Source organism: Bufo bufo, chromosome 3, assembly GCF_905171765.1.
Source record: "Bufo bufo chromosome 3, aBufBuf1.1, whole genome shotgun sequence".
Classification (NCBI taxonomy): domain Eukaryota; kingdom Metazoa; phylum Chordata; class Amphibia; order Anura; family Bufonidae; genus Bufo; species Bufo bufo.
The window spans coordinates 223,674,371-223,818,549 of NC_053391.1; the positions used below are offsets into that span (position 1 = coordinate 223,674,371).

The 144,179-nt window shown below is 44.7% G+C and overlaps 1 protein-coding gene across 5 annotated transcripts; it reads right to left on the reverse strand.

Moving 5' to 3' along the window:
* Nucleotides 1–34,429: 34,429 nt before the first annotated feature.
* Nucleotides 34,430–100,850, reverse strand: TMCC2 (transmembrane and coiled-coil domain family 2). Of its 5 annotated transcripts, XM_040423979.1 has the most exons (6): nt 100,267–100,850; nt 93,398–93,988; nt 47,182–47,445; nt 43,408–44,099; nt 37,989–38,124; nt 34,430–36,304 (listed from the first exon to the last, which is right to left on the reverse strand). In XM_040423979.1, the coding sequence occupies exons 1-6, from the start codon at nt 100,444–100,446 to the stop codon at nt 35,993–35,995; spliced, it is 2,175 nt and encodes a 724-aa protein (XP_040279913.1). In that variant the 5' UTR covers nt 100,447–100,850; the 3' UTR covers nt 34,430–35,992. The 5 variants fall into 5 exon arrangements, with proteins under 5 accessions (XP_040279913.1, XP_040279916.1, XP_040279917.1 ...); XM_040423982.1 differs by lacking the exons at nt 93,398–93,988; nt 100,267–100,850 and adding an exon at nt 79,633–79,686; XM_040423983.1 differs by lacking the exons at nt 93,398–93,988; nt 100,267–100,850 and adding an exon at nt 75,378–75,457.
* Between the last annotated feature and the right edge of the window lie 43,329 nt (nt 100,851–144,179).

The window sequence follows — 144,179 nt, forward strand, 5'->3', positions numbered from 1 at the left end:
AATGGAGTGGAAGTAGAGTTGGCATGGTGTATGATATTGATCAGGCGACTTATATTCATTCTCCCTTCACGACCTCTGACAAAACCCACTTGCTCCATATGAATCAACTGGGGTAAGAGCAACTGGAGGCGAGAGGCTAACATCTTAGCTAGTAATTTCAGGTCTGTATTGAGCAAGGATATTGGTCTATAACTGGCGCATAATGAAGGATCCTTCCCTTCCTTGGGGATAATTGTTATTTGGGCTGCTAACATGTGTGGATGCAGGGGACCTCCTTCCCATAGTGAGTTGCATACAAGTAAGAATCTGGGCAGGAGGGATGTATGGAAGGATTCATAATATTTCATCGGTAATCCGTCCGGGCCTGGGCTTTTATGTAGGGGTGAGTCTTTAAGAGCTTTCTTCAGTTCAACAATGTTAAACGGACGGGACAGCACCTGTGATTGCTCTCTCTTTAGCTTGGGCAGCTCAAGTTTTGATAGCCATTGCGTCATGTCTAGGAGTTTAACTTGACTTTCAGGAGGTGGATATCCCCTTACTTAGATTATATAGCTTAGTGTAATATTCTGTGAAACATGTCGCTATTTGCTCAGTTTGGTAAACCATTTGTGCCGGGGAAGGCTGAATTTTTTGGATATATGAGTGGGCTTTCCGTTTTTTCAGTTGGGACAGCATAAATTTAGAGGCCTTGTCGCCGTGAGCATAGTATTTAAACTTGGCTGACAAGAATAACTTTGCCGACTTAGAATTCAGCAAATTTTTTATTTGCGATCTAAGGAGGTCAAGTTGTTCTAGTACTTCAGGTGTCTGCCTTTTTTTATGCAAGGATTCCGCCCTGAATATTTGGCTCTGTAAAGTCAATTATATCTGCCTCTCTACGTTTTTTGAGATATGAGCCTAGGGAGATGAAGTGTCCCCTCACCACTGCCTTATGCGCTTCCCATACCGTTCCAGGGGATATTTCTGGGGAGTCATTGAGAGCAAAGTACTCTTCAATTTTTTCCTTTATGCTCTCCAAATTTTGCGGGGCATGCAGGAGAGTTTCATTGAGTCTCCAGATCATTTCTTTTTTTGGGATATTGGTCAGATGGAAGCTCATGAAAACTGGTGCATGATCCGTCAACAATATGGAGCCAATTGATGTCTTAGTGCAATAAGGCAGCAGTGAGGTGGACACAAAGACATAATCCAAACTTTGGTAGGATTTGTGCGCCGGTGAATAGTAAGTGTAGTCTTTTTGTCTCGGGTGGAGGGCCCTCCAACTATCTACTAGTCCTAAGTTGGTGATATTTCTTCTGATTGACCTCAACGCTACATGTGAAATCGATGACCTCCCGAGGGAAGTGTCCACTTCTGGGGAAATAGCCACGTTCAAGTCTCCACCTAAAATTGTTGGACCTTCTGCGAACCCCTGGAGTAGTGCCAATGTATTCCCTAACCAAGTCGCCTGTGCCGAATTCGGTACATATATACTTCCTAATGTATATATCTGCTGTCCTATTACTCCTTTGACAAAGATATACCTTCCCTCTGTGTCGACAGGGGATGAACGCACCTCAAAGGGAACATGCCTGTGGATTGCTATGCTAACCCCTTTAGAGGCAGAAGTTGGTGAGGCACTATGAAACCACTGATTATAGGTCATGTGGTTAAGTTTGGGCACGTGATTCATCCTGAAATGGGTCTCCTGTAAAAGTAAAATTTCTACTTTTTGCTTCCTCATTAAAGCGCAGATCTGACCCCTTTTAGCAGGTGCGTTCATCCCTCGCACATTAAATGACCATACTTTGACTACCGCCATTCACATCTTAGGATTTCAATGGATTGTCAATGCAACCCTTTTCTCCCACTCTTCACACACTGATAGCAACACCGCAGGAGAAATGCTAGCACAGGCTTCCAGTATCCATAGTTTCAGGTGCTGCACATCTCGTATCTTCACAGCATAGACGATTGCCTTCAGATGATACGAGATGTGCAGCACCTGAAACTATGGATACTGGAAGCCTGTGCTAGCATTTCTCCTGCGGTGTTGCTATCAGTGTGTGAAGAGTGGGAGAAGAGGGTTGCATTGACAATCCAACACAATGGGCAGCACATTGAACACATTTTATAAGTGGTCAGAAACTTGTAAATAACTCATGAAAGAATAAAGTTACGTTAAAACCAAGCACACCATTGTTTTTCTTGTGAAATTCCCAATAAGTTTGATGTGTCAAATGACCGTCTTCCTATTGAAAAAACAAAAGTTGGATTCAAAATGGCCGACTTCAAAATGGCCGCCATGGTCACCACCCATCTTGAAAAGTTTCCCCCCTCACATATACTAATGTGCCACAAACAGGAAGTTAATATCACCAACCATTCCCATTTTATTAAGGTGTATCCATATAAATGGCCCACCCTGTATATCTAACAAGAACATCAACATAGTTCCTTTTAGGAACAACTAGTGGTTCTCATCAGTAGGTATGAGAATCGTGGGCGTAGGCTGCCACCTAGAGGATCTAGAGGGGTGGGCAGGCAGCTGATGCAACATAGGAACAAAAAAGGGTTAAAAGGCATTATTCTAACCAGAGTGCAACATAGATTTAACATAAGGCACATATGTTATTGAACTTTAGGCTTATGCAATATATACTCAGTCTTTTCCAAATGGAGGACTGCAGGAACGGCGTTTTTCAAATCTTCTCCTCTGACGCTGTGGTCGTCCAGCACTCACCGACGTCCAGGGGGTAATCAACGGCAAAGCTGGGAGCTGAGTAAGTTCTTGAACTGGGTTCCAGTCCTCTATCTGCAGGTCCGCAATATCCAGCTTGTCGTAGATTCTCTTGAGGTCTGCTGGTGATCTGACCATGATCTTCCTATCTGGGAAGTTTATCAGCAGACCAAAGGGATACAGCCAGCGGTAAGTCACCTTGCGGTCTCTCAATATATCCAGCAATGGTTTGAGCGCTTTCCTCTTTCGCAGGGTCAGCGGTGAAAGGTCTTGGTAAATCAGGATATTGGAGCCATCAAAAGAGACATGCGGCGTTGATCTTGCTGCTTTGAGTATGCATTCTTTAGCCTGGAAGCTGTTCAGTTTGCACACTATATCTCTTGGGGGATCAGTCGGTCCTGGTGGCGGGCGCAGGGCTCTGTGAGCTCTCTCCAATGTGAAGTCCAGGTTTTTGCCCTCCTGTATTAAAATTTTGAAAAAGACCGCCAGTGTGGCCATAATGGCGTCCGCTTGAATAGATTCCGGGAAACCTCTAAGTCTGAGGTTATTCCGCCTACCCCGGTTGTCCTGATCTTCAATCTGGCTGTATAGAGAATTCAGGTGGGCCTGTGCATGGTCCATGTTATGGGAGATCGCGGTGTTCAAGTCCACTATGGACGCTTGTGCGGATTCCAGCACTTCCACTCGGTCACTTTACTTTTCCGCAGTAAACGGTCCAAATCCCCTTGCCCTGGCAGCGTTTTACCGGTCCCAGGGGTCTCTTTAGCTTTATCTTTTGTAGATTTACCCATGTTGGGGCTGTAGAATGCCTCTAATATGCCTGCACACCGACGATCCTCTGCAGAGCTCACACGGGTGCGTGCATCCGGCTCTGCTGCTAGGCTCCGCCCCCCTAAAGTGTGTTTTAATCAATTACTCTAGCTCCCATTCTGCCTTGGATTTTTAAAAAAAATCTAATTTGCAGTTGTCTCTTATCTCCATGCTTGAATCCTTCTTCCTGGTTTGTCATGTGTCTGCTGTCTCATCATGCCTTAGGGCAGTGACATGTGTCCTAACATCAGGAGATCATGTGACACTAACCACACCGCTTGTTCTTACCAATGATGCTTCCTATGTTCTACATTACAAGGCTCCAATGCAGGACGTAACTTTCAGCAACCAAATATTAAAATAGATTTGTGCAAAAGGAGGCTAGTAACTTTACAATAAGGTACAGTTTTAATAAATGGTGGTATTTGGGGAAAGTGATATTACACCAATATCTGTTGAGTGGGAAAATATATAGTATCTCACAAAAGTGAGTACACCCCTCACATTTTTGTAAATATTTTATTCTATCTTTTCATGGCACAACACTGAAGATATATTACTTTGATACAATGTAAAGTAGTCAGTGTACAGCTTGTATAACAGTGTAAATTAGTTGCGCCCTTAACACACAGTCATTAATGTCTAAACAGCTGGCAACAAAAGTGAGTTTACCCCTAAGTGAAAATGGCCAAATTCTGCCCAGTAGCCTTTTTACCTCCTTGGTGTCATGTGACTTATTAGTGTTACAAGGTCTCAGGTCTGAATGGGGAACAGGTGTGTGAAATTTGGTGGTCACTGGAAGTTCAACATGGCACCTCATGGCAAAGAACTCTCTGAGGATCTGAAAAAAAGAATTGTTGCTCTACTTAAAGATGGCCTAGGGCCGGCTATTAGAAGATTGCCTAATAGCTGCAGCACAGTGGCTAAGACCATATAGCAGTTTAACAAGACAGGTACCACTAAGAACAGGCCTCGCCATGGTCGACCAAAGAAGTTGACTGCACGTACTCAGAGTCATATCCAGAGGTTTTCTGTCACGATGGGCAGTAGGGCGAAACTCCCCACCGAACACCGATCAAAAACGGGAATAGAAACTAGGCCTGGACACCTCCTAATGCAACCCTGATTCAAGTCCTGACTACCTAGCAGTATGAACAGACCTTGATGGTAGGGAAGTTTATACACCGGAATCTATGGCCCTAACTTACCCTGTGGAACCCTGGTAAAGTGTCAGGACTAGAGACGACCGGTTCCTCCACCAGAAGGATGAAACAGGATCTCCCTTAGGCCTGGAGAGAAGAGTAAGCAAAACTGGATCGGCAGGTAAGAACTCAGTGGCAAATAATACCCACTGGTTCAATGGCACCGGGATCCTAGGCACTTACCTGCCGCAACTACAGGAAGGAAATCCTGCAGTACAAACAACACCGACTGGAACCCATGCATATGTACTGGAACCCGCACACCAAACAGGACACAGTACAAACAATAAACACAGAATCCAACACACCAGAAACTGCCTGGACCACCATGCGGACAGGATGCATGGCGACCTCAGGCAGAGCTGCTCCCCTCCGGGGAACTCTGGAGCTCTCTCACCGAAGGCACAGAGACAGGGAAGTGTCTAGCATCCATTCAGGACCGTACATACCAAAACAGACCAGACATGGAACAACAACTAGACATAACACAAACCCTGAACATAAACCCACACCACACATAGAATAGGGAAGGTAGGTTAGAAGACATAGAGGAGACATTGATGTCCCACAAGGTTGCCCTCAAGTACTGGGCAGATGGAATACCCAGGACAGGAGCATAAATCACCCCAGACTACCAGCCACAGGCTAAATAGCACCAAGTGACCACACCCAGCCAGGAACTTAACCCCACACGCACCAGACAGAGAAGGAACCAGGGGAAAGGATCAAAGCACACACATTCTGCATAAACAACACTTTGCCCAAGGCAGCCAGCATGCACGGCTAACGTGTCACGGTGAACAACGAGACCGTAACACAGCCGTGACATTGTCTTTTCAAAATAGACATATGAGTGCTGCCAGCATTGCTGCAGACGTTAAAGGGGTGGGGGATCAGCCTGTCTGTGCTCAGACCATATGCCACACACTGCATCAAATTGGTCTGCATGGCTGTCTCCCTAGAAGGAAGCCTCTTCTAAAGATGATGAACAAGAAAGCCCGCAAACAGTTTGCTGAAGATAAACAGACTAAGAACATGGATTACTGGAACCATGTCCTGTGGTCTGATGAGACCAAGATAAACTTATTTGGTTTAGATGGTGTCAAGTGTGTGTGGCGGCAATCAGGTGAGGACGGAGTACAAAGACAAGTGTGTCTTGCTTACAGTCAAGCATGTTGGTAGGAGTGTCATGGTTTGGGGCTGCATGTGTGCTGCCGGCTATGGAGAGCTACAGCTCATTGACAGAACCATGAATGCCAACATGTACTGTGACATACTAAAGCAGAGCATGATCTCCTCCCTTCGGAAATTGGACCGCAGTACAGTATTCAAACATGATAACGACCCCAAATACACCTCCAAGACGATCACTGCCTTGCTAAAGAAACTGAGGGTAAAGGTGCTGGACTGGCCAAGCATGTCTCCAGACCTAAACCCTATTAAGCACCTGTGGGGCATCCTGAAACAGAAGGTGGAGGAGCGCAAGGTGTCTAACATCCACCAGCTCCGTGATGTTGTCATTGAGGAGTGGCAGAGGATTCCAGTGGCAACCTGTAAAGTTGCAAACAACAAATCCAGCTCACCCTGTATGTCGCATTGTCAGCGCACGGATCCAACCAGGTAGGTCTTGTGTTAGCAGTAAAAAAGAGAAAGCTTGATCCAGCACTTGTGGGATAGTAGCTCCAGCTTTATTGATGAAAATTGATCACATACAGTGGACCCCTCTGCACACTGGTAACCCTTTAGTTAACATGTTTCGACCACTTTTTGGTCTTAATCATAACTCTCTGCTTGGTCTGTATCTCCTTTTTAAATACACATCCCCCACCTGTATCTAGAAAAAGGGGGAGAAGAACAACGACCAAAGGCAAAACCAAGCAGATACACCCCTGTGACATAATTTACCATTAACACATTGGTTGCTAGTAGGGATGAGCGAACCCGAACTGTACAGTTCGGGTTCATACCGAATTTTGGAGTGTCCGTGACACGGACCCGAACATTTTCGTAAAAGTCCGGGTTCGGTGTTCGGCGCTTTCTTGGCGCTTTTTGAAAGGCTGCAAAGCAGCCAATCAACAAGCGTCATACTACTTGCCCCAAGAGGCCATCACAGCCATGCCTACTATTGGCATGGCTGTGATTGGCCAGTGCAGCATGTGACCCAGCCTCTATATAAGCTTGGGTCACGTAGCGCTGCACGTCACTCTGCTGTTACAAGTGTAGGGAGAGGTTGCAGCTGTGACGTTAGGGCGAGATTAGGCAGTGATTAACCCCTCCAAAACACTTAAGACAGTGATCGATCTACAGCTGTGGATCATTGAACTGCTGCTATTCAATTGCTCACTGTTTTTAGGCTGCCCAGAGCGTTTTTCAGTCACTTTTTTTCTGGGGTGATCGGCGGCCATTTTGTGGCTTGTGGTGCGCCAGCACAAGCTGCCACCAAGTCCATTTAACCATCAATAGTGTGGTTATTTTTTGGCTATATCCTACATCAAGGGCAAGCTGCCACCAAGTCCATTTAACCATCAATAGTGTGGTTATTTTTTGGCTATATCCTACATCAGGGGCAAGCTGCCACCAAGTCCATTTAACCATCAATAGTGTGGTTATTTAAATCTATCCCTAAAAGGGTATATTAGATTCAAGGTGCTGATAGGGTCATTCTCAATAACTTCACACACACGCTACTGTGCATATCCAAGTCTAATTCTGTCCGTAAACGTATACCTGTCACCCAGCGCCTAAATATTAGGCCTCAAATTTATATTCAGCTAAATCTGTGGCTATTGCTGTAGCTGCTCAAGTTATTTTGTGTCCGTCAAAGCACAGTTTTTGTTCTGGGTTGAAATACAATTCCCAACCTAGCAATTTTCTAAATTAGTGGTTTCTGCTGTATCAGGCCTACTTTAAATCTATCCCTAAAAGGGTATATTAGATTCAAGGTGCTGATAGGGTCATTCTCAATAACTTCACACACACGCTACTGTGCATATCCAAGTCTAATTCTGTCCGTAAACGTATACCTGTCACCCAGCTCCTAAATACTAGGCCTACAATTTATATTCAGCTAAATCTGTCGTTACTGTTGTGCCTGTATTAGTGTAATACGGTACCTAAATAGATAGCCAGATAGTGTTAGGTGCCTGTAAAAAAAAAGGCCTGAATTTGAATTCAATACATTGGGCCAAATAATTTTTTTCTTATTGTGGTGAACGGTAACAATGAGGAAAACATCTAGTAAGGGACGCGGACATGGTCGTGGTGGTGTTAGTGGACCCTCTGGTGCTGGGAGAGGACGTGGCCGTTCTGTCACAGCCACACGTCCTAGTGAACCAACTACCTCAGGTCCCAGTAGCTAGCAGAATTTACAGCAATATTTCGTGGGGCCCAATGCCGTTCTAAGGATGGTAAGGCCTGAGCAGGTACAGGCATTAGTCAATTGGGTGGCCGACAGTGGACCCAGCACGTTCACATTATCTCCCACCCAGTCTTCTGCAGAAAGCGCACAGATGGCGCATGAAAACCAAGCCCATCAGTCTGTCACATCACCCCCATGCATATCAGGGAAACTGTCTGAGCCTCAAGTTATGCAGCAGTCTTTTATGCTGTTTGAAGACTCTGCTGGCAGGGTTTCCCAAGGGCATCCACCTAGCCCTTCCCCAGGGGTGGAAGAGATAAAATGCACTAACGCACAACCACTTATGTTTCCTAATGATGAGGACATGGGAATACCACCTCAGCACGTCTCTGATGATGATGAAACACAGGTGCCAACTGCTGCGTCTTTCTGCAGTGTGCAGACTGAACAGGAGGTCAGGGAGGAAGACTGGGTGGAAGATGATGCAGGGGACGATGAGGTCCTAGACCCCACATGGAATGAAGGTCGTGCCACTGACTTTCAGAATTCGGAGGAAGAGGCAGTGGTGAGACCGAGCCAACAGTGTAGCAAAAGAGGGAGCAGTGGGCAAAAGCAGAACACCCGCCGCCAAGAAAGTCCGTCTGCTACTGGCCACCGCCATCTGGGACCGAGCACCCCAAAGGCAGCTTCAAGGAGTTCCCTGGCGTGGCAGTTCTTCAAACAATGTGCTGACGACAAGACCCGAGTGGTTTGCACGCTGTGCCATCAGAGCCTGAAGCGAGGCATTAACGTTCTGAACCTTAGCACAACCTGCATGACCAGGCACCTGCATGCAAAGCATGAACTGCAGTGGAGTAAACACCTTAAAAACAAGGAACTCACTCAGGCTCCCCCTGCTACCTCTTCTGCTGCTGCCGCCTCGGCCTCTTCCTCCGCCTCTGGAGGAACGTTGGCACCTGCCGCCCAGCAAACAGAGGGTGTACCACCAACACCACCACCCCCTCCGTCACCAAGCATCTCAACCATGTCACACGGCAGCGTTCAGCTCTCCATCTCACAAACATTTGAGAGAAAGCGTAAATTCCCACCTAGCCACCCTCGATCCCTGGCCCTGAATGCCAGCATTTCTAAACTACTGGCCTATGAAATGCTGTCATTCAGGCTGGTGGACACAGACAGCTTCAAACAGCTCATGTCGCTTGCTATCCCACAGTATGTTGTTCCCAGCCGGCACTACTTCTCCAAGAGAGCCGTGCCTTCCCTGCACAACCAAGTATCCGATAAAATCAAGTGTGCACTGCGCAACGCCATCTGTGGCAAGGTCCACCTAACCACAGATACGTGGACCAGTAAGCACGGCCAGGGACGCTATATCTCCCTAACTGCACACTGGGTAAATGTAGTGGCGGTTGGGCCCCAGGCGAAGAGCTGTTTGGCGCACGTCCTTCCGCCGCCAAGGATCGCAGGGCAACATTCTTTGCCTCCTGTCGCCTCCTCCTCCTACTCGGCTTCCTCCTCCTCTTCTTCCACCTGCTCATCCAGTCAGTCACACACCTTCACCACCAACTTCAGCACAGCCCGGGGTAAACGTCAGCAGGCCATTCTGAAACTCATATGTTTGGGGGACAGGCCCCACTTCGCACAGGAGTTGTGGCGGGGTATAGAACAACAGACCGACGAGTGGTTGCTGCCGGTGAGCCTCAAGCCCGGCCTGGTGGTGTGCGATAATGGGCGAAATCTCATTGCAGCTCTGGGACTAGCCGGTTTGACGCACATCCCTTGCCTGGCGCATGTGCTGAATTTGGTGGTGCAGTTCATTCACAACTACCCCGACATGTCAGAGCTGCTGCATAAAGTGCGGGCCGTCTGTTCGCGCTTCCGGCGTTCACATCCTGCCGCTGCTCGCCTGTCTGCGCTACAGCGTAACTTCGGCCTTCCCGCTTACCGCCTCATATGCGACGTGTCCACCAGGTGGAACTCCACCTTGCACATGCTGGACAGACTGTGCGAGCAGCAGCAGGCCATAGTGGAGTTTCAGCTGCAGCACGCATCGGGTCAGTCGCACTGCGGAACAGCCCCACTTCACCACCAATGACTGGGCCTCCATGCGAGACCTGTGTGCCCTGTTGCGCTGTTTCGAGTACTCCACCAACATGGCCAGTGGCGATGACGCCGTTATCAGCGTTACAATACCACTTCTATGTCTCCTTGAGAAAACACTTAGGGCGATGATGGAAGAGGAGGTGGCCCAGGAGGAGGAGGTGGAAGAGGAAGAGGGGTCATTTTTAGCACTTTCAGGCCAGTCTCTTCGAAGTGACTCAGAGGGAGGTTTTTTTGCAACAGCAGAGGCCAGGTACAAATGTGGCCAGACAGGGCCCACTACTGGAGGACGAGGAGGACGAGGATGAAGCATGTTCACAGCGGGGTGGCACCCAACGCAGCTCGGGCCCATCACTGGTGCGTGGCTGGGGGAAAACGCAGGACGATGACGATACGCCTCCCACAGAGGACAGCTTGTCCTTACCTCTGGGCAGCCTGGCACACATGAGCGACTACATGCTGCAGTGCCTGCGCAACGACAGCAGAGTTGCCCACATTTTAACGTGTGCGGACTACTGGGTTGCCACCCTGCTCGATCCATGGTACAAAGACAATGTGCCCACCTTACTTCCTGCACTGGAGCGTGATAGGAATATGTACAAGCGCACGTTGGTAGACGCGCTACTGAGAGCAATCCCAAATGTCACAGGGGAACAAGTGGAAGCCCAAGGCGAAGGCAGAGGAGGAGCAAGAGGTCGCCAACGCAGCTGTGTCACGGCCAGCTCCTCTGAGGGCAGGGTTAGCATGGCAGAGATGTGGAAAAGTTTTGTCACCACGCCACAGCTAACTGCACCACCACCTGATACGGAACGTGTTAGCAGGAGGCAACATTTCACTAACATGGTGGAACAGTACCTGTGCACACCCCTCCACGTACTGACTGATGGTTTGGCCCCATTCAACTTCTGGGTCTCCAAATTGTTCACGTGGCCAGAGCTAGCCTTTTATGCCTTGGAGGTGCTGGCCTGCCCGGCGGCCAGCGTTTTGTCGGAACGTGTATTCAGCACGGCAGGGGGCGTCATTACAGACAAACGCAGCCGCCTGTCTACAGCCAATGTGGACAAGCTGACGTTCATAAAAATGAACCAGGCATGGATCCCACAGGACCTGTCCATCCCTTGTGCAGATTAGACATTAACTACCTCCCCTTAACCATATATTATTGTACTCCAGGGCACTTCCTCATTCAATCCTATGTTTATTTTCATTTTACCATTATATTGCGGGGCAACCCAAAGTTGAATGAACCTCTCCTCTGTCTGGGTGCCGGGGCCTAAAAATATCTGACAGTGGCCTGTTCCAGTGGTGGGTGACATGAAGCCTGATTCTCTGCTATATAAAGAATATTAAACCGCGGCACTCGAATTAAGTAGTTAATTATTTATTAATCCATCCACAAAAATAAGACTTAAGGCCAACGTTTCGGTCTCATCCCGAGACCTTGTTCACGGCCTGAAAATAAGACAATAATTGTAATACATATTTAGTACATTTTATATACAAGGATATAAAGGAAAGTTGTATTAGAGTAAATTAATATAGAGGTCCACATAACATATAGTGAAGCAAAATAATATATAGAGCAGATGTAATGAGTAATTATGCTTGAACAACATATACCAGAGGGGACCAGTAGGGCTAGAGGTCAATTGCAGAGTAACACAAAGGTCAGGAGATGTCTAGGTTATGGTAGGAACCTGTAAAGGAATGTATCTCTGTATTAGTATAGGTTAGTCTTAAGGGGGACACTATATCTATGTATATATGGGTATATAGATATATCCACACTCGCATGCCGGTAATGAGCCACAGAATAGTCCACAGAATGATTGGTTGAGGCATAATCCAGTGATGAGTGGGTGATCCAGGGAGGTGCCAAATATAGTGGGTAATAGTTCCTAGTATCGCCGCGCTGTGCCCAATGTGAAGACCAGAGGAGGGGGCCCAAAGTCAAGCTAAGTGCAGAGCTCATCTGTAAACACATACCTGGAAGCAGGAAACGTCTGGTGTGGAGGATGGCTTTTAGCTAATGGGACGCCTCACGAGGAGTCAGTTAAGAGCGCTCGGCGTGGATCGCCGTTCATCATACGTCATCGCGCCAGTGCGTGTGACGTCACCGGACGTGTCGCGTCATCGCGCATGCGCAGTAGCGCAAGTGTGCTGGTTAAGGGCATGGGCACTCAATGTAGTGGTTAGAATGGGAATATGAGCAAGCGGCATGTTAATTTCAAGTCATAGGCTATAGGGGGACAGGTATATACAATAATTTGGCACCTATGGAACAGAAGCTGGCTACAAGGCAGGGGATATGGATATATCCACATAAGGCCAATACAAATACTATAAGGTTATACAAGATTCTATACTATGTGGAAACACATACCACCTGTAGATGTGCTGAGGGGATCATTTTGTCTGAAAAAGTGAAGGAAAGGAAGAATATTGTTAATATTGAATGTCACATAGGGATGCTATTTATGACGTTAACTTCAGCAATAGTTCCACATGAATCAAGGTTATATATTCGAAGTCAATACCTATAAACCATATAGAGAGTCATTTGATCAAACTGAACAAATTTTTTACATGTGAAGCAGAGAGCATAATGTAGGTCATAAATTATGACACACAAAAGTCAAAATCCCTGTTAAGTCTGTGTGGTAATAAAGTGTTCAATTCAAAAATCCAGAAGGATTCACGTTGTTTTAAGCGTGCAATCCGATTACCTCCTCTCCTTGCCAGCGGTACATGTTCCAGTACTTGATATTGAAGTTGATTAATGTGGTGTTTCGCAGAAATGAAATGGTACGGGATAGGAAGTTCAGTTTTATGGCATCGGATGTCAGACTTATGTTTTGAGATGCGGTCCCGCACATTCTGTGTAGTCTCGCCTACATAAGCTAGTCCGCATGGACACTTGATGAGATAAACTACATAGGAAGAGCTGCAGGTGAAGAAATCCCTAGAATGGTATACCCTGCCTGAATGTGGATGTATAATTCTATTGCCTCTTATTACATTAGTGCAATGGGCACAGCCAAGGCAGGGGTAAGTACCTGTTTTTTTAGGTGCTAGAGTAGTTTGTCTCAATCTCGGTGCAAGTGGGCCTATATCGGCACGTACAAGTTTGTCTTTCAAATTGGCCGGTCTCTTATAGCACATACGGACGGACTGTTGGAATTCAGTAACAGTGGGATATGATTGATGTAGGATCGGCCAGTGTTTTTTAACTATGGACTGAATTTTAGGTGCTATCGGATGGTATGTCAGTACTAAAGGGACGCGAGGTTGAGATGGCAATTTGGGTGGAATGGGGGAACTGGATTGGACCAGGGAAAGTTCCTGTTGAAGAAGTGTGTTCGGGTAACCTCTCTCACGAAATTTTTGTGCCATTTCGGTCAGCCGCTGTTTTTTTAGCACAGGGTCCTCAACAATTCTTGCTACTCTTTTGAACTGCGACCGTGGAAGTGAATTTTTGGTATTTTTGGGATGACAGCTGGAGTAGTGGAGTAAAGTGTTGCGATCCGTGGTTTTTCTATGTAAATCCGTTGTGAGTTTGCCCGTCTGAGTTTTAATGACTACGGTGTCCAAGAAGCTGATTGATTGTAAATCAGTGTGGGAGGTAAAGGTTAAATCCGGGTCCTGTCTGTTAATATGGTTAAAAAAATCTGAGAATGATGCAGTGTCCCCGTGCCAGATGCAGAAAATATCGTCAATATATCGATACCACGTACTGACATGTGTTTGGAAAAGTGGATGGGAATAGACAAAGTCCTCTTCAAATTTGGCCATAAAGGTATTTGCGTATGGCGGCGCTACGTTTGCCCCCATAGCGGTCCCCCGTTTCTGAACGTAGTAATCGTCCCCAAACATAAAATAGTTGTTTTGTAATATATATTTAAGTAGTGTCACGCAAAAGCATTGTGCTTCCGGGGAGTAATTTGACGTGGCTAAAAGTGATGCAACAGCCTGGACTCCCCTGTCATGAGAGATAGAGGTGTACAGGCTGTTAACATCAAGTGTAACCAGAAGGGACTCGGGGCCAATATTAACCAGGTTAGAAATGATTGACAGAAAATGACTTGTGTCTAATAGAAAGGATCGAGTTTGTTTCACTAACGGGGTAAGTATTTTTTCCAGAAAGATTGAGATTGGAGATAAAATGGAGTCAGTTGAAGCTACGATTGGTCTGCCTGGGGGATTGGTAAGATTTTTATGAATTTTAGGTAATATATAAAAGACCGGAGTAACTGCGTTGTCATTTGTGAGGAAAGTGTATGTCGCCTTATCAATGGTGCCTACGAATAGATGATGGTCGAGTAGTGCACTAACTTCTTTCTTTATTCGAAAAATGGGATTGCAGACCACCTTTTCGTAGGTAGATGTATCAGTTAACTGTTGAGTAATTTCAGATATGTAGGCCGGGGTGTCCATCACGACAATTGCCCCACCTTTGTCCGCTGGTTTAATAGTAATCGTTTTGTCTTCTCTCAACAGATTAAGCGCTATATGTTCCTCACTCTTCAAATTGCGGGGAATGTGTATATTTTTGTTCTTAAGTTGTTTAATATTTTTATTAATGTCTTGCTGGACCAAATTAATGAAAGCTTCTGCCGCATGATAGTGTTTCGGGGGCATGAAGTTACTTTTGTTTGATAGGTTAAGTGAACTAATAGAGAGTTCTGTAGTGTTCCTAGTAACGGGTGGCGGCCCTGAAGCTGATAATTGAGAGAAATGGGTTTTGAGTCGAATGGACCTATAGAATCTCTGCAACTCCTGTTCTAAGGGAAAGTAGCGTAGAGTACCGTATGGGCAAAAGGATAAACCTTTTGAGAGTACGGTAAGTTCAGCAGGTGATAATGTTCGTGTGGAAATGTTCACAACGGTATTCCTACCTGTGAGCGTGTCTGTATTCCCGTCTGGACTTGATCGGCGTTGGCCCCTTCCTCGGCGTGTGCGGCGGGTCGTCGTCTCCCGTCTGTATCCGCGTTTTTGAAAAAAAAAGTTGATTCTCTGCTATGACATGAAGACTGATTCTCTGCTGAGTCGCAGACATGAAGCCTGAATCTCTGTTATGGGACCTCTCTCCTCTGTCTGGGTGCCGGGGCCTAAATTATATGACAATGGACTGTTCCAATGTTGGGTGACGTGAAGCATGATTCTCTGCTATGACATGAAGACTGATTCTCTGCTGACATGAAGCCAGATTCTCTGCTATGGGACCTCTCTCCTCTGCCTGGGTGCCTGGGCCTAAATAGGTGACAATGGACTGTTCCAGTGGTGGGTGACGTGAAGCCTGAATCTCTGCTATGACATGAAGACTGATTCTCTGCTGACATGAAGCCTGAATCTCTGTTATGGGACCTCTCTCCTCTGTCTGGGTGCCGGGGCCTAAAAATATCTGACAGTGGCCTGTTCCAGTGGTGGGTGACGTGAAGCCTGATTCTCTGCTATGACATGAAGACTGATTCTCTGCTGACATGAAGCCTGAATCTCTGTTATGGGACCTCTCTCCTCTGTCTGGGTGCCGGGGCCTAAATTATATGACAATGGACTGTTCCAATGTTGGGTGACGTGAAGCATGATTCTCTGCTATGACATGAAGACTGATTCTCTGCTGACATTAAGCCAGATTCTCTGCTATGGGATCTCTCTCCTCTGCCTGGGTCTAAATATCTGACAATGGACTGTTCCAGTGGTGGGTGACGTGAAGCATGATTCTCTGCTATGACATAAAGCCTGATTCTTTGCTATGACATGAAGCCAGATTCTCTGCTGACATGAAGCCAGATTCTATGTTATGGGACCTCTCTCCTCTGCCTGGGTGCCGGGGCCTAAATATCTGACAATGGACTGTTACAGTGGTGGGTGACGTGAAGCCTGATTCTCTGCTATGACATGAAGACTGATTCTCTGCTGACATGAAGCCAGATTCTCTGCTATGGGACCTCTCTCCAATTGATATTGGTTAATTTTTATTTATTTAATTTTTATTTTTATTCATTTCCCTATCCACATTTGTTTGCAGGGGATTTAACTACATTTTGCTGCCTTTTGCAGCCCTCTAGCCCTTTCCTGGGCTGTTTTACAGCCTTTTTAGTGCCGAAAAGTTTGGGTCCCCATTGACTTCAATGGGGTTCGGGTTCGGGACGAAGTTCGGGTCGGGTTCGGATCCCGAACCCGAACATTTCCGGGAAGTTCGGCCGAACTTCTCGAACCCCAACATCCAGGTGTTCGCTCAACTCTAGTTGCTAGCTAAAAATAAATACAAAATATTCCAAAATTGGCATCTCTGTAATCATACTGACCAGCAGAACAGAGTTAACAAGTCATTTTTCCTGCAGGGAACTAGGAGCGGACTAAACTAAGTTAGTCGCTTTTCATTGTACTGTATTATTGTACTTTTTCTCTTTTTTTTGTGTAATCCCCATTAGTATGTGTTCCATTATTGACAGCGGAGTCCAGTGCACATCTTGTGTAATGTATGCAGTTCTGAAACAGCCGTTTGGGGGTGCATATCTTTGTTCAAAATGTGAGAAAATTGTTAGTTTGGAAACAAACATCCTGTATCTAAATGAGCGAATTTCGACACTGAGAAGCGTTGTCAATTTGGAAAAGAGTTTGCTGCTCACTGAGCAGGCACTCTATGGGGTAGATGTGGGGGAGGGTGGTAGTATGGAGGCTCACGAAAGTGAGGTAAGTAGCTGGATTACATTTAGAAAGCGGGGTAGAGGTAAGAGTGCCAGGGAGGCTAGCCCTGATCTGACACACCCCAACAGGTTTGCAAGGTTGGCAGATGAGGGGGATGTCAGTTCAGGGAGAGCACTGCTGCAGCCAGACACTTCGTCTGCCAGTCAGGGGAATGTCAGCTCCAGTAAGCAGGGAACCAGGAGAGCAGGGCAGGCCAGACAGGTGCTGGTAGTGGGAGACTCAATTATTAGGGGTACAGATAGGGCGATCTGTCACAAAGACCGGGATAGTCGAACAGTGTGTTGTCTTCCTGGTGCTAGGGTTCGACAAATCGTGGATCAGGCTGATAGGTTACTGGGAGGAGCTGGTGAAGATCCAGCTATCATGGTCCACACTGGAACCAAACGCAAAGTAAGAGTTAATATTAGGTGGGACGTCCTTAAAAATGATTTTGTATATTTAGGTCACATGCTCAGGGCAAGGACCTCAAAGGTAGTATTTTCCAAAATACTACCTGCACAAGGAGCCACACAAGAAATGCAGCGGGAGATTAGCAAGTGGCTCAAGAACTGGTGTAGGAAGGAGGGGGTTTGGGTTCCTGGAGAACTGGGATGACTTCTCTGTTGGCTACAGGCTCTATCGTAGGGATGGGCTGCACCTCAATGGGGAAGGGGCAGCTGTGTTGGGGGAGAAGATGGCTAGAAGGTGGGAGGTATGTTTAAATTAGGGACTGGGCAGGAGGGGAAGAGTAGGATAGGAGTGCAAATAGAAACCTGGGGCGAGGTAATAAAACTGAGGGAGGAATGGAAGGAGGGACTAGAACAGTTCATAAGGAAAGTTGTAGGGTAAAAAAAATATACACAAACCTCTTAATTGTATGTATACTAATGCCAGAAGCCTGACTAATAAAACTGGGGAGCTGGAATCAGTGATGTGTGAGGAGGACTATGACAGTGGGAATAACTGAGACATGGCTGGACGCTAGCTATGACTGGGCGGTTAATGTACAAGGTTACAGTCTGTTTAGAAAGGATCGCCAAAACTGGAGAGGGGGAGGGGTCTGCCTTTATGTAAAGTCCTGTCTAAAGCCCACACTCTGGGAAGATATAAGTAAGGGACATGAACATGTGGAGTCACTGTGGGTAGAAATACATGGAGGCAAAAACAACAATAAATTATTAATAGGAGTTTACTATAAACCACCTAATATACCAGCGTCCACATAAAATCTACTAATAAACGAGATAGATGAGGCGGCAAATCAAGTGAGGCCAGACTGGAGGTGCAGCCTTAGGGGGAGGCCGGCATGACAGGGGGAAGCAGGAATGGGAATTTGGCAGTTTAAGTTGCAGGGGGTGGGGGTTAGTAAATTTGGGGGTGGGGATCATGGCTTTAAAAGGGGGCTGTGGGGGAAGAAAGGGCGCCATTTTATAGGAGAAGGCAGCGAACCTATGTAGCTCTGCTACATCTTGCCACCTACCTTTTCCATGGCTGAATTGGACGTTATCCTCCAGCAGTTGAGGGCGACAGCAGTGTCCCGGGGTCCTGAGTGGCTCCAAGGGCAAGTGCAGAGTTTGCTGGGGGCTGCTGTGGTGGATGCGCTGCTGTTGCCTGTGCTCAGGCAGGAGGCAGGAGGGATAAGGGGGGCCATCTTGGAGAATCCTGTGGGGAGAACGGGCAGCACGTGGCTGTCTGCACTGCGAAATGTGTGCCAGATGCTCTTCAGTGCCCCCAGCTGTTCATTTGTGGGAGGGCAGTCTTCAGTATCCCAAGTTCCTGGGGTGTCAGTTTCCAGCAGTGGATCTTCTTCCCATGTGAGGTCTGCCCAGCGTCCATCAAAAGAGTTCACCGGATCCCCTGAGAGTTCAACAGTGGCAAGCGGAGAAGATGGCGGGACGACGCGGACATATTCAGGCACTGCGGCTGCTGGGTTCACAGCGCCCAGGCAGCTTGGGGAGTACGCAATGCGTCAACTTTCACTGTGGTCGGCGGGTTCGGGGGGCAGCGGGGTTGGTATCAGATCTGGGGAGTTAAGGAGAGGTTTAGACCAGCTGTTGGGGGGCTTAATCAGCTTGTTAGCAAGGGCTGGGGTTTCGCAGCCATTGCCGGCTCAGGCCTGGGGCACCGGTGGGTCCAGTGGGTGTGCTGGGGTGGCATCTGGAAGTGTTGGGGGGTCTATTGTGGCGGGGTCAGGGAGTTCTAGAGTTATGGCAGTAAGGGATTCTGTGTCAGTACACACGCAAGCGGGAGGTTCCACAGGTGGATAACGCAGCAAGAGGTGAGGTGTATGTTTGTTTTGAGGGACCGTTGGGGGTGCATCTAAGGCAGGAGTCGAGGAAACGGGTTTGGAAAGGTGAGTACATGGATATATTTTCAATGCTCCCCCTTGAGCATTTTAATTTGGATAGGGCAAAGAAGGATGAGAGTAAGAAAAAGGAGGAAGAAAAGAGGCGGTATCATTTGATTCTTAACCCTTTTCTAAATGGCTCTAGGCGTTTGCTATTTTTTGCTAGCGTGGTGGGGGAGAAGGCGCCAGAGAATTGTTCAGCTCTGTTCTGTTATTTAGCTGCTACCTATCGGGTTTATGGGGGGGCAAGCCTGGTTGTGTTAAGATGAGTAATTTAGGCAACGGAAGGCAGTGTGCCCGAATATCAGGTGGGACCATAAGGATATTACTTTATGGCTCAAGGTGACGGCACCTGTTAGGTATGGGCAGTCCTTTCGGGGGGAAGTTGGGGGGTCAGGCCAGGCCGGGGGGTCAAGCCAGTCCAGTTTTCCAGCAGCATCAGCAAAAGGATTGTACTTCTTGTTTAACGAGGAGCAGTGGCGTAGCATGGGTTGCCAGCACCCGGGGCAAGCCAAAAATTGCACCCTACCCCGGGCACGCCATTTTAACAGATACTGGAGTAGATCACTAGCAGTCCTATGTAACACCACAGATAACACAGTGATAACTCTCCGTGTACAGATAATATAGTACATGTCACCTGCAGTCCTATGTAACACCACAAATAACAGTAATAACGCTCTGAGTACAGATAATGTAGTATATGTCACCTACAGTCCTAAGTAACACCACAGATAACACAGTGATACCTCTCTGAGTACAGATAATGTAGTAGATGTCACCTACAGTCCTATGTAACACCACAGATAACAGTAATAACTCTGAGTACAGATAATGTAGTAGATGGGTGTGTGCCCCCAGAAATCAGAACACACACAGTGAGACCTGAAGTCTGGGGCCAGGATGAGGCAGGGTGGGCCATATTCTCAATCTCCTCCCCCAACCCTACCGTGAAACAGATATGTGGATAGACATTAATATATACAGTAGAATACAGCACCATACCGGTTACATCCAGTGACGTCTCCTGTGATGTAGACTTTCCTCAACGTCTTCATTCAGAGATAAGACCACCATGATACTTTCTTTCAGCCGCTTCTCGTCTCTGCAGAGTTTCACAGAATTTTTTTTAGGTTAGGTTCCTCACTTTACTATCATCCTCTCCGTCCTGGTGTCTCAACACTGTCATCCTGCTGCCCCCCATGACTGTGCTAGAGCCATACAGATAGTCCCCCATTCCACATAATATTATTCCCCCTGTATAATAATAACAAAGAGGGGGCCATTACATTAATAATAAAGAGGGGGCCAATACATTGATAACAAAGAGGGGTCCATTATATTAATAATAAAGAGGGGGCCAATACATTAATAACAAAGAGGGGGCCATTATATTAATGTATTGGCCCCCTCTTTATATTAATAATAAAGAGGGGGCCAATATATTAATAATAATGTCCCCCTCTTTATTATTAATGTTATGTCCCCCTCTTTGTTATTAAAGTAAAGGCCGCCTCTCTACTCTTATTAGTATGATGTCCAGTCAGTGGTCCTCCTCTTTCTGCTCCTCCCCCACCCCCATTGTGCCCCCAGTGCCTCTGCAATTAGGGTAGGGTACATACAAAAAAAAAAATATGTATACTTACCTCTCTCCATCACAGCTTGTGGCATCCTGGCGCAGGCGTCACGAATGCCTCACTGGGCTGCGTCATCTCGCGAGATCCGATGCAGGAGGTCACAGTGAGGTAATCTATTTGTGAACGAGTCCTGCGTCACTCTACTGCCTTATAGGCTTCAGTGGCCTGAAGCCTATGAGGCATAACGGAGGGGATGGGAGCCATAGGCTCCCGTGGCCCTCATTGAAATTTCTGCTGCCTGGCACTCCATGCAATTTGGCGCCCGGAGCAAACCCCCCCCCCCCCCCCCACGCTACGCCACTGACGAGGGGGGATGCACGTTTGGAGTGCAAATTCAAGCACGAATGCTCCTCCTGTGGGGGCAATCATGGGGCGAGTCAGTGTTTTAAAGGGGCAAGGCAAAGAGGGGGAGATACCTCTACAAAAGGGGGTGACGCCGGTGCGACTGGAAAGGATGGGACCGTTTCTAAATAGATATTGGCGTTGTTGTTGCAGGAGGGTTTTCAGTTTGGTTTTCGCATTCCGTTTGTTCTGTCGTGTGCAGTTTTGGGCATCAGGAATTTGCCGTCAGAAAAAGAATATCCTGGGGTGGTTACTGATAAATTGGAAAAGGAGGTGCAGTTGGGTAGGATGGCAGGCCCATTTGCAGTGCCCCCTTAATCAGATTTAAGGGTATCACCACTCGGTGAAGTGCCTAAAAAAGAGCCGAATAAATTTCGGCTCATTCACTATTTATCATTCCCGCGTAGCACATCGGTCAGCTTTGCTCTGTGGTCTATACTTTATTTGATGTAGCAGTGGAATGGGTTTGGCGACTGGGGGCTGGGGCATTGCTGGCAAAAGTGGATGTGGATGCGGCATTTCGCTTGCTTCCAGTGCATCCAGAGAGTATGCATTTGTTTGGTTGTTACTGGGATGGGAGTTATTTTGTGGACCGGTGCCTTCCTATGGGGTGTTCGCTGTCGTGTGCATACTTTGAAACTTTTAGTACGTTTCTGGAGTGGGTGGTGATTGACGTTTCAGGTTGCCGGTCCATCATTAGGATGATTTTTTGTGTTTGGGCCCTCCTAGTTCGGGGTTCTGTTAGTTACTGTTGCACACTTTGGAGTCAGTGTTTGCACTTGTGTTTCGGGGTTCCTATGGCTGCAGAAAAAACGGTTGGGCCAGTCACAGAACTTCGTTTTTTAGGTATTCTCATCGATACGGTTAAGATGGAGTGTCGTTTGCCAGAGGACAAGTTGTTGCGGCGGGAAGTAGCCAGGGTGGGTCAGAGGAGGAAGATTTGGCTGCGGGAGTTGCAGTCTCTTTTGGGTAAGCTTAATTTTGCCTGTTGCATTATGCCAATGGGTAAAATTTTTTGCAGAAGACTGTCAGCAGCTACTGCAGGTGTGGCTTCCCCCTATCACTTTGTTCGGTTGAGTCGGGAGTTGCAGGGGGACTTGAAGGTTTGGGCTTCATTTTTGGATTATTTTAACGGTCGCACGACGGTTATAGCAGGAGTAGTGGATTCTTTTGACTTCGAGCTATATTCTGATGTGGCTGGGAGAGTGGGGTTTGGGTTGTATTGTCCGGGTCAGTGGTGTGCAGAATGCTGGCCTGAGCAATGGGTTTCCAGGGGTTGGGTGAGGAATTTGGCATTATTGGAATCATTCCGAATTGTGGTGGCGGTGGCTCTTTGGGGGGGGATCTTTTCCAGGACAGAAAAGTGCATTTTCACTGTGACAATTTGGGTGTGGTTCAAGCGATTAATAGGTTGTCCACTTTGTCCCCACTGGTTGTTCGATTGTTATAGTATTTAGCAGAAGTGCCATTGTTGCTGTTTTTGGAAAATTGTAAGGATGAGGGGTGGTCTGTGGCAAAGCTGAATAGGTGTGTGGCGGGTCGGGCATTCGGTTTTATGTTGCGTGGGTTGGCTGATGCCACAAAATAGTTTTTAGTGGCACAGGCATTAAAAGAATGGCGGCGTATACGTTTGGGTGAGAACATTTGCATTGGCTTCTTTCAGGGTTCTTCGGCTGGGGAAATTAGTTAGTGGGAGTATTAATCGTCCGGGTGGGTTGTTTGGGGAAGATGTCGACCTTTATGGGGACCGGGTGGAATTTCGGATTAGGAGGTCAATATAGAATATAGAGGTTGTCGGGTGGTTCTTTTTTCTGTTACGGGTTGTGATATGCGTCCGGTGAAGTGTTTTATCAGACTATGGGGTTGTTGGGCGTCGGCTGAGTTCACCATTATTTGTTTGTCTTGTTTTCAGTTTGTGGCGGTTTTTCTTGGAACGTTGTCGTTGTTGGGGGTGTATCCCAGGGATTATACGGGCCATTCTTTTTGGGTTGGGGTGGCTATGGAAGCGGCTCGTCGGGGTTTGGGAGAGGAGGTCATTCGTAAGTTTGCTCATTAGGGATGGAGGAGATTCTGCTCTTAAGTCCGGCTGGGCGGGGTGCGGGTTGGGGCTTTGTCTAGGATATTTTATGGTGGTTTCTGCTATTGGTGGCGCTAGTATGTTCTTTTTATTGTTTCTTTTCAGGTTCCTCATCAGCTCTCATATAGATCTTAGGCCATTCGTATGTGTTTTGGGGAGCCTTTAGGGCAGTGGTTAGCCCAGAGGGATGCCAATTGGGTTTTTCAAGGGCAGCGGACTGGCTGCGATGGCTTGGTCGGAGAGCTATGCTGTGGAGTGGGGTTTTGCCAGAAGTTCATCGCTTTGTGCGGCTTGATCGCCCCTGGGTATATTAGTTTTGCATGTTGGAGGAACGATCTGGGTTCACGAACGTGCCGTTTGAGCTGTTATTCTTGTGGGCTTTATTTCCAGGGATGTTGATGGTTTGGTCAGACATAGTGCCTCGGAAGGTGTGGAGAGAGGCTCAGTCTGTGGAACTAATCAACAAGGCCAGAATCAAGGTGAATCGTGCAGTGGTTAGGTTTTTGGCTAGGAATGGTTCCGTGGCAGTACGGCATCGGGAATTGGAACAAGTTTTGGGTGAGTTTTGGAGGGGTGATGGGGTGCATTTAAATGCTGTGGGTATCGACCTATGGTGTTTGGGGTTGCAAGGGGGCATTGAGACGGCCCTATCTATGTGGAGGGACACGCAGGCTTAAGGTTTCAAGGCTGCTTGTTGGTGGCAGTGGGAGGTCCTTGAAGCAGCCAGGTTGCTGAGGAGGGGAGGGCCCTACGGTTGGGACTGAATTCCCTTGGTTGGTGGCGGATTTAAGGGGTTCATCGGTTGGTGCATCCAAGTTGATGTTTAACGGCTGGAGGCAAGGTGGAGTTTCCCGTATGGGATTTAATTATTTAAAGGGCTTCTGAGCCGATGACGTCACCTCTAAACCGGATCTGTCGATGCGGCAAGTGTTCAGGATTTTTGACCGGAGCAAAAAGCGCAGCATGCTGCGGTATTTCTCCGGCCAAAAAACGTTCCGGTCCTGAACTGAAGACATCCTGATGCATCCTGAACGGATTTCTCTCCATTCAGAATGCATGGGGATAATCCTGATCAGGATTTTTCCGGCAGAGCCCCGACGACGGAACTCTATGCCGGAAAACAAAAGCGCAAGTGTGAAAGAGCCCTTACACAGATATGCCAATTCAGTGCCCAATGTGTTATGTCCATTATGTGCCAGTGTGAAAAGCAAGCCTTCTTATTATTATGCCGTGCTTCCTGGTTTTATAAACACCCTATATGTGGCCCTAATCTTTTGCCTGGACATACAACAGGGCCTCACATTTGAGGCCTAGTGCCATGATTTACGCATCTTGTGCTGACAACTGTATAGGCTCTGGTTTGAAATAATAAATAGAACCGCCAAGAAGTGACCCCATTTTGGAAACTACACCCCTCATGGTAATTATTAAGGGGTGAAGTATTTTGACACTATGTGTATTTTGCAGAAATGAATGAGCAGCAGACTATGCAAAGGGAAAATTGCAAATTTTCCATAGATATGGCATTTCAGTGCCCATCTGGTGCCATCAGAGACTCACACCACACTACTTGTATTAATGGGCGAGTTCTACTGGGTACAGAAATGCCATAAGTGTGGGCGTAAGCTGCTGTGTGGGCACATGACCGAGCTCAGAAGGGAAGGAGCACCATTTGGCTTTTGGAGCACAGATTTTTCTGGAATGATTTTCGGGTGCTCATCACATTTGCAGTGCCCCTGAGATACCTGTACAGTGGAAACCCCCAATAAGTGACCCCATTTTAGAAACTACACCCCTCAAGTTATTTATCAAGCTGTAGAGTAAGCATTTTGACACCACAGGTGTTGCAGATGACTGCAGCATCCAAGGGATTAATCCACTAGCATCAGAGTTTTCACAGATGCCAACAGATACAGCAAGGGCCCAGCCATTAGTAACAGCCATGCCCCTGCTACTGACTGAGCGAGCGCAGCTTCTGTGACCGCCCGATCAGCGCACCGTACTATTACACGTACCAGGAACTCATACATGTATCGCACGTGTCGGGATGGTTTTAATGGTTCGTTCAATTTGCAGGTAGGAGGCCCCATGGGGGCCTCTTTTTCTGTCCGCGATGTGATGTGGAGCAAGACGGATTCATCATGACACACAATGCAAGTCAATGGGGACATATCAGTTTTCTCTGACACAATAGATAATACAACCGGATCTATTCATAACGGATGCAGACGGTTTTATTATCAGAACGGAAGCGCTTATGCTGATTCATGACGGATCCAGCAAAAACTTTGGTGTAAAAGCCTTATTAACCTGGACACATTTATTATGCTGATTTGGTATTTTTCTTTGGTAACGGATATCATGTGTGTGTCATTTTGCTGGATTGTATTTTTTGTTTTGTTTTTGGGTTGTCTGGGTATTACTACTATTCTTATTATCAATAATTAGGGGTGCATATATAGGGATAGATATAGAATCTCTCATAGGGTCTTTATTGTATAAAATATTTTAACTTTGCTGTTTCACTGTGGCTATAATAAAGATTGTAATATTTTATATCCTTGGGATGTGCTGCATCTATTGCAAACTATAATTAGATTCATGGGCTATTAGTATTGCACTCCAATATTTTCAGTGTGCCCCCTCCTTTTGTTTATATTGGTTTTTTTTCTCACTGATACGACATATTACAAAGTTTCTTGTGCTCACTTGTACTATTAATTTATGCAAAGTTGTATGAAGAATTAGTGACCAATTAAAGAAGAAAAGGACTATAACTGTGAGAATTGTATTGTCCTTAACCACCTCAGCTCCCCTAGCTTAAACCCCCTTAATGACCAGACCACTTTTTACAATTCTGCACTACACTAATTTCACGGTTTATTGCTCAGTCATACAACTTACCACCCAAAGGAATTTTACCTCCTTTTCTTCTCACTAATAGAGATTTCATTTGGTGGTATTTCATTGCTGCTGACATTTTTACTTTTTTTGATATTAATCAAAATTGACCGAAATTTTTGCAAAAAAATGAAATTTTTTACTTTCTGTTGTAAATTTTTTCAAATAAAACTACATTTCTATATAAATTTTTCTCTAAACTTATTGTTCTACATGTCTTTGATAAAAAAAATGCAATAAGTGTATATTTATTGGTTTGGGTAAAAGTTATACCGTTTACAAACTATGGTGCAAAAAAAATTATTTACACACTTTGACTTTCTGAGCACCTGTCATGTTTTCTGAGGTTCTACAATGCCCAGACAGTAGAAACAACCCACAAATGACCCCATTTCGGGAAAGTAGACACCCTAAGGTATTCGCTGATGGGCATAGTGAGTTCATGGAAGTTTTTATTTTTTGTCACAAGTTAGCGGAAATAGAATTATTATTATTTTTTTCTTACAAAGTCTCATATTCCACTAACTTGTGACAAAAAATTAAATTTTACATGAACTCACCATACCCCTCACGGAAAACCTTGGGGGGGTCTTCTTTATAAAATGGGGTCACTTGTGGGGTATTTATACTGCCCTTGCATTTTAGGGGCTCTAAAGCGTGAGAAGTAGTTTGGAATCCAAATGCGTAAAAATGCCCTGTGAAATCCTAAAAGTACTCATTGGAATTTGGGCCCCTTTGCGCACCTAGGCTGCAAAAAAGTGTCACACATGTGGTATCGCCGTACTCAGAAGAAGTAGGGCAATGTGTTTTAGGGTGCATTTTTACATATACCCATGCTGGGTGAGATAAATATCTCTGTAAAAGACAACTTTTCCCAATTATTTTATACAAAGTTGTCATTTTACAGAGCTATTTCTCTCACCCAGCATGGGTATATGTAAAAATACACACCAAAACACATTGCCCTACTTCTCCTGAGTACGGCGATACCACATGTGTGACACTTTTTTGCAGCCTAGGTGCGCAAAGGGGCCCAAATTCCAATGAGTACCTTTTAGGAGGGCATTTTTAGACATTTGGATTCCAGACTTCTTCTCACGCTTTAGGGCCCCTAAAATGCCAGGGCAGTATAAATACCCCACATGTGAACCCATTTTGGAAAGAAGACACCCCAAGGTATTCCGTGAGGGGCATGGCGAGTTCATAGAAGATTTTTTCTTTTGGCACAAGTTAGCAGAATTTTTTTTAAAAAAAATTTTTCTCACAAAGTCTCCCTTTCCGCTAACTTAGGACAAAAAGTTCAATCTTTCCTGGACTCAATATGCCCCTCAGCAAATACCTTGGGGTGTCTTCTTTCCAAAATGGGGTCATTTGTGGGGTGTTTGTACTGCCCTAGCATTTGAGGGTCTCCACAATCATTACATGTATGGCCAGCATTAGGAGTTTCTGCTATTCTCCTTATATTGAGCATACGGGTAATGAGATTTTTTTTCCCGCTTAGCCTCTGGGCTGAAAGAAAAAAGGAACGGCACAGATTTCTTCATTCGGAATCGATCAATGTGGATGAAAAAAATCTCTGCCAAAAAATGTGCAAAAAAAAAAAAAGAGGGGAAAGGCGTCTGCCAGGACATAGGAGCTCCGCCCAACATCCAAACCCACTCAGCTCGTATGCCCTGGCAAACCCGATTTCTCCATTCACATCAATCGATGTGGATGAATAAATCATTGCCAGAATTTTATTTATTTTTTATAAAAAATGTTTGCCAAAGCATATGAACACCGCCCCTCAGCTCATAAGCCTCGGCAAACGTATCTTTTTTACTGCAGAGGAAAAATCTCGTCTTGCAGCGCCGCACACACCGACTTTGTGTAATCTGACAGCAGCGCAATGCTTCTGTCAGAATGCACATCAGTGCTGCAGCTGGTTGATCGCTTGGTCCACCTAGAAGGTTAAAAAAAAAAAAAAAAAAAAAACAGGCCGCAACGCAATAAATTTATTAACATTAACTTTATATAACATTTGAACAGAACATTAACTTTTATAAACTTTATTGAACTTTTGGAACATTAACTTTTTTGCTTACCTGTGATTTTTTTTTACCTTTAGGGGTCAAACCTCTCCTTCCCCATGGGACAATGTGCAAAGCGCAAATCGCCCAGAGATGTGGCGAAGTACATTATGCACTTTGTCCCAGGTGAAAGGAGTGGTTTGCAGCAGCTCTGTGTGAAAGGGCCCTAAGACCCCTGTGTGCCTGTCCTGTGTCACGCAATCCCTATACTAAGTGTACCTGTGTGTGGTACTTCCGGAAACACTCCCCTAAGCATAGGGCAGGGTGGTCAGGGCAGTCAGAACAGAAATAGCGGGTGTCACGCCTTATTCCACTCCTGATACAGACACACATCTTTTCCGGGGTGACGCTTGGGTTGAGGTACCAGCAACGACATTGGGGGAATGTCGCTCGTGTAGACGGCTCACTACACTGGTGGTTGGGGCCAAGGAACCTCCTGGATACAGGAGGTTCTCGATGATCTCTTCCTGAAATTTGAGGAAGGATCCTGTTCTCCCAGCCTTACTGTAGAGAACAAAACTATTGTACATAGCCAATTGAATTAGGTATACAGACACCTTCTTATACCAGCGTCTGGTCCTGCGGGAGAATAAATAAGGAGCCAACATCTGGTCATTGAAGTCCACCCCTACCATGAGCAAATTACAGTCGTGGACCGAGAGGGGCTTTTCAATGACACTGGTTGCCCGTTCAATTTGGATTGTCGTGTCTGCGTGAATGGAGGAGAGCATGTAAATGTCACGCTTGTCTCTCCATTTCACCGCAAGCAGTTCTTCGTTATACAAGGCAGCCCTCTCCCCCCTTGCAAGACGGGTGGTAACGAGCCGTTCGGGGAAACCCCGGCGACTAGGTCGCGCGGTGCCACAGCAGCCAATCTGTTCTAGAAACAAATGCCTGAAGAGGGGCACACTTGTGTAGAAATTTTCCACATAAAGGTGGTACCCCTTGCCAAATAAGGGTGACACCAAGTCCCAGACTGTCTTCCCACTGCTCCCCAGGTAGTCAGGGCAACCGACCAGCTCCAGGGTCTGATCTTTACCCTCATAGACACGAAATTTGTGCGTATAGCCTGTGGCCCTTTCACAGAGCTTATACAATTTGACCCCATACCGGGCGCGCTTGCTTGGGATGTATTGTTTGAAGCCAAGGCGCCCGGTAAAATGTATCAGGGACTCGTCTATGCAGATGTTTTGCTCAGGGATATACAAATCTGCAAATTTGGTGTTAAAGTGGTCTATGAGGGGCCGAATTTTGTGGAGCCGGTCAAAAGCTGGGTGGCCTCTGGGACGAGAGGTGCTGTTATCAATAAAGTGCAGGAAACGCAGGATGGTCTCAAATCGTGTACTGGACATGGCAGCAGAGAACATGGGCATGTGATGAATTGGGTTCGTGGACCAATATGACCGCAATTCATGCTTTTTTGTCAGGCCCATGTTGAGGAGAAGGCCCAGAAAAGTTATAAATTCGGAAACTTGGACGGGTTTCCACCGGAAAGACTGGGCATAAAAGCTTCCCGGGTTGGCGGCTATAAATTGAGTGGCATACCGGTTTGTTTCTGCCACGACTAAGTCAAAGAGCTCTGCAGTGAAGAACAGCTCAAAAAACCCCAGTGCCGATCCGAGTTGAGCTGTCGGTGAAAGACTGGGCTGTGAAAGGGGGAAAAACTGGTGCGGCTTTAGATGGGGGCTGCCAATCAGGGTTTGCCAGCACCTCAGGGACTCTAGGGGCCTGTCTGTGCGGTTGCTGCGACGGTGGAACTACTGCAAGTGCCACCGTACCAGCTTCTACTGCTCACCACTTCACCATGTTCTACGGCAGTGCTGGTACTAGGTCCAGGATGGGCTGCGCTGCTGGTGTATGCCTCACCACGTAATCCGACAGCGCCAGCCCCACTCTGCTGCCCTTGAAGCGGATCCTGCGCAACCTGTGGTCTAGCAACACGGGGCCGGGTACGCCTGGTGGTATCAGGGACCTCAACCTCATCGTCCGAACTTTGGGTCAGACTGCCACTGCTTTCTTCAGGTTCGTATTCTGACCCGCTGGATTCGTCAGATGAGGGTTCCCATTCCTCATCCGACTGGGTCAGAAGCCTGTAGGCCTCTTCAGAAGAATACCCCTTCCTTGCCATTTGGTCAACTAAATTTAGGGGGTATTCCCTGAGACTACCCAAGAAAAAAAGCAAGCCTGTCTTACAAATGGTAGGCTAGCAAAGTACAGGAAGCCGCTGCGATTGATAAAAAAATATCAAAACGGCTTTTTTTTTTATCGCCGCAGCACTTGTGTAGTGATTGTGCAGTGATAAAAAAAAAAAAATAAATAAATTTGTCACTGCGGCGGGGCGGGCGTGGGTGAACGCACGTGTGGGCGACCGATCAGGCCTGATCGGGCAAACACTGCGTTTTGGGTGGAGGGCGAGCTAAGGTGACACTAACACTATTATAGATCTGACTGTGATCAGTTCTGATCACTTACAGATACTATAAAGTACCAATGCTGATTAGCGATACGCTAATCAGCGAATCAGTGACTGCGGTGCGGTGGGCTGGGCGCTAACTGAAGCTACCTACCTACCAAAGGGGCCTAAACTAAACTAAACCTAACAGTCAATACTGGTGAGAAAAAAAAAAGGTGACAGTTTACACTGATCACTTTTTTCCCTTTCACTAGTGATTGACAGGGGTGATCAAGGGGTTAATTGGGGCGATGGGGGGGGGGGGTGATCTGGGGCTAAATATGTAGTGCTTGGTGTACTCACTGATCTGTGCTCTCTGCTGGGACCAACCGACGAAAAGGACCCAGCAGAGAGCACAGAAGCCATTTAACACATTATATTTATAAATATAATGTGTTATATGGCTGGTGGTTCGTTATTTTAAAAATCACCAACCTGCCAGCGCTGATTGGCTGGCAGGCTGGTGACCAACTCCTTCTGTGCCTTTTGCCGACCCGCACTGCGCATGTGCGGGCCGAATATGCGCGTCATCTCACGTCCCGCGAGATGACGCATAGATGCGTCAAGGAGGAATAACCTGGCCGCCCGCAGGACGCATCCCTGCAGTCGGGAGGTGGTCAAACACCATATGGTTTTATTATAGAGGGCGAGGCAGAATAATAATAATGATCTTCATTTAGAATTGACTTAGAAACACACTGGAAGTGTCGGTTTCGATCTATCTTGACCTGTAAGTAGTAAGTGAGGTCAAAGTTTCCTAAAGTGCTTTACGGTCATGTTTTAGTGTGGGAGGGAAACACCACACCAAGCATAGGAGGGAAGGGGGGGGGGATAAGGGAATTAGACCTGAGAACTAGGGAAGGAAGATGGACACCTCCTAGTGAAAACCCTAACCAAAATCCAGACTGACTACCAGTATGAACAGACCCCAAAGGTAGGAGAGTTCATACGCAGGAATACCTATCTAGCCCTATAGGACCCTGGTACTAATGGCAGGGACGAGACTAAGGCTGAGTTCACACGAGCGGATGCCGTGCGTGGCATCCGCTCCGTGAAAGAGTGCCAAGACCCGATGCAGACTGCAGAGGCACGGAGCATTAACATGACTGATAATGCTCCGTGCCTCTCTGTGATCTCTTTACTACGAAATCACAGTGACAACTGTGATTTCGTAGTAAAGAGATCACAGAGAGGCACGGAGCATTATCAGTCATGTAAATGCTCCGTGCCTCTGCAGTCTGCATCGGGTCTTGGCACTCTTTCACGGAGCGGATGCCACGCACGGCATCCGCTCGTGTGAACTCAGCCTAACTGTTCCTCCAAAAAGGAAGGACGAACAGGAGTCTACTTCAGGCCTAAATACAAACAATAGGGAAATGCCACACACAGAAACCAAACAAAATACAAAAAGGAAAGGAAAGAATTAACTTCAAAGGGGTTATGGAAGCAGTCTCAGTCGAGATCCAACCACAAACTATCCACAGGCACAGAAGCTATAAACCGCACAGCATAGTGGGAGAAACAACTATAAATAAGGATGGATAAATGACCACATTAGCAACACCTGGAGGCAAGGGGTGTGGCCATTATCAGAAACACAGACACCTATTGATCAACAAGGAAAACCTGTCAGATCAAACTAGCTTTCACAGATCTCCTGTCACTCACCGTCACCGGGACGTCCGTATGTCTCGGTACGTCCATGACATTTACATGATATGTTCTATGTGTCCACCATTCTGCCAGATGCACATAGTTAAAAGGGTTTTCCAGGATATTTTTTTAACCGATGACCTATTGTCATGGTCCCTCAGGTGACTGATGTCAGGAAATCAAGGAGATTGGCTGAGCGTGAAGGAATCTAACAGCCTCCTTGATTTCTCTTGATTCAGTGTTGATAGGGTTAATGACCACTTCCCTTTTCTCAGCTGTTGCTCAGTGGTCATCACTTCTACCATTTATAGTCTCCCCCCACCCTTCTGACTGTGCGGTAGATAGCTTCATTTGGGTTTGGCTGAGCTAGTGTGAGGTTGTCTCTGGTGTTCCTGTTCTTCCATCTCTACCGAAGTAAAGTGTCACGTTTGTTTGTATTTGTTATATTCCCTGTTGTTGTATCCGGGCCTGAGACAGAGACTTCCATTCGTCCATCTGGGAAGGAATGGGTTGTCTCTGGTCCTATACTTATTCCAGGGCCTTATTGGGAAATCAGGGCCTAGGTATCCTGCTTATGAATATTCCTACCTTCAAGGTCTATTCATATTAATAGGTAGTCAGGGCCCAGATTAGGGTTGTCTAGGAGGTGACGTGTTTCTTCCCTAGTTTCAAGGCCCAGTTACTGTTCCCCTTCCGTCCTGTGTTCAGTGTGGAGTTTCCCCCCCCCCCCCCCCCACACTGATCGTGACACCTATCCTCAGGCTAGGTCATCAGTATCTGACCAGTGGGGTCCAACACCCAGAAACCCTGCTCATCAGCGGTTTTGATAAGGTAGCAGTGCTTCTGTGAGTGCCGCTGCCTTCTTCATGTTTACCAAGCACAGTGCCGTACATTGTATAGCGGCTGTGATTGGTATCACAGCTCAGCTCCATTCACTTGAATGTTTCTGAGCTGTTCCTAGGCCATGTGACACATTAAATTTTTATCACTCTGCCTCAGAAAAGCAGAGAGAAGGCTACGGCGTTCAGAGGAGCACTGCTGCCTTCTCAAACAGCTGATCGGCGGAGGTCCCAGGCATCGGACCCATACTGAACAGATACTGATGACCTAGCCTTGAGTATAGGTCATCAGTATAAAAATCGCAGAAAACCCCTTTAAATGTTTAATCCAGTCTTTATAAATACGCTGATGAAATGCAGGTGATACTTCACAGCTCTGTAGGATTCGCCATTTCAGGTGAGCCAAATTGCATATTTCTTATCAGCTGTGGTTCTTCAGCATGTTAACGAACATGGAGCATGTTCATTTAACCATGTGCATCTGACAGAATGGTGGACACACTTAACTCCTAACCAGGTAAAGATAACTTGACAATTCCAGTTTGTTTATTCTAGCCAAGACTTATATCACATGACCCCCTTCCCATTGGAAAAACCTGAGCTGAATTCAATCTGGTGGATTTCAAAATGGCAGCAAAAAACATTTCCACCTCAAAATAATGCAGCCTCCTTCCTAATTAAGACTTTCACACAATTTTCTACAAATTATACCAGTAAAAAGGGTGTGTCCAGACTTATTCACCCTCTATATCCACTGTGCATCATTATAAACCATGCATACGTTATAACCTTTGATAGACAGATACAGTAGGTCACAATTTCCCAATCTGAAGATGAGGTAGAAACCTTCTGGAAACCTTCCATAAAATAAAACTTGCCAGTTGCATTAGAATAATGTTGTCCAAACCTTCCGATCTGCCCTCTCGATATCAAAAGGAAGATAAGGATCCAGGTAGCTGGGTCTTAACATGCCTGAACCTTTTGATCTCAGGAAGAAGAGCTGCTGTCTGAGGTGTATGGCATAGGCTTACTGCTCTCCCCCCTTAATTAGAATTCATGCAGGCTCGGTCCTGCATGCATATGTATGGGGAAGGGGAAATAAGGAGAAAGTTGGCCAAACGAGTGGCCTTACGTCATCAGAATGTTTTATTAAGACTCAGACCGCACTTTTAAATGTGTAAATTTTATTTTCACACAAAAGCAAGAGAATGTAACACACAAACCTTGCTTTGTGATAGCGCTGTTACATACAACAGTAGAAGGGGCTAGGGAAAAATGAAAGTTTTCGTCCCAAATGTTACCAAAATGCACAAAAAAAATATCTCTATTTTGCCAGAGACAGTAAGAGTTGTGATATGTACACATAACTTAAAAGGAAGACCTAATATATACATGTAATACTTCTGGTAAAAAATAGAATCTAAAACACGTGAAATAAAACAATCTCGTACATGTGACATGGAGTGTCTATGTTGACAATTATTTGGCTATCTCCAAAGTTTTCAACCCTTTTCGCTTGTGCATTTGTTAATGCATTACAGCAAACTAAAAATACAATAAACAACAAAAACCTACAAATAAATCTGTAATATAGTCAAAAAAGGCTGCTCAAAAATGACCACTAGTCACAGTGGACGCAGCCCCTGTATGCTGAACCAATATTACTCCTCCAGATTCACAGCAAATGTATAGGAGACTACTGCCTATAACCTGCCTCTCTCCCCTGTGAATTGGATGTAAGTACACTTTGACCTGCAATAAATAAATAAATAAATAAATAAATAAATAAATAATGCCAATTTGAGTCAGGGATAAATAAATACATGAAATGCAATTTAATCCACGGGCCTTCCCATAAATACTGAACTCTGAGAGTTATGGCCTGGCAACTACATAACTGGCTATGGCAGAGGCCGATAAGAGGGCGGTAAAGCACTACCAAATGTGTGACCTGCCAGGCACGTCAAGTTATTGCATTATAATTAGAATACTTCTTGAAATAAAATGTGTGTCTCCTCCTTCCGGTCCTTATGTAAACAGTTTACTGTAAATGTTAGAACTGCTGGTCCTACAGCACCCACCCCAAAGATGGTTCCTTTAAAATGAGGGAACCATAGAAGGGTAAATAAGAAAAGACGGGTAAACTATCACCACTCTGCTCCTCACACTCCAAGTAAGTCTATTTCTACCAATGGTTTTGGTGCTTAGTTAATCAAATTAACCTATATAAACCTTCCTAATCAAAATTCGAGAAATACAGAGTATCTCTCACATTCACAACACATGGCTCTCCTTCTCTGTATCACAAATAATTTGTCCATATTTGTATTGCCATCCATTGCTTTTCCTCTATCTCCGGATTCCTACGTATAACAACACAGAGCCTTGTACCATATGTACACATATCACGTCTTCATGTCTTGTAGAGATGAACGTCCTGTCATATACATTCACCGCTGATACTCCATAACCTGTGTAGCAACAGCTTATAAGTAAGCTGGTGCATATCGCCACCACTAGTACTCCACGCCCCCGCGAAGCAACAGCCTAGAACAAAGCTAATTTTCAAGTGATTCTTCCATCCTCATATCGGGGGGGTTGGCATATTAGTGGCAAATAGCTGCCCACTGTAAAAAGAAAAGCTCTATAGAGATATATCAATATATGCATAAACAGATGCATCCAGATAAATATGTGTATAGAAGGAATTGGGCATCATCTTCTGCCAAGGTAAGTCTCCCTCTCGGATGTGTAGAGAGGGGACATGGATGCAGGTGAGATACATAGAGTAAGAAATCAACTGGGCAGGAGAAAATGTTCCAGAAAGTAAGTAACACAGTCCCAGTGTCTCCACAGTGTCAGCAGGGAGAGCAAAAAGAGCAGGGAGGACAAAAGGCGTACCCGGGTTTTAACCAGTGGGGTTATAAAACTGGCAGCTGTAGAAACAAAGACTAGCAAAACGGCCATGAGAGCTAGTAGCACGTTGATGAACTTTCCTAGCAAAGCCCGAGCATTAGCATTTTCCACACCTTCCAGCTGGACAACCTGTTGCTGCTGTTGCTGTAACTCTAGCTTAGTAATACGGGTGAGGCAAGACTCCACGGCTTCCTGAAATTACAAAAGAAAAGACTAATTAAGAGAGGAGGACGTGGACAATGTGCTTCTCCATTAAAGAGGTTCTCCTGGACTACAACAAGATGGGTGCTTTCTTCCAAAAACAACATCACACCTATCCATGGGTTGTGCATGGTATTACAGCTAAGCCCTATTCACTTCAGTGGCACTAAACTGCAATACCAGATACACTCCATGGACAGGCGTGGCGCTGTTCTTTAGCCTAGAGGAAACCCACCACCCTATTTTAAAGCGGTTTCATGCAATTCAGATTCATTCCCATATTGATTTTTTTAAAGCTGGTACTAGAAAACATATAATCTAAATAACCCTATCCAGCCTGTGATACAACAGCCCCTATTGACCTTTAAAAGTTACCCTCCGTTTCATGAAAAACAAAATCCCATTAACTGGGGAGCAAACAGAACACTTACCTGGAGCCCTCCTTTTCATCTTTTCAGCTGCAGATCTGCGAATTTGTGGGCTCCTCTTCTGCCATCCAATATCCATCCTGATATACACGCATTTGGTAGTCCAAAGCACTTCCTTCTTGTCCAGCCCTGATCTTTGATTGATCAGCACCGCTTAAGTGGGCAGCGCTGGTCAATCTGAGGGCAGCGGGAAGGGTCTCGGTCTACCAAATGCAAAGATTGCATCAGGCAGTCTTGAGAAGCGACCATCTTGAATTGATGAAGAGAAGCCTGAGAATTGGTGGACCTGCAGCTAAAGAGATGAAAAGGAGGGTACCAGGTACGTTTCTGTTTGTTCTGCAGTTAATGTGATTTTTTTTTCTAGAACTGGAAAAAAAAAAAAAAAATCTTAGTACATATTCTTGAGCGTTTACAATCGCGCATACAGAGACAAGCGAACACTCATTGTCGCGCGTTCCCGAAAGTCTATGTACGGGAACGCGCGACAAAACGCCCCAAAAGAACTTGTTTGAGCGTCGGGCGTTTTACAGCGCGATCGTACGCGCTGTAAAACGCCCAGGTGAGGACCATTCCCATATGGAAGCATTGGTTTCTCCTTGTTGAGCGTTTTACAGCGCGTAGGAACGCGCTGTAAAACGCTCAGGTGTGAAGTTAGGGTAAGAGATGCTTTCAACCAAAGGTGACCTCAGCAAGCATAATTACCGGTATATCTTTTTTGAACTTATAGCTTGTTGCTCTCTCTTGGACTTTATGGCTTCTGTATGGTCAAGGTGGGATAAAGTTCTGTTCCGATTAAGAAGGTAAGGCCCATACGTATGTAATTGTATGCCGTAAGGACACTGTTTGGATAATGAAGAGTATGGATATATAGCCATAAGGAAATCTGATCTGGACATGGAAGTGATCCTCTCTAATAAAATGACCAGTATGAATAGTGAATGATACAACTGAAAACCTTTGCAAGGAAATCTGGTCTGGATAAAGGAGTGATCTTCTCAGAGAAGTTGACCAGTATGGACAGTATATGGTGAAACTGAACATCAGGAAATCTGGTCTGGATATGGAAGCGACCCTCACTAAGAAGATGGCCAGTGTGAATAGTATATGGTGAAACTGAAAATCTGTGCCAGGAAATCTGCTCTAGAAAAAAAAGCATGGTCTTCTCTAAGAGGTGGTCTTTTGGAAAAGTTTGAGTGTACAACTGGATATAGCATTCAGTTACATACTGTAGTGTCACTTATCTGTACCTGAATGTCCCTAGCCCGCTCATATGACTGATATGCAACTTTCTCCTCCATGCTGGCCAGTTCTTGCTTAAGCAATGTCATTTCATTTTGATGAAGCTCTGTCAGGTCATTCAGCTGCTCTTCCAAGCGCTCATACCTATATGGAATGAAATACTGCTGATAAAACATTCAAGATTTCTTTCATGAAACTATTCACAGGTTCCCCTTTTACCATACAAGGTGTTGTCCTATATCAGAAACAATAGGGTAACAGAGAAATACAACCACATAACAGTAAAGCAGGGAAGAACTTGGAGAATAACTTTGCGTTGTCTTGTATTTAAACGTTTTAGAAAACTATAAAATTCAGACAATTTCTCTTAAGGCGCCCCTACACCTTTAAAAGCTGTTGGCTCAATGCTCCCACATACACATCTGTATGTATTTGAATGGGGAGAGAGGAAAATACTGCTGCCAGGCACCTTTGGTGGTGATTGATATCCCTGGAGAACAAAATGATTGAGCGGTAAAATTCAAAGTGCCCGATCCTTCTCCCCAACATCTTCCGGAGGAGAGTTGGGAGCTCCCCACAAACATTATGGGTTCGCCACCAATACTCTAATCTGTATTACAGAAAACACTTCCCCAGTTCTACAGATGACTACCCAAATATTAGTTGAGAGAAAGTCCTATATTGCCCCATTACAGGTACACACTGTAGACATTTCAGACCTTTCACAGCTCAGAGCCTGTGATTACAGTAGGTAGTGTAGATCCCAGGCTGCATCCCAGCTGAAACATCCCTTGGCTCTACGGTCCATTTCTATTCAGCTCTGCCTCAGCCCAAAAGGTGCTGCTGGTTCTTAAAAGGTACTTTGGGACTTTAACTTTGATTGGTGGGAGTCTGACCTCTTTTCATTGCTTAAACAGAGACATCATATAGTCTGCTTGCGTGCTACACCTAGTCCTGAATCTTGTCTCAGTCACTTGATTAGGAATGAACAGAATGAGCTGCTGTGTCTGTGTAAATAATGAAGGGGCCCTTTTATTGTGCCGATTATGGTGGTAAACCCAAATGTCCATGTGACCTCCTTTAAATGGATTGTCCACCCTGTAAAAAATTTTAAAATGTCAAAGCCATGCCCACCGAGAGCTGGGGAAAGCCAGCAGCCACAGACTATGTTGTACCAGTATTACAACTCAGCGCCATTCAAGAGCTGCAAAGAACTGCAGTACTAGCATCATTAATCCCAAAGTCACAGAAAATCTCAAACATTTTTAGACCGCCAAGCCAAACATGTAACATTGTCCTCTACCTACCATGTGGTATTTATAACATGGGCATCTTATTCTGTGGCAGAAGCCTTTGGGTCCTCTGCGGCACTAGGGTCTGAGCACACCTGCTACCTCTTGCAAAATAAATATACCTATTTAAGGGAATCTTCACTAAACATGTCTATCTTACCTGGAAAGGAAAGTGAAATTTTTCGGATGGACGATAATTCACAAAATTATTTGACCCATTTATTATTATTATCCATGGCTTATGCTCTTAATAGTCTAAGTATAATATGCATCAAATGCCAACACTGCACTCTCATTAAAAATACAAATCCTCAAATTGTATTACATTATGAGAATGGCACAGCTATTGGCGGAGGACCATGACGGCACCTCAATGCATTGTCTGGAATGTGGTTTACCTGGAATCGTTTTATGGACTCTGCTGAGTTTGCTACATTGGTTGGCAACTGAACCTTTAGCATATCATACGGATACGATTTCTCTGTGCCCATTTCTGTTTGCCCTGCAGCGATGGGCAGAAGGCTCCTTTCTGGCCGTTCCCACCCCTTTCCTTCCTTCCCCCATACATTTATACATTGTTTGCTCTCTTATATGTCTCTTCTCCCCTCTGTGCCTTTTTCTTTTTTTCAAGTACAGGTTACACTAAATATCTAGACTTGTTTTTATGATTTGTACATATCCTCTGGACTGATTTTTTTAAGTTGTGTCTGACGTGAATATGTATTTGTATAAGGTGTCTTAATTCTTGACATGCAATTGTATATTATTAATCTGTATCCTTTTTTTAAATAAAAAAATCTTAATAAAAACGTTTTATGCACACACTTGTTTCGGTGAAACCTTTAATAATACTGGATATGTCAATTATGTATTTAACATGTGTAACAAGACTAAAGCACCGACACCACCAGACAAGGCTGGAAGCACCTTTTAAAGTGCTGGTTTTGGTGTCAGAGTCTGCATGGAACAGCTGGTCAGCAGAGATACGATTGGATATTGATGATCTATTCTGATGATAGGTCATCAATATAAGAAGCCTGGAAAAGCCCTTTAAGACCTGCATTTAACACACCAGTCTTAGGCCTCTTTCATACGGGCGTCGCGGGTGAGGGCCGGATGCGTTCAGGGTGCATTGCGGGAAACCCGCGCGAGTAGGCACGCAATTTCAGTCAGTTTTGTCTGCGATTGCGTTCCGTTGTTCAGTTTTTTCTGTGCGTGTGCAATGCATTTTGCACGCGCGCGAGAAAAACTGAATGTGGTACCCAGACCTGAACCCGGACTTCTTCACTGAAGTTTGGGTTTGGGGTTCTGTAGATTTTATTATTTTCCATTTTAACATGGTTATAATGGAAAATAATAGCATTCTTAATACAGAATGCTAAGTATAATGTCAATTGAAGGTTAAAAAATAATAAAAACATAATTCGCCTCATCCACTTGATCGCGCAGCCGGCATCATCTTCTTTCATGAACTGCAAAAGGACCTTTGATGACGTAATCGCGCTCACCACGTGGTGAGTGTGGCGACGTCAGCGCAGGTCCTGCTGAATAAAGATAGAAGGATCTTACGTCATCAAAAAGGTCTTTTTGCAGGTCCTGAAAGAAAAAGAAAGAAGAAGATGATGTCGGCTGCGCGATCAAGTAGATGAGGAGAGTTAATTTTTGTTATTTTTTAACCCCTCAAGGCACATTTTACAAAGCATTCTGTATTAAGAATGCTATTATTTTCCCTTATAACAATGTTATAAGGGAAAATAATACAGTGAATAGACTTTAATGGGGTCCGGGGTTGCTCATCCCCATAATCTCCTAGCAACCATGCGTGAAAATCGGACCGAATCCGCACATGCTTGCGATTTTCACACAGCCCCATTAATTTCTATGGGGCCTGCGTTGCGTTAAAAATGCAGAATATAGAACATGCTGCGATTTTCACGCAACGCACAAGTGATGCGGGAAAATCACCGCTTATCTACACAGCCCCATTGAAGTGAATGGGTCCGGATTCAGTGCGGGTGCAATGCGTTCACCTCACGCATTGCACCCGCGCAGAATTTTCGCCCGTGTGAAAGGGGCCTTAATCTATCCCCTGCTGCTGTCGGATGAGCCACAATTATTACAGGGGTTGCCCCATGAAAAATATTCAACTTTTTCAAACCAGCACTTGGATCTGAATACTTTTGTAATTGCAATGTATCCGTTTAGTGCCATCTGCTGTTTGGCCTTCTTAGTTACATCCTTTAAGTGCCATCAATCAGATCTACCGTTAGAAACTATGACAGTTACAAAGAGAGACCTGAAGCAGAAAGGACACATCCTCTGAGAAAAGACACCCCCTCAGTTTGAAATAAATCTAGCAGAGTAATTGGAGCAGTGAATGGGGAGATCTCTGGATCCATGTGAGGTACAGAGCTGGTTCTAGCTTTGTTAGATAGAGATTGGCACGTACTGTATGATGTCTGATTTTCATTTTTTACATCAATCATGTGGTGCATCTGTTCCAAGTATAATCTTTTCCAGTTCCCTGGTACAGAATTTAATAAATGTGCAGGGCCGCCCTACCCTCTTACCAGCCTGCTTCTCTCACATTTTGGAAAAGTGGCGAGCAGGGTGCAAAGCCCCCAAAAAGTCACTAATATTTGCAGGGTGTCATTGCACTCTTTGATGCCAGAGGAATGATAAATGTCTTCCATCGTCTCCTCTACATGCAGTGCTTCTAGCTGAGAATAACGGTGTAATATTGTGCCATAGGGAGCACCATACAGAGAGTCCACTTGCTGACATACAAACTCCTGTACAGGGCCCTGCTGTGTGCATAAAGCTTAAGGGATAACTGTCGTATATAATTTTTTTTTTTTTTGGAGTATTGGATTGTGGTGATTAATATCACCTTGGTGGCCCTATTTCAACTTTTCACTGTGTATTCAATTACCCCTTAATTCCACATTTTTGTTCCCTGTACTGCCTACTTTTCCCTGTTTCCTAAAATAGGGTTGCTAGGCATGGTCCGTCTATCTGTTGAAGGACGGAGGACGCAGAAGCAGGCAGCGTGCAAGGTCAGATTACTGACAGCCATGGATTGTAAGTAAATGATTAAAGCCAGGTCCTCCCCAGCAGCTGATAACAGTGCCTGGGCTGTGTGCACTTCTCCCTGTCCCTGCGCTTGGCAGACGCTCCCTCACTCAGCAGAGCTGGAGGATGCAGAGTTGGTGCAGCGCAGACCAGGGAAGGGAGATCTGCCGTCTGCTCAGTGTATAAATGAAAGCAACATGTGGTAAGAGGACCCCTTTGTGCTGCAGGAGATTAACCCTTTAGGGGGGGAGGGCTCTGGTTACTGACACTTTTGGGGGGCTATTGTTACTGGCTAGTGAGGGCAGGTGGGATTAGCCTCAGGGGGAGGGCAGTGGCGGCCATCTTAACTGAATAGTGAAATTGCAGTTTTATGCAGACTGGTTGCTAAGGGCTGAATCTTATTAAATATGGGGTAAGTCAGTCTAATAGTAACTGATTCTGGAATATCATGTTATTAGTAACTACATATCTGAAAATTGAAATTAGGGTCTAAATGTGACAGTTATCCTTTAAGATTATAATAAACATTCATAGTTTATATTCAGCCATTCCAAAAACGGTTCCCTCCCTACCTAGAGGAGATAGAGGCCCAAACAGGCATTACAGATATCAGGCCTAGGAAAAGGCCTTGGTGATACAGTACACTACAGTACTACTGTAGTGATCACTACAAATAAGGTGCCAAGCTCCCCCGCTCCTCCTCACTGCACAATTGCAGCAAGAATGAAGCTGCAGTCATGCATGCGCACTGCTGCTCCCTATGAAGTCTATGGAGCTGACACCTGTGTCTGACAACCTCACAGACAGCAAGGTGCATGCTCCTCTTCAGTGCATGACTGCTTGGGCTCAGAACCCTGCTCTAGCGATTGTTGGGGGTCCTAACAGTGAGGCCCCCAGGTGATACAGGTTCTTTGTTGGACAACCCTTGTAAAGTCTCATATTATGTCTGTACATTACATAATATCATACAATGATACCATGTTTACTGAAACTCCACCATGAAACATGAACATCTTTTATAAACACAGACATTATTTGTGCCTATATTCAATTTAGCACTAACCTGTAACGTTCCTCTTGAAGACATTGTGTCATATAGCTGTAATCTCTCTGGAGCTGTGATTTCAAGTCTTCCATGGAATCTTCAAGGTGGCTCTGTCCTTCTTTGATTTCACATAATTCCTCTAGAATAGCATCAAAGCCTCCATGGTGACTATGATGATGTCCATCTAGAGTGTTGGACCTTGGGCTGCCAGGTCCTGCGGGGCCAGCCCCAGAGTTACTTCCTGCACCAGCTGACCCAGAAGTAGCACTAGAGCACTCATCATCACTCCCATATTTGGGGCTTGGTGCCAAGGTTGCACTGCCACTTAGTGCCCTTGAGCCCCCCTGACCGTCCCCATCTTCTTCCATACCATCTTTAAGGTGTGGGATATTGTCAGCACTCCCAAATTTGTTTCGGATGAGACTGGCAAACTCTCTAGGCTTTGACACTACAGCTGTATGGGTGACCTGAGATAGACCAGAAAGGCCTCCCTTGACACCTTCCACCACTCCTCCACTGAAGCCACTAATGCCTGCTCGCATATTTGCTCTCACGTCTTTTAGCCCTTGCTGCATGTCCCTCAAGACATCCTTTGGCTGTCGCGATATACCATTTTGTTCAATCTCCTTCAGTTTCTTGTGATAATGTTCTAACTTTTTGTGCAACTGGGCAATGGTCTGTGCAGACTTCTGGTTCTTTTTCTCAAAAACCTACAGTGGAAAAGAACAAAGGAGTAAAGAAATGTGAATAGAAGTGGTCATACAAGTCATGGTAATACTATGATGGCATGCAATTCAGCATCTCTCTGGAGCTCCAGCCTTAAAAAAGATCCCAACCAAAATGTATTATTATTAAAACAGGTTGAGATGGGGAATGATGCGATCTTACTGCTGTCAAGATGCCCTTTCCTTTGCACCATGATATCTTGCAATGTGAAAACGAGAGCATTAAATCCAGTAGCCCCCTGAGATGAACAGAGCAGCTGGTTGGGCATGCGCACACCCGCTCCATTCATTTCTATGGGAGTTCCGGAGATAGTCGCTTACAGGAACCCCACAGAACTAATAGTTTTCCCCTAACCTATGAATTGAGGATACCTTTATATAACCAGAATACCCATTTAAGGGGGTTATCCCATGGAAAGTATTACTAAGGCATTTCAAGTAAAGTATTATTGGAATATACATGTAATAAAAATATAATTTTTTTTTTTTAATGTACATTTTCCTCTCTAGTAACGCATCATGCAGTTTCTCCTGTGGCCAAAATTCTGTTCCACCCTCTCCTGCATTCAGCAGTGGACTAGCATGCACAGTATCTTCCATGCTCCCTTTCTCTACTGTCAGTGCCAGTGTAGGGATCTCATTGCAAAGCAGGTGAATAAACCAGGCATTATTCCTTCATTTGTCCATACTTCTAAACTCATGGGAGATATATAACTACCGTATATCTCTCTCTAGACAGTGGAGAGGGAAAGTTTGGGGGTGGGCATTGCATACTGTAGTGCAATTTATAAGTGGAATCGCTGGGGCTGTGTGTGAGGGACTATTATCTATGCCCAGGAGAAAGGGTTTAACAAGAGCTGACTGAAATGCACTCCTGGGAGATGCAGATGCTTGACGGTCACATGCTACTGCCTGCCCACAGAAAGGACAGAGACAGGTGCTCCAGATATGTGAGTGAAAAGAGAGAAAAGGTGAAAATTAGTCTGTAGTTTTTTTTGGGGTCGATATATTTAAAATAGTGGCGTCCAGCACTCCAGATATTTGTTTTTTAATTTGTGGGATAACCCATTTAAATAAGCTTTTATTTATTTCCTATTGCTCAATTATACTTTTTAAAGAATATAGGTACATGGAGACCCCCCTATAAAAGCAATTCCACTTGTTCCTCTACTAAAATTAATAAATTAAAATAAGAATGTATCGCTCAATCAAGTTTTATTTTGGAGCACCAAAATCAAATTAGCACTCAAGTGCAACAAGGGCAGGTCTAAGCTGCTTGGTGCACCATAACTTCTTAATTGATTGAGAGGGCCAGGATTCCCCTGAATCATCGCGTCTGGCCCTGAAATCCTGCACCATGAGTTCGAACCTTGCTTCATGCGCAGAACAACCCTCTGCCCTGGCCCACCATCAATAGAAATTGCTGTTCATGTGCATAGGTGCACAGAACAGAATGGTCCAATAAAGTTTACCTTAGGGCTGAAACGATTCTTCGAATAATTCGATTAAATCGAGTCAAAAAAATCCTCGATGCAGTTTCCCTGCATTGAGTAATCGTTTACATCACATGATCACGGAGCGGGAGTGAAAGTAAGCATCTCACTCACCGCTCCGTGTCCTCCGGAGTCCAGAGAGATGGCACCGCCCTGCAGGCAGGGCTTTGTGTAATGCGCAGTTGCGCACATACATCGTCAGCACGCTGGCTAACGATGTGTGTGTGACGCAAGGTCCCAGTGCATGCTGGGATGAAAACTGTCTCGGACTCCATGTGTCTGCAGCTGCGCCCTCCTCACTAGTGCCAGTGCCATTAGGTAATTTAAGTTAACAGCACCAGAGGCACGCCAAGGGGGAATCAGGGGCACTCACTGTAAATTGATATTGAAAGGCAGATGGAGAGTGGTTAATGGTGGCACCACCTTGGCATGTATAAAGTTATTGGTTTAGAGAGGGGTTAATGAAGGCATCTCGAAGGTGCTTCCATTAACCCTTCCAAACCAATAACTTTATACATGCCCATTGCCAAGGTACTTCCATTAACCCCTCCAAACCAATAACTTTATACATGCCCATTGCCAAGGTGTTTCCATTAACCCCTCCAAACCAATAACTGACGGAGTTCACAAATCATAACATAACCCGAGCATGCTGGAGTATACCGTAATGGGTATAGCCGGATACAACCAGCTATATGCTCTGATCTCATAATCTTATTGACTATAATGTGGTCCAAGGCCATCTGGCCATGTTCTGGCATTCATGCTGGATATCGTCCAAACTTAGCTTGAATGCTGTAACAAGGCCAGACCCTTTACACCATTACAGTCAATTGCTGCAGCAGCCGGCAGTATCCAGTTATACCCGATATGGTACATTCTGGCTGGCTGTTCTTCTGACAGAATTTCACTGAATAACCATTTATTCTAAAACATAGCCTTTAATAATGAATATTAATATAGTGGACCCTTAAATATGAAAATAAAGATAAACAAAAAACAAGATATAAATCTATGTGTCACTTATGTCCTTGGAGGCAGAAAGGGCAGCCTAATGATGGCCTATATGGGGCAATATCCCTAATGCTTGCCCTATTAGAAAATGCCCTGCCTATAAACGGAATAGCCGCCCTGATAAGGGCGATCCCGTATCTCGTACCACCTGCTATTCCCTAAATGACCCTATGACAGAACCAGAATGTATATTGCAGCTGTGAAAGAAACCTTATGTCATGTGTGTGCAATTATTTGCTATACCATACCACCACTGTAAAAAATAAAAATAGTTTTTATAAAGAAAAATGTAATTACGTAAGTTACTTTAAGAAGGTTTTTCTTATTAGATTACTCGATGAATCGAGAAATTAAAATCGATAGAATACTCGATTACTAAAATATTCGTTTACTGCAGCCCTAGTTTACCTTATGCTGTGTTTCTCTACATTTCTCCTATGAGAGGATGTAAAGAACATTACTGGTTTGTAAGAACTAGGCTGAATTTAGAGAGAAGGAGCCTTTAAATAACCAAAGCCTAATGCAAAGTACTTCAATCTTTGAAAATTTTTGGACAATACCTGTTTGATACGGTAAGCTTGTTGCCGGTCTGCATTATTCGCCAACTTGAGATACTCTGCAACGTTGTCATCTCGAGCCTCCTGCTCAATCTTAATCTGTTCCGTTATTTTGAGGATCTTTTGATGTAAATGGTCCATTGCGGCTTTGGTGCGCTGTGGATCTGGTGCCCCTTCAGGGACTTCCAGGCTGATGTTCCCCTCTGAACCGCCATGAAGTGCACTTGGGGGGAGACTCAGGCTACTCAAATCCCCCTTGTCTGGCTGCTAAAGAAAAAAAAGAAAAAATCAGCATGTAAATGGCATGATCCCAAACCAAACGTGGATATACAAAAAAAAAAAGCAAAAAATGCACATATATAAAAAGATTACAATTTGTTTTTAGAACCGAGTACAAATTGACAACAAAATGACAATAACTTTGATTTTGAAAATAGAGAAATAATAATATACTGGAAATATCACACTAATAGTCTGAGCAGTTACATTTCTCCTCTCACCAGGTCACCCTCAGCCTTGTCCTCACGTCTTTGAGACAATGGTAAAGGTCTGTGTCTCTATTAAGACATTTTAAAACTGAGAACATCCTGGTCAATGTGACTAGAGCATTAAATACAAACTCATAAAAAGGCATCTCAAAACTGTAAGTAGACACATGATTTATGCACATAAAAAGTGGATTATGTGTATTTCATATGTATCAGAATACAGGACAACACTGGTACCTGACTGTGCTCCTTTCTCATGTTCTATTCACCGGCTGTGACAAATCGATACCGGAAAAAAAAGAATCTGCAATGGTGTCAGAGGCAGAAACTGAACCAAGGAGAGATAATCAGCTGAGGAACTATTGCAGTAATCTGCAGGAAATGAACTGGGTGCATTATTGTGCACTTCTCCTTTTTATTTATGTCTAAGAAACAAAGCAGAAGAAAGGACATGACAGCCTATACGTTATCCAACATAGGGCACTTGTGAAGAGGACCTCTTAAAGGAGCCCCCATGGCGATCAGTTGGCTCCTGGCCTCCCTTCAAACAGCTATTTTGCCAGGAAAAGCCAGTAGCCACTATTGAGGAAATGTGGTATGGTGGCCATTCAATGAATGGTCATCCATCTAATGCATGGATGGCTGAAGTCTGCTAGAGTGGGAGCTGCATGTACCGAGTGGCTCGCCAATCTGGCTGACAGATGGGTTCTTTGAAATAGTCAGCAGCTTCTCCTACTGTCTTAGAATATGGACTGGTGCACATCTCTGTATCCCCCAATACCAAAAGGAAACTGTTTGTATATGAAGAGTAGAAATGGAACGAGGGTCACTCATAACTAGAGGCGTATGGACATCAATACAAACGAGCAGGTATTGAAAAAAGTCACGCTTTACTTGTAAAAATGGCATATGACATAGCATCATCCAAACATGATCCTTTGTTCTATGTCATATGCCATTTGACAAGTAAAGTGTGACTTTTTTCAATACCTGCTCGTTTGTATTGATGTCCATATGCCTCTAGTTATGAGTGACCCTCGTTCCATTTCTACTCTTCAGATAGGGGTCTTTGACTTCCTTATGCCTAACAGGACATAATCTGAGGGACTGTCTTCCTAAGACAACCCCTTTTAACACAGAATTCAAGCCAAGGACTCGCATACGTCATGCATTTCAGGTACAGATGAATGGTCCACCATTTAGTCAATGTTGGTCCACCCGTTTCTGCTTGCAAGTGTATCCTGAATGCTCATCCCACAGATTATCAGTCTGATTCCAGCCACATCTTCTGCAATATCACAATCTTCCATTAGCACTCAAAGGAAGGTTTTGATTGATTTCTCTTAAAGAGCATCTGCCATCAAAATCTTGCTGTTTTATGGGTTTTGAGCAGCCTTTGTAAAAGGCTATAGAATGTATTTGCACTTGGCGACTTAGTTTCTCATTAATATTCATTAGATGTAGCTTCCTCTACATGCCGACAGCAGACTGGCTGTCATTTGTCAGTGACAGATGATCTTTACAGTAACAACTCCGCATTCTTAAGGGCCCCTTTACACAAGCCAAGAATCTGCCAGATAATCTCTAATAGGCATTTACAGGAACGCCCGTTAGTGATTATCTGGCGGTGTAAAGGTCAGTTAATTGGATCGTTTGTGCAGGCACATAAATCGTTGTTTGCCGGCAGCAAAAGTGCAGTCTAAACACGCTCCGCTGCCGGCAAACAATGTGTCTGTATGGGGAAGAGCAGTGGCATAGCGATCGCTCCTCCGCATACTGTGGAGGAGATTGCTGTACGTAATAGCAGCGGTCACCTTCACTTACGAGCAGGCAACGCTTCCTCTCCAACAATTGCCTGCTAACTGGTATAGCTGCATGAGGACGGGTGATGGCAGTAACCATAGTTCGCCTTCATACTGTGGAGGGAATGAATGCATGTAAACGCAGCTCTTCACCCACAAGCAGGTGAACTCTTCCTTCCCGACAATTGCGTGCTCGATCGCTGGTTTTCCATGGCTCTGGACCAAAGAGATCCTCAAAGCAAAGATTACGGCTCTGACCACTACCTTGCAGGTCGAATTATCTTAAAGTCTATGAGCCCCTTTATCCAGCCATCTGTAAGCCAGTCCCACACATAAAATAGCCGGCATCTCCCCAGACTCGCTAAAAATGCAAACCTAGCAATCGGCCTATTTCTGTATGTAGAGAGATATAGGGAGATACTGTAAGTTGCCGTCACCTCTGAATGAAGGCCCAGGCTTGTGTTAACACCTAACATGCCCAATACTTTTACACTCCAATTAAAGATATCAAAATACTAAATTTCGTCAAATGAGTTTACCAAAAGCAGCAGCTGTAGCGGACATGAAAGAGATTCTTCTGGATAGGCCAACAATATTACATTCGAGCGGGACGGACTCTTGACAACCTTGCCGATCAGTTGATTGAAGAGCTGCGGCCTTTTTCGCAGTTTACGCTCGTCCAGATAGCCCTTTGTACTTTTCAACACTGGACTTTAATTCAATTGAATGGGATCATAATCTGACACATCTGTCTATGTGCAGCATTTACCATAATTGGTCTTGTTTTACAGAAATTTTTTACATTCCTTTTATTTGCCATAGTAGCCCATGACGTCACTTAGAACGGGTGTGGTCAGAAGTAATGAGACTGCATGCAACAGTGTAACATCTAAATGTAAATGTGCCCACCTATCTTTACTGTCTTATACTATATAGAAAGGAATCACGTGTAACTTTACTGAACAGTTAGACAAGCTGCACTCAATTTGCAGTAAATGTGGACATTTAAAAACATTTTTTTGCTGATAAGGGCTTGTTCAGGTCATAGTCGTGTTTGCCGTATTTCTGTTCCGTCAGAGGATCCGTTAAACAGAACATCTTCCGTTTCTATCCATAATCCATGGACTATAATGTTAAAACAGAAAAAAAAAAGTGCAGCAGACTTTTTCTAAAAATCACAATCTGAGCACAATTGTTGCTCAAAATAACCCATTCAAATACACTGGGAATAAAACTGGTTCCTCTGACGAAAGAGAAATTCGGAAAACACAATGCTAATGTGAACAAGCCCTACCGTCATATATACATTATACTGCTACTTTCCAGTGATGGCATACCAGCGGTTGAATGTGCACTTCATTAGCAGCAGTACGTAAAATATACAAATGTATAAATGGGTTAAAGTAAGCCAGCGATGGTCACCAAGAGACTACGTATGAACATGTGGGTCACTGGTGAAACTGGTCACTTCTTTTACATGAGGTTTCACTTGAGACTGGTCAGGATATCGCAGAATACTACAGGAAAAAACCTAAGAAAACCTGACAGAGTTATATTGATATAATAATATTACAAGCAACTTGATTTAAAGCACTGAAGAAATATAGCAGCACAGAAATGCAAGGTTTACAAGTATTGCTGTCTTAGTATAAATCCTTGGATCAAGAAGCAATCTAGAAGAGCCTCTAGAACCATCTGAAGACTGATTCAGTTCACTCCTTTAGCTGATATCAAACCTCAGTCACGTATTTCATTATGCCGCTCGACATGAATACGGTTATACCCGCTTTACATCACACAACTACTTACTCCAGTGGAAATGAGATGATTTACAAGCTGCATCTTCACAGGTCCCGGCTCAGCTGGGAATATTTCTGGCAATAGCAGACCCAAGGGATTTGTGCACAGGGCCTGTCCAAGTACTCCCACAAATGGCAATTCTTCTTCTCCCTCCCTCATGATGACCCTCAAGTTAAGGAACAACCAGGAAAAAGATGGATAAAGAAGAGTAAACTAAAAAAGACTGTTCTGGAAGAGATGCTAATACATAATGGCAGACATGACTCTCAGCAGGATCCTGCAGTGCAAAAATTGTGGACCTTTGGATCAAGTAGGACCAGAATGAGAAGCTAAAAAGGAAGCACGTATCGCTGGGTTGTAGGACCCACGCTCTAGCATTCTGTCCCCAGCAGTGACAGAAAAGTGCGGTAAATGGCCTTTTCCCAGCATTCCATGCCAATCAATGGTCATCGCATGACTGATTTATCAGCTTGCAGGGGACGCTTGGACACAAGGACACAACTGTTCCCTCATATTGATCTGAATCAGGGACATCAGCTGCCAGAATTTTCAGAACAAACATAAACCAAGTGGTGCCAACATCTAAATACAATGCACTGCCATTTAGCTGCTGGGAAAGCACATTTATGTAGAGCGTACTGCAGCCAAGCATGGAGAAACATGACATGAGAAGATCACCGTGAATTAAAAGGGAAGCTCCAAGGCCAATATGCCATTGAAAAGTGTAAGCTATGCCCGCCTGTGCAGGCCAATGGGCACATGATTTTACCAAGAAACCGGCGGCCATTGGATGCAATGGGCAGGCGCAGCCACGTCAGGCTGGTTTCATGCCAAGCGAAGCGTGGGTACGGTTTGCTTTGCAAACAGTCTTGATTTTAAAAAATCTACAGGTCCTATTCAGGTGTCTGACCCTTCATAAGATACTCCAATCCTACCTTCTCACAGAGATGTGGTGAGCACTCCAATCACCTCCATCTGGTGCATTTTGACTTTCAATACAGGACTTAGATTTGCGTAAAAAAGGTTACATTTTCCTTTCCTCTGGTTACAATGTGACCCTAACTATGTCTCCAAGGAGAAAAAGGCTACATTTCTTATTGCAAAATTGCACAAATTAGGGCAAATTCCAACATTTGTATTAGACTGGTTTCACACATGGGGAGGGGGAGTTATCAAATACCAGCATTTTACGTTGGTCTTTGAAATCTCCTGCACTGCCAGAGGATGCGATTCATTTCTGAAGAGGCGCAGGTCTGGTCATCAATTAGGCGCATCCGCTGGCTGTCCGCGTGCCAGAATGAAGCCTATGGCAGCTTGGAGCTGCCATAGATTTCTGTCTTAAGGCTCATGCACATGACCGTATGTATTTTGCAGTCCGCAAACAATACGGATGACATCCATGTGCATTCCGTATTTTGCGGAACGGAACAGTACTATCCTTGTCTGTAATGCGGACAATAATAGGACATGTTCTATTTTTTGCGAAACGGAAATATGGACATACGGACACACGGAGTAACTTCATTTTTTTTTTGTGGACCCATTGAAGTGAATGGTTCCGCATACGGTCCGCAAAAACACCGGAACAGACACGGAAAGAAAATACGTTTGTGTGCATGAGCCCTTAATTTGCACCTGAAAACAGGCGCAAATGAAGAAAATGTGGAGGACCTGCTGGCCCCACCACTCCTGCCTTCATCACTCCTTTTCATAAAATTGAGAGGGAGGAGCCCATAAGAATGATAAAATGCAGTACAAAGTGGTGTTTTTATTTTATTTTTTATAACAGTGGTTTCTTGTTTATGGCATTCAGGAGTTTTTCCATACTCTTTTTTTACAGGGGGAAAAAAATGCATGTCAAATGTGAGAAGAACAAAATACCACAGAAAAAAAAAAAAAAGACCTAAAAATACATGACATGGAAAAAAAAAAAAAACAAAAAAAAACAGGATTTTTATGCTGTTTCTTTAGTGACAAACACACACCTTAGTGACCAGCCTACTTTAGGCCTTACTGTCCAAACAATTTTTCACGTTTTGCATAGGACTTTTCTCTAGACTGGAGGGAAAAAAAGGCTGGATGCTCACGCCCGGGATCTGTGTTTTACAGATCCACGATTAGCCAACCACAAAATACTTACTGCTGTGTGCATGAAGCCCAACTTTTATTAACTCTTTCTGGGAGGGGCATGGGAAAAAACAGCAATAGAGCCAATGAGTTTTTACATTATAAATTTTGTGGCGTTCATTTTTCTGCATAAATATCATAATAACTTTACTCTCTGGGTCAGAATGATTATAATGATACCAAATACATTGTTTTTTTTATATTTTACTACTTTTACACAATAAAAAAAAAAAAGAATTTGTTTAAAAAAAAAAAAAAGTGTTTGCATCGTTTTCTACAGAGCTTTTGCAAGACGACTTGTAGTTTTCATTGGTATCATTCTGGGGTACATAACAGTTTTTGATCAGTTTTGTTTCTGTTTTGGTGGCAAATAAGCAAATAGCAGTAATTCTTGTATTTTTTTTTTTTTTACCTGTCCACCTTACAGGATACATTTAATAGTTCCCCAAGTGGACTATAATAGGCGATATTCTAATCACTTCTAGACTACACTGCACTATTTTTGTAGAGCTTTGTACTTTATAGTCAGTGCTATAACGACATTCCCCAGAAGGCTGCACCTGAGGGGCATGGCTTGCTGAGTCACTCTAGTGGCAGGCCTGGGGCGTTCACTAGGTCCCGACCTGTGTGCACACACATCGGCACCCCGTGATCTCTTTTGCAGGGTGCCAATGGGAGACAGAGGGAATCCGCTCCCTCTGTAACCACTTAATATCAGATTGTAGGGGGTCTGACACCCGGCACACCGACTAGTTGGCTGAGTGGTGGCTGTGCCATGTGCTGGACCCCACTAATCTGATATCAATTATGAAGATCAATATCTAGAACCTGGAAAATCCCTTTAAAAAGTTTCATTTCACGCCACAAACGCGTGAACAAATAGATAACTGCTGGTCAATGTCCCTGTAACAACACTGCACTTAAACACCATAAGGCTACATTCACACCTCAGTATTTTTCTATATCCCGATTTTCGGTCCGTTTTTTGCGGATCCGTTGTTCCTGAAAATGTTTCCGTATGTCATCCGTTTTTTGCGGATCCGCAAAAAACGGAAACATGTATAAATTTCAATAAGCAAATAAAGTTGTTTGGATTTCTTTGAAAAAAAAAATTAAAAAAAAATTGAAATGTAATTTCCAGGAACGGAATCCGCATAAAACGGATGACATACGTAATGACATCTGAATGTTTTCCGTTTTTTGCGGATCCATTGACTTTGTATTGTACCAGGATCCAAATTTTGCGGAAAAGAATAGGACATGTTTTATATTTAAACGGACATGCGGAACGGAACAACGGAAACGGACAGCACACATTGTGCTGTCCGATTTTTTCCAGGACCCATTGAAAATGAATGGGTCCAGATCTGGTCCAGATTTGTTCCGCAAAAAACGGAACAGATCAGGAAAGAAAAAACGGACGTGTGAATGGACCCTAAAGGACATTCTGCAGCAGATTTACCATTGAAAATATGACAGTGTTTAGGCAAAATGTTCGCCAAAATGTTTTAGTCACTTTTCTAACCTTTTACGCCTCGTCCGACAAAGAGACGTGGTCTATCAGAAAAGGACATGGCTTTATGGGAACGGGAGAGTGTCTTAAGTGTGCTTATGTGTGCCAAAAATGTGCCAGTTTGGGCGCATTTGTGGAATAAAACTAAGCCAACTTGGCCAACTAGACAGTCCAAGGATGCAACAGATGTATCAGCCGGAATGAGCCACTATGATAAATCTGGCGCAGTTTAAGATGGTCTGTCTGATGCTGTCTCCACAGTTAGTGGCAAAAATACCACAGTTTTGAAACTTGGACAAATTGTTGGTACACAGACAATTCTGGTGTGAATCTGATGCGTGATTTATAATACTCCAAATTTATAAAAGTCAGTGCACCTGAATTGTAAATTTGTCTAAATATTAAAAAAGAGTTATTCGGGTAGGTAAAAGTTATCCCCTATCCACGGGATAGGGGATAACTATCAGATGTGTGACTGACCACTCCTGTCATTTCAGGGGAGCAACAGGGGGCCTGCAAGCGGTACGGGGCCCAGTGGGGGTCCCACCACTGGGACCCCCACCTATCTGATACTTACCCCCTATCCTGTGGATAGGGGATAAGTTTTACCTACCGGAATACCCCTTTAAGCCTGGGATTCATATTCTTAGACAGTGGAAAGTTCGACAGTATTGGTAGTATACTCTTCTGTAAGGACAGAACCAGACTATTTGCATTAGTTCTGCACCAGAGCTGTATAAGGCTCCATTCACACGTCCGCAATCGTTCCGCAATTTTGCGGAACGGGTGCGGACCCATTCATTTTCTATGGGGACGGAATGGACGCGGACAGCACACAGTGTGCTGTCAGCATCCGCATTTGCGGAGCGCGGCCCCGATCTTCAGGTCCGCAGCTCTGCAAAAGATAGAACATGTCCTATTCTTGCAATTTGCGGGTCCGCAACACACCACGGACGTGTGAATGGAGCCTAAAAATGGAGGAGGTCAGTTTTTCTAGGGATAAAAGCCTTGATTTATCCAGAGCAGCATGTTCTACGCTGGTCTTAATAGCACCTGCGCTGCTGGTGGAGGCATTTAATTTAGGACAATGAGCAAACCTCATCATAAATTAAAAGGGTTTTCTGAGACTTAAATACTGATGGCCTATCCTCTGATCAGTGGTGGTCCGACACCCGGGACTCTTGCTGATCTGATGTGTAAGAAGGCACCAGCGTTACTGTGAGTGCCATGGCATTCTTGTTCACCAAGCACAGCATCGGTGCTTGGTGTCACAGCTCAGCCCCCTTCACTTCTATGGGGCTGAGCTGCGGCTAGGCCATGTGACCGATTAATGTGTCGTCATGTGGCCTAAGGAAAGCTGAGAGAAGGCTGCGGCGCTACTGTGAGCTCCACTGCCTTATCAAACAGCTGATCAACCGGGGTCCCGGGTGTCAGACCCCCCCAATCAGAAACGGATGACCTATCCAGAGTATGCCATCAGTATATAAGTCCATGTATCGGACTGAAATCTACTCCAGCTCATACCCGTCACAGATTTCAGTCATCATTTACGCCAGTTTCCAAAACCACTGCGTAGGGGAATGATACATTTCTTCCTATGACTGTTAATATCTCATCAATTGCAGTTTCTCTGTTGCACCACAAGAGGACAGTTAATTTATGTTCAGGTTTATTATGAACAATTATTTTCTAATTTACACTTATTTCTTAGGGCTCATTCAGACGGCCGCATGAATGATTCCGCATCTGTTCCGCAATTTTGAGGAACGGGTGTGGACCCATTCATTTAATAATAATCTTTATTTATATAGCGCCAGCATATTCGGCAGCGCTTTACAATTCAGAGGTTCATGTACAAACAGTCATAAATAACATAGCAACAGACAAGTCAATAATTACAAGAGGAATGAGGACCCTGTTCGCAAGAGCTTACAATCTATGAGGAGATGAGGGTGACACAAAGGGTAAAAGTGCTCGGTTTGTACTATGGTTCAGCCATCTTGGGAGAATCAATGGGGCGGCATCCGTGGTTTCGTTTCGTGGCTCTGCGGAAAGGATAGAGCTTGTCCGATTCTTGTCCGCAACCGCTAACAAGAATAGGCAATTTTTATTATGGTTGCGGCCATGTGCGGTCAGCAAACTTCCGGAACGCACACGGCCGGTATCCGTGTTTTGCGGATCCGCAAAGCACTACGGCCGTCTGAATGAGCCCTTAGAATGTAAGATGATTTCACATGCCAGGATAACGAGTATTTTTAGTAATGCAGTACGCTATTAATGTATTTTTAAAAGAATATATTAAATATCTTACCATTTTATACAGCTGCTTTCTGCCTAATTCCCCCTTCTATTAAAATGAATCAAAAGAAATAGAGGTGGTGACTATTTAATCAAACTTTGAAGGGGAAAGCACCCGACCCAGATGGCCTTCCCTTGTTGTATTATTCCTCCTTTCAAGACACTCAATCTCCTAATTATACATTACAATGATGTCCTTTTCTCCTCCACATATCACGTTGATCCACAAACAGGCGAAAGATCCCACTAAGTTATCATCCAATGTTGCTCTTAGCAACCAATCAGATTCCACCTTTCATTTTCCAAAGGAGCTCTCCAAAATGAAAGGTAGAATCTGATTGGTTGCTATGGACAACTAAGCAAGTTTTCCTTTACACCAGTGTGATAGATCTCCCCCATAGACTCCAAACATTACTACCGAATGTCATTCACCCTGACCAGACAGGGTTTGTGTCAGGAAGAGAGGGGAGGGACAACACTTATAAAGTTTTTAATGCTGCAGTATGTCCTTTGCCCAAAAACATAACCCCCCCACCCCCTACTTTTATTCGGTACAGATCCAGGGAAAGCTTTTAACAGGGGTGCTTGGCCTTTTACGAAGTGCACCTTGTCAAAATTCAGTTCATCTAATAAGAAGTTGCCTTGATGTGGAGGCCCCAGCCTGTCCATACATTACACTGGCAGCCCACACAATCTGTGCTCTAATTATCACTGGGGTACCGAATAACAAAATGAGCCTTTCCAACGTGAACTATGCCTTTAACCCGTCCTACATTTTCACAAACATACATGAGGGAAGGTGTTCAGTTTCTGCATCCCCTTGTATGTGTACAGCAAGGTGTCTGCACGAGCACCGGAGCCGTGGCCACGCAATCATGGAGGACTAACTGTCACTTAACATCCAGGGTCCCACAGCAGTAGTTATCTCAATCCAATAACTGACATGCTGCTGACAATAGATTTGTCAAAATGACCAATGGCAGCCAGAGGTATATTAATACCCATCAGCGTAATACTCACAGGTATAATACAATCCAATACACAATTATTGCTGTGTATTATATGATCAGTGTGGCATCTTTTGCGGCCCCATTGAGATGAATGAGACTCATTTATAAAGTCGTGTGAATGAGCCCTAAGTGTACGTTCACATCACCATTCTGTTTTCCGTTCCTCTGATCCGTCAGAACAACATAAAACAAAAAGAAAAATTTAGCATCCGTTTTTGTCAGTTCCGTCTGAGATCTGTTATTTATGACGGTAGAAAAAGTCCTGCATGGAAATGGGTAAAAAGGTTGAGATTTTTCGAAAATCTCATCCATGTTGCCACTACCTTAATACGCTGGGGATTTTATGTTGCAATTCTGCAGTGGAAAACCTGCAGTGCGTAAGCCACGTATGAACATAAACTTATTAAAAGTAAAAAACACATGAATGTGGCTAGTGGTCATTTACAACAAGAACTTTGCACAGTAAGGCCTCATGCACACGACCGTGGTGTGTTTTGCGATCCGCAAATCGCGGATCCGCAAAATACGGATGGTGTCTGTGTGCGTTCCACAATTTGCGGAAACGGCATGGACAGCCTTCAATATAAATGCCTATTCTTGTCCGCAAAGCGCGGACAAGAATAGGACATGTTATTTTTTTTTTGTGGGGCCACAGAACAGAGCAATGGATGCGGACAGCACATGGGGTGCTGTCCGCATCTTTTGCGGCCCCATTGAAGTGAATAGGTCCGCCAAAACGGCGGCTCTGATGCGGACCCAAACAACGGCCGTGTGCACGAGGCCTAATGGCAAGGAATAAATAGGATATTGCATTTCAGTCGGTACGTGGCAGAACACAGACAGCAGCTAAGACCATTCCATAAAAACACCTCAGTCAACAGATCCAAAATATCATCTTTGTTTCTACAGGTTAAAAATACAATAAAACGCCACCTTTCAGGCAATCCAATAACTTACTGACAGTTGACCCACAGAACCAGGGAATACATGGCTTCCACTCCACAGTCCGGGCAGTACACTAAGACATTACCAGTCATAAAGATGGTCCATGCTCTAAATTCATGTCAAACACCCTAGGAATGGAAGGATACTGGCTGTATATGGCACAGGTAGAGATGGCTGCTGTGGACTTGAAGATCAGTTTTGCAAATATTCGACTCAGTATCAGAGTCCCTCTTACACATTTAGCCTCGCCCCGAGGAGGGAAGGCAACAGCTGGTATAATGGTGACAAGTGCTTGTAACACAATCTTCATGCCTCACATGCCAATCCCCGGCTGCTTGACATAACCCATTCAACACCCGTCTCATAGTGCCAGACCCAGGGCCACCTTTCACCTGCAAGTTATAGATTCTTCTTAAGATATGTCAGGCTTGCTTTTATAAAATCTGTATGGCTCATGGGATGGTGGGAAAATTATTTGTATTACAGATATTTAGGCTTCATGCACACGAGTCTGTTGTGTCCACGTCTGATCTGCACATCGCACACGGACCCATTCATTTCTATGTGTCCGTAAAATATGCAGACAGCATATGGATGTCATCCAAAGACAAGAGGACAAGTCTCCAAAAATGGTCTCAGCTACGCTTTACTCTAGACCTGCTGCAGCGGTGGTAGGTGAAAATAAGTCAAATGTGGTTTTGCCTGGGCCAAAGTAAACAAGCGCTGTCCGCCACTTTTATAAATTTGACTCCAAAACTGTTACCTTTACACAAATAGACAAATTTGAAGACAAACTTTAAATTGTCCCTTGTTGGTAAATCTGGGCCTTAATCTTTTATTCATCCCCAGGAACTACTTTGATGAAAATACACCTTAAATAGTAATCTACCAGGCATGTTCAGAATAAAATTGCCACTTGGCATCAGAAAAGAAAAGATCAGGAATTACTGAGCGGCCATAATAAGGAACATTCCCAGTGGGCTTCTGCCTCTCTGTCTATAGGTTTCTAAAAGACACCAACCAGCCCTTTTAAGGGGTTGTCCGGCTTCAGAGCTTAACCCAGACATACCCTTATTTTCACCCCGGCAGCATCCCAGATAACAAGAAATAGCTGTTTTGGCACAGTTTTTATTTTTTGTTATTTACAACATTCATCTGACAGGTTAGATCATGTGATATTTTTATAGACCAGGTTGTCACGGATGCGGCGATACCTAATATGTATACTTTTTTTTTTATGTAAGTTTTACACAATGATTTCATTTTTGAAGCAAATAAAATCATGTTTTAGTGTTTCCATAGTCTGAGCGCCATAATTTTTTCAGTTTTTGGGCGATTACCTTGGGTAGGGTATGATTTTTGCGGGATGAGATGACAGTTTTATTGGCACTATTTTGGGGTGCGTGTGACTTTTTGATCGCTTGCTATTACACTTTTTGTGATGTAAGGTGACAAAAAATGGTTTATTTAGCACAGTTTTTATTTTAAATTTTTTACGGTGTTGTGGCAGGCCAAGGGTCAGCCACGTGATAATCGTTGCCTCGTGTTCAGGTGAATGACGTCGACGGAGGAAAATGACAGAAGTCTGAGTATAGTTCAAAGCCTTGTCAGGAACCCAATATGAAAGTGTCCTGGATCCTTTATTTATACACAGTTCAAAGGGTGTAACCCCTCAAAGTAAAACATGATTGGTTTACAGACATTTCAATAATGGCTTTTGATTGGTTAGTATTTTACAAGCTTCACTTTTCCAAAAATGTGTTAACTAATGAGTTTAGGTTTTTTAACCACCTCCGGGCCGCCTAAGGCAGATTCGCGTTCCGGAGGTGGCAGCGCTGCGCAGAGTCACGCATATACGAGTCATCTCGCGAGACGCGAGATTTCGCTCAAAGCCGGCCCGCGCATGCGCATCGCGGGCCGGCAAAAGTTAAAGGACAAGTTCGTCACCAGCCTGCCAGCAACGATCATTGGCTGGCAGGCTGGCGATTTTCAAAAAATCCAATCACAAGTCATATAACAGATCATATTAGTAAATATGATCTGTTATATGGCTTGTCTGCTCCTCTGCTGGTCCATTTCGTCGGTTGGATCCAGCAGAGGAGCAGACTTCACAGTGAGTAGCACCAACACTACACCTTAGCCCCAGATCACCCCCTGCACCCCAATTAACCCTTTGATCTCCCCTTTGATCGCCCCTGTCAATCACCTAGTGAAAGGAAAAAAGTGATCAGTGTAAACTGTCACTTTTTTTTTTCACTGGTATTGACTGATAGGTTTTAGGATAGTTTAGGCCCCTTGGTTAGGTAGTTTAGGGATCAGTTAGCGCCCAGCCCACCGCACCGCAGTCACTTATTCGCTGTTTAGCGTATCACTAATCAGCATTTGTACTTTTATAGTATCTGTAAGTGATCAAAACTGATTACGGTCAGATCTATAATAGTATTAGTGTCACCTTAGCTCACCCTCCACCCAAAACGCAGTGTTTGCCCGATCAGGCCTGATCGGTCGCCCACACGTGCGTTCACCCACGCCCGCCCCACCGCAGTGACAAATTTTATTTTTTTTTTATCACTGCACATTCACTTTACACGCACTGCGGCGATAAAAAAATCAGTTTTGATATTTTTTATCAACCGCAGCGGCCTCCGGTACTTCGCTAGCCTCCCCTTTGTAAGACAGGCTTGCTTTTTTTCTTGGGTAGTCTCAGGGAATACCCCTAAATTTAGTAGTCCAAAATGTCAAACAGGGGGTATTCTTCTGAAGAGGCCTACAGGATTCTGACCCAGTCGGATGAGGAATGGGAACCCTCATCTGACGAATCTAGCGGGTCAGAATATGAACCTGTAGAAAGCAGTGGCTCTCTGACCCAAAGTTCGGACGAGGAGGTTGAGGTCCCTGACAGCACCAGGCGTACCCGGCCCCGTGTCGCTAGACCACAGGTTGTGCAGGATCCGCTTCAAGAGCAGCAGAGTGGGGCTGGCACTGCCGGATCACGTGGTGAGGCATACACCAGCAGTGCAGGCCTCCCTGGACCTAGTACCAGCACTGCCGTACAACATGGTGACGTGGCGAGCACCAGAAGGGCAGTTGAAGCTGGTACGGTGGCACGTGCAGTAGTTACCCCGTCGCAGCCACCGCACAGACAGGCCCGTAGACCCCCTAGAGTCCCTGAGGTGCTGGCAAACCCTGATTGGCAGTCACCAACTTCAGCGGCACCAGTAGTTCCCCCTTTCACCGCCCAGTCTGGAGTTCGGGTTGAGACGGCTCAGTTCGGTTCGGCCCTGGGATTTTTTGAGCTGTTCTTGACTGCGGAGCTCTTGGACTTAGTCGTGGCAGAGACAAACCGGTATGCCACACAATTTATATCCGCCAACCCGGGAAGCTATTATGCCCAGCCTTTCCGGTGGAAACCAGTCCAAGTTTCCTAAATTAAAATTTTTCTGGGCCTTCTCCTCAACATGGGTCTAACTAAAAAGCATGAATTGCGGTCATATTGGTCCACGAACCCAATTCATCACATGCCCATGTTCTCTGCTGCTATGTCCAGGGCACGTTTTGAGACCATCCTGCGTTTCCTGCACTTTAGCGACAACACCAACTCCCGTCCCAGAGGCCACCCAGCTTTTGACCGGCTCCACAAAATTCGGCCCCTCATAGACCATTTCAACCACAAATTTGCAGATTTGTATACCCCCGAGCAAAACATCTGCGTAGACGAGTCCCTAATACATTTTACCGGGCGCCTTGGCTTCAAACAATACATCCCAAGCAAGCGTGCCCGGTATGGGGTCAAATTGTATAAGCTCTGTGAAAGGGCCACAGGCTATACCCACAAATTTCGGATCTATGAGGGAAAAGATCAGACCCTGGAGCCGGTCGGTTGCCCTGACTACCTGGGGAGCAGTGGGAAGACAGTCTGGGACTTGGTGTCACCCTTATTCGGCAAGGGGTACCATCTTTATGTGGACAATTTCTACACAAGTGTGGCCCTCTTTAGGCATTTGTTTCTAGAACGGATTTGCGCCTGTGGCACCGCGCGAACTAGTCGCGTGGGCTTCCCCCAACGGCTTGTAACCACCCGTCTTGCAAGGGGGGAGAGGGCTGCCTTGTGTAACGAAGAACTGCTTGCGGTGAAATGGAGAGACAAGCGTGACGTTTACATGCTCTCCTCCATTCACGCAGACACGACAATCCAAATTGAGCGAGCAACCCGTGTCATTGAAAAGCCCCTCTCAGTCCACGACTATAATTTGCTCATGGGAGGGGTGGACTTCAATGACCAGATGTTGTCTCCGTATTTAGTTTCCCGACGCACCAGACACTGGTATAAGATGGTGTCTGTATATTTAATTCAATTGGCGCTGTACAATAGTTTTGTTCTCTACAGTAAGGCTCGGGGAACAGGATCCTTCCTCAAATTCCAGGAAGAGATCATTGAGAACCTCCATTATCCAGGAGGTTCCGTGGCCCCATCCACCAGTGTAGTTAGCCGTCTACACGAGCGACATTTCCCCAGTGTCGTTCCTGGTACCTCAACCCAACCGTCACCCCGAAAAAGATGTCGTGTCTGTAGCAGGAGTGGAATAAGGCGTGACACCCGCTATTTCTGTCCTGACTGTCCTGACCACCCTGCCCTATGCTTTGGAGAGTGTTTCCAGAAGTACCACACACAGGTACACCTAGCATAGGGATCACATCTCACAGGACAGGCACACAGGGCTATTAGGGCCCTTTTACTCACAGCTGCTGCAAACCTCTCCTTTCACCTGGGATAAAGTGCATAACGTACTTCGCCACATCTTTGGGCGATTTGCGCTTTGCACATTGTCCCATGGGGAAGGAGAGGTTTGTTCTATAAAGGTAAAAAAAAACTAAACAAAAAAAAAAATACCGGTAAGTATAAAAGTTAACGTTCAGTTAAAAAAGTAAAAAAAAGTTTATATGTTCTGTTCAAAAGTTAATAAAATTATTGTGTTGCGGCCTGTTTTTTTCTTTTTTGTTTTGTTTTTTTTACCTTCCAGGTGGACCAACCGATTGACTAGCTGCAGCACTGATGTGCATTCGGACAGAGGCATTGCGCTGCTGTCAGATTACACGCAAGTCGGTGTATGCGGCGCTGCAAGACGAGATTTCTCCTCTGCAGTAAAAGATACGTTTGCCGAGGCATATGAGCTGAGGAGGTGGCAGTGTTCATATATATTGGCAAACACTTTGTATATATAAAAAAAAAAAAATCCCGGCAATGATTTATTCATCCACATCGATTGATGTGAATGGAGAAATCTGGTTTGCCAGGGCATACGAGCTAAGCGGGTATGGATGTTGGGCGGAGCTCCTATGTCCTGGCAGACGCCTTTCCCCTCCTTTTTCTTTTTTTGGCAGAGATTTTTTCATCCACATTGATCGATGCGAATGAATAAATCTTTGCCGTTCATTTTTTTCTTTCAGCCCAGAGGCTGAACGAAAAAAAAAATAAATCATTACCCGTATGCTCAATATAAGGAGAATAGCAGAAACTCCTAATGCTGGGCATACATGTAATGATTGCAGAGACCCTCAAATGCCAGGGCAGTACAAACACCCCACAAATAACACCATTTTGGAAAGAAGACACCCCAAGGTATTCGCTGAGGGGCATATTGAGTCCATAAAAGATTGAAATTTTTGTCCCAAGTTAGCGGAAAGGGAGACTTTGTGAGAAAAAAAAAAATCAAAAAATCTATTTCCACTAACTTGTGCCCAAAAATATTTTTTTCTATGAACTCGCCATGCCCCTCATTGAATACCTTGGGGGGTCTTCTTTCCAAAATGGGGTCACATGTGGGGTATTTATACTGCCCTGGCATTTTAGGGGCCCCAAAGCGTGAGAAGAAGTCTGGTATCCAAATGTCTAAAAATGCCCTCCTAAAAGGAATTTGGGCCCCTTTGCCCACCTAGGCCCACTTTTCCCATTTTTTTATACAAAGTTGGCATTTGACCAAGATATTTATCTCACCCAGCATGGGTATATGTAAAATGACACCCCAAAACACATTCCCCAACTTCTCCTGAATACGGAGATACCACATGTGTGACACTTTTTTGCAGCCTAGGTGGGCAAAGGGGCCCACATTCCAAAGAGCACCTTTCGGATTTCACCCTAGAATGCCAGGGCAGTATAACTACCCCACAAGTGACCCCATTTTGGAAAGAAGACACCCCAAGGTATTCGCTGATGGGCATAGTGAGTTCATGGAAGTTTTTATTTTTTGTCACAAGTTAGTGGAATATGAGACTTTGTAAGAAAAAATAAAAATAAAAAAAATCATCATTTTCCACTAACTTGTGACAAAAAATAAAAACTTCCATGAACTCACTATGCCCATCAGCGAATACCTTAAGGTGTCTATTTTCCGAAATGGGGTTATTTGTGGGTTTTTTCTACTGTCTGGGCATTGTAGAACCTCAGGAAACATGACAGGTGCTCAGAAAGTCAGAGCTGCTTCAAAAAGCGGAAATTCACATTTTTGTACCATAGTTTGTAAACGCTATAACTTTTACCCAAACCATTTTTTTTTTACCCAAACATTTTTTTTTTATCAAAGACATGTAGAACAATAAATTTAGAGCAAAATTTATATATGGATCTCGTTTTTTTTGCAAAATTTTACAACTGAAAGTGAAAAATGTCATTTTTTTGCAAAAAAATCGTTAAATTTCGATTAATAACAAAAAAATTAAAAATGTCAGCAGCAATGAAATACCACCAAATGAAAGCTCTATTAGTGAGAAGAAAAGGAGGTAAAATTCATTTGGGTGGTAAGTTGCATGACCGAGCAATAAACGGTGAAAGTATTGTAGGTCAGAAGTGTAAAAAGTGGCCTGGTCTTTCAGGGTGTTTAAGCACTGGGGGCTGAGGTGGTTAACAAGAGATGCATATTTTGTTAGTAGTACGTACAAATTCTAACTTATCTTAACACACAGCTCACTTCTATAAGTTTTTAGCTTACGCTTGTTATATGCTTGTTTTTTCAAATGTCACCACATTATATCACGTACACAGAAAAGTGAAAAACATCTTATGAATTTTATATCCACTTTCAGAAAAGCTGGATAATTTCGTTAATAACGGTGTTCATCTGAGGTTTAGGTCATGTGATATTTTTATAGAGCTGGTCGATACGGACGCCGCGATACATAAATAAAAAAAAGTATACATATTTGGTAAGTTTTACACAATAACAGCTTTTTTCAAACAAAAAAAATGATGTTTTAGTGTCTCCATATTCTGAGCCATAGTTTTTTTTTTTTTTGGGCTATTGTCTCAGCTAGGGGCTCATTTTTTGCAGGATGAGGTGACTGTTGGGGTTAGAGTCAAAAAAAAAAATAATAATAATTAATATATATATATATATATATATATATATATATACACATATATATATATATATACACATACACACACACACACACACACCTTTTCTCTGGGCCCGTCCAGGTGGGTTGTGTATGCATACATAGAGATGTATGTATGCCCCCTTCTGGCAGCATACATCTCTATGTATATAGAATATTAGAGATTATATATATATATATATATATATATATATATATATATATATATATATATATATATATATATATATATATTAGTAATATAGGTGGGCTTACTTGCCCCCTATATGTATGCGTGTCCATTCATATATGTTTATGGATGTGCCTCAAGCATCCATAAACATATATGGCAGTTGCTCTGGTGCCCCCAAATCCCCCGCTCAGATGCGTCTGCTGGGGGTGGTGGAGGAGACCGACAGTTGGACAATTATGTCCAGCGTCGGCCTCTACAAAGGACAGAGGATCAATAAGATCCTCTGCCCTTTGTCACCATCTTCGGCAGCACCGGAGGTAGGCGTCCGCTTCACAGGCGGGAGGATCAAAAGGATCCCCCCCTGGAAGCGCGCTCTGAGATCCTCGGGACGGCGCGGTGACGTCATATCACCGCGCCGGCCCACGAGTTCAGGCCGGCGGTGCGCATGCGCACGGCCGGCAATGGGGGGACTGCGAGCGGGCGCCGCCAAGCTTAAAAAGGCCGGCGGCGCTCCGCTCAACAGTCAAGAAGACCACCGGCAGGAAGAATCATCCCCTGGACCAACGAGCCCCCCTGGACAACGAGCATTATACCCTAAGTATCCGCTGCTATATACCCCCCTGCTGCTATATATACTCCCCTGCTCTATATATATATATAGATTATATACTCCCCTGCTATATATACTTCCCTGATACTCCTCTGATATATATTCCCCTGCTATATACTATATCCCCAGATTCCCCTGATTCCCCTGCACTGTGTACCCCTATAGCCCTGCTCCCCTTGGTTTCCCCTCATACACCCTTACCCCTGTACCCTTGGTAATCATATCTAATCCCCCTGTGTTCCCCCAGGATCCCTCATATACCCCGCTACCCTGGTATTACCCCCGATACCCCTTCCGGCTGCTCTGTTTGCCCCCGCTGCAGCAGTGTCTGTATTTACCCCTTGTAATTTCCCCGTAGGGATAGTATATGGTTAGGATTGGGTGGACTCCGGATAAAGTGTATGTATGTGTATTATAGTTAGATACTGGGGAGGAATTGGCACTGTGTTAGCGTAGACAGAACCGTATTAGTGTGTGTACTTACATTGCTGTGTGCTGCCATAACTATATATACCTATCCCCTTGATATAGATATATATAGTTATAAACATAAAATATTCCTTTGTAGTAGTAAGGCGCCACAGCAATAGTTGTAGTTTATTGTTGTCCTGTATTATTAGTGTATTACTTATGTTATGTTCTGTAAGGATTAATAAATACTGTAATATTTATACCTATTGTGTAACGTGTGGTTACTAGCGGTAGTTAGTAAGGCGCATGCAGCTAGTTTATTGATTAGTGTAAGGCAATCAGTAGCGATTTGTTATTAAGTAAGGCATAAATAGGCGGAGCTATCATAAGACGACTCACCCCTATTTATGAATATTAATTATTGAGATTTGCATAAATATCAATAATTAATATCTCCTTTAACAGTGACCGTTAGATTGGTACTATTTTGGTGGGCAAACGCCTTTTTGATCGCTTGCTGTTGTACTTTTTGTGATGTAAGGTGACAATTTTTTTTTATTTAGCACAGTTTTAATTTTTTACGGTGTTCATCTGAGGGGTTAGGTCATGTGATATGTTTATAGAGCCGGTCGATACGGACGCGGCGATACCTAATATGTATTACTCATACAGCTTCCGGCCTGTGAGATCCAGGGGGCTGGATCTCACAGGCTCGTCACCGGAAGGCAGCGCGATGCCTTCCCTAGACATCGCGCTGCCTTCCATGCCATCGGGTCCCCCCTACAGCCGCATGGGGACCCGATGGCACCGCCCGATCGCTGCCGCAGGTAAAGCCGCAAACCGCGTTGTGACAGGATGCCCGCTGAATGATTTCAGCGGGCATCCTGTCCTGATTAACCCCCGCTGCGCCGCAAACGCGGTTTAAACCCATGACGTACCGGTACGTCATGGGTCCTTAAGGACTCGGGAAACATGCCGTACCGGTACGTCATGCGTCCCTAAGGTGTTAAAAAGAAGTGCCATACATCCACGATCCAATTACTAGCCTCATCTGTGATGATTGCATGCACGGCAAATGGCTACTGAATCTAGTGATTGGCTACAGTGGTCACATTAATGTATATGACATCATCACGCAGAACAAGTAAACAAAGACCGGCAGAGACCACCGGAGTGTTGGCACTGGAGCAGTGGGGGGGTTTAAAGCCTTCCCGACATGCGCCATAGTTGGGTCTTTAAAGATGGTACCCGCTCCAGTGCAAAGCAAGCGGCATAGCAGCCGGGTGCCTGCGGTTATAGACGATAGATACCCGGAGACAAATGTCTGATCGGTGATAACACCCACCACAGACATTTAACCCCTCAGATGCCGTAGGATGAAATCTGCAGTATTTGTCATAAACTTACCTGTCCGAGCTGAGCCACACCCGCTGGTGATGTGACAGCATCGTTAGCAACAGGATGCAATGGGTGTGTGATGGAGGAGATTAGCAGTGTGTGGATTGCTCAAATGCTCTATTCCTGTGTGCTAGTGTTTCTGAATAATGGAGAGCCTATCAGGTACTGATCCAGGGACTCAGTGCTCTACTTAAACCCCTTCCTGGACATACACCAGTACCAGTGATGGTCTTGTTTGGGCTGACTAGCTAGGTTCTTGTGAATGTGCTTATTTGGATTGCTCGTGTTTTTGACCATGGCTCGTCCCTTGACCACTCTCTGTCTCTTGTGATTTGTACTGTGCATTCTGTCTGGGTCTGACCTTGGCTCGTCTTTTGACCACTCTCTGTCTCTTGTCTTTGTACTGCGTTGTCCTCCTGGTTCTGACCCATTTAAGTACTACTCTGTCTTTGTGTCGTTTGTCTCCAAGTGTTTGCCTGTCTCTGCACCTTAGCAGCATCGACCAGTTGTGGCCTTGCTACTTAGGGATTGCACTGCAAGTAGGTAGGGAAAGCGGGCTGGATTCTAAGTTAGAGCTCACTATCTGTGTCTGTCCCTACCTACAGGCATTACAAGTTGGCACTATTTGGTAAATATGCAGCAGACCTGCTACATGTGGCCGTACCTATAGGCTCACGGTTTAAAGGGGTTTTCCCATCTAAAGATTTGTGGCATATCGCTAGGATATGCCACAAATATCAGATAGGTGCAGGTCCCACCAATGGAACACATTCCCATCTGTAGAAATAAAGGGAGGGCAGCTCCGCAAGTGCAGTGTGGTCTCCTTCACTTTATAAGCCCCATTCTGGAGATAGGAGTGGGTTCCAGAGGTGGGACCTGCATCTATCTGACATTTGTGGCATACCCTAGCGATATGCCACAAATGTTAAAGGGAACCTGTCACCTGGATTTTGGGTATAGAGCTGAGGACATAGGTTGCTAGATGGCCGCTAGCACATCCGCAATACCCAGTTCTCATAGCTCTGTGTGCTTTTATTGTGTAAAAAAACCTATTTGATACATATGCAAATTAACATAAAAGAGTCATATCTTACGTGTGTGACCAGAGAAGAGTCACATTTTCAAGCTCTGACTCATCTCAGGTTAATTTGCATATGTATCAAATCGGTTTTTATACACAATAAAAGCACACAGAGCTATGAGGACTGGGTATTGCGGATGTGCTAGCGGCCATCTAGCAACCCATGTCCTCAGCTCTATACACAAAATCCCGGTGACAGGTTCCCTTTAAAATGGAAAAAAGAAGATCATTACATCCTTATAAGGCTACATGCACATGAGCATATCCCTTTTGGGTCTGCAAACAGCGGATCCGCAAATTACAGATACCTTTTATTTGAAATACATATTTTTCTCAGTCCTATTTATAGAAATGGCTACTCTTGTCAGCACAATGGACAAGGATAGGACATGTTCTATAATCTGCAGGACAGGCCTACGGATAGGTGACAACCATGTGCGGTTCCATTTTTTTGCGGCCTCATAAAAATGAATGGATCCATGTGTGATCTGCAAAAAATCCAAATCACTGTTGTGTGCATGAGCCCTTAAAATTAGAAACTGTTGGATTGGTCACTTAGATCATGAGAAGTAGAAAATGCACTCAGTTCCTATTGTTGAATTTGGAAGCCTGGAAGAACAGGGTATCCTACAAAAAAATAAGCATACCGAAGCATTTTCCTTTACATTTTTTATGGCAACCTATGAGCAACATCATCATGGCATATGCTGGAGCCTTCTATCAGAGGTATATATTGGAAATTCTTACAGACGTATGCATCTCTGACGGAGGACAGAAACCTAATATGAACACATTGTCATAAAGGCAAAGGAAGAATTAGGCCTCTGCATATTTCTAATATGGTTCCTACATTTTTTTACACTAAAAATTTACCATAATCAACCTGACTTATTGATTACAAACATAACAAACAAAAGGGTGGTCTATGGCCTTTGAACAGTTCGAAGCACCTAGCCCACTGCTCATAGCACTCCAATGTCAGGCCCTGCCTAGCTAAGTACTGCCTGGCGTATGTACAACTTCATATACAGCAGAAAACGAGAAGATAGCCGATCCAGGAGAAATCTGCCATAAGGCTGGTGTCATAGATTGGGGGGGGGGGGGGGGTTGTGTTTTTGAGGGGCTTTATGTTTTTTTGCTGTGTTTTTTAGGCAAGAATAATACAAACTCCAGATGTTAAATGGAAGTCTACAGAAAAAAAATTGATGAAATGCATACAAGTATTTTTTTGTGCTTTTTTTTTTTTAAATCTCAGCATCCTCTAGAAAAAAAATGCAACTGCCAGCGTGTGTTGCGTTTTTAATGTTTTTTTTATCATGGTACTTTGGTACACACCAATGTATTTTCCCCATCCTGCTCTACAGAGGAAGTGAGATTATAGGGGATACATATTTTCCTATAAAAAAAAAAAAAAAAAAAAAAAAGGTACACAAAAACAGCATTTAAATACACCAGGTGGAAAACACACACCAAATTCACCAAAAAACAGGGAAATAGATGACTCGCATCACTTTGTCACATGAAGACCTGTATTCAACAGTTTATTTGTGATGTGTGGAGTCTGCTGCACAAACTTAGTGCCACCTTGGTATATGTGCTACATTGGGTCTTGCAATTAGATACAATATTTTTAACACTATAAGACACACTCCCCCCCCCAAAGTGGGGGGGAAATGTTGGTGCGTCTTATAGGGCAAATACTAATTAGCGTTAGTACAGGAGGACCGGAAAGCGGTGTATGCAGCACTTCCCGTGCGGGCTCTATACTCACAGCTTCCTAGTTTTCTGCAGAGTTATGCATGCTGTGCTGTGATCTGCGCATAGCGTGAGGAGGACATCGGCATGCTCCGTGACCTCACGCTGTGTGACATCTTATGAACACTGGGAGTCTGAGCTGAGGCCTGAATGGAGTCTTATTAACATTGGGGGTCTTCAGGTCTCATTAACATTGGGGATATGATTAATATTGGAGTTTTGATTGGGGCTCTAAGCTGAGGTCTGGTTGGTGTTCTTATCTGAGGACTAAATGAAAAATATTTTTTTTCTTATTTTCCTCCTCTAAAACCTAGGTGTGTCTAATGAGCAGCCTAAATATATGTTCATCGCCCTGCTATTTCTTACTTATCAGCATGGCCAGCGCTCCCAGCACATCCCTGGTGCATTGAGTAACTAACCAGCCTCTCCCCATCTCCCTGCATTGACAATAGTGAGCGCTTACTGCCCGCTATCATGTGTCTCCCAGTGACCGGTTAGTTACTCAGCTCGCAGGGGATACAGCATAATCACTCAGTCACAGCGCTGGCCACGCTGATCAGTGAGAAACTGCTGGGAGGCGAACGGATCTTTACACATATTAATATACTGTCCACTATGTGACATCTCCCCAGTCAGTACAGCACTGCACTGCACTGCATTAGGAGGACAGACATGCCTTAGCAACGCTCATTTAAGACAGCGCTGCTAAAGGGACATTTCTGGGCAAGTTTTCTACTATAAATGTACAAGATCTCTAAATACACTATATAAGAAAAATGTTCCTATCTCTGTCACTACACATTAAAAAAAACACGACAGGCATGACAGGTCTGCACATGGCCAGGTCTGTTTTGCGGTCTGCAAATCGCGGATCCGCAAAATACAGATGAGGTCTGTGTGCTGTCTGTATTTTTTTTTGCAGACCCACTGACTTCAAAGGATCCGTGGTCCGCATTTTGTGGACATATTCTTTTTGGATGAGGAAAGCACACGGATGATCCATCTGTATGTCAGGTCTGCAAAATGATAAAACATGTCCTATACTTGCCCGCAAAATGCGGACCACGGACCCATTGAAGTCAACAGGTCTGCAAAAATGGTTGTGTGCATGGGGCCTTACAGTGTGAGCAATAGTTACCAGACAGACATGGCATACATCATGAGCAAATTACTATTGATTTTGGGATCCAGGTACTGACTTAGCAATCAGAGTTCCAGACCACCCAAACAGTTAGAAACCAGTAGGAACACTGCAGGTCTGCACGTCATACAGTATACATATGCCAATCTTAGTATCAAGTCCATTGGCACAGAATGTGCCAAATTCACTATGAGGCAAAGGCCTTGTAATATATTTGGAGCATCTCCAGAAATTCTAATCTAAACCAGCTATTTACCTCAGGTTTTGGCATAAATGATAGTAAATTTGTTAGGCCGCATTGGCACCTTTGTAAGCCCTGCCCTCTTTCTTAACCACTTTTGAAAGCTGTTGAGAAAAGTAAAAAGTCACAAATTATGCTGCACCATAATATGCGACTTTTTTACACCACAGTAGTAGCGTAAAACATTTGATAAATGTCTTTAAAAAGGTAAAGTAAGAATTAAATGGAATACCGTAAATCTGGTGGCCAAAGAGCAGCTCCACCTGGTAGCAGTAGACAGTACAGTACTGTACCTCAGAGAGGCGCTACTAGACAGCCAGGCATTTCAGTAATATGGTGCCCGCTGACTGCCTATCGCGCAATAATATTTTACCGGTAAAATGTCCATGCCGATTGGTTGGATCTTTGAGCCAAATGCATTAATCTCACACTGGCAGTGTCTGTACCCATGGAATTTCCAGTTTCAATGACCCAGGATATACCACTCACTGTAAGCTGAAAATATCATAACCTGAGTCCATTGTGTCTTGAGGGGCCGCTGTATTCGTTTTTGGGACCCTTTTTTCAATGACATCTAAGGGAGCTCTTTCCATGCCTATGTGATGAATTGCCCTCTAAATAAATATCACTTACTTCAATCTTGGCAGCTAGGGCACTAAGTAATGTGGCAGTTATGACTCAGTGGCACAGAGTGGCATCAGATTGCTTCCCATGCCCTCACAAAGTGTATCACACAACAGCAAAATGTAACTATGTAACCTTTGGAAGAATTGAGAACTTTCTTTCTAAAAAAGATAAAAAACATAAGCCAGGAATAAAAGCAAGCAAAATATGATAAAAATGAAAGCCGCAAACAGGGATACTGACTGGTGCTCAGCGGGAGCAACAGCACCCAAACGGTGCCCTTACTTGCATTCACTGGGGTCTATATTTACAGGCGGAAGCGGAGATGTAGCCGTATGCAGCACGTGACTGCTGCAGCCAATCGTATACGACTACATCACTGCTGCAGTCTGTAAGCACTGACTAGAGGTGAGGACTAGAGCGACAGATGAATGGCAGTAGAGGCTGCCTTCAGTCAAAGTTATGCACTGTTCAATAAATATTAATTATATACCAATAGTAAACCCCCACCCATACTTTTCTTCTGCCACCCCCTTCCATGTACATGATATTTCAAAGAAGCGCACTGTTCTGGGCATGCATATAGAGATCACTGCCAGCCAACGTCTTCTTGCCCATTGTTGCTAGCATAAGGAAGATCTCAATAGCACAGAAGCATGGTCTTCTTCCTTCTTAATTTATTACACCCAACATATACAGTAGGGAGGGAGCTATGAGTTAAAGGGGGTTCTCCAGACTACAGATATTGATGACCTGACTTCCAAACAGGTCATCAATATCAAAGCGGCACCCTCACCGATCAGCTGTTTGTCTATGCCGGAAACGAACAGAGCAGAACAGTACCCCAGCATGGCCACTACACGGAGTATTGAGCTGACTACGTCTAGCTCTGTACACTGCATACACAGCCTGAAACGGCTCATCAGTGGTGGCCTATCTGGAGGACAGGTCATCAATACCTGTATTCCGGAGAACTTCTTTAACTACTATATACTGCCATATGTACATAACAAAAACACTGCATATTTGCATGCAGAAAATCTGTGGCAGAAAACTGGATGGGAATTTAACAAATCTCATACACACACTGCAGAAAATGTCTGTAACAACATCCGCACATAACTTGACATGGAGGAATTTAAATCCACAACATGTCCGTTTATGCTGTGGATCTCTGCCGCGCAGTTTGCGATTGTAGAAGGTGAAATCTGCCGTAAATCCACAGCATTTCCATACTGAAATCCACAGCAAAATCTGCTCTGTTTGGCAGCTGACCCGCCGGCCGTACGCTAAAAACATGATGGCTACAAAAAGGAAGCACATTTGACAGAGACACAATAAACAGTACGGAAATTTCAAAAAAAAAATTTTAATCCAATATAGTGTACCTAATGCATCTTAGGTTCCCTAGTTGGCCAGTCTTGCTAAGATCAGAGGGTTCAGACAAATTCCACCCAACGTGTAGGGCCAAGCTTCACAACTCTAAGAACATGACCATGATTCTTTTATGCTCTGTTGGACCAGTCACGTCCCACATGACTCTGACCACTTCGTTTTGTAATCAATATCCTCACTGAAGAAATATTGAGCAAAATAAAAAAAAACATTTATCCCCTATCCACAGCGATCAAGTATGATCACTGGGGAATCTACAGCTGGGACCACTGTGACTGGGAGTCCCAAACCCCCATGTCACTTCAGTCAATGTCTGTAATTAATACGTATTCGGCCACCTCAGTCCTACAGACTTGGAATGAAGTGACAGTGCACATGTGTGACCACAGCTCCATTGAAACTCCTCCAGAACATGGAACCCCCATTCTAGTAATAGGTGGAGTACTCAGCGGTGAGGCCCCCAAAGATCACATTTATCACTTATCCTGTGGAAATTCTATGCCAAAAGTGTAAATTCTGCTGTTAGCACCCTACAACGCCCCCCTGCAAAGATTCCTAACTTTGTTGCCATTCTCCAGGAGGCCGCAGCTGGCACAACTACCCAATCTGTACCGTCACGCTCTGCCCGAGAGTCTGTATAGGGAAACAGTATAGAAAGACACACAGCCTAGCAATGGAGCCTGTCTCGGGCAGCTCAAGTAGTCATGGCCGTCACAACATTCTGACCTTAGGTAAAAGTTGAATTTCCATGGAACCATACAAAAAATTTTCTGTCGTATTATGGAAGCATTGCTACTAAGCCGACTACAACACTGTACAGAGGCGGCACTATTTGGCAGCATGCGCAGTGCCTATGGTTCTATAGTTCAGAAGGGATGGTTATGGTTAAAACCACCACTTGATAGTCAACAGCTCTAGCTGCACCTCATATCCAACTTAGTCCACGTAACCCCAACCATGACAGCAGTCACGGCCAGGTGGCACACCTGAACATGCACATTAGGACATTGTAAGGTTGATATTTGGATGTACAGTACAGACCAAAAGTTTGGACACACCTTCTCATTCAAAGAGTTTTCTTTATTTTCATGACTATGAAGGCATCAAAACTATGAATTAACACATGTGGAATTAAGTGTGAAACAACTGAAAATATGTCATATTCTAGGTTCTTCAAAGTAGCCACCTTTTGCTTTGATGAGCTTCAAGAGGTAGTCCCCTGAAATGGTTTTCACTTCACAGGTGTGCCCTGTCAGGTTTAATAAGTGGGATTTCTTGCCTTATAAATGGGGTTGGGACCATCAGTTGCGTTGAGGAGAAGTCAGGTGGATACACAGCTGATAGTCCTGCTGAATAGACTGTTAGAATTTGTTTTATGGCAAGAAAAAAGCAGCTAAGTAAAGAAAAACGAGTGGCCATCATTACTTTAAGAAATGAAGGTCAGTCAGTCAGCTGAAAAATTGGGAAAACTTTGAAAGTAAGGGCTATTTGACCATGAAGGAGAGTGATGGGGTGCTGCGCCAGATGACCTGGCCTCCACAGTCACCGGACCTGAACCCAATCGAGATAGTTTGGGGTGAGCTGGACCGCAGAGTGAAGGCAAAAGGGCCAACAAGTGCTAAGCATCTCTGGGAACTCCTTCAAGACTGTTGGAAGACCATTTCAGGTGACTACCTCTTGAAGCTCATCAAGAGAATGCCAAGAGTGTGCAAAGCAGTAATCAAAGCAAAAGGTGGCTACTTTGAAGAACCTAGAATATGACATATTTTCAGTTGTTTCACACTTGTTTGTTATGTATATAATTCCACATGTGTTAATTCATAGTTTTGATGCCTTCATAGTCATGAAAATAAAGAAACTCTGTGAATGAGAAGGTGTGTCCAAACTTTTGGTCTGTACTGTAGCTCTGCAGTGTTAAAGGTTCTACAGTGCATGTCTTTATTGTAAGGGTCTGGTGAGGTCTTCTCCATCAGATCTTTGCAATATGGGAAATGTAATATTTGGAACTAGGAAGGTGCTTAGGCCCCTGTATGAACAGTTCAGAAAGGCACCATTGTTCTACATATTATAGTATTTTCTCTTAACCCAAATCATAACCAGACTAAGGTGACGTTCACAGGACGGATTTACACCGCACACCCGCTGGCAGCTGCATCCTTTCATTTAAATGAGAGGCAGCTCTGAGGATCGCGGAGCGGCAGCCTAAAGCTGCGGCCGTGCCAGGAAGGGACATGTCGTATGAAAATTTCCTTAGGGTCCTTACACACATGAACCTTAACTGGCGCTTTTTTAACAGTGAATAAATGCCAAAATATGCGCAAATGTGTTTTTTAACCACCTTTTTGCTGCATTTCTTGTGGCCTTTTTTGCAAACACTGTGTGTGTTTGCCCACCAGCGGTTTCTTCCTGTTTTTTTAATTTTTTAATTTTTTTTATAGAGAAGGTGATGTAAAAAAGACACCTGAAAAAACAGCCTGCTGCATTTTGAAAAGAAGCCAGAAAAACAAAAAAAATGCTATGTAATGAACAAAAACACCTAGCAAAAAAACGATGGCTTGTGTGTATTAGGTTTCATATTTCCCCTAGGCACTTCAGCTAATATCTGTAGCTGGCTGGGTGAAAGAACTCTATGGGAGTAAAAAAAACGGGAGTACATCATAAAAGTCACACATTACCACAATTTGTATTATTTATAAAGTGCGATCATTCCAGAGTTCGGTCATAAACTCAATACATTTTATTGCAGTATTATTTTTAGCTCACTTCTCTATGTGCAAAAACTTTCCACCGCCAAGCATAGATATGTTGTGACATACACATTCACATCTCCAGAGGTTCTCATTCGCTCTTAAAAGGGTATCTGTCTGCAGTTTAGACCATGTTAAACTACTGACAACACTAGATAGGAGCTGGGGAGACAAAAACCTTTTGTGGAGCTTTTATTATCAGTGCACTAGCGGAATTGGTCAGAATACAACTTCATATTCTCACTGCTCCTGATGATGAAAACCCCACAAAGGTTTGTTTGTATTGCTCTTCCCATCTAATACCTAATGCTGTCAACAGTTAAACATGGTCAATGGTTAAACAGCGTCAGTAGAAGAAAATTATATTTTAATATAATTTTAAATGTGTCTAAAAGACGTGCTACTAAGCTGCATTTTTTTGCAGGTTGGATGTGGGCCCATTCACTTCAATGGGACTGCAAAAAAGGCAGACAGCCGCACGTTCGTTCCATGGCCCTGAAAAAAAAAAAAAAAACACTAACACACAGAACATACCAGGGACAAGGATAGGACTGCTCTATTGTGGGCTGGGCTTTGCGTTCCACAAAATGCGGAACGCACACAGCTGGTATCCGTGTTTTGTGGATCTGCAATTTGCAGACCACAAAACGGACACGGTTGTGTGCATGAGCCTTAAGGCAGATTCTTTTGGGCTATTATATTGAGCGCACCAAACACGCATTTGGAAAGAGTACAATGTATAAGAAGCAGTAGGTCTCTGTACCCGTACACCACTACTATGAATACTTCCCGAGCTAAGAGAACATATTTCACAATGACTGTTTACATAGGACTGCTCATGGTAAACACAATTAATACTATGCATGTACTTTCAACTTGATTTAAACATTTAGGACTACCTTGTATATGGAAATTAAAATTGAAAAATGCAAGTACTGTTGAGTAAAATCAAAATCCTTCCATTCCATCAGCCTGGATTATGTTTCCCCTGTACACGGACCGCCCAGAGAATATCCTTTGCCTCTGAAGATTATTTAGTCTGTGTCAGCAGAATCCGTTTCACACACTGTCAAGACTTAGACTTGAGATAATTGCCACTTCCAGGACTGATGCTAGCTAACCAATAATGCCTTCATTCCACTGAACACGGCCAGCAATGTACTAGTAATACAGTGGTCCTGTACTCATTCCATACAGTGGGTTACAATAAATATTACAATTTGATCTTAAGTTATATTGCATCTATGGTCCACCTGCATTCCAAAGAACCACAGAAATCCATCCAGCAGCCCATAAATGTCAGGGTGGAGGACACTTTGTGGCCCTCAGAAATCAATGGCAGCAACCGCCATCAGTGCGGAGCTAAACCAACTGCCATCAGGTTGTCCTGGCCACACTATAGCAATTTTTGATATTGTAGACTAGATCCGTCTGGTTATTGAAATCATTGCTCATCTCCAACCTTATCTGCAGCTGTATTGTTATGTAGATGTCTACTCACCAGAATGTGCACCATGTTTAGGTACCTTCTGGACCAATGCTGGGTCCACTCGGAGACAAAACCTCATCTGCTTCTCCACAAAGAGTAGACTGTGCTCTTACTCTGTCACCTGCCTATGTCGAGTCGCATAAAATCCTGTCTCCTCGTAGACCGTCACCCAAGCTTGGGAACCTTTAATCCCCCCTGTAGACTCATGGGAATTGGCTGGCAGGTCACCAAAGCTGGATTAGTGTAGAGAGAACAGTATCCTCTCTGCAGAAGCATGCAATATGATAGTTGTAATATCTACTTGTGAACAGCAGGTGGTGCAATTGTCCACGGAATGAATGAAAAGCAGGCGTGATGAGCGCTTTCTGTACTCCAGCTTCTCATAATACCTTCAAACTCAGTTTTGGCAGATGATTAGGGAACACAAGGTTGTCTCCACTCCTACATGCCTTCAAGTTCAAGTTACATATCATTTGGTGGGTTTTTTTTGTTTGTTTTTTAAAGAGTTATCCTTGTTCTCTCCCCACAATCTTAATGCAGAGACAAAGCAAGTAATATTCAGTCCTAGCAATAAATTATCCAAGGACCCCATAAATCACCCTTCTTAAACCAACAGTTTTCACAACTTTCAAGATCAGGGAATTTATACCGCTAGCATACGGCAACACATACCGTAAATGCTGCAGATTCTATTAGGTGGAGTTGCGTGCGGAAAATTTTCACCAAAGTACAAGCAAAGTAGATTTCAGAAATCTCAACCGCACACTGCAGGTTTTAGGACCAATTCACACGTCAATATTTGGTCTGTTTTTTTGAATCAATGAGCGCTATTCTAAACCAGAAGTGGCGCCTTCATCAAAATAAAGTATACTGGAAATATTCGCACAGGTTCTGTGCCTCGGTCTTGCTCAAAAGATTAACATGTTGGTGCATTTATAGAAGCTTGATGGTGAGGGGGTTACCTGGAATTAAAATGTGACTGTATGGGAAGATTGATGATGGACTGAGATGTTATATGAAGCATCGCTGATTGAAATTAGATGATGGTGGATGGCTTATTTAGGAGTATTGTGGTGCCGACACCCCGAGAGTGATGATTAAGGAAGGTGTTAAAAAATTGTCCTGCCTTAAAGGGATTGGGGGGTTAATGTGATAAAATAAGACTGAAAATTGTTAATAAAGAAACATCTGATTTAAAAAAAGATTAACATGTGAATAAGGCCTTACCCACGGCTTTCAACCTTTGCAGCACAAGACCTGACGCATTTCCAGCAGCAATGCCACCGCAGAAAATCAGCACATTTCAGTTGGTTTTTGTAGTGGCAGATTTTGGCCAGATCCACTGCAGATTTTCGAGTACATATGGCTGCACCCTTACACCATATGCAGTGTATGTACGTTTTACGCGCTGAAGTACTCTTCAAAAACACCTAAAATAGCTTCCCATTGTTTTTAATGGTAAATAGACACCTTAGTTCAAATGGACACACATTTTTATGCCACTTCAAGAAGAGGCATATCACTTCTGTGAAGCATTGTAGGAGTGTATTTTCACAAGTATAAATCCATTGCGATTAGCTATGTATTGTGAAAGGTATTTATACAGCTTAAAATGCTGCTAAAAAAAAGAAGAATGCACCAAAAAAGCGCCTGGTTTTCAGAGGTGAATTTCTCTTGAAATCAAGTCTGCATTTTTCAGCTTCAAAATGACGTTGTGTGAACAGAATGTATGTATATAATATAATTTCAATACTTTTAAGTGTTCACATACATTTACAAACCGGATTCCAAAAAAGTTGGGACACTATACAAATCGTGAATAAAAACTGAATGCAATGATGTGGAGATGGCAACTTCTAATATTTTATTCAGAATAGAACATAAATCACGGAACAAAAGTTTAAACTGAGAAAATGTACCATTTTAAGGGAAAAATATGTTGAATCAGAATTTCATGGTGTCAACAAATCCCCAAAAAGTTGGGACAAGGCCATTTTCACCAGTGTGCGGCATCTCCCCTTCTTCTTACAACACTCAACAGACGTCTGGGGACCGAGGAGACCAGTTTCTCAAGTTTAGAAATAGGAATGCTCTCCCATTCTTGTCTAATACAGGCCTCTAACTGTTCAATCGTCTTGGGCCTCCTTTGTTGCACCTTCCTCTTTATGATGCGCCAAATGTTCACTATAGGTGAAAGATCTGGACTGCAGACTGGTCATTTCAGTACCCGGATCCTTCTCCTACGCAGCCATGATGTTGTGATTGATGCAGAATGTGGTCTGGCATTATCTTGTTGAAAAATGCAGGGTCTTCCCTGAAAGAGATGACGTCTGGATGGGAGCATATGTTGTTCTAGAACCACAGAACAGTCTTCCATTTTGCCACACTCCATTTTAAATGATCCCTGGCCCAGTGAAAACGCCTGAGCTTGTGGATCTTGCTTAGAAATGGCTTCTTCTTTGCACTGTAGAGTTTCAGCTGGCAACGGCGGATGGCACGGTGGATTGTGTTCACTGACAATGGTTTCTGGAAGTATTCCTGAGCCCATTCTGTGATTTCCTTTACAGTAGCATTCCTGTTTGTGGTGCAGTGTTGTTTAAGGGCCCGGAGATCATGGGCATCCAGTATGGTTTTACGGCCTTGACCCTTACGCACAGAGATTGTTCCAGATTCTCTGAATCTTCGGATGATGTTATGCACAGTTGATGATGATAGATGCAAAGTCTTTGCAATTTTTCGCTGGGTAACACCTTTCTGATATTGCTCCACTATCTTTATGCGCAACATTGTGGGAATTGGTGATCCTCTACCCATCTTGGCTTCTGAGAGACACTGCCACTCTGAGAAGCTCTTTTTATACCCAATCATGTTGCCAATTGACCTAATTAGTGTTAATTGGTCTTCCAGCTCTTCGTTATGCTCAAATTTACTTTTTCCAGCCTCTTATTGCTACTTGTCCCAACTTTTTGGCGATTTGTTGACACCGTGAAATTTTGAATCAACTTATTTTTCCTTTAAAATGATACATTTACTCGGATTAAACGTTTGATCTGTCATCTACGTTCTATTACAAATAAAATATTGACATTTGCCATCTCCACATCATTGCATTCAGTTTTTATTCACAATTTGTTTAGTGTCCCAACTTTTTTGGAATCCGGTTTGTATTTCAATACATTATTACTACATTATCATGACAGTGAAAAACGGGCGTGTGAAGGCTGTTTTTGTAACGCCGTCTCACAGCCATTTTGGAGAACAAATTAAATTCCATGGGGCTTTCATCAGATGGCCTCTTTAACTGTCGTTAGACGGGTGCACTCCTGTCTAACAAGGTACACTAATGCAATATGGCCTTTTAGAGATTAAAAAAAATATATATTAAAATACTATCTCATCCACTTGCACATACAGAGGCAGTTGCCTCTCTCATGATTCTGAAGGACCTGCCGAAGGACCTGTGCTGAAGTGTGATGACGTCACCACGTGATCATAGCATGGGAGCGCATGGTGACGTCATCATGCTTAAGCTTTTAAGAGAGGAGCAAATGCCTTTGCGCGTGCTAGTGGATGAGGAGAGTAATTTTTTTTTCCAATTAAAACATTACTACAGCTGGGAGGCGGAGCCACTATGGGGGGCATTACTACAGCTGGGAGGCGGAGCCACTATAGGGGCATTACTACTGCTGGGAGCCACTATGGGGGACATTACTACTGCTGGGAGCCACTATGGGGGACATTACTACTGCTGGGAGCCACTATGGGGGACATTACTACTGCTGGGAGCCACTATGGGGGACATTGCTACTGCTGGGAGCCACTACGGGGGACATTGCTACTGCTGGGAGCCACTACGGGGGACATTGCTACTGCTGGGAGCCACTACGGGGGACATTGCTACTGCTGGGAGCCACTATGGGGGACATTGCTACTGCTGGGAGCCACTATGGGGGACATTGCTACTGCTGGGAGCCACTATGGGGGACATTGCTACTGCTGGGAGCCACTATGGGGGACATTGCTACTGCTGGGAGCCACTATGGGGGACATTACTACTGCTGGGAGCCACTATGGGGGACATTACTACTGCTGGGAACCACTATGGGGGACATTATTACTGATGGATGCAAATCGGCCAGAAAATAGACGCACAATGGTACAAAAATGGCCATGCCTTTACTTCTCCTTCTGCATTGGCTTATTATGGATTCTGTGTAATTCATTATTTAGATGACTTCCTCTTCATTGGCCCAAGTCAATCTGAAATTTGTTTTAGGTTGTTAAGTGGTTTTTCTGCTATGTATGCTTATTTTGATACTCCTCTGGCCCAGGATAAATCTCTTTTTCCTAGCATAGGTCCAGGATTTTTCCAACTTTTTATCGATTCTGAGTTAATGGAGTTTAGTTTGCCTATGGAGAAAATCAATACCATGTTATGTTTAATTAGAAGTTTGTTAGCGGTGAAAACTACGTTGAAGGAACTGCAGTGTTTGTTAGGTCTGTTGGTATTTGCATCTAAAGTGATATCCATAGGCAGTGTTTTTCTAGAAGGCTTCATATGGCCACAAAAGGTCTCACGTCTCCCCATTCTCATGTTCAGTTAGGGTTCCTTCACACTCCCTGTAAGCTCTCCGGCAGGCTGTCCCAGCAGAGAACAGCCTGCCAGATCTGTCTGGATCTGGGATTATAGTCAATGGAGCCGATGGGCATTGCGGTAATATTTGGCAATGCTGGATCCAGAGACCTATGAAAGGCTGTTCTCTGCTGAAACAGCCTGTAGGAAACATAATGCTACTGTAAAACTAGCCTTAACAGGCCCATTGAAGGAGGACTTCAGAGCTCGGGAGGATTTTCTCATTTATTTTGCACTATTTGGCAACAGGAGTTTATTCAGGCAGTGGCATTAGATGCATCTGGCGCTGTCGGTTATGGTGCCTTTTTAGAGCGTCAGTGGTCTCCTCATCCTGGCCTGAGTCATGGCGGGCAAATGGGTTTACAAAAAATTTGGTGTTCGATTTGTTTTCGATTCTGGTTTCTCTGGAAGTTTGGGGTGAGACACTTTGTAACAAAAGGGTATAGGTTCATTTGGGTTAGGATCCATTCACACGTCCGCAAAATGGGTCCGCATCCGTTCCGCAACTTTGCGGAACAGGTGCGGGCCCATTCATTTTCAATGGGGCCGGAATGTGCTGTCCGCATCCGCATTTGCGGATCCGCAATTCCGTTCCGCAAAAAAAATAGAAGATGTCCCATTCTTGTCTGCAATTGCATTTTCTATGAGAGTTCCGGCCATGTGACGTCCGCAAAATGCAGAACGCACATTGCTGGTGTCAGTGTTTTGCGGATCCGTGTGAAGGGACCCTAATAAGGATCTAAGGATGCTTTCACAACTGCGTCGGAAGCTCCGCCTGGGGCTTCCGTCATAGAATTCGTTGAATACGGAGGAGATAAAAGTCCTGCATGCAGGACTTTTTTTCCTATAAAAAACACAAAAACAATCTTCCAAACAGAAACCTAACTGATCCCATTATAGTCAATGAGATCTGTTAGGCTCCGTTCTTGTCAGTTATTTGCCAAACCAGGCACTTCCGTGATTTCCGTTCTTCTGCTCCTATAATGGAGCAGAAGAACGGAAATAATAGCGGTTATGTGAAAGCAGCCTTTGTGAAGTTGTTGTTGAAAGCCACATATATTCCTACTAAAGATAATAACGTGGCTGACTCTTGTGCACAGTGGGATTGTTTCTTTTCTTTGGTTCCCCATGCAGAGGGAATTCCATGTCCGTGTCGCGTGTGGAGAGTAATCTGGAACTAATCAGCACTGTAAAGGGCCCTTTACACTGGCCGATTCTCAGTCAGAAGATTACTAACAAGCGTTCATAGGAACCTTTGGTAGCGATTATCTGGTGGTGTAAAGGTGCATCATTTATGAAGCCACAAAAATCGTTGTTTGCCGGCAGCAGATTGTGCTGTGCAAACAACGAGTCTGTATGGGGATGAAAGATGGCATTAGTGATCGCTCCTCCCCATACTAAGGAGGGGATCGCTGCATGTAAATGCGGCAGTCTCCCCCACTGACGAGCAGGCGCTGTCAGGAAGAAATGCTTATATTGGCCAGTGTAAAAGGGCCTTAAGAATAAGATTCAACACTCTCTAGCACCTAATACCTGCAAAAGGGTATGCTTTAGCATAGCAAAGATGGTGTTCGTTTTGTTCTAATAGGGGCACAGAGGTTTTTCAGCATGCACTGGATTTGATACTTCGGTTTGTTGTGTTTGTTAATTATGAAAGGTTTAGGTTATTCATCGGTTAATAAATCTGTTTCTGGAGTTAGCAGGACTCATCTACTGATAGTCAGATCTCTGTTTGTCCGTTTCTTAAAGGTTTTCGGAATCGGTTAGCTTGTTGGATCAGATGGTTTGGGCTTTGGAGCATTTTGCTTTGTCTTTTTAGGAGTTTATGTTGTTTAAAGCAGTTTTTGTTTTGGCTTTCTTTGGTGCTATGTGTATTGGCATGACTGTTGTGCCTAATAGGAAGTGTTGGTCTCCATTAATGGTGGGTGATGTTAGACTAGATGGAGGATCTCTGTTTATTTTCATCAGAAGGTCAAAAACGGAACAATTATCGAAACGTAATTGGATTAAGATTGGTAAACTGCCTGGATCAGTCGTTTGCCCTGTGTCGTCAGTAGAGTCATATTTATTAGCTAGACCCAAGCAGGATGGTTCTTTGTTTATACAAGAAGATGGTTGTTCTGCTTCTACAATATTAATTATACCAACACACAATGGTGAATGTGTAGCGGTATATAGTCACACCCAAATTAAGGCAGAATTATATTGTGAATTGGGATTATTAAAACATAACGTTTACTAGATCATTAAAATAAATACCACTGGGTGAGAGACAACAATTACATATACCTCCACTATTTTATCACGTTTTAGGTAAATAAATGGGTGGGTCTTACCCCGTCTCGTGGATTCCACGACCTGTGGAGGGTGGTTCTGGTAATTGATGGAAACCGGAACCTGTGTGACCAAGGTGCTGATGTCAGATGGCAGTGTTGACACTCCTATATAACCCTGTTATGTCTTTCCTACCTATACAGAGGCTGGGGGCTATTATGAACACCTGCCTAGCACACATGGAGCACCCGCCCCGACAGGGGCGACCCCATACCGATCCTTTCCCTCAGGATGGGCCTAGTACTATACTTAACCCTAATTACAAAGCACTACATGACATGTTTCGGTCCTAATCTCCAGACCTCATCAGGGGACTTCACAGAAGTATTCAGGGATAACTAGAAACAAATTAACAAACATACACTAAATATAGGTCACATACAATACTGAGTACCAATTGTTGGTAAATTAGGTTGTGACTCAGACTACTTACTGAAAGAAGATCGTTTTAGCCTCCTACTTTCAATCCGGATATTCAGTGAATCGTATCCAAGCCTTAGCATGAGAAGTGTCCCATGTAAGTTGTGTGTCTCACCTCAAACAGTGGGGATTTGGGTGAGCAATTTGTGGTTGTTGTTCACCTCCTTATATTACCCCACTTCCCAGTGGGTGTACGCCCCCCTGATTACCTGTCTCACCTGTCCGCAGCGGTCACAGCGTCTGTGATTGCCTGTGGAACGCACGCCGCTCGCGTGCGTTCCACTGGACCGGAAGCTGGCATCACATGGTGCGGGCTGACCGGAAGTGAGGTAAGGACCTGCGTCTGAGCGTCACCTGTTACTTGGCAACAACCAAGCTCACATCTGCATGGCCCGTGCGCCGCAAATGATAACTTGCAAGCTGTTTTATTCATGCTGAATCACAATATGGATGCCCAAACACATGCCTAAATACCCGCCATAATTGCACCGGTAAAGCCGAGGGAAAACTACAATGAAGATCCTTTCTGCTAATAATAGCAGTGCAATATCAATGATTTCTAATTGTTCATCACCCATGTGCTAGGCAGGTGTTCATAATAGCCTCCAGCCTCTGTATAGGTAGGAAAGACATAACAGGGTTATATAGGAGTGTCAACACTGCCATCTGACATCAGCACCTTGGTCACGCAGGTTCCAGTTTCCATCAATTACCAGAACCACCCTCCACAGGTCGTGGAATCCACGAGACGTGGTAAGACCCACCCATTTATTTACCTAAAACGTGATAAAATAGTGGAGGTATAGGTAATTGTTGTCTCTCACCCAGTGGTATTTATTTTAATGATCTAGTAAACGTTATGTTTTAATAATCTCAATTCACAATATAATTCTGCTTGTTCTGCTTCTAAATTTAATTCAGTTCTCAAAAAATGTTTTCAATGGTTGAATTTGGGGTCTGGGCATTACGTGTCACGTTTGTTTCGTATTGGTGCTGCTATCGAAACAGCTAGGTTAGGTATGGATTCTACTATGATTAAGAGACTCGGCCATTGGGATTCTGATCAGTTTAAGTTGTATATTAGGCCTAATTTAGTGTTACTTTAATTTTGATTCTATTTCAGGGCCTAGACAATTAAAGGGGTTTTCCGATACTTTTATACTGATAACCTATCCTCTGCAAAGCTAAGTATCTGATCGGTGGGGGTCCCCGACAACCGACACCCCCGCCGATCAGCTGTTTGAGAAGGCACCAGCGCTCGCAGTACTGCCTCAGCATTCTCACAGTTAGGCCTAGGCCATGTGATGTCACGTTCAGCCACATGGCCTAGGCGCAGCGTAGCCCCACTGAAGTGAATGGGCCTGAGCTGTGATACCAAGCACAGTCGCTGTACAAAGTACATCGCTGTGCTTGGTGAGCTGAGAGAGGGCCTCTGCGGTATTTGAACCACAGTGCCTTCTCAAACAGCTGATCGGCAGGGGTCCCAGGTTTTGGACCCTCACTAATCAGATACTATTGGCTCTGAATAGATGGCTATCAGGATGTCTTTAGTTCAGTCACTGTACAGTTTTTGGACGGAGAAAATACCGCAGCATGCGGCAAGTTCTGGAACACTTGCCGGAATGCCGGATCCGGCATTATTTTCCATTGAAATGCATTAATGCCGGATCCGGCCCCAAGTGTTCCGGAAAAATTGATCCGGTTTTGTGGTCTGCGCAAAAGATAAATACCGGATCCATTTTTCCAGACGACAACCGGAGAGACAGATCCGGTATTGCAATGCATTTATGAGACGGACCCGCATCCGGATCAGTCTACAAATGGTATCAGTTTGCATACAGATTGCTGGATCCGGCAGGCAGTTCCCGCGACGAAACTGCCTTCCGGAATACAACAACGCAAGTACCCTGGCTCTGTTTTACCCCTTGGATTTGAAGCTACTTCCTGGTTTGCATCTCTGACTATCCCTGCTTTGCACTACTATTTCTGATTCTGGTTTGGACTCTCCTGGTATTGATCTCGGCTTGGTACGTTTTTGGCACTGTCTTCTGTCCACTGTGTGATTCTGTCACTAGTCGTCTGTTATTTTGTCTCCCTGGTTTCCCTTTCCTGATTTGGACCCTGCACTTCTTTAGGAAGGGTTTGCCATCCAGTTGTGAGCCGCTGTTTTAGGGTGGATCATGCAATTAGGTAGGGACAGTACAAGGCAGGAGTACAGGGCTCACTGTTTCCTACCGTGGCAGGTAAGTTATTCTATCTTTGATGGGGGTCTGATATGAGGTCTGATATGCGGGTCTGACTGAGGATATGATATGGGGGTCTGATATAGGGATCTGATCTGAACTGAAGTTTGATTTGGGGTATTTTCTGAGGTCTGATGATAAATATATATTTTTCTGATTTTCCTTCTCTAAAACTTAGGTGTATCTAATCATCTGGAGTCTTATAAAGCAAATAATACAGTATTTCAAAAGATGCATAATTTTCATTGTTGCCCTGATTCACTCCTGCCTCGATTTCTGTAACTCATTATTAATTGGCCTCCCCCTACCCAGAATCTCTCCTCTTCAGTCTATCCCTAATGCAGCAGTCAGGGTCACCGGTCTTTCCAATCGCTACTCCAATGTCAGTCATTGCACTGGTTGGCCATACAGTATAGAATCCAATTTAAACTGCTCGTTCTCATCCACAAAGCTCTCCACAGTGCTGCACCTCCCTACATCTCCTCCCTCAACTCCGTCTACCACTCTACCGGTGCTCCTCGCTCTGTAAAGGATTTTTGACTGATATCCGCCATAATCCGAGCCTCTCACTCCCGACTCCAAGACTTCTCTTGAGCTACACCAGTTCACTTCTCTGGAATGCCCTACCCCAAGAAATTAGGTTAAATCGGAATATAACGTCTTATGGGGAGGGAGGGGGGGGAATGTCACTGCATCTTATGGTGCGAATACTAATGAGCTCTTCCCTTATGGAAGCGCTCATTAGTACCAGAGGACCAGGAAGTGGTGAATGCAGCGCTTCCTGGCTCTGTACTGACCGCTTCCTGGCAGGAAGAAGAAGACAGAATGCTGGAGGTGAGGAGCGGCGGAGTCCAGAACGGGAGAGGTAAGTGGATTTTTTTATTTTATTTGCTGTAAGGCTGGGGGCTGATCTAAAGCAAGGGGGCTGATATGAGGCAGGGGGGCTCATTTGTGGCATGGGGTGCTGGTCTGAGGTCTGATTGCGGGTCATTCACATTGGGGTCTGATTTGAGGTCTTATTGAGCGTCCTATTAACACTGGTGGTCTGATTGGGGCTGTGAGCTTAGGTATGATTAACATTGGTGGTCTGATAGGAGGTCTAAAAAAATTTTTTTATTTTTTCTTATTGTTCTTCTCCTAAACCTAGGTGCATCTTACTGTACACAGTTTTGGGCGCTCCCTAAAACAAATCTTTTTAGGGTGGCCCATCACATCCCCTGATCTAAGTCCTCTCCATATATAGCCCATGTATCATTTCCTGAACCTGATCCTCCACCAAAATCTCCACCGCACCCATGCACCCAGAAGCACTTCATATATTGGCTGCTGACTGGCTCATGCAGCTCTAAATCTGCCCCCTATTCTCCCAAGATGGTTGGACCATTGAACAAAACAAGCACTTTTACCTTTTGTGTCACCCCTATCTCCTCATAGATTGTAAGCTCTTGCGAGCAGGGTCCTCATTACTCGTTGTAATTATTGACTTGTCTGTTGCTATGTTATTTATGACTGTTTGTACATGAACCCCTGAATTGTAAAGCGCTGCCGAATATGCTGGCGCTATATAAATAAAGATTATTACTATTATTATATTCAGCATCATTCTTCCAATATATTTCTAGTACCTATCAGAGAGCTGCTATACCCTACACGACTAGTCTACATAGACCAGGATGAAACACCACCATGCTTGTAAACATGTAACGTGTCAGCAGCAGCGTGACAAGTATACACATGTGAATTATTCATTGTTAATTAGTCTGGTAGCGGTAGAAATACAATTCTTCACCTCTGTATGTAACCGCATATCCTATGTAGAACACGGGCACACGCCATACTGTACAAGTGTACCACCTCTCACCTCAGTCTCCTAACTGAAATATCTACAAACGCACAGTAATGTACCCACAAGGCTTCTACAGTAGAGCTGCATGCCAAAGGGTGGGACAGGTTTACATCTTAAATCTCACTTTAAGGCTAAATGCACACGATCAGGATTGCGTGCGGAAAATCCGCACCGTAGATCATGTACATTGTATTCTATAAGAATTTGAAATTCTCAATGCACACGATGCAGATTTTATCCGCGCGGATTTTGACCTGCGGTGTGGATTTTAAAATCCGCAGCATGTCAATTTTCTATTTTTCCTGACCGGATTTTCTTCATTCACTTAGTAAAATCCGCACCGAATCCACACCAAATCCGCACCAATTGCCTGCGAACACCTGCGGATTTCAGTGCGGATTCTCCGCACATGAATCCTGAACGTGTGCATTTACTGAAAAGTGGGGGCTGTTTTTTTCTGAGCCACTAAAACATGAGTAAGTTAAAGCGTACAGAATTTAATGATCGAAGCACATGGGTATAACTGTACATCTGCAAAAAGAAAAAAAATGGGAATGTATGGAACTGTATACCGTTTGTCAAAAAAGTATACACTGGGAACACAATTGCACCTCTTTTTCGGCAATGCACGTTGAAAGAAAACATAAGGGCGCAAAGATGGTGTGAACAGCGTCTTAGAGTCCATTCACACGTTCGTAGTGCATTGCGGATCCGCAATACACCCGGCCGGCACCCCCATAGAAATGCCTATTCTTGCCGCAATTGCGGACGAGAATAGGACATGTTCTATTTTTTTCCGGAGCCGCGGACTGGAAGATCAGCGGCGCGCTCCGGAAATGTGGATGCGGACAGCACACTGTGTGCTGTCCGCATCCATTCCGTCCCCATAGAGAATGAATGGGTCCGCACCCGTTCCGCAATTTGCGGAACGGATGCGGACCCATTATTCGGACGTGTGAATGGAGCCTTAGGCCTCCTGCACACGAACGTGTGCGCCCCGTTGCCGTATTGCGGACCGCATTTGCGGATCCGCAATACACGGGTGTCGTTCCGTGAGCATTCCACATCATGGATGCGGAGGACCCATTCACTTCAATGGGTCCGCAAATCCAGAGATGTGGAATGGAAGCACGGACCGGACCACTACGGAGTGCTTCCGTGGGGTTTCGTCCCGTACTTAAGTTCCGCAAAAAGCTAGAACATGTCCTATCTTTTTGCAGAACAGCCGGCTCGCGGACTCATTAAAGTGAATGGATCCGCGATCCGCTGCGGCTGCCCTATGGACTGTGCTCGTGCATTGTGGCCCGCAGCACGACCACAGGGCGCACACGTTTGTATGCAGGAGGCCTTAGACTGACATGTTTTCATCCACCTTTCTACAGATCCTGGCATTTAAGTCAGAATGTACCCTCTGTGTAATAATGTAGATTTATACATGTCACATACTATTGGGCAGTGTTCCCCAACCTGTACCTCTCCAGCTGTTGCAAAACTACATCTCCCAGCAAGCAGGCTGTCGGGGAATGCTGGGAGTTGTAGATTTGCCACAGGTTAGATAGCACTGCTATAGGGTCCGTAGAAAGGTGTGTGTCATCCCCATGGAGATTACAATGACTTTATAGAAGCACAGACACCTATTTCCAAGACACAAGGCTCCCTGTATTCAGGTCACTGTAAAGTTCCTTTAACATGGGCAGAGGACCAGGCCAATAACAGGGAATCAACGTTCCTATGAATGCTCGTCCCCCATAGCTGGCCTGAGTAAATGTGCCGAAGATAACCCAACAAATGAGTGACCCGATAATTTAGGCCCATAAAATCATTGCTTGTGGGGAGCAGCTGACAAACAATGAATCTGTATGGTGGCAGACGTTTCTCCCCATACAGAGGGAATGTGAATGCAGCTCACACAAGAACGGACAGCTGGTTTCCAGTCACTGCCCTTTGTATCGGCCCTGTTCACATCACGCTGAAGGTATAAGCAGGATATACACATTGACAAACTTTTTTTTTTTACAAAGTGGCCAATATCTGATGTATGGCTTATACATCAGATATTGGCCACTTTGTAAAAAAAAAAAAAGTATACCATATGGCATATATTTTTATGGTGGCTCACTGTATAGGAAAGGGCAATCTACTGCATATCAGGACACTCTTTTGGCCTCTGTCATGTGAATGGGGGCCTATGGTGACGTTCATCGTAAGCAGCTGGAGCCATCCTGGATCAGATGCCAAACGTGAGCTATATACGATTGGACGCAGCAAGGAATTCTTATGATAGGATGATACCCGCCATACCTTTTCTGTTGCTCTGTCTTGATCTTCATGTGAAAATCCGGTGGCTCCAGCAACATCAGCTCCAGCTAACATCGCAGCATCAGTGGTAGAAGATGATCTGGGCCGACCTTGGTGATGGTGTAACACTGCAGCCAGTCCACCATCCATTGGTGGGGGACGTCTAGGAAGATGAGGGCTTCCTCCACGCAACTGCTGATGATGAGGATGATGGTGAGCAGTGTCCCCAGGGCCACTCTTGCTCCGCCGACCACCCCCATGCTGACCAGAGCCTCTCTTGACAGAAGGACGGGAGCGGATTTGTTGTAGCACACGGTTAAAGGCAGTTGGACGTGCTGGTAAATCATGCAAAGAAACAGCGTAAGACACTCGATGCATTTCTGGAGAACGCTCTTTCTCATCCGCAGAGTCGTGATCTGAAGAGGACAGGGGGGCAGTTATGGATGCTTGTGGAGTTTGGGGTCCAGGGGTCGAGCAAGCAGCAGCGGGTTCGGAAGCTGCCTGGTGGTCCCGCTCTTTAGAACGCCGACGGCTATGGAAGAGGTGCTTCAGTCCGTGTCCAAACATGGATCCTTCAGAAAGCTGTTGGATTTTCTGTAGGGAAATATGGTTTGTTAGACACTTAGGCTTTTATCAAAGAGTACGTTATTAAGATAACTAGCCAGAACTAACATGCTTTTCACATGACACATAAATGTACACTAAACGGTCATACAAACTAGATCTATGAACTGCTGTTACATCCAGTACAAAGGATCTTTAACCTCCAGAAGTGCAGCTATCACTTATGTAACAGTTTACAAGCTTTCCATCCTGACCCAATCTACTATTAACGCAAAGAAAATGTTTGGGCTAAGCTTTGGTATATACCCTGCCCCTAATGCCTAGGCCTATTTCCTGCAATATAGTGCTAACCGTTTAATCTCCATAGGCACTGGAGCTTGTCAGACCTGAAATCCCGCAGTCTGAGAGTTTACAGCTGGCCGGAGTCAGCAAGAGAATGTCACATTACATCCATGAAAAATTTACAGTCTCCACATCAGCTATCGGGTTCCCAGACTGGTGTCTACGCTCTGGGCTAACCTGCAATGCCGACAGGAGGGGACAGCAAAGAGATGGAAGCCAAGGCGTGACAGTCTGGGAAAAAAGCTGAATATCAGCAAGAAAGACAGGAAGATATAGCACTCGAGGCTGAGAAAGTAGGTGTGAAGAAGTGTGCGAGAAAAGATGGGAAAGTGAGAGAAGAGATTAAGTATATGACAAACGAACATGGGATTGTGTGACAGCGAGAAAAAAAGAAAAAAAAAAAAAAAAAAAACACACAGACAAGCACACGTTAATAATTAATACATCATGATGGCTTGGTCAAGAAAGCAGCGGTTCAACAGGATCCGAGCTCCACCGCCCTGGGGTTTTAAAGGTCACTGTGAATCTCTATTATTTCCTATCATATAATAAAATATATATATGTGCATACATTATTGTAATCATTTTCCCAAGTAACTGTTTCATGTTTCTTCCGAGGGTGTTCCATGACAATAAGAAGAAAAAAAAAGGGCCGCAGAATTATCTGCTAGGGTTGGCAAAGCAACGTGCGTGAGCCCTTCACCCCCTGAGCAATGCTTCTCAGAGAGAATTTCTCCATAATATGGAACTTGTTGATACTAACCACAATTTTTTTCACAGATTATGGGCTTGTTCACACGACCGTGCCGTGTTTTACGTTCCGCAAATTGCAGATCCGCAAAACACGGATGCCGCCAGGGTGCTTTCCGCAACTTACAGAACAGACGGCCCTTTATAGAAATCTTATATGCCAGCAGTGTGCAGGAGGCCGAAAAAGGACCAATTATTTGTATAGTAGATTGGGTCTCATCAAGCGCATCAGCAGAAATTCCCTTCCTTATAAGGGTTATCCAATATCATAACCTTCCCCCCCCCCCAATGTGCCAGGCCCCTCACAGGGAATATACTTACCTGGGTCCCTGCGCCAGAATGCATTAGGGCAAAACTGATCCGTTTTGGACCGCTTGTGAGAGCCCATGGCAGATTTCACAAACGGAAAGCCAAAAACGGGAAAGTAGCATAAAATGGAAAATCTGCCAAAAAAGTGAAATTCTGAAATTTTATCTACATGCATCACTTGCGCATTGCGTGAAAATCGCAGCAAGCTCTATATTGTGCGTTTTTCACCCAACGCAGGCCCCATAGAAGTGAATGGGGCTGCGTGAAAATCGCAAGCATCCGCAAGCAAGTGCAGATGTGCTGCGATTTTCACACATGGTTGCTGGGAGAAATTCGGGATGGGGACCCGATCTGTATTATTTTCCCTTATAACATGGTTATAAGGGAGAATAATAGCATTCTTAATACAGAATGCTTAGTAAAATGTCCGTTGAGGGGCTAAAATGCGCAGTGCCGGTATAGTGTTCCTTCCCTGTGCTGGCATCAGCCTCAGGGAAGGAACTGCGCATGCGCTAGCTCGCGCATTGCGAGATTACGGCAATGTAATTGTGACGAAAGGAGGAGATTCAAAGGACATAGGCGGTGCTGGGCTCCTTCACAGAGGGGGTGGCTGGGCACCAGGAAGGTTAGTGCAGCCCCTTGGGCACCTTACAAGGCTCATTTACATATCTCTAAAATCATTTTTTAAACACAATAAAAGCACACAGACCGGTATATTGCGGACATGCTAGCGGCGATCTAGCCGTGCATGTCCGCATCTCTATAACCGAAAACGAGGTGACAGAATCCCTTTAAAAGCAGAGAAATTGAAATTTTGAAAACAGTTTTTATAAATAAATATTAAATATTTTGACTCAAATTTACCACTACCATGAAGTACAATATGTGACGAGAAAACAATCTCAGAATGGCCTGGATAAGTAAAAGCGTTTCAAAGGTATCACCACATAAAGAGACATATGTCAGATTTGCAAAAAATGGCCTGGTCCTGAAGGTGAAAAATGGCAGGGTCCCGAAGGTGTTAAAGGATTCAAAATGACAGCAGCCTTTTTTACATAAGTAATGGGCACTGAAAAATACAGATGAGGATACAATCTAAAGAAAATACATAAAAATGATTATTAGTCCACTATAAGAAATCAACATAGGAAAATACAAGGTGACAACTTCAGGTTTACATGGAGCAGTTTTCTGGCATTTTTCGTGCAGTTTTTCACAACCGTGAACATTTGTTACATGGGACTGAATGACATTTAATGCTGAGCTTTGTGATTTTTTAAGTCAAAAAGTGTCCTAGCTGGGACAATTTTGTAGCGCTGAGATCCCTGACTTCTGTGGGAAAGTGCTTGTAGTATTACAGTCATGTGCTATTTATGAGAATGGCAATTTCACTTTAAGTCACCGGTTTCTAAGCCCTAGCATTACAGTAAATGACATTCTGTACTCAAGTGTGACCATAGTATGAGTAGTAAGCATTTACTGAAATGCTTCATATTTCACCCTGTCAAATTGTGGAAGGTGGAAAGGAACCCTGGCCATTTACTACATGACTACCGCCAAACTGTGTGCATAGCATCCACATGCAATGCACTGATCTATTGCTTCTCAGCATAATTACATCGTATACAACGCCATTATTAATAAACTGGCTATCACAAGGCTATTGGATGTGCAATCCATATTGTCTTTGCTTTGCCTTCTTACATGGGGTCTGTACTCCTCCTATTTGGCCCACGTGCTTTTAATTAGCAGGAGACTGAATAAGGGTTAATAGATTCCTACCTGGTCTCAGTTGTAGTTCCTGAGAGCACAGGGGAGCTTCTTACATGTTCACATGCTACGGTACTGCGTGGCTGCTGTTGTGATGTGGGTTGGTGGGGCCCAGTGCCAATGAGGCTTAGTCCAACAACCGGGGTGCTGGGTCATGCCACCTGTTGGTGAGGTGCTGTAGCCTATGTGGTGCTGTTCCAAATTAGAGTAGGTACCGTGTTTCTCCGAAAATAAGACAGGGTCTTATTATTATTTTTTTTTCTCCGAAAAAAGGGTTAGGGCTTATTATTGGGGTAGGGCTTATTTTGGCTCCATGAACATATTTTATATAGACACATGCCAATTAAAGAACAGTCCCTGGACAGTGTTTATATTAAATATGATTATAACCCCCCTCATCCATAGGAATGCACCCATATACTGCAGTACATGGGTGCATTCCTATGGATGAGGGGGGTTATAGTCATATTTGCCACACATTTTTCATTCTGGTACCGTATATTGCCCCTGAGATGTCCTTACCCAAGGGACCTAGGCAGCAATCTACGGTACCAGGGAGAGCAGATACGGAACGGGAGAGATGTAGGGAGCTCCTCCAGGCAGCAGAGAGGAGAAGGAGATCCTCCTGCTGCCTCCTTCATGCAAGCAAGAACGTGCGGGCTGGCGGCAGTACAGGGCATACAGAGAAGCCACCAGCCTGCCCAATGTGAAAGTGAAGGGAAGAGCGGGCTGCCGGAATAATTTAGCATTTAGTGAAACAGCCAGGGCTGGCTGCTTCACTGAAGGCTAATTCACTGAAGCCTGCGCTGCCCGCCCGCCCACAGTTTCATGGCAGCTCAGGAGTCATCAGGGGCCAATAAAATATTGCTCTATCTAGGGCTTATTTTTAGAGTAGGGCTTATATTTTAAAGAGGACCTTTCACCTGGATATCCTTAATCTAATTATTATCCTACCTTATAGTGCGGCCCCCACTGATGTCTTGGCACTTTTTTCTAAAGAACCCCCCGTTCGTCCACTGTGGTCCCCGTATCTTTTGGCGCCTCATATGCTAATGAGGCGACTTAGTTATACTAGGCGTGGACTTAAAGTTCTCCTGGGAGTGGTTATCTTCTCCCTGACTGCGAGCGCATCCAATCAGAGCGCCTCGCTCTTAGCCAGGGAGAAGGAGCGCAAGTTCTCGCGTGAGAAGGAGCTGCAATTCTCGTGAGAACTTGAGCTCCTTCTCCCTGGCTAAGAGCGGGGCGCTCTGATTGGATGCGCTCGCAGCCAGGGAGAAGATAACTACTCCCAGGAGAAATACAAGTCCACGCCTAGTATAACTGAGTTGCCTCATTAGCATATGAGGCGCCAAAAGATATGGGGACCACAGCGGACGAAAGGGGGTTCTTTAAAAAAAAAAGAAAAAGAAATGACAAGACATCAGTGGGGGCCGCACTATAAGGTAGGATAATAATTAGATTAAGGATATCCAGGTGAAAGGTCCTCTTTAAGCCTACTCCAAAAACCCTGCAAAATAGCTAGGGCTTATTATCAAGGTAGGGCTTATTTTCGGGGAAACACAGTACTCACTGGAAAGAGGCAACCTCGACATGGTAAGTAGGCGTATGCATTCTGATAAAACACATACAAATGCCTCTGTACACTTTTGCGATTGGTAGGCAACAAGCGTTTTTTCTTTTAGATGTTTTTATCCATCTCTCACAGTATGTTTGAAAGGGGTTTTCTGGATGTTTAATACTGCTAACCTATCCTGAGAATATGCCATCAATATCTGATCAGTGGGGCAGTACCGATCAGCTGTTTGAAGAGGCCGCTGTACTCCAGTGCGTGCTGTGGCCTCTTCACGGCACTGTATCTAATGAGTGGGGGTCCGACTTCTGGCATCCCATTGATCAGCTGTTTAAAGAGGCCATGGCACTCCAGTGACCGTTGCGGCCTCTTTCTAGGCCAGTGACGTCACATTTATCAGTCACGTGGCCCGTGTGCTGCTCCGCCAAGTGCATGGGCCTGGACTGCAATACCAAGTGCACTGTACATTGGCTGTGCTTGGTATTGCAGCCCAAGTCCATTCGCTTGAATGGGATGGAGCAGCACACGGGCCACGTGACTGATGAACGTGACGTCACTGACCTAGGAGATGGCCGCCATGCTCACTGGCCTCTTCAAACAGCTGATCGACAGGGTGCTGGATCAGATATTAAGTGCGGATCACCCACCAGTTGTTGAATAGCTACCCTTGAAAACACATGGGCCGTAGTCCTTAGGCTGAGTTCACATCACCGTTCAGCCTACCCGTTCTCCTGCAGTTTAGGAGCAGGAGAACGGAAAGGACGGATTCGGCACATAACAGCCGAACGGAGCCTAAGGACCCCATAGACTATAATGGGGTCCGTTAGGTTTCTGCTAAGAGGAAGATTTGTGAAGCGGAGACAAAAGTCCTGCACGCACAACTTTTGTCTCTGCTTCAAATATCTTCCTCTGAGCGGAAACCTAACGGACCCCATTATAGTCTATGGGGTCTGTAGGATCCGTTTGGCTCAGTTATGTGCCGAGTGCGTCCTTTCCGTTCTCCTGCTCCTAAACGGCAGGAGAACGGAAAGGCTGAACGCTGATGTGATTTCTCAGATCACAAGTTTCACACGTTTCGCCTCCTTACAAGGAGAAAAAAACAACAACTGAAGAATAAAAAAAAAACTGATATTCAATAACTTCATTTCCATAAGGCGCATCTTGCTAACAGCCCACTCCGCAGCGCTCACACCAAAGACAGCCAGCAAAACTTTATTCTCTTTCCAGCGTCTCTATGGAAACAGCAAGGGAGCCAAATAAGTTCACCACTCTGCACCTTGCGATGCTCTGCAGAGGAAAGCATTTGCTGACGACTGTCTAGGATACCGAAAAAATGGTCATTCTAGGAACAGGTTACTCTGCACGTCTGAGTACCGATCGGCCTATACTGTACAGAGAGCACCTGGGGAGCCTTCAGCACCTAGAAGGGTCCAGGGATACCCAATGTACCCACTGCTGTGGTGGAGTGCATTACATGGAACGCTGCCATATGGTGTGCCATCTAATGCCACAGGCCACATGCTCTATATGCCATACAGTAGTCTATGACATGACACAATGCCATTACCTTGAGGTCTGGAGGCTTGTTCCTGGTGATTGCGGGGGGTGCCTGGTATGCTCCTGCAGAGCCCAAATCCCCAGGCACTGGGCTGTCTGATCCTCGCACTTCCATGACAGTAGGTGGCAAAAGAGCATCTTGTGCAGCCACCTCCTCAGGGTGCAGCTCGCCCGACTGGCAGCGCTTCATGTATCCAGAGGGGGCACGGGGTAGAGGGGGCAGCAAAGGAGCAGGGCACCATCAACTAAGGAAGGGCAGGTAGAATTACAACAAAGGAAGGTCACGCCGAGCACTGGTGTCCTCCACAAGACATAACTTCCCGGCGTCCCCTGCCAGTCATCCCACAGGGCCCTATGGCACAGAGTCGGCTCCCTCCACACATCACAAAGCTGCAGCCGCACACAGCACACCGCGGGCCAGGCTGGGAGGCGGAAGAGGCACGGACGTCTGCTCCATTCTCCCCCAGGCCCTTATGGCTCCCGGTCCTGGGGGCCCTGGCTCCTCCGTCCGCACTTCTCCCTGCAGAGCCTGGGTAAGGGCTATACTATACTCCGTAAGGACCTCCTTACGTCACACTATCACTTGACATCCCTAGGTCACGTGGGCCGGCAGCCGATGCGCTCTGCTATCACAGGCACTAGCTGAGTGCAGAGTAGGAAGGTCAGGGATGGCTGCTCAGTAGCGTCTGTAGAGGTGGATGTGACTACTGGGGAGGGGCTGAGAATTGGATGCAGCAGGGGATTCTGTGTGAGATGATATACTGGGGGAGGGGGGCTGTGTGAGATGATATACTAGGAGAGGGGGGCTGTGTGAGATGATATACTAGGAGAGGGGGGCTGTGTGAGATGATATACTAGGAGAGGGGGGCTGTGTGAGATTATATACTGGGAGGGGGGGCTGTGTGAGATTATATACTGGGAGAGGGGGGCTGTGTGAGAGGATATACTGGGGGAGGGGGGCTGTGTGAGATGATATACTAGGAGAGGGGGGCTGTGTGAGATGATATACTAGGAGAGGGGGGCTGTGTGAGATTATATACTGGGAGAGGGGGGCTGTGTGAGAGGATATACTGGGGGAGGGGGGGCTGTGTGAGAGGATATACTGGGGGAGGGGGGGGGGCTGTGTGAGAGGATATACTGGGGGAGGGGGGCTGTGTGAGAGGATATACTGGGGGAGGGGAGGGGAGGGGGCTGTGTGAGATTATATACTGGGAGAGGGGGGGCTGTGTGAGATTATATACTGGGAGGGGGGGCTGTGTGAGATGATATACTAGGAGAGGGGGGCTGTGTGAGATTATATACTGGGAGGGGGGGGCTGTGTGAGATGATATACTAGGAGAGGGGGGCTGTGTGAGATGATATACTAGGAGAGGGGGGCTGTGTGAGATGATATACTGGGAGGGGGGGCTGTGTGAGATTATATACTGGGAGGGGGGGCTGTGTGAGATTATATACTGGGAGAGGGGGGCTGTGTGAGAGGATATACTGGGGGAGGGGGGGGGGCTGTGTGAGAGGATATACTGGGGGAGGGGGGGGGGGCTGTGTGAGAGGATATACTGGGGGAGGGGGGGGGGCTGTGTGAGAGGATATACTGGGGGAGGGGAGGGGGCTGTGTGAGATTATATACTGGGAGAGGGGGGGCTGTGTGAGATTATATACTGGGAGGGGGGGCTGTGTGAGATTATATACTGGGAGAGGGGGGCTGTGTGAGAGGATATACTGGGGGAGGGGGGCTGTGTGAGATGATATACTAGGAGAGGGGGGCTGTGTGAGATGATATACTGGGGGAGGGGGGCTGTGTGAGATGATATACTAGGAGAGGGGGGCTGTGTGAGATTATATACTGGGAGGGGGGGCTGTGTGAGATTATATACTGGGAGAGGGGGGCTGTGTGAGATTATATACTGGGAGAGGGGGGCTGTGTGAGAGGATATACTGGGGGAGGGGGGGCTGTGTGAGAGGATATACTGGGGGAGGGGGGGCTGTGTGAGAGGATATACTGGGGGAGGGGGGGGCTGTGTGAGATGATATACTAGGAGAGGGGGGCTGTGTGAGATGATATACAGGGAGGGGGGGCTGTGTGAGATTATATACTGGGAGAGGGGGGCTGTGTGAGATTATATACTGGGAGAGGGGGGTTGTGTGAGATGATATACTGGGGGGCTGCTGTGCGAGATGATATACTGGGGGAGGGGGCTGTGTGAGATGATATACTGGGGGAGGGGGGCTGTGTGAGATGATATACTAGGAGAGGGGGGCTGTGTGAGATATACTAGGAGAGGGGGGCTGTGTGAGATTATATACTGGGAGGGGGGCTGTGTGAGATGATATACTGGGAGAGGGGGGCTGTGTGAGATGATATACTAGGAGAGGGGGGCTGTGTGAGATTATATACTGGGAGGGGGGGGCTGTGTGAGATTATATACTGGGAGAGGGGGGCTGTGTGAGATTATATACTGGGGGGCTGCTGTGCGAGATGATATATTGGGGGGCTGCTGTGCGAGATGATATACTGGGGGAGGGGGCTGTGTGAGATGATATACTGGGGGAGGGGGCTGTGTGAGATGATATACTGGGGGAGGGGGCTGTGTGAGATGATATACTGGGAGGGGGGCTGTGTGAGATGATATACTGGGAGGGGAGCTGTGTGAGATTATATACTGGGAGGGGGGCTGTGTGAGATTATATACTGGGAGTGGGGCTGTGTGAGATTATATACTGGGAGAGGGGGGCTGTGTGAGATTATATACTGGGGGGCTGCTGTGTGAGATTATATACTGGGGGTCTGGAGTGTGAGATTATTTACTAGGGGGGTTGCTGTGTGAGATTGTATGGAGGGCGTGCTGCTGTGTGAGATAATATACTGGGGGCGGCTGTGTGAGATTATATACTGGGGGGGCTGGAGTGTGAGATTGTATGGAGGGGGGGCTGCTGTGCGAGATTGTATGGAGGGGGACTGCTGTGTGAGATTATATACTGGGAGGGGGGGCTGTGTGAAATTATATACTGGGAGAGGGGGGCTGTGTGAGATATACTGGGGGGGCTGCTGTGTGAGATTATACACTGGGGGCTGCTGTGTGAGATTATATACTGGGGAGGCTGCTGTGTGAGACTATATACTGGGGGGCTGCTGTGTGAGATTACAGGTGAAACTCCAAAAATTAGAATATCGTGCAAAGTTTATTTATTTCAGTAATGCAATTTAAAAGGTGAAACTAACATATGAGATAGACTCATTACATGCAAAGCAAGATATTTCAAGCCTTTGTTATAATTTGGATGATTATGGTTTACAGTTTATGAAACCCCAAAGTCACAATTTTGAGGTACCCTTGCTCAGGGGGTATGGATTAATTAGCTGACTAGAGTGTGAGACTTTGAGCCTAGAATATTGAACCTTTTCACAAAATTTAAATTTTAAGCTGCATTAATGCAATTCCTTTTAATTTGCATTACTGAAATAAATGGACTTTTGCACGATATTAAAATTTTTCGAGTTTCACCTGTATATAATGGGGGGCTGCTGTGCGAGATTGTATGCTGGGGAGGCTGCTGTGTGAGATTGTACAATCCCACACAGCAGCCCCCCCTCCGTACAATCCCACACAGCAGCCCCCCCTCCATACAATCCCACACAGCAGCCCCCCTCCATACAATCCCACACAGCAGCCCCCCTCCATACAATCCCACACAGCAGCCCCCCTCCATACAATCCCACACAGCAGCCCCCCCCTCCATACAATCCCACACAGCAGCCCCCCCCCTCCATACAATCCCACACAGCAGCCCCCCCTCCATACAATCCCACACAGCAGCCCCCCCTCCACACAATCCCACACAGCAGCCCCCCCCTCCATACAATCCCACACAGCAGCCCCCCCTCCATACAATCCCACACAGCAGCCCCCCCTCCATACAATCCCACACAGCAGCCCCCCCTCCATACAATCCCACACAGCAGCCCCTCCTCCATACAATCCCAAACAGCAGCCCCTCCTCCATACAGTCTCATACAGCAGCCCCCCTCCATACAATCCCACACAGCAGCCACCCCCTCCATACAGCAGCCCCCCCTCCACAGACCTCCCAAGTGTCCCTCTTTTTGACTCAAGTCCCTCTGTCCCTCTTTGCTCCTTAAATGTCCCTCTTTTTGATATGAGGGAATACAGTTAGGTCCATATAAATTTTGTTTTTATTACCTGTTTACTAAAACATATTTAAGTTATAGGTATATAATGGACATACATTTCAGACTTTTAGCTTTCATTTGAGGGTATCCACATGAAAATTAGATGAAGGGTTTAGGAGTTTCAGCTCCTTTACATGTGGCACCCTGTTTTTAAAGGGACCAAAAGTAATCGGACAATTGACTTAAAGGCTGTTTCATGGGCAGGTGTGGGCAATTCCTTCATTATTTCATTCTCAATTAAGCACATAAAAGGCCTGGAGTTGATTTGAGCTGCGGTGCTTGCATTTTGAAGATTTTGCTGAGAAGTAAACATGCGGTCAAAGGAGCTCTGCATGCAGGTGAAACAAGCCATCCTTCATCTGCGAAAACAGAAGAAAACCATCTGAGTAATTGCTACACTATTAGGAATGGCAAAATCTACAGTTTGGCACATCCTGAGAAAGAAAGAAGGCACTGGTGACCTCAACATTGCAAAAAGACCTGGAGGCCCATGAAGACAACAGTGGTGGATGGTCGCAGAATAATTACCATGGTGAAGAGAAACCCCTTCACAACAGCCAAACAAGTGAACAATACTCTCCAGGATATAGGCATATCAATATCCAAATTAAGATAAAGAGAAGACTGCATGAAAGTAAATACAGAGGGTTCACTGCACGGTGCAAGCCACTCATAGGCCTCAAGAATAAGAAGTCTAGATTGGACTTTGCTAAAAAAAAAACATTGTAAGGGATCGCCTCTTATTCGGGGGTCATTCTCACAGATACGACTTTAGGACACCAGGTTTCAGGTCCAAACAGTGCATTTATTTTACACTCCAACCAATATAGGTCATCATGAAGTCGCAGCTTCACCTAACACATGTGACATCCACATAAAATAATAAACACTTGCCCGGCTAGGCTCTAACTAACACAGAGTTTCCTGACTCGCCTAGGTCACAGTTCACACCCTGTGAACTCGTGCGGCTTTGTCAGCCAATGTCCCACAGCCTCCTGGCTGTACAGAGCACAGTATGCCCACTGTCTCTACTTCACCGTTTCTTGTGGGGGATTGGGGCTCCATAGTCCCCCCAACTCCAGGCTATCTCCCAGCCTCGTGGTCCCTCAGCCTTGCCCAGCTGAGACCACACAGACCAGGCCTCTGTCTGCACACTCTCCAGAGTGAGCCACACCCAAGATCTAGTAGCAGGATTAAATAGGATCCCTGGACATGAGCATGTCTCAAGTCCCGGACTGGAACCTGGGGAAACAAAACCTCAATGTTCACATTGCCACAACATCTTAAAAAACCAGCACACTTGTCAAAGAACATTCTTTGGACAGATGAAACCAAGATCAACCTCTACCAGAATGATGGAAAGAAAAAAGTATGGCGAAGGCATGGTACAGCTCATGGTCCAAAGCATACCACATCATCTGTAAAACACGGCGGAGGCAGTGATGGCTTGGGCATGCATGGCTGCCAGTGGCACTGGGTCCCTAGTGTTTATGGATGATGTGACACAGGACAGAAGCAGCCGGATGAATTTTGGGGTTTTAAGAGACATACTGTGTGCTTAAATGCAGCCAAACTGATTGGTCGGCGTTCCATAATACAGATGGACAATGACCCAAAACATAAAGCCAAAGAAACCCAGAAGTTTATTATAGCAAAGAAGTGGAATATTCTTGAATGGCCAAGTCAGTCACCTGATCTGAACCCAATAGAGCATTTCACTTGTTAACCACTTCCCATCTGGGCCATTTGCCCCCTTCCTGACCAGGCCTAATTTTGCAAATCTGACATATCTCACTTTATGTGGTAATAACTTTGGAACGCCTTTACTTATCCAAGTCATTCAGAGATTGTTTTCTCGTGACACATTGTACTTCATAATAGTCATAAATTTGAGTCAATATATTTGACCTTTATTTTTTTTTTAAATCCCAAATTTACCAAAAAATTTTAAAAATTCGCAATTTTCGACATTTCAATTTCTTTGCTTTTAAAACAGAAAGTGATACCTCATAAAATATTTATTACTTAACATTCCCCATTTGGAAATGTCATTTTATTTTTTTAGGACGTAAGGCTACTTTCACACTTGCGGCAGGACGGATCCGACAGGCTGTTTACCATGTCGGATTCTTCCTGCCGCTATTTAGCCGTGCCGCCGCTCCGTCCCCATTGACTATATCGGGGGCGGAGCTCCGGCGCAGCACGGCGAAAGGCCGCCGGACTAAAAGTCCTGCATGTCCGACTTTTTAGTCCAGCGGCTCTCGCCGTGCTGCGCCGGAGCTCCGCCCCCGAGCGGCGGCAACGCGAAATAGCGGAAGGACGGATCCGACATGGTGAACAGCCTGTCGTATCCGTCCTGCCGCAAGTGTGAAAGTACCCTTAGAAGGCTTAGAAGTTTAGAAGCAATTAAAATTTTTAAGAAAATTGCCAAAACCCACTTTTTAAGGACCAGTTCAGGTCTGAAGTCACTTTGTGGGGCCTACATAGTGGATACCCCCATAAATGACCCCATTGTAGAAACTACACCCCTCAAGTTACCTAAAACCGATTTTACAAACTTTGTTAACCCTTTAGGCGTTCCACAAGAATTAAAGGAAAATGGAGATCAAATTTTTAAATTTCACTTTTTTGGCAGATTTTCCATTTTAATCCAATTTTTTCTTTAACACATCGATGGTTAACAGACAAACAAAACTCAATATTTATTACCCACGTGGTCATAAACTGCTGTATGGGCACACGGCAGGGCGCAGAAGAAAAGGAACTCAACATGGTTTTTAGATGGCATGTCCCATTTGAAGCCCCCCTGATGCATCCTTACAGTAGAAACTCCCAAGAAGTGACCCCATTTTGGAAACTAGGGGATAAGGTCCCAGTTTTATTGGTACTATTTTTGGGTACATATGATTTTTTGATCATTCATTATAACACTTTATGGGGCAAGGTGACCCAAAAAATTGGTTGTTTTAGCACAGTTTTTATTTATTTATTTTTACAGCGTTCATCCTAGGGGTTCGGTCAAGTGACATTTTTATAGAGCAGATCGTTACAGACATGGCGATACCTAATATGTATACTTTTTCTTATTTATTTAAGTTTTACACAATAATTGCATTTTTGAAACAAAAAAATTCTGTTTTAATGTGTCCATGTTCTGAGAGCTATAGTTTTTTTACTTTTTGAGAGATTTTCTTATGTAGACAAGGAGAGAGAAGGAAACACGGCGGCACTGCCCCCACTGGTGTAACCGCTGTGAGCAGCTTGCATGCGGTATAAAGATATCCAGTACGCGGTGCTCAGCAACAAAGATCATCAAGTGGAGGTTCACAATACGAGGAGAAGAAAATAATAGAGTTGCGGCACTCACCAGGATGCAATCGGTAACTTTATTGAAGCTTCCTTAGAAGTAGATACATTGGGGATCCAGGGGCGGACACACTGTTGCAGGCGGCGACAGCCGTTTCGCGCGTGGGATCGCGCTTCCTCAGGCCGCTCAATACGTCATGGCGCAAGTGCGCACTTTATAGAGACGGACAGGGAACGGCCGGCGCCGTCATCCACAGCTGTTCGCCCCTGAAATAAAATGACATATATTAAAAACAAGCGCACAGCAGCGACAATGCAAATATAATCAAATAGCAGCATAGATATAGGATCAAACAGCATTCACTTGCTAATACCCCCACGCGGTGGGACATATATGCAAGGACCTGGATAAGTGGGAGAATCATAATGCAAAGACAATGTATATGATGTCCCTGTAGACAGAGGGGGGATGCGCACAAAATTAGCATAATCAAAACAGGCACGTAACGCAGAAAGGCGTACGGAGGCACCTAATGCAAAGTAGAAGGTAAAAAATGCCTAAAGCAGGAAATATGAAACAAAAGACAAAAAATAACCAAATACGGAGAGACACGAACCCGTGGATGTATACACAGAGACATTGAGCGCATTTAGATTACAGAAAGACAGACATGTCATTTCTGTCATTCATGCCCGCTGGGCCCATAGCGCCTGTCTGAATTATCCACCTTGCCTCCCTCTGCAGGAGTAGGCGATGCCGATCCCCTCCACGAGGGATGGGACGGACATGCTCCACCCCCGCAAAGGAAAGGCAACGCGGATGAGCGTCATGGGCGGTGCGAATATGGTCAATAATGCGAGGACTGCCTCTACCTGACCTAATAGAGCCGACATGCTCGCGTATACGCTCGAAAAGGGGACGTATAGTCTTGCCTACGTAAAAACGTCCACAAGGACAGAAGACCACGTAAACAACGTAGGACGTATGGCAATTAATAAACTCTCGCACTGTGTGTGTGACTCCCCCAAAAAATAAATGCTTGCTGCACACATTGAGTGCGCAGAACGAGCAATGACCGCATTTGAAGTTGCCCTTAGGCTTACCCAGCCAAGTCTCGCCCTTGGGTGTAGAAAAAACACTCCTGACGAGTTTATTGTTAAGTGTAGGGCATCTCCTAAATGCGATCAAAGGTTTCTCGTCCGTCACACTACTGAGAGATGGATCCCCTCTCAGGAGGTCCCAGTTTTGATTAATCACCTGCTTAACCATGTCTACAGCAGCACTGTATTGGAACGAAAATGCAAAACGTGATGGTATAGGGTTAGTTTCTCTCTCCCTGAGTAGGGAGGTGCGATCCAATTTAGCGGCCTTACGCATGGCCGCTGAGACACCATTCGACGGATAACCCCTATCCAGGAGCCTTTTGCGAAGCTCCCTGGCTTGCCTAAAAAAGCCTTCATCTGTATCATTGATCCTACGTAGTCGGACGAACTGTCCATAAGGGACAGCACGTTTAACCGAGGGTGGATGAAAACTGGTCTGGTGGAGGAGGGAGTTAGTTGCTGTAGGTTTACGATGGCCACTGGTATGTACGGTGCCATCCCTGACAGTGACCTGCACATCCAAAAAGTCCAGGGATTCACCACCAAACTTGACGGTGAACCTCATGTTCATCTGGTTATGTGCGTTTAAATGGTCGACAAAAGCAAGGCACAACTCCTCACTCCCCCACCAGACCAGGAAAATGTCATCCACATACCTCAGGAAAAGATGGATGTGGCGTAGATAGGGGTTATCCGTCGAAAAGATGTAGGTCTCTTCAAATACCGCCAGGTACAGGTTTGCAAATGTGCACGAGACAGGGGTGCCCATTGCAGTACCTAGTACCTGGCGGTACCAGAGACCATCAAATTGGAAAACGTTATTGCTAAGGACTAAGTCCAAAGCCTCGTGAATGAAGTCTATGAACATAACACTCTTATTGGTTTTGTGCAAAACCGTCTTAACTGCTTGAAGGCCCAGGTCGTGTGGAATGCGAGTATATAAACTCTCGACATCAAGAGAGACAAGGTGAAAGTCTTCCTGCCACTCAAGGTGGCTGAGCGCACGAAGAAAGTCACCCGTATCTTTTAAATAAGTCGGAGTGCTACGTAACAAGGGCCTGAGGAGCCAGTCAACATAGCTAGACAGGGGCTCTGTCACTGAGCCGATCCCCGCGATAATAGGACGACCTGGGGGTCGGGTCAGTGATTTATGAACTTTTGGTATAAAATACCATGTGGGAATTTTGGGAAAAGCCGGTATGAGACGCTCTTTCATATTATTGGGTAGAAAACCATTAAAAATATAACGGTTAATTAGAGCATACAATTTTGATGATATACCGGGTGTGGGGTCCCCCTTGAGTTTAGAATAAACCATGCAATCACCCAATTGCCGATGTGCCTCCTCCAAATAATACTCCCTGGGCATCAGGACCACATTCCCTCCCTTGTCGGCCGGCTTAATGACCATACTGGTCTGCTTGCTCAACCACAAAAGAGCCTGAGATTCTTCTATCGATAGATTAGAAGGTGCTACCGGATACACCAGTGCACGAATTTCTCTTAATACTCGTTTGTGAAAGAGATCTATAGCAGAGCCGGCTGGCATGGGAGGAAGGAAGGTGGACCTGACGCCCCCTGTGTATTTATTCAAATGGTTCCCTGTAGCCACAGGCTCCTCTAGTGCAGTGTTAGACAAGAAGTGTATGCATGCAATTTCTTCCTCAGTGAATCTGCCCGACAGATGAAAGTCGGTAAGGGACATGGTTGCTGGGACCTCTCCCTGCAAAAGATTGTGGCAATGGACAGGGGTCTCAGCAAACGCCTTTTTAAGGTATAACTTGCGAACTGATAAAAAAAGATCAATCTCAAAATCCACTAGGTTGAACTGCCCAGGCAGGCTGTATCCCAGCCCCCGATTGAGGAGTGGGATACAGCCCGGGGGCAGTTCAGAGCCCGTGAGATTGATAACAATATTTTGGGTGGGTGCATCACAGTGCAGTTCATCATGCTCTATTGCCGCCAGTTAACTTGACGCCTCCTCCTCGTGGACTTTCGGGTTTCTCTTACTGTTCCTTGAACGTCGGCCACGCCCCCTTCTCGTGCCTTTTCTAAAGGGTTGGTTTCTTCACCCGAATTGGCTCCATTGCCTTCGGATAGGCTCGACTCGGAATCAGTAGCCCAGAAGTTGTGGCGACCTCTACGCGGCATACGTTTGGGGCGAATCTTTTTTTTACCCCAATCAAATACGCGATCTTGATCGTAATCATTTTTGTCCCGGATAAATTTGTCCCTTTTACGGTCCTTAATCTCTGCCTGTGTGGTGAGTAATTTTTTGTTGAGTCTCTTATCAAAACCAGCCATCTGTGATTCTAAGAGCCGTCTCTGAAGCTCCTCCCGTGCTTTGGCTAGCTCCTCCGTAACCACCACATATTCCCGCTGATCGCGGGCCAAAACAAGTTCCATAAGCTCTGTAGAGAAGCGCTGGTGCACAGCCTTCCACTCCCCTGTGAACTGGGGATCATCGTCATACTGAACAATGTCTTTGAACAGGCGCAGGCCTCGAGGGACCCGTCCGCTTTCTTTGTAGGATTTGAGGGACTCAATGGTCCAGAAGAGTCTCACCTCCCTATCTGCTAATTGGAATATTTTGGTTTCCAAATTCTTAGTGCTAATGGCAAGCACATAGTCCTGCTGGTCGCAGATAGCAAAGAATGTGTCCGCCCCTTCACGACCCTGAATAAGACCACATGCTGTATCAGATGCAATTGCTGATGCCGGATCAGCGGTCTGGGTGGTATCGGCGTGCTCTGCCATACTGTATGGAGTAATAAATCAGGCAAGGAGAGAGAGGGAAACACGGCGGCACTGCCCCCACTGGTGTAACCGCTGTGAGCAGCTTGCATGCGGTATAAAGATATCCAGTACGCGGTGCTCAGCAACAAAGATCATCAAGTGGAGGTTCACAATACGAGGAGAAGAAAATAATAGAGTTGCGGCACTCACCAGGATGCAATCGGTAACTTTATTGAAGCTTCCTTAGAAGTAGATACATTGGGGATCCAGGGGCGGACACACTGTTGCAGGCGGCGACGGCCGTTTCGCGCGTGGGATCGCGCTTCCTCAGGCCGCTCAATACGTCATGGCGCAAGTGCGCACTTTATAGAGACGGACAGGGAACGGCCGGCGCCGTCATCCACAGCTGTTCGCCCCTGAAACAAAATGACATATATTAAAAACAAGCGCACAGCAGCGACAATGCAAATATAATCAAATAGCAGCATAGATATAGGATCAAACAGCATTCACTTGCTAATACCCCCACGCGGTGGGACATATATGCAAGGACCTGGATAAGTGGGAGAATCATAATACAAAGACAATGTATATGATGTCCCTGTAGACAGAGGGGGGATGCGCACAAAATTAGCATAATCAAAACAGGCACGTAACGCAGAAAGGCGTACGGAGGCACCTAATGCAAAGTAGAAGGTAAAAAATGCCTAAAGCAGGAAATATGAAACAAAAGACAAAAAATAACCAAATACGGAGAGACACGAACCCGTGGATGTATACACAGAGACATTGAGCGCATTTAGATTACAGAAAGACAGACATGTCATTTCTGTCAAACAAAACTCAATATTTATTACCCACATGTGGTCATAAACTGCTGTATGGGCACACGGCAGGGCGCAGAAGAAAAGGAACTCAACATGGTTTTTAGATGGCATGTCCCATTTGAAGCCCCCCTGATGCATCCTTACAGTAGAAACTCCCAAGAAGTGACCCCATTTTGGAAACTAGGGGATAAGGTCCCAGTTTTATTGGTACTATTTTTGGGTACATATGATTTTTTGATCATTCATTATAACACTTTATGGGGCAAGGTGACCCAAAAAATTGGTTGTTTTAGCACAGTTTTTATTTATTTATTTTTACAGCGTTCATCTTAGGGGTTCGGTCAAGTGACATTTTTATAGAGCAGATCGTTACGGACATGGCGATACCTAATATGTATACTTTTTCTTATTTATTTAAGTTTTACACAATAATTGCACTTTTGAAACAAAAAAATTCTGTTTTAATGTGTCCATGTTCTGAGAGCTATAGTTTTTTTTACTTTTTGAGAGATTTTCTTATGTAGGGGCTCATTTTTTGCGGGATGAGGTGACGGTTTTATTGGTGCCATTTTTGATCACTTGGTGTTGCACTTTTTGTGATGTAAGGTGCCAAAAATTGCTTGTTTTGACACCGTTTTTTTTATTATTTTTTTTACGGTGTTCACCCAAGGGGTTAGGTCATGTGATATTTTTATAGAGCTGGTTGTTATGGACGCGGCAATACCTAATATGTATACTTTATTTATTTCACTTTAACACAATAATAGCATTTTTGAAACCAAAAAAATTATGTTTTAATGTGTCCATGTTCTGAGAGCTATAGTTTTTTGTTTTTTGAGAGATTTTCTGCTCAACGTGAATCAACGTTCATCAGTGAACAGTGCTGAGGCCCACTGGTCCCTCGTCCAGCGTAGATGCTCCCTGGCCCATGCAAGACGATGACGCCTGTGCCTGGTGGTGTGGCCAGGTACCCTTGCAGGTCGTCTAGCACGCAGACCGTGCTGATGTAAATAGTTTCCAATGGTCTGACCTGACACTTGAGTGCCTCTCACCTACCTTGTGACTGGAGTTGTGTGGCATTCATCATCCTGTTCCACAGGGCATTGCTTACAATAAAGTGGTCATCAGTATGGGATGTGGCCAAAGGGCGTCCACTTTTCTACCTTTCTGTGACTCTCCCAGTCTCTCTGATACAACCTGCTGATGACTCTCTGTGACACTCTAAGCTCAGTGGCCACTTCCATCTGAGAACATTCTGCTTGAAGCCTCGCAAGGGCAAGGTACTGCTGATCAATTGTTAGGTGTCGTCTTGATCTCCTGATGGTAAAATGTGAACAGCATGATGAGGAGGACTGTTTAAATACCAATTCTTATTGAACCAGGAAATGTATTGTGTGATTCATGGATCAAACACCTGTTTGCCGTTAAGCTTCTTGTTAGAGAACAGCAAGTTGTGCAAAAAGTCCTGAAACACTGAACAGTTGGACATGTGCATTTTAGGTTCGACCTGAAATTTCACCCCAAGCCAAGTGAGTGGTGTTGATAGTGTGAGCAATTTAGTGTGTGAATACAAGCAAATATATATTTTCTTGCAAAAGAAAACTGACAATTAAGTGACTGCGCATTCTTTATTTAGTGCGGTGCCAGCTAAAATAGTTTTTTTCTTTTTTATTAATTTGAGCAAAACCTGCATTTTTTACAGCAGACAATCATCACACGGCATTTTGGTTTGTATTTGAGAAAACTTACATTTCAATATTGCCTTTTCTAAGGGTACTTTCACACTAGTGTTTTTCTTTTTCGGCATAGAGTTTCATCACAGGGGCTCTATACTGGAAAAGAACTGATCAGGCATATCCCCATGCATTCTGAATGGAGAGTAATCCGTTCAGGATGTCTTCAGTTCAGTCGTTTTGACTGATCAGGCAAAAAAGAAAACCGTAGCATGCTACGGTTTTATTTCCGGCGAAAAAAACTGTAGACTTGCCTGAATGCCGGATCCGGCATTTATTCCCATATGAATGTATTAGTGCCGGATCCGGCATTCAAAATACCGGAATGCCGGATCCGTCCTTCCGGTCTGCTCATGCGCTGACCGAAAAAAAGGTGAAAAAAGTAAATGCCGGATCCATTTTGCCGGATGACACCGGTAGGACGGATCCCGCATTTCAATGCATTTTTTTGACTGATCAGGCATTTTTAAGACTGATCATGATCCTGAATGCCATCAGTTGGCATACGTTTTGCCGGCAACTCTCTGCCGCAAGTGTGAAAGTAGCCTTAGGGTACTTTCACACTAGCGTTTTTCTTTTCCGGCGCTGAGTTCCGTCCTAGGGGCTCAAATCCGGAAAAGAACTGATCAGTTTTATCCTAATGCATTCTGAATGGAGAGTAATCCGTTCAGGATGTCTTCAGTCTTTTTGACTGATCAGGCTTTTCAGAAAACCGTAGCATGTTGTATTTTTACCTGTGGCCAAAAATCCTGAACACTTTGACTGAACGCCGGATCCGGTCTTTTTCCCATTGACTTGCATTAACGCCGGATCTGGCGCTGTGTGTTCAGTCAAACCAGATCCGGCTTTTGCATGTTAAACCCGAAAAATGTAAAAAAAAAAAGTTAAAGTCCATAAATGGCGGATCTTTTTTTTCCAATGCATTTTTTCATTGTGATCAAAATCCTGATCAGGATTCAAATGTAATCCGTTTTCACACGTTTTTCCAGAGCCGGCGGGCAGTTCCGGTATCGGAATTGAACGCCTGATTAAAACAACACTAGTGTGAAAGTAGCCTTAGGCAATTCAATTTCTTCACTCTGTACACAATCACCATTCATGTGTGTATTTAAAATAAAAACGTACACTGGAATATTGCATGTAGTACAGGGGAAAAAAATCCTGCATCACAGACTGCAATGTGGTGTGTAGTTGAAAACAGAGTCATATTTGATATGGTATATCGTCAACAGAAAATTAAAGAGGACGGGATAATGGAGGAAAAACCACATCATCCACCAGTAATTTCAGTGGCTGTAGCGGCGGTGGCGGCACTGTCAGACTCGGCAGCAGCCTCCCAGTCAGTATTAACCAGTGACTCCACTAGCTGTTGGGCGATTGTTATTATGGATCAAGGAGATGAAAATGTGGAAAGGACGACTGAGTCATTAACAACATCATCTGACAACAGGATGATGTTACCTCTGACAGTGACGTCATACTCATTTTTTTGCCTCTTCCTACTATCGCCTTCACTGCCCCAGTCCGCTAGTAATGTGTCAGCTGCCATCTAGGATCTGCCTCTTCTAGAGGGATGCATTTTGAAAGGCCATTTAAAAAAAAAGCTGCTTCTTCATTTCTGAACCTCATCATTATGACGATGTGCGGCCCGAATCCTGAAATGTGGGCCCGCACTTCCGGGTCCGCATTTCCGTTCCCGAAAAAAATAGAACATGTCCTATTCTTGTCCATAATTGCGGACAAGAATAGGCATATTCTATTAGTGCCGGCAATGTGCGGTCTGCAAAAATGTGGAACGCACATTGCCGGTGTCCGTGTTTTGCGGATCCGCAAAACACACTACGTTCCTGTGAATGGACCCTAATACTGAGTCGGCTATTTCCTATCACTGGTAAGGACCAGGTCCTTACTGAGTATAGTATTTAGTCACAACCGCAGGGCCTGGGGTGACCAGCGCTCAACCTAACCTCCGCTAATGAGCATCATGAGCGGTGGGAGCTGTCAGAGGAAGGTGGTGCTGTAGGGGCTGTAGTAAGAAGGAGTCTGTGCAGAGTGTGAGGGTCATCAGAACCTGGCTAGAATTCAGGGGGCTCCATAGCAAGTCCACAGTGAACAGAACAACAGTAACGCAAACAGCAGCATAACTCCTTGTGAATAGCACCCAAAGAATGGCTGGTGGTGTCATATTAGGAGAAGCCTCATGGTGGAGCTAGATAGCATTAAGTTACTATCCTGAAACATCTGTCTACGGATGGATATCTGGCTTGGCTAAGGATACTTTCACACTAGCCTTTTTACTGGATCCGGCAGGGTTCAGCAAAAACGCTTTTGTTACTGATGATACAACCACCTGCATCCGTTATGAACGGATCCAGTTGTATTATCTTTAACATAGCCAAGACAGATCCGTCATGAACTCCATTGAAAGTCAATAGTGGACGGATCCATTTTCTTTTGTGTCAGAGAAAACTGATACATCCTTATTGACTTACATTGAGGGTCATGCCGGATCCATCTTGCTCCGTATTCCAGGACGGAAAGCAAATAAAACTGTTGCAGTTTGCTCTCCGGTCTGGGAACGCAACTAAACGGAACGGAATGCATTTTGGAGCATTCCATTCTGTTCAGTTCAGTTTTGTCCCCATTGACAATGAATGGGATCAAAGCTGAAGCGTTTTTTTCTGGTATTGAGCCTTTATGGTGGATCTCAATACCTGGGAGTTGTAGTTTCACAGCAGCCGTAGTGCGGAAGGTTGATGACCCCTGCTCTAGGAGATACTCCTTTGCATATTATTTTCCAATGGAGCACTGCCACAAAGTCTCCATACACAACTGGTCTCCTTAAAGAGAACCAGCTGCATCAAAGGCATCACAGCCAGCGAGAATTTTCCCGTACCGATGAGGGTCAAGCAGCCCGAAACAGCTGTCCCTTTTTATGCCCTAAGGTTTAAAAAGTGAGACTTTGATTCACAGGAAACCACTTCCACTAGCGAGGTGGTTCTCTTTCCTTCTTTGCATATTATTTTCCCATGGAATGCCATTAACCAACCCCAATCCCCAAGCACAAACATCCCTTCCCCCCTCAAGATCATAGGTCCTACAGTGGAGTGGACCTCCTCTGCCTCTGAGCCCCAAAACAGTTTCTATGATTGTTAGAGCTGTAGCGAAGGTCAGACAGGGGATCCTCTGGGCACTGTCTGTGACAAAATAATGGGCCCTAATGATTGAGCAGAAGACAACCCTGTGTGGAGCTAACTTTAGTCATTTACTTGTTGCAAGGGTCTGTTTCTTACAGAAAGATTCATAAAACCGTACAGACATTAATGCTCATAGGTGCTGTGTGCGTACAATGCATACAACAAACATTGTTTGCAATTGAAAGGGAGCGTGTACAGGTTCTCCGTAGATAGAAAGGGGTCCTCAGGATCATGTCCTATGGTGGGCCTCAGGAACTAAATATAGCTAAAGCCTCTGGAGTAGTGGAAATGTGTCCTTTGGAGTGATGAATCACGTTTCACTTTCTGGCGGTATGATGGATGAATCTGGGTTTGGCAGCGACTGTGCAGCCTACACTAAGATGGTGGAGGAGGGATAATGGTCTGGGACTGTTTCTCTAGGTTTAGTCCCAGGGGTGTATAGGAGGCAGGGCTCCGTGCCCTGGATATTCTTTTTACTAAAATGATACCGGTAAAATGTTCTGTCAGTGCCGGCTGCTGAGCAGTTGCCATGGTGATCTTCAGTTTCACAGGACAATGCTGTAAATTTTTGATCATACAGCAGAAGGAGCTGAGTTGATTGATATATGGTTTTGTGGGAACATATTCAGTATAACTTTTAATTTATTCATTTGAAGGGAGTCTGTCACCAAAATATGACGTTATACAGCACTTACATGGCTCTCTAGCACACCTATCCATGATTCAAAAGGTACCTTTGTAATTTTCTTCTGACTTTCACCAGCAGGAAAAACCGGCCGATATCCCGCCGTCCCGGGCACTGTGATGCCCATTGTGGGCATGGCATCGCTACATGTAGTGCGCATGCGCCAGCAAATGGGGTGAAACCACTGACTAGGGGGCGGACCAGAAGAAAACAGGAGGACTGGAGGCCAGCGCATACACACTACATGTAGCGACGCCGTGTCTGCATGGGCATCACAGTGTGCATGTCCGGGCCGGCGGTGCACTGCGCACGCGCGGGATATCGGCCGGTCCTGTGGATGACGCAAGGGACTTGCAGGGCGGGCCAAGGAAGAGGCTGGGGAGGAGTAATGTAAAAAGAAGGCAGAGCAACCTGGGCACCTACACACGGAACGCCGCCCCTGGGCACTTGCGAGCCCTCATTTACATATGAATTAAACTGTGTTTTTCCTGCTAGTGAAAGTCAGAAGAAAATTACAAAGGTACCATTTGAATCATGGATAGGTGTGCTAGAGAGCCATGTAAGTGGTGTATAACGTCATATTTTGGTGACAGACTCCCTTTAAGACCCTGCTCTTTCTATGCTTAGGAGTAGCATTGAGCGAAGCGAGATTCGTTCAAAACTTCGGAATAATACTGTACGGAGATTCATCTCCGTACATTAGCATGCATGAGCTCCGATGAGCCGAAGTTAGTTATTCACGAAGTCGTGCGTGACTTCGTTGAATAACTTTGGTAATTGATTTTTAAAGTGGAAAACCACTTAAAAACTTGAAACCGAACTCTGCTTCCGTTACGATTAATACCTCGGAACTGAAGCAGAGTTTGGATTCAAGTTTTAAAGTGGTTTTTCACTTTAAAAAACAATTACTGAAGTTATTCAACGAAGTCACGCGCGACTTTGTGAATAACTAACTTTGGCTCATCGGAGCCCATACATTGTAATACTGTATGGAGAAGAATCTCTGTATAGTATTATTCCGAAATTTTGAACAAAGCAACTACAGATTAAGCATCCGAAGATCCCTTCGCTCAACTCTTATTTAGGAGTCCTGTGGGCGGTCCCAATCAGTGGCTGACAGCCATTTCTGCATGTACAGTCATACATGATAGACTTTTAGTCACTGATGAGTCCACCTCTAGGCTGTGTGTGTGTGTGTCAATTAGCCCCTGTCAAAAGCAGGGCCTAATAAGGTCCTATGTTCTGAAAGACCCAAAATAGGGTTTAACTTAAAGGGGTGTTCCCATTTTGAACATTGGGGCTATATCGCTAGGATATGCCCCCGATGTCTGATAGGTGTGGGTCCCACCACTGTCCCTCTCTCTGCTGAGGGACAGAGGTGGAACCTGCACCTATCAGACATCAGGCTCCTACTTAGAAAGGAGCCCACAAAGTGCACTGCTTGGCTATTTTTGGCACACCCATAGAAATGAATGGAGGGCAGACGCGCATGTGCAGTGCACCCTCCAGCACTTTGTGGGCTCCGTTCCAAGTATAGGTGCGGTTCCCAGTTGGGATATGCCCCACAGGTCCAAGATGGGAATACATCTTTAACCCCTTAACGCAGAACGCCGTGCATGTATGGCGGGGGATGCATTGCCAGAATCACTGCAGGGGTCCGGCAGTCTCTGGTAGCCGGGCCCCTGCTGTATCCGCCGGCATTGCTGACCGCGACATAGAAGTGGTTTGCGGCAGGTGAAGCAGCGCATAGAGTCCCCGTGCTGATGTGGCGGGGACCCAATGGGTGAGAAGGCAGCCTCATGCCTTCTATGGGTGCCGAGGAGATCCTCCTGGCTGGTTCTCCTAGGCAACCTGTTTGTGTACTACTCACTGTAGTACACAAACAGGCAATGCATTACAATACAGATGTATTGTAATGCATTGCAGAGGGGATCAGACCTCCAAAAGTTGAAGTCCCAGAAATAAAGTAAAAAAAATTAAAAAAAAAAGTAAAACCACACATATTAGGTATCGCCGCGTCCGTAACGACCAACTCTATAAATTTATCACATGATCCACCCCGTCTGATAGACACCATAAAAAATAATAAAAACTGTGTAAAGTATACATATTAGATATCGCCGCATCTGTAAAAACGTGCTCTATAAAAATACCACATGACCTAACCCCTCAGGTAAACACCGTAAAAAAAAATTATATTAGTGTATAAAACTTAAATAAATAAAAAAAAGTATACATATTAGGTATTGCCGCGTCCGTATCAACCTTCTCTATAAAAATCTTACATGATGTAACCCCTCAGGTAAACACTGTAAAAAAGCAATTTTGTCACATTTTTTTTTTTTATAAATCTTTATTATTGTTTTAACCCCCTCCGGACCGCCGAACGCAGCGACGCGTCCTGGAGGTGGTTGAATCATTCCGCCTGGACGCGCCGGCGCGTCCTCTCGCGAGACGCGAGATTTCGGTCACAGCCGGCCCGCGCATGCGCATCGCGGGCCGGCAAAAGTTCGAGGAGAATTGCATCAGCAACCTGCCAGCCAATGATCGTCGCTGGCAGGTTGCTGATTTTAAAAAAATCAAATCACAAGCCATATAACAGATCATATTAGTAAATATGATCTGTTATATGGCTTCTCTGCTCCTCTGCTGGTCCTTTTCGTCGGTTGGATCCAGCAGAGGAGCAGACTGAACTGTGAGTACACACCAAACACTGTCCTTAGCCCCAGATCACCTTCCATCACCCCCATCATCCAAATTAACCCCTTGATCGCCCCCTGTTAATCACTTAGTGAAAGACAAAAAGTGATCAGTGTAAACTGTCACTTTTTTTTTTCACTAGTATTGGCTGTTAGGTTTTAGGATTAGTTTAGGCCCCTTGGTTAGGTAGTTTAGGGATCAGTTAGCGCCCAGCCCACCGCACCGCAGTCCCTTATTCGCTGATTAGCGTATCGCTAATCAGCATTTGTACTTTTATAGTATCTGTAAGTGATCAAAACTGATCACGGTCAGATCTATAATTGTATTAGTGTCACCTTAGCTCGCCCTCCACCCAAAACACAGTGTTTGCCTGATCAGGCCTGATCGGTCGCCCACACGTGCGTTCACCCACGCCCGCCCCACCGCAGTGACAAAAAATTATTATTTTTTGAACACTGCACATTCACTTTACACGCACTGCGGCGATAAAAAAAATCAGTTTTGATATTTTTTTATCAACCGCAGCGGCCTCTGGTACTTCGCTAGCCTCCCCTTTGTAAGACAGGCTTGCTTTTTTTCTTGGGTAGTCTCAGGGAATACCCCTAAATTTAGTAGTCCAAAATGTCAAACAGGGGGTATTCTTCTGAAGAGGCCTACAGGATTCTGACCCAGTCGGATGAGGAATGGGAACCCTCATCTGACGAATCTAGCGGGTCAGAATATGAACCTGTAGAAAGCAGTGGCTCTCTGACCCAAAGTTCGGACGAGGAGGTCCCTGATAGAACCAGGCGTACCCAGCCCCGTGTCGCTAGACCACAGGTTGTGCAGGATCCGTTTCAAGAGCAGCAGAGTGGGGCTGTCGCTGCCAGATCACGTGGTGAGGCATACACCAGCAGCGCAGCCCTTCCTGGACCTAGTACCAGCACTGCCGTACAACATGGTGAAGAAGCGAGCACCAGAAGGGCAGTTGAAGCTGGTACGGTGGCACGTGCAGTAGTTACCCCGTCGCAGCCACCGCACAGACAGGCCCGTAGAGCCCCTAGAGTCCCTGAGGTGCTGGCAAACCCTGATTGGCAGTCACCAACTTCAGCCGCACCAGTAGTTCCCCCTTTCACCGCCCAGTCTGGAGTTCGGGTTGAGACGGCTCAGATCGGTTCGGCCCTGGGATTTTTTGAGCTGTTCTTGACTGCGGAGCTCTTGGACTTAGTCGTGGCAGAGACAAACCGGTATGCCACACAATTTATAACCGCAAACCCGGGAAGCTATGATGCCCAGCCTTTCCGGTGGAAACCAGTCCAAGTTTCCGAACTTAAAATTTTTCTGGGCCTTCTCCTCAACATGGGTCTAACTAAAAAGCATGAATTGCGGTCATATTGGTCCACGAACCCAATTCATCACATGCCCATGTTCTCTGCTGCTATGTCCAGGACACGATTTGAGACCATCCTGCGTTTCCTGCATTTTAGCGACAACACCACCTCCCGTCCCAGAGGCCACCCAGCTTTTGACCGGCTCCACAAAATTCGGCCCCTCATAGACCATTTCAACCAGAAATTTGCAGATTTGTATACCCCTGAGCAAAACATCTGCGTAGACGAGTCCCTAATACATTTTACCGGGCGCCTTGACTTCAAACAATACATCCCAAGCAAGCGTGCCCGGTATGGGGTCAAATTGTATAAGCTCTGTGAAAGGGCCACAGGCTATACCCACAAATTTCGGATCTATGAGGGAAAAGATCAGACCCTGGAGCCGGTCGGTTGCCCTGACTACCTGGGGAGCAGTGGGAAGACAGTCTGGGACTTGGTGTCACCCTTATTCGGCAAGGGGTACCATCTTTATGTGGACAATTTTTACACAAGTGTGGCCCTCTTTAGGCATTTGTTTCTAGAACGGATTTGCGCCTGTGGCACCGCGCGAACTAGTCGCGTGGGCTTCCCCCAACGGCTCGTTACCACCCGTCTTGCAAGGGGGGAGAGGGCTGCCTTGTGTAACGAAGAACTGCTCGCGGTGAAATGGAGAGACAAGCGTGACGTTTACATGCTCTCCTCCATTCACGCAGACACGACAATCCAAATTGAAAGGGCAACCCGTGTCATTGAAAAGCCCCTCTCAGTCCACGACTATAATGCGCTCATGGGAGGGGTGGACTTCAATGACCAGATGTTGGCTCCCTATTTAGTTTCCCGACGCACCAGACGCTGGTATAAGAAGGTGTCTGTATATTTAATTCAATTGGCTCTGTATAATAGTTTTGTTCTCTACAGTAAGGCTGGGAGAACACGATCCTTCCTCAAATTCCAGGAAGAGATCATCGAGAACCTCCTGTATCCAGGAGGTTCCGTGGCCCCAACCACCAGTGTAGTTAGCCGTCTACACGAGCGACATTTCCCCAGTGTCGTTCCTGGTACCTCAACCCAAACTCCACCCCGAAAAAAATGTCGTGTCTGTAGCAGGAGTGGAATAAGGCGTGACACCCGCTATTTCTGTCCTGACTGTCCTGACCACCCTGCCCTATGCTTAGGAGAGTGTTTCCGGAAGTACCACACACAGGTACACCTAGCATAGGGATTGCATCTCACAGGACAGGCACACAGGGCTATTAGGGCCCTTTTACTCACAGCTGCTGCAAACCTCTCCTTTAACCTGGGATAAAGTGCATAACGTACTTCGCCACATCTTTGGGCGATTTGCGCTTTGCACATTGTCCCATGGGGAAGGAGAGGTTTGTTCTATAAAGGTAAAAAAAACTAAACAAAAAAAAAATTACCGGTAAGTAAAAAAGTTAACGTTCAGTTAAAAAAAGTTTATATGTTCTGTTCAAAAGTTAATAAATTTATTGCGTTGCGGCCTGGTTTTTTCTTTTTTGTTTTGTTTTTTTTTACCTTCCAGGTGGACCAACCTGGACTAGCTGCAGCACTGATGTGCATTCTGACAGAAGCATTGCGCTGCTGTCAGATTACACGCAAGTCGGTGTATGCGGCGCTGCAAGACGAGATTTCTCCTCTGCAGTAAAAGATACGTTTGCCGAGGCATATGAGCTGAGGAGGTGGCGGTGTTCATATACTTTGACAAACACTTTGTATATATAAAAAAAAAAATCCCGGCAATGATTTATTCATCCACATCGATTGATGTGAATGGAGAAATCTGGTTTGCCAGGGCATACGAGCTAAGTGGGTATGGATGTTGGGCGGAGCTCCTATGTCCTGGCAGACGCCTTTCCCCTCCTTTTTCTTTTTTTGGCACAGATTTTTTCATCCACATTGATCGATGCGAATGAAGAAATCTGTGCCGTTCATTTTTTTCTTTCAGCCCAGAGGCTGAACGGAAAAAAAAAATCTCATTACCCGTATGCTCAATATAAGGAGAATAGCAGAAACTCCTAATGCTGGACATACATGTAATGATTGCGAAGACCCTCAAATGCCAGGGCAGTACAAACACCCCACAAATAACACCATTTTGGAAAGAAGACACCCCAAGGTATTCGCTGAGGGGCATATTGAGTCCATGAAAGATTGAAATTTTTGTCCCAAGTTAGCGGAAAGGGAGACTTTGTGAGAAAAAAATCTATTTCCGCTAACTTGTGCCAAAAATTTTTTTTTTCTTTGAACTCGCCATGCCCCTCATTGAATACCTTGGGGTGTCTTCTTTCCAAAATGGGGTCACATGTGGGGTATTTATACTGCCCTGGCATTTTAGGGGCCCCAAAGCGTGAGAAGAAGTCTGGTATCCAAATGTCTAAAAATGCCCTCCTAAAAGGAATTTGGGCACCTTTGCCCACCTAGGCTGCAAAAAAGTGTCACACATGTGGTATCTCCGTATTCAGGAGAAGTTGGGGAATGTGTTTTGGGGTGTCATTTTACATATACCCATGCTGGGTGAGAGAAATATCTTGGCAAAAGACAACTTTTCCCATTTTTTTATACAAAGTTGGCATTTGACCAAGATATTTATCTCACCCAGCATGGGTATATGTAAAATGACACCCCAAAACACATTCCCCAACTTCTCCTGAATACGGAGATACCACATGTGTGACACTTTTTTGCAGCCTAGGTGGGCAAAGGGGCCCATATTCCAAAGAGCACCTTTCGGATTTCACTGGCCATTTTTTACAGAATTTGATTTCAAACTCCTTACCACACATTTGGGCCCCTAGAATGCCAGGGCAGTATAACTACCCCACAAGTGACCCCATTTTGGAAAGAAGACACCCCAAGGTATTCCGTGAGGGGCATGGCGAGTTCCTAGAATTTTTTATTTTTTGTCACAAGTTAGTGGAAAATGATGATTTTTTTTTATTTAGTTTTTCCTTACAAAGTCTCATATTCCACTAACTTGTGACAAAAAATAAAAACTTCCATGAACTCACTATGCCCATCAGCGAATACCTTGGGGTGTCTTCTTTCCAAAATGGGGTCACTTGTGGGGTAGTTATACTGCCCTGGCATTCTAGGGGCCCAAATGTGTGGTAAGGAGTTTGAAATCAAATTCTGTAAAAAATGACCGGTGAAATCCGAAAGGTGCTCTTTGGAATGTGGGCCCCTTTGCCCACCTAGGCTGCAAAAAAGTGTCACACATGTGGTATCTCCGTACTCAGGAGAAGTTGGGCAATGTGTTTTGGGGTGTCATTTTACATATACCCATGCTGGGTGAGAGAAATATCTTGGCAAAAGACAACTTTTCCCATTTTTTTATACAAAGTTGGCATTTGACCAAGATATTTATCTCACACAGCATGGGTATATGTAAAATGACACCCCAAAACACATTCCCCAACTTCTCCTGAATACGGAGATACCACATGTGTGACACTTTTTTGCAGCCTAGGTGGGCAAAGGGGCCCACATTCCAAAGAGCACCTTTCGGATTTCACTGGCCATTTTTTACAGAATTTGATTTCAAACTCCTTACCACACATTTGGGCCCCTAGAATGCCAGGGCAGTATAACTACCCCACAAATGACCACATTTTGTAAAGAAGACACCCAAAGGTATTCACTGATGGGCATAGTGAGTTCATAGAACTTTTTATTTTTTGTCACAAGTTAGTGGAATATGAGACTTTGTAAGAAAAAAAAAAATCATCATTTTCCGCTAACTTGTGACAAAAAATAAAAAGTTCTATGAACTCACTATGCCCATCAGCGAATACCTTAGGGTGTCTTCTTTCCGAAATGGGGTCATTTGTGGGGTGTTTGTACTGTCTGGCCATTGTAGAACCTCAGGAAACATGACAGGTGCTCAGAAAGTCAGAGCTGCTTCAAAAAGCGGAAATTCACATTTTTGTACCATAGTTTGTAAACGCTACAACTTTTACCCAAACCATTTTTTTTTTTACCCAAACATTTTTTTTTTTATCAAAGACATGTATAACAATAAATTTAGAGAAAAATTTATATATGGATGTCGTTTTTTTTGCAAAATTTTACAACTGAAATTGAAAAATGTCATTTTTTTGCAAAAAAATCGTTAAATTTCGATTAATAACAAAAAAATGTAAAAATGTCAGCAGCAATGAAATACCACCCAATGAAAGCTCTATTAGTGAGAAGAAACGGAGGTAAAATTCATTTGTGTGGTAAGTTGCATGACCGAGCAATAAACGGTGAAAGTAGTGTAGGTCAGAAGTGTAAAAAGTGGCCTGGTCTTTCAGGGTGTTTAAGCTATAGGGGCTGAGGTGGTTAAACAATTCATTACAAACATCGGCAATATTGATTGTTTTACACTATAAAACAGTATGAACACAGTTTATAACAGTGTGAACACAGTTTATAAATTACCCACCCAATTTACCCCAGTACCTGTTGCTCCCCTTCCGTGGGCAAGAAAGAAGGGAGAGAAAAAAAAAGGAGAAAATCTCCTCCTTGACTTACCACCTGTCTTGCCTGATGTCCACTAGGGGTTCCATAGCTATGGCAAACAGCAGGGGGGAAAGGGGGAAACCCTGCCTAACCCCCCTGCCAATGGGTATATTATCGGAGTATTCTTCATTGAGTATCACTCTTGCAGATATTTCCGTATATAGTAATTTAACCCAGGAGACAAATATATCACCGACTCCCATTTTCTTTAATGTTGCCATTAAAAATGGCCATTCTATGGTGTCAAAAGCTTTTGAGGCGTCTATGGTTCGAATCATACGCTCACCACTGTTTATGGGTTCCACTTGGGTGTTTACAAAATATCTAATAATATTTTCAGTTGTTTTGCCCGACATGAATCCCACCTGATCCTCGTGTACAAGCACTGGCAACACCTCCCTGAGCCTAGCCGCCAGTATTCTTGCTAGTATCTTATTATCAGTATTGATCAGTGAGATGGGGCGGTATGAATCTGAAAAAGTTGGGTTTTTCCCGGGTTTTAAAATAAGAGTAATTAGGGCTTCCATCAAGGAGTCGGGTAGTTTCCCTGATACTCTCGAGACAGCCCACATTTTAAGCAATTTCGGGATCAATATTTCTCTATATTGGGAATAGACTTCAAACTGAATACAATCTGTACCTGGGGTTTTCTTCTTGGTTATTTTTAATAATGTATTGTCCACCTCTACTGGATCTAAGGGAGTTTCCAACCTATCTGTTTGATCTATGGTTAGTGTGATAATAGTGATTTTCTCCAGAAATTGTTATATTTGCACTGTATTCTTCTTTATCTTATTGCAATATATCTTCTTGAAGGCAGTGGCTGAGGGACAGGCAACAGAGGGTTGTAGTCAATGGAGTATATTCAGACCAAGGTCTTGTTACCAGTGGGGTAACTCAGGCATCTGTTCTGGGACCCATATTGTTTAATATCTTTATCAGCGAAATTGCAGAAGGCCTCGATGGTAAGGTGTGTCTTTTTGCTGATGACACAAAGATTTGTAACAGGGTTGATGTTCCTGGAGGGATACACCAAATGGAAAAGGATTTAGGAAAACTAGAGGAATGGTCAAAAATCTGGCAACTAAAATTTAATGTTGATAAGTGCAAGATAATGCACCTGGGGCGTAAAAACCCAAGAGCAGAATATAAAATCAGTGATACAGTCCTAACCTCAGTATCTGAGGAAAGGGATTTAGGTGTCATTATTTCAGAAGACTTAAAGGTAGGCAGACAATGTCATAGAGCAGCAGGAAATGCTAGCAGAATGCTTGGGTGTATAGGGAGAGGCATTACCAGTAGAAAGAGGGAGGTGCTCATGCCGCTCTACAGAGAACTAGTGAGACCTCATTTGGAGTATTGTGCTCAGTACTGGAGACCATATCTCCAGAAGGATATTGATACTTTGGAGAGAGTTCAGAGAAGAGCTACTAAACTGGTACATGGATTGCAGGATAAAACTTACCAGGAAAGATTAAAGGACCTTAACATGTATAGCTTGGAAGAAAGACGAGACAGAGGGGATATGATAGAAACTTTTAAATACATAAAGGGAATCAACAAGGTAAAAGAGGAGAGAATATTTAAAAGAAGAAAAACGGCTACAAGAGGACATAGTTTTAAATTAGAGGGGCAAAGGATTAAAAGTAATATCAGGAAGTATTACTTTACTGAGAGAGTAGTGGATGCATGGAATAGCCTTCCTGCAGAAGTGGTAGCTGCAAATACAGTGGAGGAGTTTAAGCATGCATGGGATAGGCATAAGGACATCCTTCATATAAGATAGGGCCAGGGGCTATCCGTAGTATTCAGTATATTGGGCAGACTAGATGGGTCAAATGGTTCTTATCTGCCGACACATTCTATGTTTCTATGTTTGAAATATTCTTTAAATAGATCTATTTTGGCCGCTTGTTCAACTATATTATGTCCAGATTTATCTACCAAGCAGTGTATATACCTATTTTTATTTGTCTGGGCTACCACCAACGCGGCTAACTTTTTGCCCGGTATATGCGCATAAATGTAGTTGTCTCTCACAAAGTTCTCTTTTTGTTGTTCCGCCATCAAAAACAGTTCGTCTTCCATTTTTGTGACCTTATCCAGCCATTCTTTATAATTTTGCTCTATGGGATTTTCAATATATATATTTTCATACCTTTCCGCTTCATGTTCTAATTCTAATATTTTCCCCCTTAATTTTTTTTATATATTGCCGTATATTTTATAATAATCCCTCTAATGAAGGCCTTTGCGGCCTCCCAAACCGTGTTGGTTTCCGCTGAACCCTCATTTATAAGAAAATATTCCTTTATCTCATTCAAAATTTTGACATGTGCACCCGTTATATTTATCCAACTTATATTTATATTCATACCTCTTGTTTTTTTCCCACCATCCGTTTTCGTGTTTATAATGATGGGGTTATGGTCCGAAATCCCCCATTGTCCGTACTTTACTCGTTTAATATCTAGTAAACCTTTATCGTTGGTGAAAGCTAAATCAATCCATGATCAACTTTTGTGCGTTTTAGAGAAACACGAGTATTTCCTTAAAGGGATTCTGTCATCAGAAATGAGCCCTATAAGCTAAACATATGGCGATGTCCCTTGTAAAACACTGAATCCTAAAATGAGTTTATCAAATGCCCCTGTGGCTCTATATTCATAAAAAAGCGGTTTATATCACCTGTCAATCACTTTAAAATGTGTCCAAGGAGACGTCTCATGGTGAAAGGTGCCCGGCTGCAGCCATCTCGTTTAGGTGCCAGCGCCGCCTTCTGAGCTGAAATAGACGCCCTCCCTTTCATTCGATCCGCCTACCTCAGGTGACTAACCTTCCTTGTGCCCAGCCGTGCCCAGCCACGCACGCCTGTGAAGGAGCCCAGCACCGCCTATGTCTCCCCCTTTCATCTACGATAGATAGCCGTAATCTTGCGATGCGCGAGCTCACGCATGCGCAGTGTCGGTATAGTGTTCCTTCCCTGTGCTGGCATCAGCCTCAGGGAAAGAACTGCGGAGCTCGCGCATCGCGAGATTACGGCTATCTATCGTAGATGAAAGGAGGAGACATAGGCGGTGCTGGGCTCCTTCATAGGCGGGCGTGGCTGGGCACGGCTGGGCACAAGGAAGGTTAGTCACCTAAGGTAGGCGGATCAAATGAAAGGGAGGGCGGCGATTTCAGCTCAGAAGGTGGCACTGGGCACCTAAACGAGATGGCTGCAGCCGGGCACCTTTCACCATGAGACGTCCCCTTGGACACATTTTGAAGTGATTGACAGGTGATATAAACTGCTTTTTTATGAATATAGAGGAGGGCTAATCTGTCCTCGCATATTAGTCAATAACTGTTGTTCAAAAAGTCTGAAAGGTCTAAACATTGGGGAGATTGAAGTGTTCAGCTCAGGTTGTCCACTCCTCTTTTTCCCTGCTCCCTGTCTGGCCATTTTATCGTCCGTGGACCAACTGAAGCTTCCTGAAATTATAACAAGGGAGTTAACCCGATACACTCCATTCTCAAGATAATATCCTCCTTCTGGTGGGTGAGTTTGAAGGTCTCCAATATAATATTTTTAGTGTCCTGGAAGCCGGGATACTGAAAATAAAGGGTAGGAAATGCCCAATTAGTAATATGATGCATTTAATATGGGTGAACGTTAAAAAATTATTGGGGGGGGGGGGGGGGGGCGTGGCTAGGCTGCCGAACGAGATGGCCGCTTGAGTGAAGAGCTCCTGCACCTCAGCGACTGCAATCTGGCCTGCTCGTCTCTATCCACCGCAAAAACACCATTCTCCCACCTTCCCAGATGCTCTACTCCTCTGCAGTCGCAATGGGGAAATCGAGGAAGCACCTGCAGAAATTGCAGGATGGGAATCTTGAGAACTATTTTGACTGGGGACGGTCTAAGGATGGCGCCGATGGTACAGACAGGCCGACACTGGGATCCCCCATTAGCGCGATGTCACCAGCGCCCACAGCCCGCTCACCCTCCCCACCGATCCTACCAGGCAGCACTAACCTGCTACATGTGTCTCCCCCATCGCTTCCACCGACTCCAGAGGAAGCCAGAGTTTTGCGGCACACCACACAAGGGATCCAAGATGGCGCCCGCTCCCTGGCGCAACAAGAGCAGCCGCTCAGCCTCCAACGCCAGCAACCGATACAACCCAGTGACCAACGGCAGCTGAGTGAGTACACCCCGCACATCACTGCACCCCTGGATCCCTTTCAATCACTCCCTACCTCAGATAAGCCAGTCACTGAGGACTCTCTTAAGAACATGCTTCTTGCTCTGAAATCTTCCCTGCAGGCAGACATAGCAGGACTGATTAACCCTCTATCTGCCAGACTGCAAACCACAGAGGATAAAGTGCAGCATGTGGAGGTGAAAATGGGCGAATTTGCCGCATCACAAAACGCCATAATCGATGCCCATAACGCCATGGCTGATGAGCTGGAGGCTATTAAATGGAAAATGGCGGACCTAGAAGACCGTTCCAGACGGAACAACGTAAAATTTAGGGGTATTCCTGAAGATGTGGCCCCACAGGATCTGCAAACGTACCTGAAAGGGCTAATCAAAGCTCTCCTGCCACAGATCCCAATCCCTGATATGATCATTGAAACCTCCACACCTTAGCCCTAATATACCGCGTGATACTTTAGCGCGTATTCATTTCTTCCATACCAAAGAAGCAATTATGGCTACAGCAAGAAATAAGACTGCACTACCTGCTCCGTATCAGAAGATTAAACTATTCACAGACCTCTCCATGGTCACCCTCCGTCGACGCAGAGCACTTCAGCCTATCACAACAGCCCTCAGGGATAATGACTTCCCATACAAATGGGGCTATCCTCTAAAGATCCTCGTCCGCAAGAATGGACAAACACACGCCATCAAAACCCTGGAAGAAGGGAAGCAATTACTTCACCTCTGGCAGATTCCACTGTCCTCTAGCAATGTGGGAACTGACCCCACCACCATAGCTTCCGAGGTTCCACTTATAATGGAGGGCTGACCCCCGACGCCTAATAAATAGGAGCTTCTACAATAGAGCTGAATAGCTCTGCTCATCACCATACTGGGACTCCCTGTGTTTTATGTTCGGGCGCTGAACCAGCAGAGTTTATATATTTAGGTGCAGGTCCCTCTGTCTCCACTACCCTTTGGATTTACTCCAATCTAGTGTTGAACTTTCGCCCTGTTTTCACCTAGACGGTTATATCCGTCCTGTTCAATACCTACTGAGTCTTAGACGGATATCTAAGTTATATTTGTTTGTTATTCTTTCCTCCCTCCCTCTCTCCTCCCTCTCTTCCCCGTTGTTGAACCGTAAGTGCCAGCAATCTCTGTTTCATTGATATTGAATTCTAATACGGTATTTACGCACCAAAATCTTAATTAGTAGTTCCCTCTTAACATCATGGGTCTTAAAATCATGTCCCTTAATGTTAAAAGCTTGAACTGCCCTCAGAAGAGGTCTTATGTGTGGAAAGAAGCTTTAGCAACTAACGTTGATGTTCTGTGTATTCAGGAGACTCATCTACTACAAGAAGATGCTGGCAGAGTGCGCCATCGCCTATTTCCTGATATCCTGCATTCGCATTGTGACAAGAAAAAGAGAGGTACCCTGATCGCGGTAAAAAACACTGTCGCCTACACTCATATTAAATCCAAAATTGACCCACAAGGTCGATATATTATCCTAGTCTGCTCCATTAATAGCATTGTATATACGCTGGTTAACTTATATGCCCCCAATTCACACCAGTTGGCTTTTTTACATAAACTCATGTGCAACGTGAACAAGCTTAAGCAGGGGAAAATGGTTGTATGCAGAGATTTCAATACTGTTCTGCATCCCAATATTGATTCCTCATTTTCCGCCAGGCGCTCGGATGCGGGGGTTGCCACCTTCCTGCACTCTGAGGGCCTCACGAATGTGTGGAGAGCGCAGCACAGCCTTGAGAGAGACTATACCTTTTTCTCTCCGATACATCTGTCCTATTCACGAATAGACATGTTTGTGGTAGATCACACAACTTTACTTCATACTCTTTCCACTGACATTGGCCTCATTAAATGGTCTGACCATGCCCCGATTACTATCACCCTAGAGGAGCAGTTTCAGTCCACTAGACCCCCTATTTGGAGAAATAACACGTTTCTCTTTAATAACCCAATCCATATCTCTGAGCTTTCTACACAATTGAATGAATACTTCCAGTTTAACAACGGTTCGGTTTCTAATAAATTTGTCTTATGGCAAGCCCAAAAAGCGTATATACGAGGCTCTCCAATCAAACTGAACTCTGTTGTAAGAAAGCGCAGAGAACGGGACATTACACAAACCTTGGAATGCATCGCTAGACTGGAGACAACTAATAAGCCGGCTCCAACCTATCAATGCTCCAATGATCTTAGAGAGGCATGTAATAAGCTTAGTAGCCTACTTCTCCAAAACTATCATAAGTCTCTCTTAAGGCTTCATTCCAAATACTATTACCAAAGCAATAAAGCTGGCAGACTCTTACCGCAACAACTAAAATCTCAACAATCAAAATCTAAAATTCCACATCTGTTACATCCCGAGAATAAAGCAAAACTGACAGACCCCCGAGAGATTGCTAACCAATTTAAATTGTATTACCAGTCGCTTTACAATTTGAAGGAGACTACTCCCCTTCCTGGCGATTACTCTATTCTGGTGGAAAATTTCCTCACTCAGGCGTCTCTCCCGGCTCTCTCTCAGACACAATTACAGTCCCTCAACACACAATTCTCACTTGCTGAAATTAATAAGGTTATCAAATCCCTTAAGATGGGTAAATCCCCAGGTCCTGATGGACTCTCTAATGAATATTTTCGCCACTTCCAGAGTACTCTTGCTCCTTACATGCTTGAAATATTTAAATTAGTGCAAGACGGTCATCCTTTTCCCCCAGATATGTTGGAAGCACTAATAGTCACTATCCCGAAACCAGGCAAAACCCCAGATGTTCCCCAGAACTTCCGCCCCATCTCGCTGCTTAACTCTGACAAAAATATTTTTGCCAAAATGATTGCCAATAGATTAGCTCCACTCCTCCCCTCTCTGATCCACCCTGACCAAACTGGGTTTGTGAATGGCCGACTAGCGTCTGACAACACTAGACGGATTGTAGACTTATTTAACTATGCTGAAATACATAGCCTCCCAATGCTTGCGATCACATTAGATGCGGAAAAGGCATTTGACCACCTGCATTGGGATTACACATTCTCTACTGTCCGCCAGATGGGTTTCTCAGGGCAGATTCTGCAGACTATCCATAGCTTATATTCCTCTCCATCTGCGAAAGTCTGGGTTAATGGTGTGGTGTCAGATCCGTTTAAAATCACCAATGGAACCAGACAGGGCTGCCCCCTGTCCCCCTTATTGTTTATCCTAGCATTGGAACCCCTAGCACAATCCATAAGAAACTCACCTTCAATAGCCGGAATGGAAATAGGAGGCAGATCCCATAAAATCACACTCTATGCGGATGACATCATCCTTACGTTAACCAACCCCAGTAACTCGTTGGACGCTGCTCTAGCTACTATCTCAAAATATAGGTCTCTCTCCTACTATAAAATAAATAGCGCCAAGTCTCAGGCTTTACCTATCAATATTCCGCCAGCTGAGGTTGCTTCCCTGAAATCCTCCCAGGACTTAGACTGGCAAACTTCAGAGATCCCATACCTAGGTGTTAAGATAACCTCTCCTTGTTCCTTGCTTTATAGTAGGAACTATCTCCCCTTTCTCGATACCATGTTGAAAGACCTTAGCAGCTTTTCTATGAAGCCTTTATCCTGGGTGGGTAGAGTAGCATCATTTCAAATGATGACCCTTCCTAAATTTATTTACATATTTCGAGCCCTCCCAATCCCAATTCCTATAACATTTTTAAAAAAAACACAGATGACCTTGGGTAAATACATTTGGGGTCTGACCAAGCCGAGAGTAGCTCGGACACTATTGTCCAAAAAAAAGCAAGTTGGCGGACTAGGCCTCCCAGACATTAGAGATTATTATCAAGCAATAGCACTCTCCTTTGCCCGAGAATGGTGGTCCCCGGATGACAAAAAGGCCTGGATCCAGATTGAACAACCCACTATAAAACGAGCTTCATTGAAGGATTACCTGATCCATCTGTTGTGGAACCCATCAAGGCCAAGTGGAGGCTTACTGACGATGAGACTAGTTAGTAGCCTGTGGTCTTCTATACATAAAATACAGAGAGATACAGTGGCCACCCTTCTTTCACAAGCCACTATAGGAACAATAGAATTAACCATCCCTGACATTAACTTGACGGTCTGGCGGGAGAGGGGAATCACTTCTGTCTCCCAGATTATGTCTGATGGCTGTCTTCTCCCCTTCGAGTCCATTCATCGCTTGTTCACGTTGCCGCTCACAGAATTTTATAACTTTCTTAGAATCAGACATTTTATTGCTAAGATTACGCAAAATCCACCCTCCATAAATTCCGATATATGGAGACTCTTTCATTCCCCGTCCCTTTTTAAAAAACATACTACGCGTTATGTGTATGATGTTTTGGGGGAAAAAGCTACTTTTGCCAAAATTTTACCCATCAAAAAATGGGAAACAGAATTGGGGGAAACCTTTCTAGATGAGCATTGGTCTCAAGCTATTAGATTCCTAACCTCCAATTTCAAATGTGTCTCCCATTATGAAGCAGGGCTGAAGACCCTCTTGCATTGGTACTTCACTCCACAGAGATTGAGCAGGATCTACCCTTCATCCTCCCCCAACTGCTGGAGGGAATACGGGGCTAGAGGCTCATTACTCCATATCTTATGGACATGCCCCATACTTACCCCATACTGGCGCAGTGTTTTTGATCTGATCACGGAGATAACCTCTCAGGTTGTTGACCCCCGTCCCGAACTGGCTCTTTTGTTTTTAGGCATACACAATATCCCCCCGGAATGCAGGAACCTAGTTGGGCACATCCTACTTAGCGCTAAATTGGTTATCACACGCTACTGGAAACAAACAGTTTCACCAACCATAGCAGAGGTTATTCTAGAGATTAACAAGTCTTGTAGGTATGAAAGTTTAATACCTTCCACGATTCTTCCCCTGAGGTCTAGGCTACTCACTTGGAGCCCATGGCTCAATAACTCTAATTACTCATCATGAACAATAGAAGATCCCTAGGCCTGGATTGAAATTAGAGTGTAGCAACATGAACAAAGTAGAAAGGGCCCTTTGAATCAGGACAAACTGTGATTAGACTACCTCACTTCCCCTTCTTTCCCTCCCCGGTCTTCCCTTTCCCCTTTTTACCTTTTACATTTTGATATTAAGGTCCAAATGTTGCGGACCCTACTTTTATACTATTATGTATAATGCAAACCATTGATGTATCCAAATGTCTCATCAGCAAGCCTATTGTATAGGCGTATATTGTTATGCTTTCCAATTTTGCGAACTATGGCTCAATTTGCCAACCTTTAAAAATAACAATAAAAAAGATTTACTCTAAAAAATTATTGGGTATAAATTACTCATTAAAGATTACCCCCATATGGGGGAATATAAACTTAGGTGAGTTCCAGAGGTTGGACGACTATGTATTTTGGGAAAAAAATGGTATTAGGTTTATTTCACAGACTGAGAGGAAAGGAAAGCTTAGGACACTAGAATAATTAGGGCTTAGTATAAAACTAGATACTATTACACGTTTTAGATATTTTCGGTTAAAACACGCATTTGATTCCACGGAGAAGAAAGAGTACTTTATCACTAAACACTCAGAATTTGTAGAATTTTGCTGTCATAGTAACCGGACTAAAATATCAATATCACAGATATATAAAAAAATTAAAAGGGGATTAGGGGGAGTGATTAAGTTTAATAGTGAACGAAAATGGGCACGAGAAGTGGAACCTAATACTCTAGACTGGGGACGCATTTATAAAAGTACAAAAAGAAGTACAGTATCGAGCAATTTCCGGCTGATACAGTTTTTCATTATCCATCGCACCTATATCACCCCTTCGGTGCTGAGTAGGATGTATAAAACAAGGGACTCTAGATGCTGGAAGTGCAGTGTGGACAATGCGGATTTTACCCACTTGATCTGTTATTGACCTCCTATTCAGGATTATTGGACTCAGGTTTTTCGGGAGTTATCCAGCGAAACCGGGTGTTTTGTGCCACTGGAGATTTCTACAGCGGTGCTTGGAGATATCAGGAAAATAGGTCTTGATAGAGAAAATGAAATGAAATGGGCCAAAGGACTGATGCTGGCTCGGGTTGTAGTGGCTAGAGAGTGGGGGGCGGACACACCACCAAACATTGAAGAATGGAAGAACCTATGTGGGAGGGTGCACAGATATGAAAATGCCTGCAGGCAAAAATAAACAGGGAAATAAGTAATGAACAGGAGGAAAGAGGGGAGACAAGGAGCAGGAACGAAGTGGTTAACAAAAGAATGAGAGACGAGTGAAATCCCCGATATGAGATCATGGAATCAACCTTTTCTTTTTCTGTAGAAACCATCAAGACAACCAAGGGGGGGGGGGGGGGGGGGGGGGGGGGGGGGGTAGGTGGGGAGGGTTATAATCTGCCTTTACATATGTATGATATGAGAAAAGAGATAGGATAATGATAGATTCCTGATGATTAATGATAAGAGTGTAACAAATGTTTATGCATATTTAGGAAATATCATTGCCTATGTCTTGTTGATTTTTGTTTATTTTTATATGCTAAAAAGGAAAAAAAAAAAATAATATTTGAATATAAAAAAAAAAAAGATAATATCCTCCAATGAACCAAGGGCTTCACCCTCCTGGTCCTGAGATGTATCCTCCTTTTTTTTCCTTAGGAGGGCTAATCTGTCCTCGCATATTAGTCAATAACTGTTGTTCAAAAAGTCTGAAAGGTCTAAACATTGGGGAGATTGAAGTGTTCAGCTCAGGTTGTCCACTCCTCTTTTTCCCTGCTCCCTGTCTGGCCATTTCATCGTCCGTGGACCAACTGAAGCTTCCTGAAATCATAACAAGGGAGTTAACCCGATACACTCTATGGGCAGTTAGCTTAATTTCCTAGGCGCATCTATTCAGCCCCACAGCCCTTTAGCTCCGGACCAGCATTCCTCCTTTAACCCCATATATGACAGGCTGCCCACAGACCACCAGACTATATAGATGCTAAATTGCTAACAATCAAGGCTCTATTGATATGTGGACAGTCGGCCACCAAAGGGGCTCAAATAGATTACACCTTTACAGCACGCAGTTTGGGGTGATGCATGTGTTTTTCCACAACAACCTCACGCATAGTCCATTTAATAAAATGACACAGCTGAGAATGCCTTCCGGTTGATGCAAAGATCAGTAGATATGGTTAACACCGTTAATTCAGTCCCCGGTATATTTCAGTTAGTGTAGTTAGGACCTTTGGGTTGACAGTCCAGATAGTACAGTTAGCAGTTAATGACACAGACCGTGTGACGGTCACGTACACTACACACAGGGGGGAGGATAGTGACCACTGCGCACCACCCTCACCCCTGGCCCTGCCTACTTGCCTCGCAAGTCCTAATGACAGGGGACAACTAGACGGCAGTCCCTAACTTAGGATACGTGCTGGGAAGACAGACAAGACAAATAACGGAATGTGAACGGACCGGGTCAGAACCAAGAGAGCTACGCAGTACAAAGAGTTAAGCAAAGAATGGTCAGGAGAAGCCGGGGTCAAATACCAGGAGAGTGGAGAAGTACCAGAGGAGTCCGCAAAGAGTAGTCAGGTGGGAGCCGAGGTCACAATACCAGGAGGGATGCACAATACAGGAGGAGCAGGCAAAGGATCGTCGGGGAACAGGATCAGGTAAGTAATCAGTAGTCCAACAAATAGCCAGGAACCTAGAATTAACAGGCAACCTGTGGCCATCAGGCTGCCTGTATTTATAGTGGGGTCTGAGGTTCATGTGACGTGGCCAGCGTCACATGACCGACAGACAGACAAGTCGAGCACCGAGTGATCAGCTCGGCGCTCAAGGCAGACCTAGGAGCAAACACAGATCCTCGCTCCCGAAGCTAAGCAGCAGGTCTGCGGCTGATGGGAGACAGAGTGCGCCTTTGGTGCCCCGTGACAGAGCCTTGCTTTTACGAGGGGCCACCGGACCCAAGACTTCACGCAATGGCCTTTCAGGGTGTTCTAAATGAAATTTTTGAACCAGTCTAGGAGCATGAATCTCCCTAGCAGGAATCCAAGATCTCTCTTCAGGTCCATACCCCTTCCAGTGAATCAGGTACTGTAAGGAATTACGCACTCTCCTGACATCCACTATCTTAGACACCACATACTCGACAGCATCATTAACAAGAATCGGTGGAGGCGAGGCTTTCGACGGTACAACAGGTTCAAAATATTTTTTAAGTAGAGATTTATGAAATACATTATGAATGTGGAACGACTCGGGCAGCTCCAACTTAAACGATACCGGATTAATCACCTCCGTGATCTTATATGGTCCAATAAAACGAGGAGCAAATTTTCTAGAAGCTACCTTGAGAGATAGATTCTTGGAGGACAACCATACTTTATCCCAAACCTGAAAGTTCACCCCCTTGGAACGTCTCCTATCGGCCTTGAGTTTTTGGGAACTTTGAGCCTTTTCTAGGTTCGATTGAACTCGGGCCCAAACTGTGCACAGTTCGGAGGAAAGTTTATCGAGGAGGAGACGGACGACTCAGAATGAAAACGGGGATGAAAACCATGGTTACAAAAGAAAGGGGAGACCCCAGCAGAGGAATTAACACGGTTATTCAAAGCAAATTCTGCCAACGGAAGGTATTTAACCCATAATTGCTGGTCATCAGCAACATACGACCTCAGGAATTGTTCCACAGACTGATTAAGGCGTTCAGTCTGCCCATTACTCTCAGGGTGGTAGGCGGAGGAAAAAGACAACGAAATCTGACATCTTTGACAGAAAGCCCTCCAAAATTTGGACACAAACTGCACACCCCTGTCAGATACAATATTTTTCGGGATACCATGTAACCGTACAATTCGTCAGGGAACAGGATCAGGTGAGTAATCAGTAGTCCAACTAATAGCCAGGAACCTAGAATTACCAGGCAACCTGTGGCCAACAGGCTGCCTGTATTTATAGTGGGGTCTGAGGTTCATGTGACGTGGCCAGCTAGCAAAGCCGCCCTGGGAACGAGGCCAAACACAGATCCTCGCTCCCGAAGCTAAGCATCAGGTCTGCGGCTGATGGGAGACCGAGTGCGCCTTTGGCGCCCCGTGACAGACCAGTTAATATATTAGCACACTTAACCAGTTAAACAAAACCCAGCCGTTTCTGCTGTAGTAGAACATAGTTAGCAAGCGGAGGTTAGTTGAATTAGGTCATGCAGCGACTGTAGATTATTCTGTTTGGCTTATCTTGACAGCATGTATATTGATGGCATACCAACAGAATCCCAGCACACAACCGAGTTTGTACCGTCCAGCCGCTCGGGGGGCACACGGGTAAACTTGGGTTGTTCGCTATCAATTGGGGCCTCAGCAGATCTTCAAATCACAGGAGCCCCAACCAGGCAAACAGGAAAAGAAAACAGAGGGAGGGAGAGGGAGCTCAGAGGAGTTGCTCTATTGCTCACACTCTGTTCCCAACCAAAAAAGTCTGCCATGGTATCATTTGCTATTTAGGAACAGGAAAAACACTGAATAGTTTATGTCTGTTTGTCTTGTAATAGCAGTCTCCCCTCTTTTTTTATCCCCCTTAATTCCTGTGTCTGAGAATTTTGTCACCTTACATCACAAAAAGAGTAATAGCAAGCGATCAAAAAGTCATATCCTTTCCACTCAATATGCATAGTTGTCAAACGCTGTATCTTACAGCAATGGCTGCAATCTGAAACCCCCACGTTTTACACTATTGTAACTCAACTAAAGCAGTTGTTTCATCTAGAACGATTGCCGATCTTTCAGTCAAAGGAACGATCCACTCACAAACTGTTCAAAAAATTGAAACATTTTATTCTCAAATACATGTCGGACAATGAGATTCAATTCATAATGAAACCATTTTCCTTAACAGAATGGTTATGTCACGAGTTGGAGGTCCCAGGAGAGACCACCGCGTCGTCAAGCAATAAACGAAAATCAGGTACAGACACATAAGAGTTTATTGCACAGACAAAAACATGAAAAGCAGCACAGATAAAACATGAGCTCTATGTACCGTCAGCACAGTGGGAGAAAACCCCCACTGCGCCACTGTCTAGTAATACTCCAGAGGGGCGTAACTAAGCAACTCCTGGTTTTCACTAGAGCCCTAGATGGTAGGGTTAGACTTAGCCGCAGAAAGTTGCCAGGGTCCACTCTGGAGCGTGACCTAGACAGTGACAGCAGGAGCGAATGGACAACAGGTACCAGAAGGTACCGACGGCACATAGGCAAACATAACAGACAGGTAAATACAAAACAGGGCAAATAATAATACAAGCAGGAGTTCACGCAAGGGAGCAGGAGTGGCAATGAGCAGAGAAGGACTTGCTCCACCAGTAGTAAACTGCATGGCCTTGTCATGCCACTCTGCTGCAAAGGCTTGCTGAACACAGACATCAGAATAAACACAAAGTAACTAAAACATAACTGGCAGAACAGAAAGACAGGAAAGAGGACGCAAATGAACAAGTAGGGAAACCCACAGAGCACAGACAGACATGGATCCCATGGGTCACCAGGAGCAGGACAGGACAAGACAACACACACCAGGAGAGCTGACACAGAACTGAGGAAACCTCAGCCTTATATACAGGTTCCATGGGTGCAGCAGAGAGACCACACCCATGGAGCAGACAGAGGATTAACTCCTAATAGGAATACAGGGGAGTTAACCCATACAGAACCACAAATAATACAGAGGAACGGAGCTGCAGCGAGAGCATAGACAGAAGGTCACAGCCAGCGGTAATGACTGTGACAGGTTAACTGAAAGTAAGATTGGGCAGGTTACAGGTTCGGGACACGAACACGGTGGGCTAGTTAGGATGCTGAACACGATCCTCTTTGACTTTTAGTTTACCGCTACCCATACAATATACAGTCAGGTCCATAAATATTGGGACATCAACACAATTCTAACATTTTTGGCTCTATACACCACCACAATGGATTTGAAATGAATCGAACAAGATGTGCTGTAACTTCAGACTGTCAGCTTTAATTTGAGGGTATTTACATCCAAATCAGGTGAACGGTGTAGGAATTACAACAGTTTGCATATGTGCCTCCCACTTGTTAAGGGACCAAAAGTAATGGGACAGAATAATAATCATAAATCAAACTTTCACTTTTTAATACTTGGTTGCAAATCCTTTGCAGTCAATTACAGCCTGAAGTCTGGAACGCATAGACATCACCAGACGCTGGGTTTCATCCCTGGTGATGCTCTGCCAGTCCTCTACGGCAACTATCTTCAGTTCCTGCTTGTTCTTGGGGCATTTTCCCTTCAGTTTTGTCTTCAGCAAGTGAAATGCATGCTCAATCGGATTCAGGTCAGGTGATTGACTTGGCCATTGCATAACATTCCACTTCTTTCCCTTAAAAAACTCTTTGGTTGCTTTTGCAGTATGCTTTGGGTCATTGTCCATTTGCACTGTGAAGCGCCGTCCAATGAGTTCTGAAGCATTTGGCTGAATATGAGCAGATAATATTGCCTGAAACACTTCAGAATTCATCCTGCTGCTTTTGTCAGCAGTCACATCATCAATAAATACAAGAGAACCAGTTCCATTGGCAGCCATACATGCCCACGCCATGACACTACCACCACCATGCTTAACTGATGAGGTGGTATGCTTAGGATCATGAGCAGTTCCTTTCCTTTTCCATACTCTTCTCTTCCCATTACTCTGGTACAAGTTGATCTTGGTCTGTCCATAGGATGTTGTTCCAGAACTGTGAAGGCTTTTTTAGATGTCGTTTGGCAAAGTCTAATCTGGCTCACCAATGGTTTACATCTTGTGGTGAACTGTATTCACTCTGGTGAAGTCTTCTCTTGATTGTTGACTTTGACACACATACGCCTACCTCCTGGAGAGTGTTCTTAATCTGGCCAACTGTTGTGAAGGGTGTTTTCTTCACCAGGGAACGAATTCTTCGGTCATCCACCACAGTTGTTTTCCGTGGTCTTCTGGTGTTGCTGAGCTCACTGATGCGTTCCTTCTTTTTAAGAATGTTCCAAACAGTTGTTTTTGCCACGCCTAATGTTTTTGCTATCTCTCTGATGGGTTTGTTTTGTTTTTTCAGCCTAATGATGGCTTGCTTCACTGATAGTGACAGCTCTTTGGATCTCCTCTTGAGAGTTGACAGCAACAGATTCCAAATGCAAATAGCACAGTTGAAATGAACTCTGGACCTTTTATCTGCTCATTGTAATTGGGATAATTAGGGAATAACACACACCTGACCATGGAACAGCTGGGAAGCCAATTGTCCCATTACTTTTGGCCCCTTAACAAGTGGGAGGCACATATGCAAACTGTTGCAAACTGTTGTAATTCCTTCACCGTTCACCTGATTTTGATTTAAATACCCATAAATTAAAGCTGACAGTCTGCAGTTAAAGCACATTTTGTTTGTTTCATTTCAAATCCATTGTGGTGGTGTATAGAGCCAAAAATGTTAGAATTGTGTCGATGTCCCAATATTTATGGACCTGGCTGTATATAAAATTGGGCAGATAGATTGTCAACTGTACTATTGTAATTTCACACATGATGTACGATATTTCTCTCACTTGTTGATCCTTTGCTATTGCGAGTGATGCTCTAAAGGATGTTTTTTTTTTCACACTGTGATTTTTTTAGAGATTTGTTTTAGATCTCTCTGTTATCTATAAATTGTGTTATTGGGTTTGCATACCCATATTGTGTTTGCTATATAATTCAATACCTCTATTTGCCTGCTATTACATCCATTGGGCGACATGCCCTATTTGTTTGTTTTGAAAAAGATTAAAAAAAATAATAATAATATGTCATATGCACCCCAAAATTGTACCAATCAAACCGTCATCTCATACTGAAAAAAATGAGCCCCTACATAAGACATTTGCCCAAAAAATAAAAAATAAACTATGGCTTTCAGAATATGGAGACACTAAAAAATCCTTTTTTTTCAAAAATGCTTTATTATGTAAAACTGAAACAAAGTAGTCATATTTGGTATTGTCAAATCCATAACAAAATGATCCAAACATAAAGTAGACATATGGGAAATGTAAAGTACTAACAATTTTAGGAGGTATCACTATTTGTTTTAAAAACAGAGAAATTGAAATTTGGAAAGTTGTGAATTTTTCAATTTTTTTTGTAAATTTGGTATTTTTTTATAAATAAAAATGAAATATTTTGATTCAAATTTACCACTGTCATTAAAGTACAATATATGACGAGAAAACAATCTCAGAATGGCCTGGATAAGTAAAAGCGTTTAAAATTATCACCACATAAAGTGACACATGTCAGATTTGCAAAAATCAGTCTGGTCCTT

Bases quoted from the DNA above. Each gene is read 5' to 3' on its own strand.
- TMCC2 (XM_040423979.1), bottom strand. From the start codon at position 100,446: ATGAAGCGCTGCCAGTCGGGCGAGCTGCACCCTGAGGAGGTGGCTGCA. The intron at 47,446-93,397 runs GTATGGCGGGTA...TTTTTTCTTTAG, and splicing joins AAGACAGAGCAACAGAAAAG to CAGCCAGACAAGGGGGATTT. The intron at 38,125-43,407 runs GTTAGTGCTAAA...CATTCCATATAG, and splicing joins CTTCAAGAGGAACGTTACAG to GTATGAGCGCTTGGAAGAGC.